At 39.4% G+C, this 109,716-nt stretch overlaps 2 protein-coding genes across 3 annotated transcripts; both read right to left on the bottom strand.

The window, feature by feature from the left end:
• Positions 1–15,362: 15,362 nt before the first annotated feature.
• On the bottom strand, positions 15,363–65,645 carry EPM2A (EPM2A glucan phosphatase, laforin). Its single transcript, XM_060753503.2, has 4 exons — positions 65,214–65,645; positions 40,693–40,867; positions 24,269–24,510; positions 15,363–21,782 (listed from the first exon to the last, which is right to left on the bottom strand). Exons 1-4 carry the CDS (start codon positions 65,479–65,481, stop codon positions 21,508–21,510), a joined length of 960 nt encoding a protein of 319 aa, XP_060609486.2. The 5' UTR covers positions 65,482–65,645; the 3' UTR covers positions 15,363–21,507.
• Positions 65,646–71,298: 5,653 nt separating this feature from the next.
• FBXO30 (F-box protein 30) lies at positions 71,299–98,541 on the bottom strand. Of its 2 annotated transcripts, XM_060753505.2 has the most exons (7): positions 98,452–98,541; positions 90,469–90,567; positions 83,866–83,963; positions 81,493–81,524; positions 81,110–81,213; positions 75,316–77,392; positions 71,299–74,173 (listed from the first exon to the last, which is right to left on the bottom strand). In XM_060753505.2, exons 5-7 carry the CDS (start codon positions 81,172–81,174, stop codon positions 73,970–73,972), a joined length of 2,346 nt encoding a protein of 781 aa, XP_060609488.2. In that variant the 5' UTR covers positions 81,175–81,213; positions 81,493–81,524; positions 83,866–83,963; positions 90,469–90,567; positions 98,452–98,541; the 3' UTR covers positions 71,299–73,969. The 2 variants fall into 2 exon arrangements, with proteins under 2 accessions (XP_060609488.2, XP_060609487.2); XM_060753504.2 differs by lacking the exon at positions 83,866–83,963.
• Positions 98,542–109,716: the final 11,175 nt, after the last annotated feature.

Raw genomic sequence — 109,716 nt, 5'->3', positions numbered from 1 at the left:
ATTTGAAGATGGGCTTAAAGCGAACCTTTAAAATGTGGTATAAATACCAAGAACTGGGAAGCCCAGGCCCTTGAGCATTCTAATTGGAGGTCAGCTATTACCAACAGTACTGTGGATTTTGAAGAGGCATGAGCTGAGGACAAAAGGATGAAATGTGCAAATAGGAAGGTGTGTCAAGCCAACTCTTCTCGGGATCACATTCCATCTGGAAATCTATGTCCTCATTGAGACAGACCATGTGGATTCAGAATAGGTCTCCACAACCACTTGCAAACCCACCACCAAGACTCAACCAATGGAATTTATTATTATTTGAAACACAAATGAGTACACAGCAAACAAGATCATTATGCTGGCTATTGCATTGGAATACACAATGGACACTTCCCAAGGGTCTAGGACTCTGTGATGTATCAGTGAATAATACATGCAGATCCTGGTAGGGTGGCCTTTTGCAGCTGACAGATGGTAATTTTGACAGCGCCGATTGTGTTTAGGTGCAGGACAAGGTCTTTAGGCACTGCACCCAGTGTACTGATCACCACTGGGACCACCTTCATTGGCTAGTGACAGAGTCTTTGCAGTTAAATTTTTAAATCCTTATATCGTGTCAGCTTTTGCAGTTGATTCTCTTCAATCCTGTGGTCACCTGGGATTGCAACATCAATGATCCATATTTTGTTTTTTAACACGATCGTGAGGTCAGGAGTATTGTGCTTCAAAACGCTGTCAGTCTGAATTTGGAAGTCCCAGAGTAGTTTGATGTGTTCATTTTCTGTAACTCTTTCAGGCTTGTGATCCCACCAGTTCTTTGTCATAGGCAGATGGTATTTGTGGCACAAGTTCCGGTTAATCATCTGAGCAACGGTGTTATGCCTCTGCTCGTAGTCTGTCTGTGTGATCTTCTTGCAGCAGTTGAGGATATGATCTATCGCTTCATCTTCTTCCTTGCAGAGTCTACACTTGGGATCTGTTGTTGACTTTTCAATTCTGACTTTGATGACATTTGTTCGAATTGCCTGTTCTTGGGCTGCAAGAATCAGGCCATCTGTCTCCTTTTTCAAAGTTCCATTTGTGAGCCACATCCATGTTTTTTCTTTGTCAATATTGCTCTCAGGAACTGTCCATGGAGAGCCTTCTTTTGCCAGTTTTCTCTTCTGCTCTGCATTGTATTTTTATGGTATTAACTTTTGCACTTTAAGCAGTTTTCTACTCTTGACTTCCATCAATGTTGGTTCTTGACTGTCTTTCACATAATCTGCCAGCTTCTTCTTCTTCTTCTTCTTCTTCTTATTATTATTATTATTATTATTATTATTATTATTATTTACATCCCACTTTATCTCTCTCAAAAGGGACTCAAAGCAGCTTAACATAAAAGCATCAGCATAACCATTTAAAATATACATCTATGGGAACATTAAAAAAGAATTAAATATAAAGAGTATTTTAAAATTCCCAGTTAAAAACCATTAAAACAAATACAAAGTTAAAAACCACAACACTCCTTGAATTGATCTTAAAAACCTTCATCTTTAACAGCCAGCCTGAATAAAAAGGTTTTAGCCTGCTGCCGGAAGCATAGCAGGGAGGGGGCCATTCTGGCTTTCCCAGGCAGGGAGTTCCAGAGTCGAGGGGCTGCCATTGAGAAGGACATCCTGCTCTCATGTTCCCACCAAACGGGCTTGAGATGAAAGTGGATCTGAGAGAAGGGCCTCTCCTGCAGGGCCTGGATAGGTTCAGACAAGGAGGTGCAGTCAGCCAAATAGCCTGAACCTGAACTGTCTAGGGCTTTAAAGGTCATAACCAGCACTTTGAATTGTGCCCAGACTGGCAGCCAGTGGAGCTGCTGCAATGGGGGGGGGGGGTTGTCCACTCCCTATAGCCAGCCCTGGTTAGCAACCTGGCTGGAGCTCTTTGGATCAGCTGAAGATTCCTAATACTCATTAGAGGTAGCCCCACATAGAGCACATTACAGTAATCCAGACAGGATATAACTAAGGCATGTACCACCGTAGCGAGATCTGGGCTTTCAAGAAACAGGTGCACCTGGCGCACAAGTTTTAATTGTGCAAAGGACATCCTGACCACTGCCGATACCTGGGCCTTCAGGTTCAATGCCGAATCCAGGAGGACCCCCAAACTATGAACTTATGTCTTCAGGGAGAGTGTAACCCCGTCCAGCACAGGCTGGATCCCTATTCCCTGGTCTGCCTTCTGACTGACCAAAAACATCTCTGTATTGTCTGGTTTAAGTTTCAATTTGTTTGCCCTCATCCAGTCCATTACTGATGACAGGAATTGGTTTAGGGTCAGAACAGTGTCCTTGGCATTAAGTGGAAAGGAATAGTAGAGCTGGGTAAAAGACAGTCATATTAATTGCCAATAGATAAGTTTCATGTGGCCTCAATTTTATGATAGTGAACACTTTTTCAAAAACGAGTGCTTTCAATACAGCAAGTAAAGAAATACAGACAGATCAAATGGAGATACCTTTTCACATAAACAATGCTTTTATTCACGGTTTCACTTCTGTACACATGATGACTAGTACATCATCATAACGGCGATACTCTCAATAGTCTCAGATAACCTTTTATTTATTGCAGGAATTAATCCTATTGATACTCTTAACTAAAGTTGACACATTGTATCAACAGGATTCACAAATGTGCTGACCAATTATTCTGCCCTAGATTCATTGTGTCTACTCTAGTTGGGACTACAAGTAGGAATCAGGCTGAAATCACTTTGTTAGTCTATTATGTACAGCTGATGAAACAGTCTTGTGCCTATGGAAGTTTATGGCTGATAAAGCTATGAGCTTTCTTTATGTGTAGTAGTATATGGCCTTTTAAAGAGATAATGTACGCCTACTGCTTCTGATTGTTGCACGTAAGCATATCTAATTAGTTTTTTGTTTACTCATCTTATGCTAGTGATCATGAATAGCTGAGAGAAACTGGACTGGGTAAATTTATGAAGGTTATTTTATGATCTAATCTCTCACGTTAATGTTCTTTCCTTTCTTGTCAAGTAAACCTCTGAATATTTGATGAAGCGTTTCTTTTATGGTTCCTCAGTTTTATTTTCTGTTCAAGTCAGAAGGCATATTTAGATATATATTTTAATAACTGTTGAATTTATTAATGTTCTGTTCTTTTTCATTTTTTGTATGATTGTCATGTTTTTTATCTATATCCGTAATAAAAGTGAAAATATGTATGTGTGTGGCTGGGATGCCCACTTTCACATACAGGCTTCCACTTCCACAAACAGCCATGGTCCCCATCTATGAGGAGCTACCAAAGGCCCTCAGTCCAATACCACTGCAAGTTACAGCGAGTGCTGTGAACATGCCCGCCACCCAAGTGTAGGCTTTCATACTGGGACAATTTCATCCTAGAATTGTTGTGTTTCCTCCATCCAAAAACATGTCAGACTTTCTGACTCTCTCCATTGGTGTGGAATTTGCATGGTCACACCCAGGGCCTCTTCCATAACCCTTTCCAACTCTTTTATATGGCACACAGCAAACAGAGCAGAATTGAACATACTGAAGGGGTTTGGTGGGGGCTGACCTTTATTTCTGGAATTTGTTGTTCATTTATATCCAGAGACACCATGACTACCACATATGACAGGTCTGGACCAAGCTTGGTGCACAGAAGCCCCATAACTAACTCAACCTACTGGAAGGATTTGAGGGGAATGGCCAACCATGGTGGGAGCTGTAGTTTAGCCTGCAGCCAGAGAGCACACTGAACCTCACCAATAATGCATCTAGATCAGTGGTTCTCAAGCCATGGTTCCCCATGTGTTTTGGCTTACAACTCCCAGAAATTCCAGCCAGTTTACCAGCTCTTAAAATTTCTAAGAGTTGAAGGCCAAAACATCAGGGGATCCACAGCTTGAGAAACACTGCTTTAGAGCAAACTTGCCCAACATGACAAACTTTACTGATAGAGTTCCTCAGAGTTAACCTGGCATGATGTCAGTTGTAGTTCACCCACAACCTTATGCATTTTGGACAATTAATAATCACCTTTTTCAAATAACTTGGGCAATGCCGGTTCCCCAAGCTAGTGTATAATAAAAAGGGGTTGGGCAGAATGGAAGATTCTACTTTAGAGAGACTGAGCTACATAATAAGGTGCTCAATTCCAGTCCCAAACAGAGAATCATCAGTTACTGTCAAATGTCACATGCACTGTTGCTCCAAAAATGAGACTTCTATCTACTAAAGCCCAGTGTGTACCAAAAATATTGCTTTGGACAGCTGGGAAACTTTTTAGGATCAGTTTGTGATCCTGAAGATGACCTCAGGGAGAAGATGAGATCCCAATGGGACATTGATGTAGTTGTCCTCTGTATAATACAGGAAAAAGTACGATAACTCCTGATGGTAAGGAGGGATTCCCTTGACAATTAAAACTACCTTGTGATGCCATCTAATAAAAGGGGAGGGGGTTTTTTTTTTTTTTTGCAGATGCAGTCTTTGGGCCCAACATTTAGAAACAATTCCCAAACTAGGTGATTTAAATATGCATCAAATTTGGAAATGGGCCAATCCTAAATGTTGTGTGCCAGGAATGTCTAGGATAAATGAGTAGTGAGAATATAGGCAGGTGCTAACTGAATAATTAGGGAGCTATTTTAGTTCTCAGCTTAATTCTGTCAAATGTAGAAAATGTGTGTCTACATCTTGCCAAATTTTGGGAATATGCAACAGACATTATTTCACAGATATATATATATAAAGAGAATTTCAAAATGAAAGCAAGCATGTTTCAGTTCCACTCTTTACGTATTTTCTGCAAGGTATGTGTGTATGCATACAGAAACATACATACATACTGTGTGTTACAGCTCCATTTCTTTCAGCTAATATTACTTATCAAAACATTACATCAGCTGGGAAAAACAGATCAACTTAATAAAGTTAAGATACTTATAAAAGCCAAAAGAGAACCTTCTATCTACTGCGAGGAAAATGTTTTTGGATCATATGGGATTTAAAGTAACAGACAATGAGAGTAGAATTTCAGTGATCAACTAGAAAAAATTATGTTTTTTTAAAGTGCTGAAAATTGGGAAAATGGGATTAGCCTAATGCAGGAAACAGAAGATAGCCAGTAACAAAGTGAGTAGTGGAAGTTTCTTCAGTAGTTGAAATGCATAGTGTACTGTCAATTATTATTATTATTGTAGGTTTTTCGGGCTGTATGGCCATGTTCTAAAAGCATTCATAGATGCAGGCTAATCATCAAGAGAGAATGCTTCTAGAATATGGCCATACAGCCCAAAAAACCTACAACAACCCAGTGATTCCGGCCATGAAAGCCTTCGACAATACAATTATTATTGTTGTTTTTGATGTTGTTATTTGCTGTCTCTATCTTCCGATTGAGATACAAAGTGACACACAAAATTTAAAAACATTTGTAGATTTCTCTTCTGCGCTATTTTTATTTTTGGTGTATTAAACTCTCTATACTTTTCATTTATGGAATTGTTCTATACGAAGAAGTGAGTTAGCTTCTATTCTTCGGGCCATTCGGTCCACACCCCAGGAAGCAAAGCCAGGCTTCAAAAACATCATTTCCCCATTTCTCAACTCATGTCAAAATTGCTCTCCTGCAGTTCACAACTCGGCATGGAGTCTTGAAGCTTGCAGACACTCTGCTTGTTCTGTGTTTTGCCCCTCTGCAGGCTGACTCTTTCTCTTTTTCTATGCCTATCTTGGCCCTGTAGCCTTCCTTTGTTTGAAGGTGATTACCTCATTTGTTCTGCCTCAGTTAACCAGAATACCTCTCTATTGTCAGTCACCTATGCTCATCCTGTTGCTTCTGCTATCCTTTCTCCCAGTCTTCCTTACAGAGCAATCCCATGGCTTTGCTTTAGCATCAACCTACTAGCAGTGGTATAATGTTAGAAGAGCTTAGTTTAGATTCAGTGAGTTCTCAGCAGAAATAGCTAAGAAGAAAACCACAGTGCATGCCATATGAAAAACTGCTAGCTATTCCCCTGCTCACAAAACTGCAAGTCAACAATTCCCCAAGCAGACAAAGTTAATCAGATGCTGCAAAGTTCATCCAATGGTGTTGCTGAGGGGAAAGAGACAGTGTTTCGCAGAGTTTTAAAAAATAAATGTACTTCAAAGAATTTTAGAGATGAAAGAGGTTGCAAAGAGAGTAGATGTATTGCCTTCCATGGCAAAGCCCATTTTTGGACAGTGCTTTGTTGGAAACAGTCACTGCCTTCTATGATTTTAAACTCATGCTTGGAAATCATACTTGCTGTGTTGGCATTTCCAACATAACTTTGATTGACCATTATGTGTGTGCCCCTTCAAGCTGGATGTCAACTTATGGTGACAGGCAAACTGAAAGGACACAAACATGATCAACCCAAGTTACCATGAATTTCTTTGGCTTATCTTAGATAAAGAATGCTCAGAGGTCATTTTACCAATTCCTATACCACCTAGTATCATTGGTAGTTTTGTTACTAACTGGTTGTGCTATTAGCTTCCAAAGACAGATGAGATCTGGTGCCTTTAGAGAGGATTTCAAATCCAAAAACACTGTAGCTCACAGAGTTAGAATGTAAGATTATGACATTAATTCTAGATGAGACCTAGAGGAGAGATGGCCTCCATGCTTTTCTTGAATGGTTATAAATTCATAATTAGAGGGAACAAGAATATGCTTATAAATAGATTTAATCATTGGTTTCTATAAAAACAAAGGTTTTTTTTTTCCTTCTCTTGCGGTTTTCTATAGAATATCTGCACGAAAGTGGATCTAGGTCAGGATTTTCTTTGTGCAATTTATTTGGGAGTTTTGAATAATAATATAATTTCTGTCAAAGCATGATGATCTGTGAGGAAAGTTTGTGTGCACACATGAACATACACAAGCATTCATCCTCAGAAGATCCTGCCAAGAGTGCCTCGGGGAGCAGATTTTGAATATTTTAAAAGGACAGTAAATTTTTAACTATTACATTTGTTATAATTACATTTATACTATTAGAGATAGAGAGAGGGTTTTGTGGAATGTTACCTATTTGCTAAAATAATTTGATGTGCCTTGGGTAGGGTTCCTAGTTTTCAGGGTATGGATCCTCTTCTCTGATCATCTGAGGAAAGGTGAAAATCTCAGGGTAAGAGCACTGCCCTGAAAATCTCCCTCCATCTCAGTGCATTTGTCTTGTGTAAAGACTCTTTTTTTCCCCTATTTGACTGGCATACTCTATTGAGTTGTGGTTAAGATTTTATGCTTAATGCCTGCCATATGGTCCCCCTTGTAACATCACCACAGTCCACCTGTGACCTCATAGTCATATGATGATCCCAGGATATGGTATGAAAAATCTCAAGAACCTAGGATATTCCTCACCAAGCAACTTTAGGCTTACTATACGCCTTTCACATGTATTTATTTCGTATCAAAAACGTTGCATAAATTAGTATGAAACTGATAAAAATAGAAGGAGCGCAGGCGGCTAAATATCTTTTGACCAAAAATGGGCAATAGCAATGGCACTATCTGTAGCCTCCAACAATTCTTCCTCTGTACATGAGGCAGGGCAAGCATACAGATGCGGAGTTGTTTATTTTGCTCCACAGTCACACAAGGTGTGGGATCCATTTTGCCAGGTTTTCTTTTGATCTGCTCACTCCACCTCTGAGTCTGTTCAGGGACTTCCAAGTTGCCCATTCTTGGTTTGCCCCTGGAGGAAGACCCTCATGGGGGGCCATCCAGTTGGGATTTCCTGGTTTAGCTGCTCAGAGGGATACCCTTGTTGTAGCTGGGGGGGGGGGGGGGGCAAGAGAAGTGGTAGTTCTCATAAAGCTTTTTCTTGATTTGAGTCAAGAGGAGTGGTAGTTCTCATAAAGCTTTCCCGTGATTTGAGTCTACTGCGAGGAGGCTGGTAGCCATGTAGTGGATGGCTTTTGCAATGTTCAACCTTATTTCTCTCACATTTAGCAGCAACTTCCCATCGCACATTGGGGGGGGGGGGGCAATGCCAGCTAGCTTGTAGAGTTTATCAACAGGTGAAGCTCATTTGTATTCTGGGTAAGGCAGAAAACAATGTCTTTGGTTAGCTAAAAATGTCTTTGGTTAGCACTTTTAACCAGTATAAAATAATAAAGAATAAAATAAAACTACAGCTCTCCACCCCACTGCCTGCAAGTACTTTGGAAATTTCAGTTGAATGTTTTACTTTTCTGCTCTGAACCATATGACATCCTGCTATGTATTAGAGAGCAGTGTAAATACTGAAGGTAAAATCCTCAAATGAGCACTTTTAAACCCCCCCGTGATGCCAGTCATAGCACTAAATGTGAACTTAATTTAATGGGATGTAAAAGGGCTCTGCTTTAATTAGATTCTACTTAGGATTTCCTAGTTATTTTATTAGCAGTCTGAAGGTCCGGTGGCATGGAAGCATATGGCAAGAGTGCAGTTTTACAGTGTAAATGCAAATAAGATGGCTACAGGCCTGAGAAGAATATACTGGGGAATGCTTATACTTTTTCAGTGTGTCACCTAAATCAGTATAGCTGGGTTTTAATTTCCTTCCTCAGTTTGGTGCTGTAAGCTTTAGTAATGCTGCATCTATCCTTCACAAATCAGAAGGTTTATCACATAATTTTTCTGCACTTGAATGAGCACTTTAGCCTTGATGAAACAAAAACTTCGGCTTGCTTCTTCTTGTGAATTGCATTAGTGCTGCTGCACAGTGTTTGGAAGATTTAACATGCAACAAAAGGGAGGCGATACAGTTCCACTAGAAACCATTGCATGCAAACTGTCTCCAGTTCAGTCAGGGAAAGCCCAGACAATGAAGAGATTGCTGAATCAAAAGTCTTATTCTCTCAAGGCAGATATGCTCAGTGGAAGCTGATAGCTTCTGTGGCCCCATCTATACTACCATTTCTGTTGTTCATGGGAGCTATGTGTGCCAAGTTTGGTTCAATTCCATCATTGGTGGAGTTCAAAATGCTCTTTGATTGTAGGTTAACTATAAATCCCAGCAACTACAACTCCCAAATGACAAAATCAATCCCTCCCCAGCCCCATCAGTATTCAAATTTGGGTATATTTATTATTATTTATTTTATTTATTTACTTTACTTATATACCGCTGTTCTCAGCGACTCACGGCGGTTCACAACAAATAAGAACACCAAAAATTCAATGCTACAGTGTAAAAACAGTTAACAACCTAACATATTACATAATTAATAAACAATTACTACAATAACCATTCACTATTCACTATCGTCTCATCATCAAAAACATGATCCAGATTCGTCATCCATTATTCCGTTCCAATGTTCATTAACCAATCATTGCACTAATTATTCGAACGCCTGCTCAAACAGCCAAGTCTTCACTTTCCTGCGGAATACCATTAGAGATGGTGTATCAGGTATTTGTGCCAAATTTGGTCCAGTAAATGAAAATACATCCTGCATACCATTACAATTCATAACGGTAGCAAAATTAGTATTTATTTATTTATCGTGTCATCAGCAACCATTGTATTACAATTCTGACAGAGCAAAACAAACACAGAGATTAAAAAGAAAAAGAAAAAAAAAGAAAGAAAGAAAGAAAGAAAACCACACAGATTTTGCAAATTTGGTATTTGGTTAAATGTCCTTTGACCAGTATCTGGCCACTTGGAGTGCCTCTGGGGTTGCCGCAAGAAGGTCCTCCATCGTGCATGTGGCAGGGCTCAGGATGCATTGCAGCAGGTGGTCAGTGGTTTGTTCTTCTCCGCACTCGCATGCTGAGGATTCCACCCTGTAGCCCCATTTCTTAAGATTGGCTCTGCATCTCGTGGTGCCAGAGCACAATCTGTTCAGTGCCTTCCAAGTCACCCAGTCTTCTGAGTGCCCAGGGGGGAGTCTCTCATCTGGTATCACCCATGAATTGAGGTGCTGGATTTGGGCCTGCCTGCCACTTTTCATCCTTTCAGTGAAATGGCATAAACAGTTTTTGTGCAGGAATGGCTAATGATCCAATCAAAATTAGTTATGAAGTAGAAATGAAAATAATTCTATTGTTGGGCGTCACCACAACATGAGGAACTTTGCAGACAAAGTCGCTTTGATCCGCTCTGGGCTGGACGCCACATTAAATGCAGTCTCTGTGGATGTGACACAAGCACCTGCTTGTCCTATTTTGATGGATTCTTTTCAGTTTGTGAAACCCGAGGATGTGGACAAGATACTTGGAGGAATGAGGCCTACCACGTCCATCCTAGACCCCTGCCCATCCTGGCTTCTGAAAGAGGCCAGAGGGGGATTGGCTGAGTGGGTAACGGTGGTGGTTAATGCCTCCCTCCGGGAAGGCACGATTCCAGCGAGCCTAAAACAGGCTATTATAAAGCCGCTGTTGAAGAAACCATCACTAGACCCCACTAAATTCGACAACTTTCGGCCTGTTTCCAATCTTCCCTTCTTGGGCAAAGTCATGGAAAGCGTGGTGGCCTCACAACTCCAGGTATTCTTGAGAGACACGGATTATCTGGATCCGGCACAGTCTGGCTTCAGACCGGGACATGGTACCGAGACGGTCTTGGTCGCCTTAGTGGATGATCTCCGCCGGGAGCTAGACAGGGGGAGTGTGTCCCTGTTGGTGCTCCTGGACCTCTCAGCGGCCTTCGATACCGTCGACCACGGTATTCTTCTGGGATGGGCCTTGGGGGCACCGCTTTGCAGAGATGGGCCTTGGGGGCACCGCTTTGCGGTGGCTCCAGTCATTTCTGGAGGGTCGTACCCAGAAGGTGTTATTGGGGGACTCCTGTTCGACACCACAGCCTTTGACCTGTGGTGTTCCTCAGGGCTCCATACTGTCCCCCATGTTGTTTAACATCTACATGAAGCCGCTGGGTGAGATCATCCGGAGTTTCGGGGTGCGGTGTCACCTGTACGCAGATGACGTCCAACTCTGTCACTCCTTCCCACCTGCTACTAAGGAGGCTGTCGAGGTCCTGAACCGGTGCCTGGCCGCTGTGACGGTCTGGATGAGGGCGAACAAACTGCAATTAAATCCAGACAAGACAGAGGTACTCCTGGTCAGTCGCAAGGCCGAACAGGGTATAGGGTTACAGCCTGTGCTGGACGGGGTCGCACTCCCCTTGAAGGCACAGGTTCGCAGCTTGGGTGTGACCCTGGACTCATCGCTGAGCCTGGACCCCCAGGTTTCAGCGGTGACCAGGGGAGCATTTGCACAGCTCCGGCTCGTGCGCCAGCTGCGCCCGTATCTTGGGAAGTCTGACTTGGCCACGGTAGTACATGCTTTGGTCACATCCCGCCTCGACTACTGCAACGCTCTCTACGTGGGGCTGCCCTTGAAGACGGCCCGGAAGCTCCAGCTAGTCCAGCGCGCGGCAGCCATGTTGTTAACCGGAGCGGGACGCAGGGAGCGCACAACGCCCTTGCTGTCCCAGCTCCACTGGCTGCCGATCAGCTACCGGGCCCAATTTAAGGTGCTGGTGCTAACCTACAAAGCCCTAAACGGTTCTGGCCCAAAATACCTTGAGTACCGCATCTCGGCCTATGAGCCCACGAGGACCTTGAGATCATCCGGGGAGGCCCTTCTCTCGATCCTGCCTGCCTCACAGGCACGTCTGGCGGGGACGAGAGAGCGGGCCTTCTCGGTGGTGGTCCCCCGGCTGTGGAACTCCCTCCCTGCTGAAATCAGACAGGCACCTTCACTCATGGCCTTTTGCAGGGGCCTGAAAACCTGGCTCTTCGAAAAGGCCTTCAATTAAGTGCTATGTTTTTGGAACGACCACCGGAATGGACTATGACTACGAGATCGATTATGACCCAAACAAGACGAAGCGGATTTTTAGCTTAGCTGTGTGTTAGTAAGATGTATGTTATGGTTCTGATCTATTGTAATTGTTGTCTATATGTTCTATGTTCTGTACACCGCCACGAGTCGCCTTCGGGCTGAGAGTGGCGGTTAACAAATGCAAATAATAAATAAATAAATAAATATTAAGGGGCCGCAGCATTAAGAAGGTTGAGAACCACTGCTATAGTCCAATACAACTGCCAGTGCCAAGTATGTGGAAAACAGGCCCATATCCAGAAAGAATGTCAAATCTATTATCAATAATGAACAATAGTAGTCTACTGAACACATTTGGCTTCTTTTCAGAGGGAAAATAGTTGGCTTGGGTAAATGTCAGAGTTGCTTAGGTAAAAATAACAGTAGCTGTAGCAGCAAAATTAAGCCTTTTCATGGCACATTTGAATGGATGACCTGTTTTGACTTTACCTCATTTTTTTCACTTTGAAATCATGTTAAAGGGTTAATTCCCATTTACGGAGCTTTTTCTATCTTCTACAACCCTCTGAATCCATTAATACTTTTGCACTAAGTTTTCAAGTGAAGCTAAACAAACCCATCACTTACAGAAATGTACTCATCCTTTCAGTGAAATGGCATAAACAGTTTTTGTGCAGGAATGGCTAATGATCCAATCAGTAGAAGATATTTCAAATTAGGTTTTTAATAGATAAGTATGAGGTCCAGGCTTATTATGTGATTATGTGACTGTGGAGAAATGTTATTTTGAGAAAATTACTTAGTGTTATTGGTAGTCTGGTGGAGTATGCTCTTCATCATTTGTATTTCTAAGCCTAGCCAAGTTTAGACATTACTGACTATAGGCAGCACAGACACTAGGAATAATTTTCCACAAACCTACTCCTATGCTGATTTGAAAAATGATATTTACATGTGGCTGGTTGCACCAAATCTGGAAAGCAATCCAGCCACACTTCATCCAGCACTTTACAGTCCAAAAGACCGAAGTGTAAGAAATTTGCTTGTATTCAACTTGGAAGTAGTCAGATTTAAAACTGTTTAATGTTTGTGGTGGGGTCATGGTTATAATTTGCTTTTGCAAAATGTACAAAGGGTAAATGATGTCATTTGTAGTGCAAGCAGCTATTTTTATAGAAAAGGGGAGAATGCACTGATATTAGAATTAGTATTAGAATTACTAGACTATCATATAGTAATATTGAATCACAATTTTAATGAAAACTTTTCATGTTAACAGGTAATATATGTCGTTTTGTCTGAATATCCAAACATGAACCCAATTCACAATATACATTGAAGTAAGTATAGATTTACTGCAGGGATGTTACATTTTGTGGGACATGAAGCAGTCCTGTCAGATATTTGAAAACATGGAAGGTTTTCCCTCTGGTGATTGGTAAGTGTGGTGAGGGGAGTGGCTATTAAGAATGGGAGATATATTAGGAAATGGTTTAAAAACATATTTCTTGAATATCAAGAATTCTGGGACTCATAAGAATCTTTGCAGCTCAGGACTTATTCCACACTAAATTTACACATGCTTCTTTTGCACAGAAAACAGGATTTTTCTGAGTGGAAAATACTATTATTCTGCAGAGAAATACTAGGTTATGTGCTGAAAGAAGTGCTTTGTGCAAAACAATCATGTGTGAACTCTTCGGTTTGAAACTGCATACAGTATTTTCAAAACTCACAGCAAGAAAAAAAATGCTAAATTCTGGCTTCCTCCTGTTGGAAGATAAGTGATGAATCTGTTCATCATGGCTGTTCATCCAGAACACAACACATCATGAGGAAGAGGGTTAAACTCTCCTCCTCTCACATTGTGGTCCAGATTGGTTGCTATTTAAACCCTATACACTAAACATAGTAATTTGGTTCACAAATTTAACACCCTGCCTAGTTCAGTTCTAAATAGCAGCTCTGTGGAGCTCTTTTTTGAATGTGATGACAGCTTATGAGAAAATTGTGATTCAAAAATACAATGATTAGGTAGGGTGAGATGTACTTTATTTAGGCCTGTGAGGAGATTTTGAGAACCAAAACCCAAACAATCCCAACTGAGAAGGTATCTACTGCTCTAGAGGATCTTGATGGATGAGAAGATCAGTGTGGATCTCTGAAAAGTTGGTCAGATCTCACATGTTTGGATTTGAGAGGTCCTGCTCAGATTCTTCTGGGGGTCAGTGGAGTCTGTGGAACAAGGCAAGCTGTGACATTCGTTTTATGAGGATGAGAGGAAATTGCCAAAAACCACAATAAATTGTATTAACCAAGACTGGGCACTCCACTCACCTACTTTAGTTGTGTTGCCAAGTTTTCTTTTGCCTCTCCTTTCCCCTTCAGACCACAGTCCATCTCTTGAGAAAAGGTGGGCAGGCTAAGAAAGCTTCCAAGTCATGTACAAGCAGCTATGTTCTTCTGCTCTGTCGCTGGATTCATGTTGATTTTGATGTTTACCAGCTATGACTTTTGGATTTACACAAAACATGGAAGCAAAACACAATTCTAGAAAGCAAATGTTGGAAGAATTTGTTGCATCAAAGGGTATTCACGCAGGCGAATCCACTCCTGAAACCTCTTGAGGATCATATTCAGTTTGTATGTGTTTGCCTACCCAATAGCACACACGTGTCAAGTTGGTGATCAGATGGCAAATATGAATGGAAGAGAACTCCACAAAATATATAGTGGAAGCATCTATCAACATGATGTGAATAGATCTGTGATTTGAAAATATACACAGCATGGATCTGTTGGAAGCTGGCTTCTGATAAACTAATCATAGCTTTATGACACCATTTGAAGGCCTCCAGCATATTGAAATGAAGAGATTATATGCAGTTCTGTGGAGTACTCTTTCTCATTACTCGTCATCAGCCTCAAACTCCTATTATTCATTGCTCAGTTATGACAAATTGTCACTCATTAAGATCCAACAGTGTAATAAGACCAACGAATTCTTGCACTGATTTTGACTGTGCAATATATAAAAACCCCTATAAATGTTGCATGTTTATTTATAAGTGACAATACTACACTTTCAAATATTTAAGAACACACTTTGGCAAAACTGCAAAATCAGAACTATAGAGATGTTCAAATGCACAGTTAAATCAGTATTCAGCCCTTTCCTTACATGCACATGAATTTTAATGGAAAATAAAGGAAAGTATGCAGGTTTTTAAAAAGCACTATATGGGTAGTGAACAAATAAAATATATTCACAGTGAAGCTGTCATGCTAGTGACAGGGAATGCTCATTAAAACCAGCTCCTGACGCATCCCTGCTGTAATTCACTCTAGAGGTAGTAGTATTAATTGACGTTTCCTGGTCATGGACCAGCATCAAGCTGTGTACTTTTGCAGTTCTTCCAGCTTCAGTGTCACAAACTTGTCAGTGCTGCAGAACAATGGCCATAGATCCTTTTGTTCTTGTCATTTTCCCCCATTGAGGGAAGCCATACTTGCAAGTGAAGTTTATTAAAACAAAACACACATTTTCATTGATTTTATTATGAACCCCTGCACACAGACCCGAGGAAACCTGGACTCACTGTTACTCCAACATGTCACCACATCATCAAAACTGCAAAACTTACCAAAGTTTAATATGTGCAAAAGGATGAAACCAGTTTGATGTAACTATAGAATTAACATTAAAAGTTATAGCTAACTTACAAAGAGGGCGAATTACAATCACTATGAAGTTATATTTTATTATAAGAAAATAAATAACAAGTAATTCTTTATAATGTCCAAATAATTTAAGATTTCCCAAATCTCTTAAATTGGAATTGCCACAACTATTCCCTCATATGTTGATGAATGGCCGATATGGAAAGAACAGCATTTCAACTAAAAATGGGTGGGAGAATCTATCAGTCTTCTCCATCCTCTTGTATTTCTAAAAATCCCTTGTTTGGGAAGTTGCGAAATATATGTGAATGTATCACTTAAATTTCCAACCTTAGAACCAATTCTAGATTGTTCACTGAGAGAAAATGTCTTTTTAACTTTGAATATGTTTTGATGGATTTTAACTGCAATTATTTAGTGCTGTTTGTGTTTATTCTGTTTTAATGTTTGTATATGTGTATATTTTAAATTGTATACTAATGCTTTTATGTCAAGCAGCTTTAAGTCCCCTTTGGGGAGATAAAGCAGGGTATAAATATAACAACAACAACAACAACAACAACAACAACAACAACGATGTCTGGATCTTCCTATTGCCTACTCATCATCTCCAACCACTGGATGCTGGGAAATTCACTTGATACCTAGCGTGATTTGGGATCTCCTTTTGACTGCTCATCCTGCTGTCTAGTATATAAAACTGTGTCTCAACATGAAGGAGTTGTCCTATAAAGAGCAAAAGTAAATGAGGGCGGGAAATATGCTCTTTTTCCACCTGAACTATCCTGGACACAATGTAGAGTACCAACATCCTCTCCTCTTTTTTATAGTTTCTAATCTTCAAACAGGAGACTATCACTTCCTAGTTTATTTGATCTAAGCCTTGAAACCAAAGGGATTTTTTACTCATGTCTCTGCCATGACTTGCTGATCTACCACTTCCCAAAGTAGCTGCAATCGGCTACCCTTTCCCACCACTACATTTGTAGATAGTGAAGCATGGAAGGCCATTTTAGTTATGTTCCAGGGAGATATTGTGAGATTGTTTCAGGTTGTGAGTGTGCAGCATGCCACTTAGTGCTTCCTTTATTGAAAAATATGTGCACACGAGGCTTCTTTGAAAGAAATCTTAGTGAGATAATGCTTTGGGATGCATGCTGGAAAAAATATTCACCTTTTTCATGTGCATTACTGTGTGTATATATGACTTATGTAAATGGCAAAACACGCTCTAGAAATGGAGAAAAATTTGACAGCAAGCTGCTTTCTTAAAACCACTGCAGAATTTCTTGAGGGGAATTCAGGAGACTGAACGTGATGCAGGACAGAGTTAACTCATATTTTAAAAAAACCCACAATAGAACATGGGATATCCACTCAGCCCTAGTAAAAACAAAGTTGATACTGACATTTATTTTACACATAAAGAGACTTTAGATTAGAAATCATTAAAATTGGATTTAACTGCACACACTGAAGTTAGGAGCTTTTTTAGTCCTTTAAAGCAGCTGGGAAGTCAGGCTCAACGGCCTTGTTAAATCTGAAGTCAAATAATCTCTGCTTATGGAAAAGGAATGTGGGCTTTGTGACCATTATCAAGTGCTGCCAATAAGATTAGAGAAGCAGCTTCTGTAAATGCAAGCAGGAGGGATAGAGTTCCCTTCACATGGCCACCCCAAATACCTTTAAATACCTCTAAAGCCTGCTTCAGATGTCTCAGACAGTCTCTAGACCATATTTATACTGCAAGAAAGGATTTCAGGGAGAAGACATAAAAATCTCAATGCTACTCCTAGCATCATGTTGGATTTATGGCTATAAGAGTATCCCCTAGTTAAAATGGAAAGCTATACAGTGGCACGTAGAAAGGTGTTCAGTTTTTGAGACAAAATTGGTCTCAGCCTGAGGCTCAGGTTAGACACTGATTCATCAATGAATAACTGCAACCTTCCAATGATACATTTCAGATGCAAAATAGACATCAGATAAGAAATGAACATAATTTCAGATTGTAGTCATTGAGGATATCCAGTATATAGAATCCTACTGCTTTCTTTGAATTTCTGCTAACTCAGAAACCACACTTGCAAAATACTGTGAGCGATTCCCATGACCAGATTCATTCTGGACTCAAAATTAGCCAGTCACTGTCTTTGAACTGCCTGAATTATGCTGAAAAAATGGTCACTGCACCCACCTATGGCAACATCTGTTACCTATTGGAGCTGCATCCAGGATCTACATTCTTTTTTCTTCTTTTTTGAGTCAGGGTCAGAACTTTTCAATAGAGACAAGTCACACAATTTATTGCAAATTGCTGTGTGCCAAATACCTGAGTGCTAACGATAAATAGGTCAGTTAGCATTCAATCAGAATGAGAAAATACTGAGTGAAATCTAAAGTAAATTCTTTGGTTAGTGCCTCACAAGCCTAGCCACAGGGGACTTTCCTAAGCCAAAAGCATTAGATTTCACTTTTTTTGAAAATTGAGAATACATAAAGTTTAAATAAATTGTATTTTGATAGGAAATGATTTGATAATGGTGTGAACTGAAGACTGATTTTCACCAAAGTAAAATACTGTGGTTTAGCCTCCCTGTCATATTCTATTTGATGGGCCTGCAAGAATGACTCAATATTGACAGATGCAACAGTCAAATTAAAAGACCTACAGAAATCCACTTTCATTTCATTTTATCTCTCCTGTCTGTCATTATTACTTCCTTTAAAACATTCTTTCATTGCCATCCCCCTTTTCTCCCATTTTACTCTTTCATTCATTCTGTATATTTACTGTATATACTCATGTATAAGTCAAGTGGAGGTTTTTGAGTCTAAATCATGGATTTTGATATGACCTGTGGTCATTTCTTGGAGAGGGAAAAGCACCAATGCCTCCTCGGGGGGTAGTTGCCCTTGTCCACTGCCAAAAGGTGTTCAAAAATGCCAGAAGCACACCACAGTGGAGAGAAGGGAATCACATTTCTTGTCAGATCTCCAGGGATGAAGTTCTTGCCTTGTGTCTCTCTTCTCAGAGAAGGGGATGCTTCCTTTTATGGTTAAGAGTTAAGTTACAGTATTCATATTAAACCATGGATAAATCATAAAGGGTAGTTTGTTACAAGATACCTGTTACAACATACCTGCAATTACAAATAGCAAGTTACTTGTCAATACTTAATTTTCCTAATAAGAATGTATATCTATATTATCTCTTAAATAGGGATATCATTGCTCCTTTTGTGTTATAACTATAATGTCTAAGTTACTTTGGTAGCATTAGAATTTATTTTTCAGGATAACTAAAATATTTCTAGTTATTTTGAGAAATTGAAGTAAAAGTTTGACTCTAGTATAATTGAAAATATCAACTTTGAACGAATAATATATTTTAAAAATTGTCCTGAGCTTGAATGCTTCACATCTATACCATGTATTCCACCTTTAAGAGACATTGCTCATTATTGTTTTTATTCACTTAATCCCTACATCATGTAAACTGGTTTTCCATGTAAAATATCTCCACTAAGAACATAAAGTGCATTATAAGAGGCAGAGTGCTGCTTACTCTGTGTAAGCACAGGGCTCCTGCATCATTTATCTTAACAGCCAGGCATGGCACCCCAAAATATGCTCCTTTTTGAGATTGTCTGAAACAATATAACAAGTAAATTCCAATCCCAGTAATCCAATAATCTAACAAAAATCACTGTTTTAAATACATTAAGTGTACACAACAGAATTATCCTTTTAAATTTCTAGATACAAATCAATTTACATGTGGTCAGAGAAAAGAAAGGTATATATAAATGAAAGCTAACATATTCTTTTTCGCCCCTGGTAAATTCCACTTAATTTTTTTCTATTTGTAAATTACTCCGATGAAGTTTTTTAAAGGAACAAATAATCTAGAATGTCTAGTTTTGGGCAATATAATCTGTTAACGTTTACTGGGTTTTAATGTTTACTGGGCTTTAACCTCTTCCTTTGAGCTTTGAGAACCATAACCAAGTGTTAATGTGCTTTTACGCTGGTCATTAGTCAATTTCTATATTAAATATAAAGTACAGTAAATCTCAATTAACCAGCACCCATGGAGATTGCTAGATGTTGGATTGCTTATTATTTATTTTTATTTGAAACACAAGATTAGTACACAGCAAACAAGATCACTCTGCTGTGTCCAAGACTGTGTGAAGTATCAGCATGCAGATCCTAGTAGGATGGCCTTTTGCAGCTGACAGATGGCAATTTTGTCAACGCCAATTGTGTTTAAGGGAAGGCCAAGGTGTTTAGACACTGCACCCAGTGTGCCAATCATCATTGGGCCACCTTTACTGGCTTGTGCCAGAGTCTTTGCAGTTCTGTCTTTCAATCCTCATATCATGTCAGCTTTTCCAGTTGTTTCTCTTCAATCCTGTTGTCACCTGGGATTGCAACATCATCAATCCAAGTTATTATTATTATTATTATTATTATTATTATTCCTACTACTACTACTATTGTCATACCCTGCTTTATCTCTCCTGAAGGGGACTCAAAGTGGTTTAACATAACATTAGCACACAATTTAAAATATACGAGTATGCAAACATTTAAACAGAATTAACAGTATTAAAAATACACAGTTAAAAACCATTAAAACATATTCAAAGCATATTCAAAGTTAAAGGTTTTAGCCTGCCTCTGGAAGGACAGCAGGGAGGGGGCTATTCTGGCTTCCCTGGGCAGGGAGTTCCAGAGCTGAGGGGCAGCCACCGAGAAGGCCTGCTTGGGAGTTACCATTAAAAATAGGCCTACCTAATACTATACTCCATACTATTCCATACCCTAAACTCTGTACTGACTTGATATTAATTTTCAAATACAGTAATTAAAAACAAATTAAAACAAATAATGACAAACTTAATTAATGTAATATAGTTTTAATGTTTTATAAAAGCAGGTTTGTGAATGTAGTGTTCTTTCGACTTTGGGGGCTGGTTGTATGAGAGTTCTGGGTTCTTGGTTCCAGTTAACTGTGAGTCTACTGTATTAGTTATCATCTATAAAACCAAAACAAACTAAGATCAGCATATCCAAAACCAAAACTATTTGGGACCCTATGCTTGAAGACATAGGGAGCATCTATACTGCAGACTTAATGCAGCTTGACACCACGGGTCAATGGTATGGAATCCTGGGATATATATAATCACTCTTTGGCAAAGAAAACTAAAGGCCTTGTAAAACAACATGATTCCACAGCACTGAACCATGGCAGTCAAATGAGGACACAAGAGGACTTTCTCAAGTTTTTGAAGTGTCTGTCAAGGGAGTTGAGGCTGGTTTCCTTCACTGTCATTCCACTGATAAGCAAATAACTTTTATTCTGACAGGCCTTTGACAGCAAAGCTGGACTGCCATCAAAACCTTTCACTGCTTGAGTATTTCTCTATATGTGCTTTCCACGGTATTTTAAGTCTGTTTGCAATGTTTTAATTTGTATTTGTTTTGAAATGAGTTTATCTCAGCCAACTATGCTGAGTGTCATTTTTAAGAAGCAAACAAACACATAAATAATAAATAAATAAAATGCAATGTTGAGCCTTACTTAGCTCTCAGGTCTCCCTGCATACCTATAGTCCTCCGAGACAAAAGAAAATCTACTGATAGTATTGATTAGCTAATTGTGAAAGAGAGGGGAGCTGGATTTAGTTCCTTATGCTTCCTCTTCTAAACAGCTAATTAATGTGCCAACCCCCTAACTGAAGCGATCACTCCTTGACTAAAATGGCTATCCAATCAGTCCTGTCTACTGCACACATATACAGACAACTCTAAGCTCTTGTGGTTAGCTGTTCCAGTGGGATCAAAATGTAAAATTCAGATGGCATAATCATCATTGTCATCCCTGTCAGCACCACATTATTTTTCAATTTTTTCAGGCAACAGCAGTATTTCATGGAGCTAGCTGCCCCATTTCTCAAATGCGTTTGGCAAAAGTTCCCTTTATGTCTTCTTACTAAGGCTTGCATGAGGAACGAAGAGGCCCAAATTTCTGAAAAAAATCCTCCTCAGCACGTATCAGAGCTTCTTCATCAATGTAGACCGCTGCTCTCCTGGAAGCCACAAAATATTGCACTTTCCTCAAGTTCCATCCCAGCACATATTTCAACCAGCCACAGACGGCAGCTGTAGACCTGCCCACACCTGCATTGCAATGAACATAGACAGTGTGTCCATTCTCCAGCAGTCCATGCAGAAGACAAACAGCCTGGGGCAACATCTGTACTCTACCTAGGATTAAAAAGAGCACAACTGTCACATGCAAACCCTCTTCAAGAAAGAGAAGTTAGAAATGCTGGGATAGCTTTAAAATGCATTTTACTTTAAAACCGTAGCCCTACAAAGGGGAGCAGACACTGTGTAAAAATGTTAGATACATAGATATGTATGCTTTTTAAATAGAAAAAAAATAAAAAGCCCCTTTACCTTTGTGACATGTGGTTAAACACCTGTACAGAATTCATACAAATCCCAATCTTCCCAGCTAGTTTGCCTAATGGCACTACATTCCAACATATCTGAAGGATGCAGCCTTGAGATTAATGTTTTTACTGTGACACACCAGAGATCTATAGAGATAAGCTTTTTATTTTGATTCTGTTCATAACTAGACCATACAGCATGCTTAACTTTACTTACATCCCTGGTCCTTAACTGTGCTGAAACAAAGCCTTTTAGACAAAAACCAGACATTTGAAACCATATTAAAATCATGACCTATACAATAATTTCATACAGTTGTTTCTGTTTACTTCATTTTGGTGCCATAGTAATAAGACTGTGCATCTTCATAGCATTAACTATCTTATGCACTGCACAACAATGTGACTGTTCAGCACAGGTATTACAAAACAGAACTGACACCCTTTTTGGGGGAAGGGTCATTTTTTTAATGGAAATTTGTTTTTGAGTAAGGCTTCCACTCTTCATCTGGGCAGGGAAGCCCTTTGGAAGTGGGTTGTTTAGATTTCAAAAAGAAAGACGCAAATATTTTAATAAACATTACATCTATCTATTCCACAACTCCAATATGAAATAATGCAGCCATGAAAACCAATAGCAAACTAGTGTTGCCTTTGTGTTTGTTTTGCCCTTGAACATTAAAAACAAATTGGCAATTTAATTAATCATATAACATTCATACAATGTGATGAATTTTTGATGAAATGGTAGAGCTATGTGTATTAGGAAAATCATCCGCAAGGCATGTATTACTGGAAGCACCAGGTCATCGACAGTTTAAGATGATGCTTGGGTGAAAGTGCCCAGACATGCCAGACTAGAAAGGACTCCAGTCAAGGCATGTCATATCTGGAGGCATGGAACAGAGATAACGGTTTCTGTATATAAGCCTGCAACATGTGGTCAAACTTCCTCTTTCATTATTTATCGCCTGCTATGAATATCTGGGTGAGTAACTTGTAAATAAAGTGTTTTAACCACCTGGCTGGGCAGAAACTGTAGCACAAGTGTACTTAAATCAAAGGGTAGTAGAGAAGGAAAGAACAAGAAGAGTCAGGAAGCATGCATACCACAAATTTAGAGAATCTGTTGCTGCACGGCAAAAGAAGGCAATTCCAGTCCCACAGTTTTTTTGGGACTCCTCGCTCTTAACAGAATTCACAAAGAGCAATCAGCTAGTCTATTGTACATGTAGAAGTATCATGGAAACGTGGTATTTTTCAGTGTAACACATCCATTGCGGCATGAACCTTTGTGCCAGAGAACAAATGTAGGATGCATTAAAGTCACACTGAGAGACCTTAATCAGTTCTGATTCTTTTGACAGTTTTTTTTTTTTTTGCACATCCCGCTCCTGGGGCAAAGGGAAAGAAGAGACAGGAGGAAGTATATTACCTCTGAGATCAATCCTGCTGTCCAGCTAGTTAGTAAGTTAGGCGATCCCTCGATTTCCGAGGATGATTGTCTTCCAGTGTTCTTGTGGGTCCATATGTGGCTGTGGAGCCCTATTCTTGCTCTGCATCTTCTTCCGCAGTGAGGGCATTGGTTTCCAGATGGAAGGCGGTCTCGGTCGGGATTGGCTTGACGCGCCTTTCTCTTGGCACGCTTCTCCCTTTCGCCCTCCATTAGTGCCTCTTCAAATTCTGCAGCACTGCTGGTCACAGCTGACCTCCAGCTGGAGCGCTCAAGGGCCAGGGCTTCCCAGTTGTCAGTGTCTATGCCAGAGTTTTTAAGGTTGGCTTTGAGCCCATCTTTAAATCTCTTTTCCTGTCAACCAACATTCCGTTTTCCGTTCTTGAGTTCGGAGTAGAGCAACTGCTTTGGGAGACGGTGGTCGGGCATCCGGACAACGTGGCCGGTCCAGCGGAGTTGATGGTGGAGGACCATCGCTTCAATGCTAATGGTCTTTGCTTCTTCCAGCACGCTGGTCCAGCTAGTAACATTATTTAAATATGTGGTGATATCCCATATCCTGAAATAAATTACTATATCTTTTGAATACCAGCAATAAAAAAATTAAAATCCACTGGGTATATTTGGTTTCTTACTTCTGCAGTCATCATCAAATTGTTCATCTTTATAACAAAGGTAGAGAATGCTGAACATTAAGTGTATTCAGACATTATGAAAATGCTAAGTATACAGTTTCTATAACAAAAGTTAAAGCTAGACATTCACAGAAGGTACCGATATTTCTGAAAGGATTTTTAATTCTTATCCTGTGTATTCTATTAGAGGAAGAATGCAGATGTTACCTTCAGTACTCATGTCTGGTGTTGGCATCCAGACATAAGCAAGGCCTTCTTCTTTATATAGCTTCATGAGAACTTCTGGGCTCATTGGTTCTGGGTAGCGGTTGCATCCCCAGGAATTCTGAACAACATCCCATTCCGTCTGGAAGTTCATGATAGCTGTAATACCCAACTCGTGTTTTAGCTTCACAGTCACATGTTCCACTTGACGGGGGCAACTGCCTAGCCACAGATTTGGCAAAATTCTATCACATGGAGAAAAGAAATCATATAGTGCATATTAAAATACTATAAAGACTTTCCACAAAGCAGAAAGATGCTATAAATCAGTGGTTCTCAACTTGTGGGTCCCCTGGTGTTTTGGCCTACAACTCTCAGAAATCCCAGCTAGTTTACCAGCTGTTTTGAAGGCCAAAACATCTGAGGACACACAGGTTGAGAACCACTGCTATAAATGCATTATAAGTATAGGGTAATGTCTACAATAGGAGTACATGCTGTCCTTTCAAGGTGCGCATTCTGATGTACAGACTGCTGTCATCCAGTTCTTCTTGTTTCAATTTCCTAAATTAATAGTATTATGTTTAATCTTATATTTGCAACCAAAGGGCCTCAACCACAGAATTACCCAGTTTAATGAAACAAAAATGTAAACAGGATGTATACAAAGTACACAGAGTTACTGAAAGGTAAACAATGAAACAAAAAGAGAAGAAGAAGAAATAACTGTAACAAGGTTCTCCTTGTTCATTAAATCATGATCATTAAACCTTATTATGCGTATTATGAGTCTCCAGAAAGCAAGAAAACTACTGCCCAAGTCTACATTACGGTTCCAGACCAGGAATTCATGGATATAGAGTCGTTGCAACAACTGTAGTTCTGAAGGGATGGATGTACTCCTTGCCCCTTCCTATACAGGTCCAACACATTCAACCTCCTATGCCCTGGACTCTGATGATCCTTATGCTCCCCAAAGCATCTATGGAACTTCTTCTGGAGAAGCTACATGGGTTTTCCATGAAAATCTATTGTCTAGGTTCTCCTAGATGTTTGAACACACAGTATCTCCATAAAACATTTCTATCCTTCTAATTGGACAGAATCAATATTCAAAGAGCAAGACTGCAGTCTTTATCCTTTAATTTACAGATTTGAAAAGCGTGGCAGTTGTTCCAGTCCTCTGCTGAGAAAAAACTGTTTCTTCTTCTGCAACACTGGCAAGTGTGATTCTGAATTATAGCTTCTCAACTTAGAATAAACACTTTGTCCCTAATCAGTGTCCTGATGGCACTTCAATACAAGTTCAGCTCTGGAACATTGTACCTTCCTGTCACTTGGGCCATTAATTTCATTCAGTGGCAAAAATTTTGGTGTATCAGGATTACCCAGGGACAAATAAATGAAGTCCCAACAAAAACTAAATCTGGTTACTGAGCTCTTTCCAATAAGAAAGCTTTTTTTTCCCTTGAGCCTTTGCCTGAACATTACAGACTGCTTTGGCTGTAATATGCTTCATTGTGTTCACTGGCCCTCTCAACCTGGCTGTTTGTTGCTCCTGTTGCAACATTGAGAGCTCTATATAATACAGACACAAAGATTCCCTCTTGTCTTTACCCTAGTATCTTAACTGTTGTAAGAAAATATATGGAACACAACTAGAAGGAATTGATAACATTTGTAGACATCCTCCTATGGGGTAATCTTAGGGAAGTATTTTAAAAGATATCAAAACATCTGAGGGAGTCACTGTTATACTTGGCAATCTGTGTAACAGGTGATTACCTACAACCAATGGTTCCTATTATACATGCAACACAAGTAGGCCATTACACTTCAGAGCTTGGCATGAGAACACTATTGAGATCGAATAATAGGGGGGAAAGTGCTAAGAATTTATTCACCCGGGAAATCCCAGGATCATTAGTGGGTATATCTATTATCTGGGATGCCTAAATCATCTGCAACAGAGTTACTCTGGATGTTGTAAGGCAGGTTGCAAAGTGCCATTACCTTTCATTTGTACTTTATTAACACTCACAGTATTCTAGAAAAGATTTATTAACAATGAAGACAATTTTCTCTGACAGCTTAAAAAACCATTTTTAACATTTTAGAAAACTTCCAGAGAGGATCTTTCTGCATTTACAGCAATGAAATCTGTTACTTGAATGAATGGTGTGAACACTAAAATATGGCATGTTTGTTAAACAATGACATGGGGGTTGTTATTATAAGCTATAACAGTAAATTCCAATATACATCAAAACCAGTCTAAGAAAGATTTGTTTGATTTGATTTATTATGGTAAGTTCTCAATGAAAATCTTCTTGACAGCATTAAAAGTTTTGCTTCCCTGTAGTGGTAAACAGATTTACTAATCAATGCAAAAGGCTCGCTATGTGATATATTTAAAATGCAATTCTACAGAAAACCAACATTCATGCCATATATTCTTCTGCATTCGCTTTTCTGGTAGCTAGATGGATTAAAAAAAATGTCCTTCTGCTATCTGTGTCCAGCCTCGAATGATCAGTAGTTTGGCTAGATGGGCAATCTGTCCATCTAGATTGTAGACAATCAGGAATGTAGTCGGAATGTATAATTGGCCTTATACTACAGCAAGTCTGACCAGCTTCCTACAGCTTGGAGTCTGAATATTTCCCTAGTGTGGGATATAGAACAAGACAGCATGAAGGCTAATTTGTGCTGGTTTCTTTTTTTCACTCCTGCTTTGTCTTTTTTGCCTAATGTTTACAAGCACAGAGAGAATGTTATTCTCAAATAAGTATTTGGAATTGTCTTTTCAGTTTTCCTCTCTTGTGTTCCAAACAGCTCCTTTCTGAGTATGTTTGGATATAATTCTATGCACTGTTCGTGTTGTTGTTGTTCATTCGTTCAGTCGTCTCCGACTCTTCGTGACCTCATGGACCAGCCCACGCCAGAGCTCCCTGTCGGCCGTTACCACCCTCAGCTCTCTCAAGGTCAGTCCAGTCACTTCAAGGATGCCATCCATCCATCTTGCCCTTGGTCGGCCCCTCTTCCTTTTGCCTTCCACTTTCCCCAGCATAATTGTCTTCTCTAGGCTTTCCTGTCTCCTCATGATGTGGCCAAAGTACTTCAACTTTGTCTCTAGTATCTTTCCCTCCAGTGAGCAGTCGGGCTTTATTTCCTGGAGGATGGACTGGTTGGATCTTCTCGCAGTCCAAGGCACTCTCAGAACTTTCCTCCAGCACCACAGTTCAAAAGCATCGATCTTCCTTCGCTCAGCCTTCCCTAAGGTCCAGCTCTCACATCCGTAGGTGACTACAGGGAATACCATGGCTTTGACTAGGCGGATCTTTGTTGCCAGTCTGATGTCTCTACTCTTTACTATTTTATCGAGATTGGACATTGCTCTCCTCCCAAGAAGTAAGCGTCTTCTGATTTCCTGGCCACAGTCTGCATCTGCAGTAATCTTTGCACCTAGAAATACAAAGTCTGTCACGGCCTCCACGGTTTCTCCCTCTATTTCCCAGTTGTCAATCATTCTTGTTGCCATAATCTTGGTTTTTTTGACGTTTAGCTGCAACCCGGCTTTTGCGCTTTCTTCTTTCACCTTGATTAGAAGGTTCCTCAGCTCCTCCTCACTTTCGGCCATCAGAGTGGTGTCATCTGCATATCTGAGGTTGTTAATGTTTCTTCCAGCAATTTTCACCCCAGCTTTGCATTCATCCAGCCCCGCACATCGCATGATGTGTTCTGCATACAAGTTAAAAAGGTTGGGTGAGAGGATGCAGCCTTGCCGTACGCCTTTCCCAATCTTGAACCAGTCTGTTGTTCCGTGGTCAGTTCTGACTGTTGCTACTTGGTCCTTGTACAGATTCCTCAGGAGAGAGACAAGGTGGCTTGGGATGCCCATCCCACTAAGAACTTGCCACAATTTATTATGATCCACACAGTCAAAGGCTTTAGAATAGTCAATGAAGCAGAAGTAGATGTTTTTCTGAAACTCCCTGCTTTTCTCCATTATCCAGCGGATATTGGCAATTTGGTCTCTCGTTCCTCTACCTTTTCTAAACCCAGCCTGAACATCTGGCAACTCTCGCTCCATGTATTGCTGGAGTCTTCCTTGCAGGATCTTGAGCATTACCTTACTGGCATGAGAAATAAGGGCCACTGTACGGAAGTTGGAGCAGTCTTTTGCATTTCCCTTTTTTGGTATGGGGATATAAGTTGATTTTTTCCAGTCTGATGGCCATTCTTGTGTTTTCCATATTTGCTGGCAAATGGCATGCATCACCTTGACAGCATCATCTTTTAAGATTTTAAACAGTTCAGCTGGGATCCCGTCGTCTCCTGCTGCCTTGTTGTTAGCAATGCTTCTTAAGGCCCATTCCACCTCACTCCTCAGGATGTCTGGTTCTAATTCATTCACCACACCGTCAAAACTATCCTCAATATTATTATCCTTCCTATACAGATCTTCTGTATAGTCTCGCCACCTTCTCTTGATCTCTTCAGCTTCTGTTAGGTCCCTGCCATCTTTGTTTCTTATCATACCAATTTTTGTCTGAAATTTACCTCCAATGTTTCTAATTTTCTGGAAGAGGTCTCTTGTCCTTCCTATTCTGTTGTCTTCTTCCACTTCCATGCATTGCTTATTTAAAAATAGTTCCTTATCTCTTCTGGCTAACCTCTGGAATTGCGTATTTAACTGGGCATATCTCCCCTTATCCCTGTTTCCTTTTGCTTTCCTCCTTTCTTGGGCTACTTCCAGTGTCTCAGCAGACAACCATTTTGCCTTCTTGGTTTTCTTTTTCTTTGGAACGTACTTTGTTGCCGCCTCCTGAACAATGTCTCGGACTTCTGTCCATAGTTCTTCTGGGACTCTGTTTACTAAATCTAGTCCTTCAAATCTGTTCTTCACTTCCACTGTATATTCGCTAGGAATGTTAGTGAGATCATATCTAACTGGTCTGTGTATTTTCCCTGATCTCTTTAGTTTTATTCTAAATTGGGCAATAAGAAGTTCGTGATCCGAGCTACAGTCAGCCCCAGGTCTTGTTTTCACCGACTGGATGGATGTCCGCCACCTTTGGCTGCAAAGGATGTAGTCAATCTGATTTCGGTGTTGACCATCTGGCGAGGTCCATGTATAAAGCCGTCTTTTAGGTTGTTGGAAGAGAGTATTCGTTATACACAGCGAGTTTTCCTGGCAAAATTCTATCAGCCTGCGTCCCGCTTCATTTTGTTCTCCCAGACCATGCTTGCCTGTGATCCCAGTTGTCATTTGACTTCCCACCTTGGCATTCCAGTCTCCTGTAATGAAAATAATGTCTCTTTTTGGTGTATTATCCAGTAGGTCCTGCAGATCCTCATAGAACTGATCTACTTCTGCTTCTTCAGCAGCTGTGGTTGGGGCGTATATTTGGATCACTGTAATGTTGAAAGGCTTTCCTTGCACTCGAATTGAGATCATTCTGTCATTTTTTGGGTTGTATCCAAGCACCGCTTTAGCGAATTTCTTATTAATTATGAAGGCTACTCCATTTCTTCGATGTTCCTCTTGTCCGCAGTAGTAGATCTGGTGGTCATCTGATGTGAAGTGGCCCATTCCAGTCCATTTCAGTTCGCTGACCCCCAGAATGTCTATCTTTAGTCTTGACATCTCACCAATAACAACATCCAATTTGCCCTGGCTCATAGATCTTACATTCCAGGTTCCTATGGTGTGTTGATCTTTAGAGCATCGGATTCGTCGTTCACCTCCAGTACCGTCGGCCGCTAGCCTTCCTTTCGGCTTTGAGCTAGCTGCGTCATCACATCTGGGGCTAGTTGAACTTATCCTCTGCTCCTCCCCAGTAGCATTTTGGCCATCTTCCGACCTGGGAGTCCCATCTTCCAATGGCATACCGACATATCTCTGGTTGTACTGGTCCATTTAGTTTTCTTGGCAAGGATACTGGAGTGGTTTGCCATTGCCTTCCCCAGGGATCACGCTTGGTCTGACCTCTCTGCCACAACCGTCCCGTCTTGGGTGTCCCTTCACGGTTTCGCTCATGACATCATTGAGGTGCTCAAGCTCCAGCGCCCCGACAAGGCGGTGATCCTTTGCTGGAGACTGTTCGTGTAACTGCCTCTAATCTACAGTGCCCGATTTTCTTCTATGAAAATATTTTAGCAATAACTGTTGTTGTTTGTCTTAAAGCCATTTCTGACTTACAGAGCCCCTAAGGTTAACTTATCATGTAGCTTTCTTGGAAAAATTTGTTCTGAGGGGATTTGCCTCCCTCTGGGGTTGAGGCAGTATAGTTTGTGAAAGGTCACCTAATGAGTTTTTATGGATAAGCAGAATTTTCAAACCTTCATCTCCAGCGTAAAAGTCCAACACTCAAATCATTACAATAGATTTGTTTTCTTATCTAAAAACAAATGTGCTAATTGTTTTTAATGTACTTAAAAACTATTTTAATGTTTATTTAAGTGAATAATAATAATAACAATAATAATCTTTATTTATACCCCGCCACCATCTCCCCAATGGGGACTTGGAGCGGCTTAAATGAGGTGAAGCCCGAACAATAAATTACAATACAAATAAAACCAAAAACACAACCAAAATGCAAACAGTAAAAGCAACATCGTAATAAAATAAAACATGTAAATACATAACAATATAAAGTTAAAATAGATGCAATCACAATGACAGTGGGCAGGCTACATGTAATGATTAAAAGAGAGACTAATTAAAACTAATTTAAAACTTGGGTGAGATAAAAAGAGACAGATTATTTGTGGAGGAGAACTCATTATAGCGGGGGTTGTGGAATCAAGCTTTCCCACAGAGGGGGGACAACATATACTCCAATGACAGAACATTGAGGCTAAGCAGTAGTGTGGGATTGTATACCTACTCTCTAAAGGAGCAGCGGAAGAGCCAGGTTTTAAGGTCCTTTTTAAAGGTTTCTAGGGTAGAGGCTTTCCTAATTTCTCCTGGTAGGGAGTTCCAAAGTCGGGGGGCCACAGAGGAGAAAGCTCTCTCCCTTGTGCTTACCAGGTGAGCTTGGGAAGCTGGCAGGAGCGAAAGAAAGGAAGTGTATATTGTGTTTTAAGGCATCAAATCATTGCCTATATGCAAAGCCTCCTCCAGGGTGAGAAAGGTGATAAATAAATAAATAAATACCTGACACATTCTACAAGATGAAAAAAAAGTGTAACTTGTACCCAGTATTTATTTCCATTGTTGTAGTACTCGGGGATTCATCCTATGCTAATTCATGAGCACAAAATAATTGCGGGAATGAATTACTCTTTGAAATTCTCAAATCCTCTTCTGTATTTCAGAAGACATGGGAAGGCAGTAGGGAAGCACCAGTAATTTGTTTCATTACTCCACTTTTATATAATAGATAAGAAATTTCCATGGTGGAGTTAAATGTCAACAGTACTAGAAAGTTGTGAAAACAAAGAACATATAGCAACATATAGCAAGCTAGGCAAAGCAAACGGATGGCACTGAATGCTATCATCATCATCATACAGCATAGTGAAAACACATAAACATTTTAAAATTCTATAAATACACATATCAAATGTATTTCTATAAAAGAGACATATTAAAACATATTTCTATAAAATACAATTAAAATGCACACTGTTTAGGCCTGATATCCAAATGAGTCATTTTGACGAACACCTTCTTGAACAATACCTAAAAACAGAAGCAAATGCCTGACATAAAAGTCAATCAGGTCTCTAGACACAATTGTAGTAACAATTATCATTAGCGTATGAGGTTTTCCATTGATTAGAGAATGTCTGAGAGCAATATTCCATGAGCATATTCTGCATCAATTCAGATTTTCTTAACTCATTAAATCAATTGGAGAACAATTTCAGCTAAACTGGGAAGAAGAAAAACAGGTCTTCCCTTCAAGCATTATAAGACATATGGAAAATTCTGGAAGCTTATGACAATTTGAAAAGGAAAACAATAGAAACAAAGTAAACATGGTATTCTCAGAAGTCACTTTTACAATCAGCATCTTGCCAGTCACTACACTTTTAATTATTGTAATGATTCCAAAGCACAGCATTTTTGGATGACTCTTTTCCCAACTATGCACATTCTTAATTAAATTTGACAATTCACTTTGGATACAGATGAAGCTACACATTCATTTTATTTCATTAATACACATGTGAATCCTTTTCTGACCCGAGGAGATGCTATGAGTCAGGAGCTGAAAACATTCATTGCTGTTCTTACATTATTGTGCACTGTTCACTGCTGCTCGGAAGCATTGAAAATTATCAGCCTCGTAAAACTCCTTCTACTCCCCTGAGCAACCCATCCCTGTGTAAGTAGACATTAAGTGAGGCATTTAAGTTGTTCATCCATAATGAAGCACTGTATGGCCATCACCTTTGGTTAAAAATAAAGACTTGCCAAAATTAAGCTACTCTGGCAATTAAGACATTAAAGCTGTTTACTACAGATTTTGTTTTCATGAGAGCGGATGCATTATTTTCTAAAAACATACTAATGAATTTTTGCTTTGGGTTCTACATAAATTGTACTAAGTTTCCACAATTTAACAGTTCATTCTGGTTGGACGGTCTTGTGCACTTATTCAATCTAACTTCAACATGCTCCACTCCTTGTATGGTAGGTTTTCCTGTGTGTTGCATACACAAATGGTGAATGTGGTCACTTTGGTTATATATAACATTTATCTGGGGATATTAATTTCAATTGGTTTAGGCTGTGCAAACAGTGCATAGGGTTCAGTTATGCACTATTAAAAGAGCAAGTGCACAACTATTAGTACATGCTGGACATACACCAAGGAGCTATGACAGTTTCTGGATTTTGGATAGAAGTCTATGCTCTTCTAATATCTCATTCCCCCTTCATTGGGATGGTCATATATTTGAGGAATCCTGGCCTCCTCTCCTCCCGCAAGGATACTAGGGAAACAAATAACAATGACTGGCAGCTTTTAAGTGAAATATTTGAGCCAACATATTTGTCAAAAGGAAAACTAAAAGACAGCCAAAGAGAAATCAATTACAAATAATGTTCCAAACAAGACATAAAAAGACACAGATCTGAGGATTCGTGGGAGAAGATGAAACCAACTTCCTGGGCTTGGGAACAAAGCAGGGCAAGGTAGACTCAATGCAAAAAAATAAGTCTGGCAGTGCAGTAGCATAAAATCTTCTACGAAAGGTCAGTGATCAAACATGGAACAAGGATGGGACAACATAAATAAATAGCAAGGCAGGTACATTATATGGGCTTCAAAAAGCCTTGAAATTTCTGACAAGAGGTACAACCAGTGGATCAGAAAGCACAGTTAAAGCTTAGTGTCAGGAAGGCCTGCTGTTTAGCATGGTATCCAACTTCTTAATCCTCTTGAATTCAAGCTACACACACACACTCATATATGTGTATCTATATGCCAATAATATGCCTTTTTAGTGTTTTGCATTTGTGTTGTGCTATTTCACACATATTTGTCAGTATGACAGGTTTTTTTAGTCTTGGGTTCTCAGATGTTCATGGAATTAAACTGTCATACTAACTGGGGAAGATAAAAGCTTTAGTCCCAAAATATCTGAAAGCTTAAGTTTATGTAACATAGCACAACACATATAAAACATTTCCCCTCTATTAGGATTCACTATGTGCAAAGTTAAATGAGTTTAGACAAGAGAGCAAAGTGCGCTATGAGAGAACTAGGACTGCATTTATGATCCTCAAACTATGGGGACCCATTTTTTTAAAAAGAAGAGTGTTCTCTAAAAAGCATAGGGGCATTTATGCCATGTCTCTGCCCACCTGGCCATTTTTAGGCCTAGAAGAGTCCTGTTTTCTGACAGCAAGTGATTTTGGCATTGACTTTCAGACAATTTCTATTGTAAAACCCCCCTCCCCATGCTTTTCTTGAGCCTAAAACAACCCCAAAAATATTGCAAAATTGAACCTATACTTCTCAGGGGCCACTTGGGGGCAAATCTTGTGGGGAAAAAAGATAAGATAATTACCAATGTCCAAATGTGTCACTTAAAAAAAAAGCATCACCTTAGAAACCTGATTGCGGAATGGGGCTGAATTTATGAGGAATAGGGGCAGCCATCTATGGACAGTGAAATGACCATTCCAGTTGTTGAGGAGCAGAGATTGGGACATTGTTATTAGAGCTATCTGTGTGCTACCGCATTCCGTGCAACAATGTACTGTATATTCTGGCGTATAAGACTACTTTTTAACCCAAGAAAATCTTCTCAAAAGTCAGGGGTTGTCTTATACGCTGGAGTCAACTTATATGCGGGAGTAGTGTTATACACGGGAGTAGTCTTATACGCGGGAGTCGTCTTATATGCGGGAGTAGTCTTATACGCCGGATGTCGTCTTATAGAGCAGGTGCTGAAACTTCCAATCCGGAATGGAGAATTTGTGGTTGCTTCATATTGTGGGGGGATCTCAAAAATGGCAGTGGCCATGTCCCTGCCATATGCAGCAAATGTATGAAAGCATTAAGGGCGACACAGTACAAGTACAGTAGAAGAAAATCGATTCATCAGGATTTGTGGACTTAATGCAGTCCCAATGGTGAGGTGAAGGGGCGCCTCACCGTGAAAGTGTAAGTGAAGGGTAGAGAAAGCTGCAGGTGTCTGGGGCCTCCGGGGTATGGAAAAAAGAGATAGAGTGGCTCTGGGCCCAGAAAAACACACCTCTTTGACCTGTCTAGCCCGTCCTTGTATCCTATTACCATACCTCCTACTCTGCCTCTCAGATCCCGCTCCTGAAGACTGCAGTGAAGTGGTGCAGATGTGCATGTGTGAGATCTGAGAGGCAAAGAAAGAGGTACAGTAATAGGAAAATTACCATATTGAAATCAAATCTGATGCTTTTAAAAATTTTATTTGGTGTGCTTGTAAGAGGGGTAGTCTTATACGGCGAGCATATACCAAACTCTATATTTTAACTGGAAAAGTTGGGGATTGTCTTATACGACCAGTCATCTTATATGCCGGAATATACAGTACTTGTCCTGCTGGAGAACATAGAGAGCTTTATCCTGTTTGCAATGTCACAAAAAGATTCAGTGGCCAGTCTGCTTAACTTCTCTATGTAGATAGCAGACATGCATCATCTTGTTCATTGCCTAAAGATGCAAAATACCTTGGGCTGGCTGTACACAAGATACTAACTATTTACATAAACACATACATAGGCAACTTTCAAGTGCTATTTTTGGTTCATAAGAAACATTTCCTGTCATAGGGGAATCTAGCATTTAAAATTTCTTTTTTATTCATTATTACAGTTGATTGTTTAAAGTCAAATCAAATATGGGGCTTTTTAATGAGCAGACATAGACTATAGTACATTTTATGTTTATTTCCCTATGCTTTTTAACTGTGTTGTTGGAGGAAAATTCTAAGAGTGCCTTGGACCGCAAGAAGAATAAACCAGTCCATACTCCAGGAAATAATGCCCAATTGCTCACTGGAAGGAAGGATATTAGAGGCAAAGATGAAGTACTTTGGCCACATAATGAGAAGACAGGAAAGTTTAGAGATGATAATGATGCTGGGGAAAATGGAGGGAAAAAGGAAGAGGGGCTGACCAAGGGCAAGATGGATGGATGGTATCCTTGAAGTGACTGGCTTGACCTTCAAAGAGATAGTGCTGGTCACAAAGAGTTGGAAGCAACTGAATGAATAAACAACAATTCTCCTACCTTTCATTATTTGTGACACCCTGATGAAAAGTAATTAAGCAGTGGCAAATTTTCTTTTTGGTGTAATTTGGTCTATTAAATTAAATTGGGACATGCCATTGTTTTCAATCCAATATTGTTTAGCCACTAAAGAGTAAATCAAATTTGTATTTCAAACAGGCTAGCAAACTGATAGAGCTCAATTTTATCATTGTTCAGAGAGGATCTGAACAATGTTTTAAAACTGCTATAGGAGCTGCACATCTAGCCCCCTGAGTATCACAATAAAATGTCCCAATGCATATCACAAAAGTGGAGGAATGGGAAATTTTTCAAATTAGTCTTTTTAAGGATGCCTTCTACAAGTGCAGCCACAACTCAACTGTTTGGAGTTAGGTTTTCTATGGAAACAAGAATTCTTTTGGGAAAGGACAGCAATAATTCTGTAAGGTTTATTTACTTTCAGAAATAAGACATGTTTCAAAATGTGAGCTACAGGCAAACTATAGGGAATATCCAGGTTTTGTTTCTGATAAATTGCAAACCAGCTTCCCAGTTCACATATGAAAGCTTCAGATAAGAACTGCACAATATATATATACAATAGGGAGCCAAAGAAGATAAGGTTGTTGTGTTACATCTGTGGAAAGTTGAGAGCCCCTGAGGATTTAAACATTTTTCTTATGTTTTATGGCATGACTGTGTATGAAAACAGGCTCTATTAATTTCATTAGCTTGCATGCAACTGCAGCATTGCCTGAAACAGAAGACAGAAGGAACATTGCAAGAGATGCTGGGTTCACAAAGTGCTCTATGAAATGCAGTACCTTGGGAAGAAGGGTCTCTCAGAATGCTATGATCAACATTTCACAGAAATTCCGTTTCTTGATATTACTTTGAACTGTTACTGGTGGTCATTTTCTGGGGCATTTTGCTAATAATCAGTGCACTAAATATGTCTAACTTTTCTGAACCATTTGAACAGCAATGCTATTCACTCTGAAATCAATGGTAAACTTCCTAATAACTTCAAAAAAGGATGAGATAAATCTATTGACATGTATGAAAATAAACACAAATTTTCCCGTTGTAAAGGAGGCCGTATTTAGTTTTGAATAAGGGAAAGGAACACAGACTTCAGAATTTAGTGCCAAAGGTGGAAATCCTAACAGGCAGTATGGCTCTGTTCTTAATTAATTATTTAACTACAGGGCATTGTTTTAGCTTTCTACTCAAACAGCACAGCTCACTGAATTCTAGTCAAAAGTCACCACTTTCCCTATGCTACAATCTAGCAATAAAAAGCACTCCAGGGTGACACTTAACACACCAGTTAATTTTCTATAAACTGTTGGATTTCTTTCTTACTTGGTCTCAGTATGGCAGGAAATAGACAAAGTGTTTATTTTAATGAGAGGATATTCTGGTTGTGTAATTCAACATTGATTGTAACGTCATTACTGACAATCAGAAGTTTTAATAGCCTCTAAGGATAGTCTATGACCAAAAATACAAGTTAAAAGTTAAAATGCAATAAATGCCATATTTATGAGATTCTAATGCTCACCCATTTTAGTGAAATAGCCCTGCTAAAACAGGGGTGTGTATTAGAATCGTGTAACATGCCTCCCTGCTTGCCAAGGCCAGCATAGCTGAGCAGGAGGCCCCAGCAAGCTAGGGTGAAGGAGGTTACCGAGACTGCCTTTGCTGTCACCACCTCCTCCTCCTCCTCTTCCTCCTCCTCCACTTCAGGGCCTGTGGCTAGCAAGGAGGCCGGCCTAGACGAGGCAGCAACCCAGGCAAGGAGAAAGATGCAAAGGCAGCCGCTCACCGCAGGTCTCTGGAGCTGAGGAGACTGCTCCTCCGCCACATTTGCCTCTTCCTCTGAGGCTCCGAGGGCCACTCACTACTTTGTTGGCCCACCGCAGGCCCCAAGGAGGCTACTGCTCTCCCTCCTCCTCCGCAGGCACCTTCATCTCTTTATCCCTGGCTTGCAGAGAGCAACCAGAAAAAGCACCTGCAGTGGATGCAGGGTCTTTGGCGCAACCAGTGCATGAGGCATGAGCAGGATCTTCGGCAAGAGTGAGGCCAGCAGAGAGCGCTATGAACAGCCAGAACACAGAAAGCGGATGGCAAAGGCATCAAAGCAGAGGAGGAGGTGGTGAAGGCAGAGAAGGCAGCCTACTTCACCCTGGCTTGCCGGTGCTTCTCCCTCAACGGAGCCAACTTTGGCACTGCCACCACAGAGCTCCTTTTCTTTTCTCTCTCTTTCTTCCACCTTTCCTTCTCTCCGACTGTTTTTTCTTACACCTTCCCACTATTCTCTTGTCTCTCTCTGTCTATTCTTTCACAGCTCCTTTCTCCCCTTCCTTCTTGCACATTCTTTCTATTCTCTTTCCCTCTGTCTATTTTTTCAAGGCTACTTTCTCCCCTTCCTTCTTGCACCTTCTTTTCATTCTCCTTCCACTACGCGTTACATTCACCAGCAAATCCTTTTTTTGTTTTGTTCCAGTGTCTTGAAAATTGAGGTGCGTATTAAATTTGATGGTGCACTAGATTTGAATAAATATGGTATTTTTTACCATGAAAATATTCATGTAAATTATATAGACACATTTTAAGCATGAGGTTATTACTCTGGAGAAAGCACAAAGCAATACTCGAAAGAAAACCTGACTTCAAGTTAGCATTCCCAATTAATCTTATTCAAATGTTCTACTTTAAACATTTCAATACCACACTTACAAATATAATTTTGGGTTATTTTGAAGCTGTGGGAAATGACTTTTTCTGGAATATATAAAATCTAGTTTGCTCATAAAATTATCTTGTTCAAATTAAAAATATAGAGGCAACAACTGAATTTACTTTTAAATGCTTTTGAATTTTGATGAAAGTACAACTATAAGTTTATGATTTATCTCCTTATTTTTTGCCATGTTATGAAAAGCAGATAAAAGGTGAGAACTGAAAATAGAAGAAACTGTCAAGATTATACTAGAGCAAAGAAAGTTGTTACGTATTTTGAATTTAATCACTTCAAGTGTCAAGAAAAGACAGCGCACATTTGATTTCAGAAAAAGAGATGAGAGAAAAGGGAATCTCCCAAGACTGAATGAATATCAGTTTTGCTAAATGAAACTATTAGCAGTATTTCCTTCTTCTGACCATTCATTTAAATTGTTTTCATAGGTGTCTGAAAATTAAACTATCTAGCTCCTTCTTCAAGCAGACAGGAACATGCATAGAGTGGTAACAGGCACATGGAGTGGTATTGATGGGCTTAGGGAGAGCAAAAGGAGAGCATTACCACTCCTCATAAGAATTCTGATTCCAAAAGAATTTCTAGCACTGCAACAAGGTCTAATTTCAACTGACAATTTAGATATATAGTTTAGTCAACCAAAGAAAATGGGCAGGCAAAATTAACAAGGGACTACAAGCACAACAAATATGAGTTCTATGTGTTGCTATCTCTGTCTCTGTTGTGCTAGAAATTTAAAAAATCCATGGGGGGAAAAATCTCATTTGGGGGGACAATATGCTCATACAGCCCCTTCTGTCCATTACTACAACCCTGCACTGCATTGTATCCCAGTTTGAATTTTCATGCTATTCAAAACGGATACCTCCCTGACAGTTCCCAATGAAGATGACATCAGATCTTATCTACTTCCTTCTGAAGTTTACCATTACGCTTGAAATCTGGAGTAAAAAACAATATTCTAGATAACCTGTTTTAAAAGCATCCCTTTGTTTCCAAACAATTAAACATAAAGGAGGTGTTTCATTTACAAAGCAAATCAGATTAGCATTCCCTTTCCTGTGCTATGTAATTTATTGGGAGTCAATAAATTACAACTTGACTAAATTTCTCAGAGAGAACACTTTAAAAAATCTTGGCACTGGGTGCTCTCATAAACTCCACTCAATTTGGCAAACTTTAGCCACATAAAGATCAGGAGAAAGTAAACTGCACCTGCAGTATGATAGCAATCTGTCTCTGTTTACAAGAACCAAACTTAGCTTATCTCCAAGTGTCAGATTGTTGGCATTGCACCTACCTTCTAGTCTTATACTTCCTGCTGCCCAGTTTTTTGACCCTGCCATTGGTTTCTGTCTCTGCTGCCAGATTCTGCTTTAACTCATCTCTGCCAGACAATGAATTCCTTATCTCATCTCTTCTGTCTTCCATGTTTATTTTCTCATTGTTCAACACCTGGCATTGGCTATTATTGCTGTGTAGAGACGTGAGATCAGCCACCTATCTGAAAATGCTGCAGATCCCTATTGAAAATCTTGTTAGCTAAACAATAACTATTTTAGTTCTGGAGGGCAGAAAGGACAATCTCTGAACACTTCAAATAAAGAGGGGAGCACTTGGTGTTGAACATAAGCTTTTAACGTCATTCTAAAGTTATATAAGAAGAGACTGACAGTATTTCCCAATCATTCATCTTTCCAACTGCATCTGTAAAACAGATCATTTATAAAAAATGAATTAAGCACGCAAACTGCATTAAGCATATATTTGTAAGGATCTAAGGTTATAATTGCAAGCAAAGTTATTAAAGTACAAATCATTTTGAAATATGTGTCTTTCTCAAAAAAACAACCTTAGGATCGTAGGGCAGAGCCCCATTTAAGTACCCAACTTTCTTCTATGTTCTCTGTAATGCCTAACAGATCTCTATTATTCTTTTTGTTTGTTACCTGGAGTAGTGAATAGCTTGATGTCCAGCAATATTAAAATAAAAATCAGTTGTATGTTTCATCTCATCAGTGTGCCCAGAAACTTCAATCCAGTGCCCTATTGGGAGGCAGTAAACTCCATCAACCAAGTTGCTTGGGTTATAAACACTACATCGATCATGGTGGGGCCCATTACCTGAAAGTCAAGCACACACACTACATGTCAACATAGTTCAAGGATATAAACATGAAGATCTTTGAATTTATTAGATTTCCATGCAGCGACACATTTCCAGAAAGCCACAAGGTTAGTTAGAAAAGAGGAACAATCATCCAAGGGCAATCATCTTTTAAAGCATACCTGAATACTTGAAGAACTGAATTATTTCATGTATGAATTAGAAGAACTCAATAATTTCATATGTGCGCATAATGGCTCCGACCAATACAGAGCTGGGTATATTTAACTTTCCCTGATTTTGGCTGAATACACACACACACACACACACACACATTTCTGGGAAGGTACAAAACAGATTTTTTCTTCATTTTTATTAGAGTTCATTTCTTTCCACGGTATATTGCTTAATATACCAGGTTTTCCAATGTTTTTACAATTTTTATTAAAATTCCACAGCTTTAGATATGCAATACCTATTGAGCAGATAAGCAAAAAATTAGGTTCTATGTGAACTGACCTAAACTTCACCAATCACTATGCTACTTTAACACCAGTGATTTATACAATGTAGTATAAATATCATTTAAGTGGTGGATTCTTTCCCTATGTAGGCATAACAGTTGCATATGCTGAAGGAAAAATGGCAGGTGCCACGGTTTGGCGCGGTTACTTCTGAAATCTGTGGCCTGAATCTGTACACCTAAAGTCCCAATTTAGAAACCTAAATTGAACTTTTTACAGCTCTCAAATGGGCAATTGATGAAAGAGCTAGTTAATTCTAGTGGAAAGTTACGCAAAGTGAGATGTAATGGGTTAGAAGACACTAGTTTCATAAAACAAAGGTGGGTGAAGGAAACTAGAAAAAATATCAAAGATGGATCAAAGTGCCACATTACTCTACTTGGGAATAAATCCTACTAATCCAAGTACTTACTCCTGAGCAGATTTTGGAGGAAATTACATTTTTTTCTATACTGAGATTCAAGAGAAACCTTCCATCTCCTAGGGCCCTTCCGCACAGCCCTATATCCTAGAATATCAAGGCAGAAAATCCCACATTATCTGATTTGAACTGGAATATATGGCAGTATGGACTCAGATAACCCAGTTCAAAGCAGATGTTGTGGGATTTTCTGCCTTGATATTCTGGGATATAGGGCTATGTGGAAGGGCCCTATGTATCTAAGGAGGATATCATGCTTCATGTGGTTAAACTCAGTTAATGCACAGAGCACACTCCTTATGAACATGGCCTCTTTTTATTGAATTCTTTCCCCAGAACCTGCCATAGCCAGCCCAACCACTACGGGGAGGGAATTGCCACAGACAGCAGATATTGGGTGTCTTCCCACATCACACCATATGTACTTCATATCTAATTTGCTGCTGCTGCAGTTTGATTCTCAGGGCCCTTCCACACAGCCCTATATCCCAGAATACAAAGGCAGAAAATTCCACAATATCTGCTTTGAACTGGGTTATCTGAGTTCACATTCAGATAATGTGAGATTTCCTGCCTTGATATTCTGAGATATAGGGTTGTGTGGAAGAGCCCTCAATGACAGGAAGAGGTGCTTCTAAGTTTTTAAATCTCTCATACACCAAAGCTTTGGATGCTGTGAATTTTAATTTGGGCAATTGCTTTGATGATGAGGATGAAAGTGAATATGGTGTGCCTTCTCCCTCTATTTTTTTCCTTCAGTAAAGCTTGAAACATTTCCCTTTCTCCTTTTAATACCATCATTTTAATGCAGCCAAATTTTTAGTGTGTTTTTATCTCTTTTATAATAATAAGAGATTTTATTATAATTATAAGACACGCCCAGTTTGCTGGCTAAAATGGTCCCAAGCAGTAGTTCTTATACTGTAGCCCAGAAGGTAGGCAAAGCAGGAATGCTGGGTGTAAAAGCTCTAACCTTCTGAGCTGTTTCTGCAACCAAGTGTTACTGTGTTGCTCTGCTGTAGCAGATAATATCACATACATTCTTCTCTTTCTCTAAGCCCACTTCTACACAGCAGTATAAAATCCGGATTATCTCCTTTGAACTGGATGATCTGGCAGTGTAGACTCAGATAATCCAGTTCAAGTCAGATAATTATCCGCCTTGATATTCTAAATTATATGGTAGTGTAGAAGGGCCCTAAATCTGTCGGTGATCAAGACAGCCCCTGTCCTAAAACCAGGATTGTCATACAGGTTGTCAAAATATCACTGGATAATATTTTGCCTGTTGTGTGTCTTCAAATTGTTTTCACTTTATGGAGATAATTGTTGAGGGGGGGGGGGGTTGTGTTTGCTTTCCTCTGAGGCTGGGAGAGTGTGCCTTAAGCAAGGTCACGTAGTAAGATTCCATGGCCAAGTGGTGATTCGACCTACTTGATCTATTATTATATAAATAATGGGTTTATTCATGCAAAGGATTGAAATGACCAAGAATTTCTATTTATTATCACTTATGTGTACAGTGGGAAGACCTGTGACTTGTTGTTTAGTTTTGATATTCAGCAATCTGAATGCACACAAATATCTGAAATGTGTAGTTCCAGAAATCTTGGCCACTCTTCAGTTTCTACATTTCCTTCTTTCCTGTAATCAAAGTTTAAAACACAACAAATTTAATGTGTCTTTCTACTCACCCTTCCTGCACTTGCTGAATAATAAATGAAACACAAACAAAAATCACCTGGAAATGGGGCTGTTTACAAAACATAGCTCAATTGAAAGCGCATTGTAAAACATAGCTCAATTGGAAAATACATTTTCCACTCATCTTGATAGTTTTTATTTTTCTATTTGAACAAATGTAAATTTAAGAGCTTTTTGTTTTTAAAAAAAGCATTCTCGTGGCATGAAACAAAACACAACTTTGTATCACATAATTTATAACGCAAAGATCTGGATCCTAAATGAATTTAATTAGGGATTGAGAGCCCTGATAAAACCATATATTGTGATTAGAAGAAAGAGACATTAGTCACACAACTACACCCCTCCTCTCTCTCTCCCTTCCTTCTCTTCCTGAGAGCTTGGAAACAGCATTTCTCCTCTGATCTTTTGTGTTGCTCCAAATCTGAGGTCCATCTACACTGACATATAGAACAGTTCCATAATGGAGTTTAACTGCATTATAGGACAGTGTAGACTAGTATAATGGTCTGAATCACCAAGAAAACCAACAGCTCAATTCAATCCTGTTTCAGAGGATCAGGAGCATACATTTTCTTGATTCTCTCTCAATCAGTACAATATTGTTGGGGATTCCTGCTATTTCAACTCATCTAAATCCCAAACACCTCCCTTTGTTCCAAAGTAGACTAGTGGAGTCATGATGGAGGACCTAGAGCAGTGTTTCTCAAACTCTGCTTCTCCAGATGTTTTGGACTTCAGCTCCCACAATTCCTAACAGCTGGTACGATTGCTGGGATTTCAGGGAGCTGAAGTCCAAAACACCTGGAGAAATACAGTTTGAGAAACACTGGCCTAGAGAGGTGTTCTCTCCAGTAAAAACAGTATTGTTATTCTTGTTTTTTTCCACTTTCACAGTGGTCCTAACCCCAACAAATGTGGAATGCTTACTGAATTATATTTGTCTTGTCCGCACATCTCTGCCAAATATTTGTGTTTCCAAATCCATTGTATATATACCATATATTAGGAATAAGCCGACCTGAATACAAGACGAGACACCTAATTTTATCAGAAAAAAACTGGGAAAACGTATTGACTCAAGTATAAGCTAAGTGTGGGAAATGCAGCAGCTACTGGTAAATTTCAAAATAAAAATAGCTACCAATAAAATTACATTAATTGAGGCATCAGTAGATTAAATATTTTTGAATATTTACATAAAGCTACAGTATATTCTGGCGTATAAGACTACTTTTTAACCCAAGAAAATCTCCTCAAAAGTCAGGGGTCGTCTTATACACGGGTGTACTCTTATGCATGGGAGTCGTCTTAACTATATATTTTAACTGGAAAAGTTGGGGGTCGTCTTATACGCCCAGTCGCCTTATATGCCGGAATATACGGTAATTTAAGATTAGTCTGTCCAACTCTGATTAAATCATTGTTCTAACCTTCTTCAATGTAAATGTGCTTACATATCCTTCCAATAATCACCATAGTTTATTTTAACCATACATTTTGGGGTAAATGCTGTGTGTATATGAATAAGGAAAAATGGGAAAGACTGGCGTCGAGAGAGGAGAGGAAGGCACACGCTGCACCGAGAGAGGAGAGGAAGCCCTTCTTTAAGCCCCACACCTTCCCGCCAGGACCCTCACCTGAGTATAAGCTATGGGGGGCCTTTTCAGCCTAAAAAAGGGTCTGAAAAACTAGGTTTATACTAGACTAATATACAGTATTTTTAACATGGCCATCTGGCAACAGCCTGAATATTCCACACAGAAGAAATTTTATTTGTAAAGATCTAAGAAGAAAGCAACTGAATCAACCACTGCCAGACATTAGAAAGAAAACTAATGGTTCTTCTTGAAAAGAAGTTTTATTTCAGTTTGGATTCTGAGCTTATGTTGGACTCTGAACTTCAGTCCTTTTTTAAAAACAAACAAACAAGAAATTCCACTGCTGTTCAAAGATTCTTCCATGCAACTTTTTTGCACACAACCACATTCAAGAACAAAGCAATCAGCAAAGTCTGCCTTACAAATCAATCTTTGAGAACAGTTATTTCTTTCAAAGCCTCTAGGACTGCCCAGATGGCTCCTGGCATGATGTATAAGAAAGATGATCAAGCTGGCATATAAAAAAGCCACTGGCTTTATTGCAAAGCAGATTAAAACAAAGATCTCTGAGCAGTGCACAGTTCATAAGGGAGAGGGGAACAAACAAGAATACAAAAAGTGGATAAGATATGATCAAAAGAGATAAATAATCCAGTGTAGCTAAAGATCAATGGTGGGAGGAAAAACATAAGCTCCAACACCAAACAGAGAGAAAGTGTTTTTAAAAATCAAAAGAGTTAAACCGAAGCACATAGCACAGCTTTGTGGAATGCTGTGCATGGAAACCTGTACTGTGAGCTGCTAAGAATCCAAGAATAAATCCAGCCATTCACAAGCTCTTCAAACTCCTTACATCCAATTTTCTTTCTTGAAAAATATATTAAGTCCCAGCCCTAACGATTGCAATGAGAGAGAAAAGACAAAGGTGGCAATGTTTCTGAAATAAATATTGAGGTAGCCAATGAAGCAGAAACAGGTCGTGGGTGGGGACTATAGATGTATCATATATACAATCAAGGGAACTTTCTCGATATACAAGCAGTTTTCTAAAATATGGTATCTTCAAGAGTTGTGAAATCATGTGAGCTGACATTGTGGTGACCATTTCTGAAACTGGAAAACTGAATCTGGTACTTAGGACTCCATACCAATTTACATTTGCTGGACTGAAACTGCTTCTGACAAGCCAACTGCATCCTCATCATGACTGCCAGCTTTGGAAGTGTCAATCATGTGTATGTGCATGAAGGGATTTAATTCAGACCTCTTTCTCTTCATCCAATCGAGTAGTGATCTGAAAACTGATATCATTAACCCCCTCAATGAGGGCAAGCATTTGTGAACTTCTGGAACACAACCATCATTCCAAAACAAGTATCAAGCTTGTAAATAACTGATAGAGTATCTGGGGCCATCTCCTCTTGTAAGCATAAATGAGGAGAACGGCTTAGCTAATCAGTTATGACATTCTTATAAAAGAAGAGAAGCAAACTAAAGTGCTTTGGAATGGAAAATATGTTTTCCACATTTGGATCCTGTTCAGGTTGCACACACATAGGATTGAAACTGGGGACATAAATATGAGTGGTCAAAAAGCCTTATGCCCATGTTCCTGTCCACCCAGATATAAATATGTTTACATATTCAGCACTAAGATCCAGAGGGGGCTCTTTACCTGCGTTTGGATGAATGCTTCTATAAAGCACCTATGAATGGAAATACTGGTTGGATTGTAACCATGTTAAGTTGAACATAATTACATAGCCCTCTGCAGAATCTGTGCTCACGATCTAAACATCTAACCTACTCACTGGTGTCAGCACGAGGAAAGGTTTGTGTGCATACTTCTGTCTTCATGCTCAGTTTTTGACCTACATCTAAACAGGGCAATGGAGGTCACTCTACAGTGTCATTCAAGTAAGAATGGACTAACTTTCAAATTTAGTAGCCTCTTGAGAGCAGTTGCTGTATTCTGATGAAATTCAGCAAGATTGCCTGCATTAAAGGCAGATCTTCAGAATGCTATAATAATGCCCACATATGCATTTATTTTTTCTGTCACTATATATTTGGAAGTTAAGCTCTCAGAAAGTTAGACAGATTTGACAATTATTTTCTATACAATAGATTTGGGGGAAATTACAGATTTAAATACAAACTGTTGAGGAATTTTCCCACCCAGGCACTCCTGCCACTCAGAGAAGGGCATGGTTTCATTTTGATAAAAGTTAAGGTACAGTATTAACTCTTTTAAAAAGGGAATCATTCATTTCTCTGAGTAGAGTGGTAAAAGGCAGGAACACAAATCTGTGCAGAAGAAACTAGGGCCCCTTCCACACTGCCCCTATATCCCAGGATCTGGTCCCAGATTATCTGGCAGTGGAGACTCATATAATCCAGTTCAAAGCAGATAATCTGAGGTCAGATCCTGGGATATGGGGCAGTGTAGATCCAACCTAAAATAAATCAATCTGTGCTGGGAAGAACCCACTCTACTCTCTCCCCCATGGAATCATTTATGGCCTTTCAGAATGCCAGCTAGGAAAGTGGTAGCAACTCTTTGGTGCTTCTCTCCAAAAAGTGCCAACAGATTAGAAGCAGTTTCAGTTCTTTGGTAGTGATTTCTAAAACAGTTCCTCTGTCACAGAAATCCAGATTCCTATTATTTGTGGAAATAAGCAAAGATAACTTCCTTGCATTTGTCAACAAAATAAAGAGTGAAATTCCAATTCACTAGAGAGGAACTGAATTCTGAACAGCTTTTGGCAGTGCAGTTAATTCCCCACCTCCCATTTAATTTAAACAAGATATGTTTTAGTGCTTGTGATGGATTATCACAGCCTACCTTTGTTTCAGTCCATTATGGCTTATATGACGGCACACGTGACTGGGGAAAAGAGAGGAATTGAAAATCAGTTTGGTAGTTAGTGAAAATTCTGGAGAGCTGGTTGAAGGCTATGTTTATAAGGAACTAGGAGAAAACTAAATTTTGGAGAGTTGGAAATAGACTGTATTTCAGAAGGAACTGAGAAACCACTTTTGAGAAATATTTTTCTACAAAAGCCCTATGAAAATGATGGGGACACCATAATTCAACAGGTGACTTGAAGACATGTACACAAACAAAAGAGAAGCAGGGAATGATGGAAGAACCGCAGAGTTCAGAAAATTGGTAGGCAGGATACAATTCTATCATATTGAACTGAGTACAGTAAGACAAAGTAAACTGTTATATTCAAAGAGAAGCACTGAAAATACTTTCTGTTTAATGCTTAAATAAACACTTCGTGAACTCATTTTGTACTGTGACACACAGACTTATCCCTTTTGAGAATCATTCTATTTTCCTTAAGATAGTCATAAATATGATCTGAAGAAGAGAGAGAACGAGTGACAGAAACTTCATAGTAAGAAAAGGGTCTTCCACATTATCTATAATTAAAATAGCACTAGGATAAAAATATTGGATTGTTTTCATTATTTTGAAAAAGTGTTTTTGGTACTGAAAAAAATTACAACTGCCCTGATCTCCCATGAAAAACAAAATGTGAAAACCAATTTAAGGCTGCAATCCTATAACCATTTACCTAAATATGAGTCCCAGTGGAATTTATTTCTGAAGAAACATGTATTGTTGCCTTGGATCCCATACCAGGAGAAAGGCAGGATATAAATTCAATCAATCAATCAGATTGCACTATAGATAAATACATACCACACTCTTTGACATTTTATGTATTTTAAAATGAAACTGAAAAGGTGTCATTTCTAGACATCACAATGAATTATGGAAGATCAAATTGTGTTCCTTTATGGAGTCAAAATAATTGTTCGAATCCTAATAATGTATTATTCATACATAGAATGCCATCCAGTCTTCTTGGGAGGAGAGCAATATCCAATCTCGATAAAATAGAGAAGAAATCACATCACGAGAAGAATGGAAAGCTTAGAGAAGACAATTATGCTGGGGGAAATGGAAGGAAAAAGGAAGAGGGGCCAACCAAGGGCAAGATGGATGGATGGCATCCTTGAAGTGACTGGATTGACCTTGAAGGAGCTGAGGGTGGTGACAGCCGACAGGGAGCTCTGGCATGGACTGGTCTATGAGGTCACAAAGAGTTGGAAATGACTGAACGAATGAACAACAAAAAAGGGTACTCCATGGAGGTGGTTTCACATTATTGTAAAATATGGACTATTTTTATTCAACCCAAAAGTTGCAGAAATTGAGTTATGCATGCTGTGCCGTTGCAAATGGATGAGCATTCTGTACAGATGACTATGCACCTTTGGTTGTACATTTGATTGTGCATTTGGTTCAGCTGTGCAATGTTGCTATTCAGCAAAAGGCCTCCTTCACACAATTTGTAACTCTGCATGAGATGCTACACACCACCTATGAAGGATCTCAGCAATGTATGTATTTATACCAAAACACAGGTTAGTATAACTATTAAAATATAAAAACAGATGGCAAAAGAAATTATGAATATCTTCAATTACTGTGATGACACATTTTTCTTCTAATGGTTGAGAACAGGGGTTCTCAAACCTTTTCAGCAGTAGAGCCTTTTTAAAAGCAAAGGTTTCTCGTGGAGGCTCAAGAAATGGTTATATATTATGTTATATATTTTATATATAATGTATATATATCAAGCATGGGCAGACTTTTCGACACAGGGGCCATGTTTATTTATTTATTTGCTTTGCTTCTATACCGCTTTTCTCAGCCGAAATGGCGACTCAAAGCGGTTTACATAATACAAGTTATCACAACAATATCAAAAGGCAATTAAAACACATTATACAAAGATACAGGTCAAACAATCATTATCCTAGTTGTAACGCCTCAGCAACGTTTGACAGATGGGCCAGGCCAGTGATAGATGAATACATAGTGTTTGTGTGAACCAACTGAAAAAATTATGAACAAATTACTATGCATACTGTACATATATCTCACTTGTAGTGCAAAAGGAATGAAAGGGGAATACAATATTTAACATGAAAAACAATTTTAACCAACATAAACTTAACAGTATTTTGGTGGAAGACCTGAGAAGCTATCCAGTCTAACCCCCTTCTGCCATGCAGTAAAAGCACAAAGCGCCCCAACAGAAGGCCACCCAGCTTTTGTAGTAGCAGTAATAGTATTAGTAGTAGCAGTAGTAATAGGAGCAACCCCAGGAGCCATCCAGTCCAACCCCCTTCTGGCTTGCAGGAAAAGCACAATTAAAGCACCCCAACAGATGGCCACCCAGCCTTTGTAGTAGTAGTAGTAGTAGTAGTAGTAGTAGTAATGGTGGTGGTGGTGGTAATAGTAGCAACCTCTAGGGCCATCCAGTTCAATTCCCTTCTGCCATGTAGGAAAAGCACAGTCAAAGCACCCCCTGAGCAGTGGGAGGGAAATAGGGTTTTGGAAGCAAAAAGGCAGGGTGAGGATCTGGGTGGTGAGAAAAAGAGTCTGGGAGGAGGGGGAGAAAGGGTCTGTGCCCCAAGAGGACAATGCTGCTGCTGCTTTGGCAGCTCCAAACTTTAGTTTCCCTGTGTTTATCAGGAGGAGGAAGAAAGAGGAGGAGGCGGGAAGTAGCACGGAACCGTGGAGCCCCTGATTATAACTCATGGAGCTCCACGGAGCAATTTGAGAAGCAGAACTGCCATGAACTGAAAGATAAACAACTTTCAAAACCCAGATGTCTGTCCATTAGTTTGGCAGCAATACTTAGCTCTTGAATTTATCCAAATAAACTCTGTAAAAAGCTATAATGTACTAGTGACTGCAAGGAGAGTAGCAATTACAGTCGACCCTCCACATTTCTGAGCTGAACTTTTGCTGATTTGCTCATTCTGGCAGAAGGTGACCATAGAATCTCTCTGGAGGGCCTAGAAATTCCTAGAGGTAAAAAGTTATTTTTATTTGCAGTTTTTCCATTTTCAAAGGAACCCTGTTACCCCTGTGAAAGTGGAAAAACTGCAAATTACTTCATTGAATGTGGAGGGACAACTATATTTCTTTGTACTCCCGTCTTAGGCTTTTAACAATGAAATATTATCTTTCCCGGTATATTCCCAAGGAGTCAGGCATGTAGCCGGAGGGGGGAGGGGGCTTGAGGGGCTTCAGCCCCCCCCCCCCCCGAAAAGGCCTTACTGGTGCATTATTTAAACTGTTATGTTTATTCATATCATGATCTGATCACCCTATTCAATATATCCCATATGCATGGGGGTATTGGGGTAACAATACAAAAGGTTTGCTAGGGCAGACCCTCTTTCACTCAGACTCAGCCCCCCCCCCCCCCCCGAAACAAACTCAGCCCCCCCCCCCCCCCCCAAAATCGAAATCCTGGCTACGGGCCTGCAAGGAGTGTTGCGATTTCAGTAAATTGCAATTTAGTGTGCTGCTTTTCCTCTCACAGCAACCATATGATTTGTATATTGCTGAGGAAGATATTACAAGCATTCAAACACATAGTTCAAAGGCCAGTAGTGTTCTGCAACATCACTACCCCTGCCATGGCAGAAAAATTGTTCAAAAGGCAAGATTTTCAGAATTTTTTTTTCTTTTGAGAGAGACAAAAACACAATTTCCAAGGTTATCATAACAGATGTGTTACATCCCATTTTACTTTTAAGCAAAAAAGCCATTAGAGTACATAATCCCTTTCTGCCTTCTGTGATCTTGCATTAAAACGAAATGGGAAAACGATTGAATATTCATAGAAATACATTTTTATTTCATTTCTGTCACTATTATAACTTGGCTTCCATCAATACATACACCATGTCTCCTTTCTTAAAACCTTGGAGTCTGTTATGGCAACATCCCTGCTGTCTAAGCGACTGAAATTCAATCTTAAATGGCTTGAAACAGTCTCTGCTTCATTCCAAGCAAGACTGAATTGTTATTGATTGTTTCAATATAGAACTATGTTGGGTTGAACTTCTCTCATCTAAATATAGATGGCTTAGACCTTTTGGCAGGGGCCTATATGGTTTCTAGATACCATTTTCTTTCATAAAATTACAAAGCTTTAGCCTTTCAAATGGCTAAAAATGTAAAATACACTTCACGGAATGCTATCGTGAGTTAAAGTTACAGTAATAATATGCTACTTTTTGTAACTCTGGCAATTTTTTACACCAGTAATATCTCACAAAACTTTGCCAAGTTAGCTAAATAGTTGCATATAAAGGTACTTGTTATTCCAAATGTACTTGGTATAGGTTACAAGATCATTCCAAAATAAAACTTTCTCTTTTAACAGCTTTTGCATGGCATTACACATAAGGTCTAAGCACACAAAAGTACATAAGAGTCTTACTTATCCAACATAAACGAACCGGTAGAACGTTGGATTAGTGAAAATGTTGGATAATAAGGAGGGATTAAGGAAAAGCCTACTAAATGTCAAATTTAATTATGATTTTATACATTAAGTGCCAAAACATGATGTTTTACAACAAATCGACAGAAAAAGCATTTCAATACACAATAACGTTATGTAGTAATTACTGTATTTACGAATTTAGCACCAAAACATCGCAATGTATTGAAACAGCTATGGATCCAGGTGGGAGGTAGACTGCGTTGGATAAACAAGACTCTACTGTAAGCTTTATTTACACAAACATAAACACATGCATAAACCCAATACAACAACAATAATAACAACACTATTTATATTCTGCCCTATCACTCAGGGCGGATCACAGTACACATACAAAAGGGGGAAATCTTTATTTGCTGTTATTTACAATTGGAATTTGATCAAATGTACACATGCAACTAAAGTCTTGTTGTTTAAACCAATTTTCACCTCCAATCCTTTTTAACCGAACAAGTAATGTATGTATCAATAAAAATAAAATAGTCTTTCTCTCTCCTGAAGTCTGGTTGAATGGCTGCTGCCAGGTAGTAATTGATAGCTGAGGCCTGGCTTTACAACTGGCCATACATACCTTTTCTTCCTTTCTCAGTGAGCACTTATCCTCAGTGAGCACTTATTCACAGTCTTAGTGAAGGATACTAAAAGATTTGTGTTGCTCAGCGATGTTAGCTTACAAGCTTGTAAGCAAGGCAGAATGGCTATGTTTTTTTGCTTTCCTCAGAAAATATTTGTTGCCACAGTAAACCATACAGAGGTCCCTTTTGTCTATCATGGTTAATGCTTTCAAAAATTAATGATAATTGTGAAAAGCACCATATCCTTTCATATGTCCTGAATCTACCACTAAGCAATTTCACAATACAGTATTGTGTCCAATGGTGGCTTTCCATGTTGCTTCTGCACTTATAGAGGTTTCCTCAGTAAGAAATACTCAGAGGTGGTTTTATTGGTACCTCCTCCTTTTTTTTTTTTTTTTTTTTTTTTTGCTTCTAAGGATGTGGCCGCATTTATGATATTTAGGCCCTGCGCACTTCCTGCCTCCCAAAAATCCCCAAAATGATTCAACTGCTTTTGCAGCCTGAGATTATGGGAATAGGAAAGGAGTGAATTTAGGCTGTACCTTTAAATTACTATGTAGAATAATGCACTGTGTGCAATAATTTGATTTTACAACATTAACATATTATATACAATAAAGGAAAATTAAATTTTGATTCATAAAAAACCTATTACTCAATGTGAGGTCAAATTTATCTCTGGTCTCCCGTATCAACAAAAAATCTTTATACCTGAAAGCATAAAGATTTTGTTACTTAAAATAAATTATTAGGCAATCAATATTTAGTTACATACAACATTCCTAGTTTTTTCATTATTTCCTAGGCAAGATTGAACTAAGCAACAGAAATAAAATTTTAATTTGTATTTCACCATAAAGCATACAAACAATAGATAGATTCCACTAAAAGTTGTTTATGCTCTCTTGGTGCAGCATTGCTGAATAAAGGATTTATTCTCAGGTAAAACAGTGACATCTAATGGACATTGTAAGTAAGTCTTGATGCACATACTCCTGATTTTATCATAGGAGGAAAGGAAAAGCAAAGGGGAAAGCAAGAAAGGTGAAAAAGAAGTGTTTGTAAATTTATGCCTTCAAGTCACTTGCAGACTTATGGTAACTCTATTATTTTCATAGAGTTTTCTTAGACAAGTAATAGATGTGATTTTGCCAGTTCCTTCCTCTGAAATATACCCTGTAGGACCTGGTATTCGTTGGCAGCCTCCATTCCAATAATCAGACCTGACCCTGCTTAGCTTCCATGAAAGCCTGAAATTGCAATAGACTTTACCAGAAATACACAATTCTCAGTGCTTTTGAGGCCTCTTCTATTGATGCCCTGGTTATGTTGTGCAATCATAGAGTAATTGTAGAGAAATTTAAGGAGATAGTTCTTGTAGTTTTTTTATATGTAAAAACTTAAAGAATTATAAAAAAAAGAGGATTAGTGAAATGTTCTGAAACTTGGGGGGGGGGGTAACAGTGGGAAATATGTTCTACAATTGCAACAAGTTTCCTACTGATAACTCTAAAAATGAGGGAGAAAGGAGCTTCAAAAGCTTCTCCACTCGTGCAATTACATAACGAAAAAGTAACAAAAGTTTTGTTACATCGTAATAGTTACAATACAAACCCCTTACGATAATTTAGAAACATTTCAGAAACAATTTGCCTCCACCCCTAACTTAGTAATGAGTATTGAAACATATTTTTTGTTGATCGCACACCCCTAGTATCTAACTGATGAACCTTGAAGCATTTTGAAGATTTCAAAATAACACTAGGTTTTTTTTTGCAGCAATATAATGCATCATGTCAAAGAAACACCAATTTAGTGCAGATTTATGCTCCCTGCCTTTTTTAAAATGGCTTTTGATATTTGAAAAAAGCTTTTGCTATTTTACAGTTATTTAACTTGATAAACTACCACAAGGTGTAAAAAAAAGGCAGGAAATAAATACCTTCAATAAATAAAAATGTTACTGGCTATCTCACACTTCAAGTATCTCACTTATTCTCAGTCAAGTGAGTATGCCATGTGCCAGTGGAAGTTGCTTACCCACTTCCCTTGCATGGCTAACACAAAGGACTAAGGGTACATCGATACTATGCAATCAATATTATTTCAGACCATTTTAATGGCTATGGCTCAGTGCTATGGTATCATGGGAGTTATAGTTTTACAAGGACTTTAGCCTTATCTGCCCAAGAGGTCTGGGGTCTAACCAAACTACAACTCCAAGAATTCTACAATGTTCTACAGTGTAGATAATAATAATAATAATAATAATAATAATAATACTTTATATTTGTACCCCGCTACCATCTCCCCAAGGGACTCGGTGCGGCTTACATGAGGCCGAGCCCACAATACAACAATAGAAAATAGCAACAATAATACAAAACAATAAATAAACTCATAAGCAAAAAAAAGCAATAAACATTAACAATAGCACGACGCGTTTAAAAACCTATGGCTGGGCCAAATGTAATAATTTTTTTTTTAAAAAAAAATGCTGGGCATGACAAGGTGACATATAACTGGGATAGAAGTTTTGGAGAGGGATGAAATGTGCAGACAATCTTAGATCACTAATAAAGTGCTTTTAAGGACATATTGCTGGGAGTTTCCTTATTCTGGGAAGGCACACTGAAACAACCACATTTTCAGGCTCTTCCTAAAGACTGCCAGAGTAGGGGCTTGCCTAATGTCCTTGGGGAGTGAGTTCCAGAGTCGAGGGGCCACCACCGAGAAGGCTCTCTCCCTCGCCCCCACCAATTGTGCTTGCGATGGTGGTGGGAGCGCGAGCAGGGCCTCTCCAGATGATCGAAGAGATCGTGTGGATTCGTACACAGAGATGCGGTCACGCAGGTAGGCAGGTCCCAAACCGTTTAGGGCTTTGTAGGTAAGCACCTGCACCTTGAATTGGGACCGGTAAATTAACGGCAGCCAATGGAGCTCCTTAAACAGAAGGGTTGACCGCTCCTTGTAAGGAGCTCCAGTTAACAACCTGGCCGCCGCTCGTTGAACCAGTTGAAATTTTCGGGCTGTTTTCAAGGGTAGCCCCACATAGAGTGCATTATAGTAGTCCAATCTGGAGGTGACTAAGGCATGGACCACCCTGGCCAGATCCACCTTCACGAGGTACGGTCGCAGTTGGCGCACGAGTCTTAGTTGTGCAAAGGCCCTCCTGGCCACCGCCGACGCCTGAGCTTCAAGCGTAAGTTATGAGTCCAGGAGGACACCTAAACTGCAGACCTGTGATTTCAGGGGGAGTGCAACCCCGTCCAACACAGGTTGCCACCCTATATCCCGATTTGGTTTACGATCTACCAAGAGGACCTCTGTCTTGTCGGGATTAATCTTCAGCCTGTTCCTCCTCATCCAGACAGCCACAGCAGCCAGGCACTCGTCCAGTACCTGAGGGGCTTCCTTGGAATTAGGTGGAAAAGAGTAGTAGAGTTGTGTGTCATCTGCATAAAGATGGCAGCCAACCCCAAAACTCCGGATGACCTCTCCCAGCGGTTTCATGTAGATGTTAAAAAGCATGGGAGACAGAATGGAACCTTGCAGGACCCCACAGGTCAAAGGCCAGGGGTCCGAGCAGGTGTCTCCCAGCTTCACCATCTGGGAGCGGCCCTCCAGGAAGGATCAGAGCCATGACAAAACCGTGCCTCAGGATGAACAAGCCAGAAAGAATCCCACAAAACCGGACAAGCAGATGCCTCAGTCACCTCCCCTGGCACTGTGTTTAAACTGGAGTCCAACTCAAGATGTATCTGAGCAACTTTATCTGCAAAATGGTGAGCAACTCGCAGCACTGAGTTGTGGGATCATTGAAGGCCTCCTCCACCTCAGGGGAGTGAAGGAGTTCCCCGACGACCTGAAACAACTCTGAAGATCTATTAAATGCAGACGCTATGCGGGCAGTCGTGAAGGATTCCCTGGCTACCCGTATAGCCACGGTATAGGCCCTAAGTGAGGCTCTAGCCCGTGTTTGGTCAGAGGCGTCCTGAGATTTCCTCCATTTACACTCTAGCCTCCTTCTCGTACGCTTCATCACAGCCAGCTCCCCAGTGAACCAAGGAGATGGCGTGTCTCGACGCAACGAGATGGGGCGTTTGGGAGCAATCATGTCTATCACCCTGGACATCTCACTATCAACCAAGGTGTTGACAGGATTGCCAGGCTCCAAGACAGGAAGGAGCCCCAAGATTCCTCAGGAATCCATCCGGATCCATCAGTCTCCTGGGGCGGAACAGTGCCTCTTAGGCCACTTTAATCACATCTCAGTTATCTAAGAATTGTTTCATTCTAGCATTTTCTTCTGAGTCTGTGTATAAAGTAGTGGTTCTCAGACTGTGCCCTGCAGAGCCCTTGGGGCTCCTCAAAGCTGTCAGGAGTACTGTGGGGGGCCCATGCCCCCCCCCTTTCCCTGCTTATGAAGCCTGGAGAGCCTCATTGCACGTGTGGCCTCAATAGTCCCACTGCCACCATGCAAACAGCCTGGCAAGCCCCATTGCAACTGTGCTATCTACAGAGTCTTGCTGCAAGTGCAGCCTAACAAGTCCCTTAAATGGCAGAATGTGGTAAGACCAGATGGCCCCTGGGGTTGCTCTTATTGTTTTTATTATTACTAATGCTAGATGGCCATCTGTTGGGAGTGCTTTGATTGTGCTTTTCCTGCATGGCAGAATGGGGTTGGACTGGATGGCCCCTGGGGTTGCTCTTATTGTTGTTGTTGTTACAAACGCTGGGTGGCCATCTGTTGGGGGTGATTTGACTGCTTTTCCTGCAATGCAGAAGGGGGTTGAACTGGATGGCCCCTGGGGTCATCCACTGAAATACTCTTAAGTGTATTTTGGTTAAGTGTATTTTGGTATTTTGTTCTTCGTTTTAAATATTGTATTGTTCTTTCATTCATTTTTGCCTACAAACAAGATATGTGCAGTGTGCATAGTAATTTGTTCATTATTTTTCAATTCGTTCAAACAAACATTCTTCATCCATTTGCCACTGATCTGGCCCATCTCTCAAATTTTAAAATGCAATGCGGCCCCTGTATCCAAAAGTTTCTTGGGGCTCCACGAGAAACTTTTCCTTCAAATAGGGCTTCATGCCTTTAAAAGTTTGAGGACCACTGGTATAAAGGATGGATTTTCAAAAAGCTGGGGAAAATATTGCATCCTTCATCAGCCTGGCTGGAAGCAATTGCTATAGCATAGCTCACTCTCTCTACCCAAACAAATCATACTGAGCCCATGAAGTCCGAATTGCATATTTATCTTTTTCTTCTATACTCCATTCCATTTCTGTATCAGATTAAACTGCAGACCATTATTTTAAGCTTCAGGACACTGGCAGTATGTATATAAATATGGTAAATAAATAAAATCAAAATATGTAGTCTCTTTCTTACTTTGTCAGTTTTATTTTAGTTTTTTCCCATTTCACTTAATTCTGTTGACCACTATTTAGCCTTCTCTATGCATGATATATATATATTTTAACATTCAACAAATGTTCAAAATTCCAATAGATTCGACAGTACTCACTCTTCACTGTCTGTCTAAAATGGAAAGGAGATAGTCCAGTAATAAATAGCTCCATCATAGCCCCTTCACGTTTCAATTGACATTACTCTGGCCTCTGAGGCAGAGAAGAGCAGCCAGCATCTGCTGGACTTTATCTCCTCTCCTACTGCCATTTTCTATTCATTGTTTGTCATGTATCTTATTAAATTCTAAAACTGAGGGCAGAGAACTATCAAATTAACCATTCGTAAGTTGCTCTGGGAGCTTTTGTCACTGAAGAATGGATATAAACTCTCTAAATAAAAAAAGTTTAATATATAACTTTTTTTTACTTTTGTCATCATTCAAATATAAACTCTAAAGACCTCACTGGGCCATTGGGGATTCCCAGTACAACTGAATTCTTTTTACCATACTCAGCACAAATTACTGAATTTGTGAAATACCTGAGGAGTTAGAACAGTGTTTCTCAACCTGGGGGTTGGGACTCCGACGAGGTTGTGACAGGGTTTCTGATGGTCTTAGGAACCCCCTTTGGCAGAGAAAGCTGAAGCTCTCTCTGCCTCTCCTTCTCTTCCTTTTGGAAATAGACGGCAAATCCTCTCACCAAAAGCCCTCCTCCACTATGATTGGCTGGCCTCTCAGCCAAGGGGAGGACTGTTTCTGAGACTCCAAGTGGGGAGGGGAGAGCAGGCGTGCTCAGCACATGGCAGCGTGGTACGCATGAGGGAAAGAGTGTGAGGTTGGAGGGAGGCCTGCACCAGCAGGTCCCTTCAAGTCGTGGAGATTCTGTGTGGGAAGTTTGGCCCAATTCTATCTTTGGTGGGGTTCAGAATACTGAACAAACAAGAATCCAGGAACATGAAAGGCACTGCAGACTACTCCAACCAGAGAAATCAGCCATAGCAGAGCACCTGATGAACCAACCTGGACACAGCATTTTATTTGAGAACACAAAAATGCTGGACCACTCTCACAACCACCATGTCAGACTACACAGAGAAGCCACTGAAATCCACAAACATGTGGACAATTTCAACAGAAAGGAAGAAACCATGAAAATGAACAAAATCTGGCTACCAGTATTTAAAAAATTCTAAAATTGCAACAGCAAAAACAACAGAGAGAAAAACAGGCAGGGACATCTAATCACATTTCAAGAAGAGTTTGCTCCAGGCACAGTCAGCCCATTGTATGCTAATCAAGGTGGTCAGTTGAAAGATTCACACCTAGCCCAACTTACAAAAGCCCTTTGTCTCACCCTGGTCATTCCACAGATATATAAACCCCTTTTTTCCCAGTTCCAGCAGACCTCACCTCTGAGGATGCTTGCCGTAGATGCAGGCGAAACGTCAGGAGAAATGCCTTAGAACATGGCCATACAGCCCGAAAAAACCCACAAGAACTGAGTTCAGAATACTCTTTGATTGTAGGTGAACTATAAATCCCAGCAACTACAACTCCCAAATGTCAAGGTCTATTTTCCCCAAATTTCATCAAATTCCACTTAATATTTGGGCATATTGACTGTTGGTGCCAAGTTTGGTCCAGATCTATCATTGTTTGAGTCCACAGTGCTCACTGGATGTAGGTGAACTACAACTCCAAAACCTAAGGTCAATGCCCACTCTTCCAATATTTCCTGTTGGCCATAGGAGTTCTGTGTGCTAAGTCTGGTTCAATTGTTGGTGAAGTTCAGAATTCTCTTTGATTATAGGTTAACTATAAATCCTTGCAACTATAACATCCAAATGACAAAATCAATCCCCCTCAATCCCACCAGTATTCAAATGTGGGCGTATCAGATATTTATGTCAAATTGAATCCTGTGAATGAAAATACATCCTGCATATCAGATATTTACATTACGATTCATAACAGTAGCAAAACAGTAGTTATAAAGTTCATAACAGTAGTTATGAGGTAGCAACAAAAATAAAGTTATGGTTGGGAGTCACCACAACATGAGGAACTTAAGTTTGCTTAGGTTAGGGACTATATTAAGGGGGTTGCGGCATTAAGAAGGTTGAGAAACACCAAGTTAGAACAAGAAAGTAGTTGCCTTAACTCGAGCAAACTTAAGTGTAAGCCATCTACACTAATCATTTAATGCAGTTCAAAGCTAGCTTCAAACTGCAAAAGCAGGATAACAATTGCCCCTAAAAGAAAAGGAAAAAAAGCCCTTAATGTGAGAAAGGGTGGGCAATTTGTAACCTTCCATAGATTAATGGACTGTAACTTCCATTGTCGCCATGGTAAAGAATGATAGGAACTACAATCAAACCAATGAAGGCCACAAGCTACTGATGTTAATGCAGACTTTGCAGGGTGCTTTTATTAACCAAAATGGTATAAACTGTGTGGTAGTGATGGGGGATATTGGGAAGAAATGTATTCATGGCTGAATGTCAGAGACTGTTTTTCTTTTCAGTAAGTGAGAAGTATATGGAGTAAGCTGTGAATGAGAAGAAATCTTACAACAGACAGTGGGACAATGCAGTGGTCATGTCTGAGGTTGGATACACACTGCCATATAATCCAGTTTCAGAGTGCACGTTAACTGCTTTGAACTGGATTATAGAAGTCTATGCTGCCATATAATCAAGTTCAATGCAGTTAATGTGTATTCAGAAACTGGATTATATGGCAGTGTAAATGGAGCCTGAGTGATCTCTCAGAGAAAGTCCACTTTGCTGATGAGATCTTGAAGGCATGATGAGAAATAGTGGCAATACAATCATATTTCTGTTAATGTAAGAGTTACATTCCTGGCCATTCCTTCATTACCAAGAACAACAATAAATGGGACCAAAGTGAAAAATAACATAGGAAATAAAAAATGGGTTCCTACTCCACAGAGCATTCATAAATTTTGTATCCAAAGCTAACAATATGCATTTCTGAACTGGAACTACAGATTAGTAACACTTGTGTAAGTAAACAAAAATATTTTGAACTTTCCACTTAAAGATTTCCTCCAAATTTTATTCAGGGATCATTTGCTTTTCATGATTTCCATTTTATAGATCAGTGCTTCTTTAACATGTTGGGAGTAGACGATGGGGAAGACTAACTTGCTTTTCCCTTTACTTTGTTTTGCTGTCCACACAGGCTCAGTTCCAAAGCGGCTGTTGCTTACCCTACTTGTTGCAGACAAGCACATACCTCTACAATATTATGGAATCAGGTTGCTTCCATAATATTCAGCTTTATTGGATTGTTTATTACTACTACAAATACCCTGTGCAGAGGTGTTAAACTTGTGGTGTGCAGATGTTTTGGCATCCAACTCCCCAAAGCCCTAGCCAGCTGCCCAATGGCCAGGAATTCTGGGAAGTGAAGGGTTACAAGTTTGACACCACTGCCCTCTGACAACATGGTATCAAAAGCCTGTGTTTCTCCAGTCCACCATCTTCCAAATGGAAGAGATGAAACCTTGAGGGCAAGGGGGGAAATAGGGAGAGTAGGGGTATAAAAAGACTTTGCAAAAAGGAGCTTCTTTGTCAGAGGTTTGATTAACTGAGGCATGCCTGATTGCAATGGCCTGGAGAGATACATATTCAGAAGACTTTGCCCTCATAAATAAGCCAATGGAAGTTACTATGCAGAGATAAATTTTACTTGCTAGAAGCTGACATGACAGGAACTGTGCTCTGGGCCCAGAAGTGAATGATTTCCTGTCTTCTATACTGGACATAGGTTTAAGGGAGCAGATCCCACTTGTCTAATTTGTTCAGCATAATGTGCATAAGCTATTGCACCTATTCAATTTCTAAACAATTTCAGCGGGAAAACATATTTCCTAAACCTTCAGGTTAGAAGAGCTGATAAGTGGGTCCACCCAAAGATATCCAAATATTGATGCAGGTCAAGACAAAACAAGATGTCAAAGAAAATAAAACCACCGAGGTTTGGAAGGTCACCAAGCAGAGCAGGAGAAATTCCCAAGGGAGTTTCCTAAATAGATCCATTCAGCGGTCCAAAACATTTGTAGTATCTTAAAAGACACAAGAAGTGGCCTGGAGGAAGAGGTCAGAGGAAAGAAAAAGAAACTCTGCATTTTTATTAGTGACTTAATAAAGACCCACTACAAAGTACATAATAAATAAAAGGTAAAGGTTTTCCCTGACACTAAGTCTAGTTGTGTCTGACTCTGGGGAGTGGTGCTCACCTCCATTCCTAAGCCAAAGAGCTGGCATTGCCTGTAGACACCTCCAAGGTCATGTGGCCAGCATGGTTGCATGGAGTGCCGTTTCCTTCCTGCTGAAGCGGTACCTATTGATCTACTTACGCTTGCATGTTGCCAACTGCTGGGTTGGCAGAAGCTGGGGCTAACAGCAGGAGCTCACCCCGCTTCCTGGATTTGAACCGTCAACATTTCGGTCAGCAAGTTGAGCAGTTCTATCCACTGTGCCACCAGAGGGAGATATATATATATATATATATATATATATATAATTATTATTATTAAACTTTATTTGTACCCCGCTAGCATCTCCCAAGGGATTCGATGCGGCTTACAACAGGCCAGAGCCCAACACAACACAATACAACAATACAATATATAGCAAATAAAACAGTTAAAGCAGAAAAACAACAGCAATAACAATACAACAGGACATTATTAAAAACTGAGCCGGCTGAAGTGGGGTACAGGGTTAAAAGTGCTGAAAAAGTGTCGGGGGATATGATATATATACATGTAAATACAAATAAATACATGAATTTGGAACATATATATTGCAATTATTATTATTATTATTATTATTATTATTATTATTATTATTATTATTATTATTATCTGCATTTCTATACCACTTTTCTCACCTCTGGGGGGACTCAAAGTGGTTTACAACATAATAAATGGCAAATTCAATGCCTCATATATATATATAGAGAGAGAGATAATATCACATATCTAAATCAATAACATATAACTGTAAATTAAAATCATTAAAACTATAAAAATGTCAAACATAGGCATAAGCATTAAACATATTATTGCTGCAATTAACAACGTAGACCCCTTCTCTCCTCCCCCCCCCCCACTCCCCATCTCTCTCTCCATAGAATTTCAGCCCTTCTTTTTATACCTCCCTGCTCACCACCCCATCCCACAAGAAGCTGACCTATATCTTGGAAACTGCCCACAAATCTAATCATTAAATTTTATTTATATTTCATGTACACTTTATGCACATATCCTGCCAGTAATTTTATTCCATTTTTAAATAACTTTGCGCATAAAACAAAGTTTGTGTACACTGAGCCATCCCAAAATGAAACTCTATCCAGTCTACCCAAATGAATGATTTTGTGGGTGCATCAACACTATAGAATAGGCCTGGGCCAACTTGGGGCCTCCCTCCAAGTATTTTGGACTTTTTATGTATGTATTTATTTATTTACGACATTTATATGCTGCCCTTCTCACCCCGATGGGGACACAGAGCGGCTTACACGATATATATACATACAATATATTATATTATTAGCATAGTATAATATCAGTATTAAATATTACTATATTGTACGATACCATTATGCTGTAATATTATTAGTTATATTACACGTAATATAAATATATTAATATAATATCATATTAGTATTATATTGCATTACATTATATTATAAATATTATATGTATATACAATATATTACATTACATTATATTATTAGCATAGCATAGGAGACAAGGTGGAACTGTCCCCTGGCCCCCTCTCTCTTCACTTTGACCCAGAGCGGCAGTTGGTATATTGAGGGGTCCCCAGCTGACTTTACTTAGGTGATCCCTCGTTGGATGAGTAGGATAGTCCTCCATGATCAGTATTCTTGTGGATCCGTAGGTGGCTGTGGAGCCCTATTCTTGACCTGCATCTTCTCCCACAGTGAGGGCATTGTTTTCCAGGTGGAAGGCGGTCTCGGTCAGGGTTGGCTTGACGTGCCTTCCTCCTGGCACATTTCTCCCTTCCACCCTCCATTTGTGCCTCTTCAAATTCTGCAGCACTGCTGGTCACAGCTGACCTCCAGCTGGAGCGCTCAAGGGCCAGGGCTTCCCAGTTCTCAGTGTCTATGGCAAAGATTTTAAAGTTGGCTTATATGTAAGTCAAACCAAAGCCAATCCCCAGCTGAACCGACTGTGAATAATAGGTATGGGTAATCTTGGGCCCTCCTGGTGTTTTGGACTTCAACTCCCACCATTCCTAACAGCCTCAGGCCCTTTCCTTCCCCCTCTAAGCCGCTTAAGCGACCTGAGGCTGTTAGAAATGGTGGGAGTTGAAATCCAAAACACCTGGAGGGCCCAAGATTATCTATAGCTGCTATGAACAGCCGGTTCAGCAAGAGCCATAAGCGTAATTCTGTCGCTGGCCACAGAATCGCTCCAAAAAGGAAAGGGAAAGGGCCTGAGGCTGTTAGGAATGGTGAAAACTGAAGTCCAAAACACCTGGAAGGAGGGCCCAAGTTGACCCAGGCCTGCTTTAGGATGTCTGCATGAGCGATACTCAACTTTGATTATCTAGCCAACTTGGCCACGCCCCCTCCTCTGGCGCACGCGCAGAACACGCCGGCGAGCGAGCACGCAGGCAAGCAATCAGGCAGGGGTGCGTGCGCGGGGGCCGTCCGTTACCTTCCCAGATGGTGTCCCCCGTCTCGCGCCGCCTGAGGAACTTGTACCAGAAGGTGGTTCCGGCCTCCTCCTCCTCGGGCAGCGCCACCTCGGCCAGCCACAGGACGGGTTCCTGGGCCGGCAGGGGCGCCAGCGGCCGCGCGGGCTTCATGGCCAGGGCTTGCTTGGGCTCCCACTGGCCCAGCTCCGGGCGGGAACCCGACACGCAGAGCGCCGTCCCGCCGTCGGCCAGCCGGGCGGGCACGATCACCCCGAAACGGAATAGCATCTCGGCGGGAGCCGGGCCGCTATTAGAAACTAGGGAGTTGGGGAGGGAGAGAGAGCACGGCTGAGCTTCCCCTCACGGCCGCTAGGGGCGAAAGGCAGGGGAGCAATTGCCAGCCATGTCCTAATAGGGACTGGTAGCGATAGGGAGGGATCACGTGACCTGCGCATGCGAAGGGAGCCTCCCAAGTTTGGTTTTGTTTTTTTGTTTTTTGCGACTTCAGCTCCCAGGATCCTTTGCCATTGTTCCAATCAGCCGAGGCTTCTGGGAGTGGAAGTCCAAAGCACTAGAATGTGGGAAGCGCTGAGTCAGCGATTACCAAGTTTCGCGTGATCCCTGTCTGGGACTTCATAGGGTAATAGTACAAGGTTAGTCAAAATGCATAGGCCAGTATATAGTATCAATTGGGGACCCCTCTCCCCAGCACCAACTGCTGCTCTGGGCCAGAGTGGAGAGAGAGGGGGACAGGAGACAGTTTCACCTTGTCTCCTGTGCTATTCTAAGAATACAGTATAATGTAATATAATATATTGTATATACATACAATAGTTATATTATAATGTAATGCAATATAATACTGATATATTATTATATATTTATATTACATGTAATATTACTAATATTACAATATAATGGTATAGTACAATATAGCAATATTTAATACTGATATTGAACTATGCCAATAATATAATATATTGTATGTATATATATCTTGTAAGCCGCTCGGAGTCCTCTTCAGGGTGAGAAGAGCGGCATATAAATGTAAATAAATAAATAAATAGCTGGGTCCGGAAGCTAGAAGCGTTATGCTGTCTCCGCTTCGCTCCTTTGGGAGTGCTGTTTGCACAGCATAATCTTATAGAAGGAATATAAGAGTTCTTTAATGGTAAAACCCTTACCCGAACCCTAAACCTTACCCTACCTCTAAGCCTAAGCCCAGACCCTAAAGCTTACCCTACCTTACCCTAACCCTAAACCTTATCCTAACCCCCCCTTCCTTTCTATCTTTCTGCCCTCCCTTTCCTTTTTAAAATTTTTTTTAATCATCTTTATTATTCCCCCCCCCCTTCCTATCTTTCTGCCCTCCCTTTCCTTATTCACAATCGCTGTTGCGGAATGTGCATAACGCTTGGAGCTTCCGGACCCAGCTATCATACTATCACCCTTCATAGAATCCTTGAAACGTTTTATGGAACCGAAGAACAAAAAACCCGAAGGAACAGCTGCTCTTAGGGCCCCTTCCATACAGCCCTATATCCCAGAATATCAAGGCTGGAAACTCACATTATCCAAGCGTTTATTGTTTTTGTTGTGTCAGGAGCGACTTGAGAAATTGCAGGTCGCTTCTGCTGTGAGAGAATTGGCCGTCTGTAAGGACATTGCCCAGGGGACGCCCGGATGATTTGATGTTTTTATCATCCTTGTGGGAGGCTTCTCTCATGTCCCCGTATGAGGAGCTGGAGCTGATAGAGGGAGCTCATCCACCTCTCCCGGGATTCCAACCTGCATCCTGTCGGTCTTAAGTCCTGCTGGCACAGGGGTTTAATCCACTGTGCCACCGGGGGCTCCTCGTGTGGACTCAGATAACTCAGTCCAAAGCAGATACTGTGGGATTTTCTGCCTTAATGTTCTGGGTTATAGGACCGTGTGAAAGGGCCCTCAGTACTGCATAAGGTGTCTATGGGCCATTCCACACAGCCCTATATCCCAGAATATCTGCTTTGAACTGGGGTGTGTGGAAGGGCCCTTAGATTGTCAAAAAGATCCAGGGCAAATCAATCCAGATTCAAAGTGTTGTCGAAGGCTTTCATGGCCGGGATCACTAAGTTACTGTGAGCTTTCCAAGCTGTATAGTCATGTTCCGTAAGCATTCATCCCTGATGTTTCACCCACATCTGTGGCAGGCATCCTCAGAGGTCTGTTGGAGACTAGGCAAGTGAAGTTTATATATCTGTGGAATGTGCAGGGTGGGAGAAAGAACTCTTGTCTGCTTGAGGCAGGTGTGAATGTTGCAAATGGCCACCTTGATTAGCATTTAATGGCCTTGCAGCAACATAGGGACCACCAAACGCAGCACTGCCCAAACATGATTCAAGGAACATAAAGGCACTGGAGACTCATTCACAGTAGTCAGCCATAGCAGAGCACCTGATGAACCAACCTGGACACAGCATATTCTTTGATAACAGAGAAATGCTGGACCACTCTAACAACCACCATGTCAGACTACACAGAGAAGCCACTGAAATCCACAAGCATGTGGACAATTTGAACAGAAAGGATAGTCACCTGTGGGCTGAGAGGGAAGGTATATAAATATAGTAAATCAATATAGTAAATAAATAAACCATGAAAACGAACAAAATCTGGCTACCAAATGTTTAAAAAACAATAAAATCAGGACAGTAAATAAAGAGCAACACCCAAAAAGCAGGGGAATTCCAGGCAAGAATAAATCAGGGCCAGCTAACTGCTCCCAACAAAGGATTCCTCCAGGCAGCAACCAGCCAGCCTTTGAAGCTACAAGGTCATTAAATGCTAATTAAGGTAGCCATTTGCAACATTCACACTTGCCTCAAGCAGACAAGAGTTCTTTCTCCCACGTAGACATTCCACAGATATATAAACCCCACTTGCCTTGTTTCCAACAGACCCAACCTCTGAGGATGCTTGCCATAGATGTGGGCAACTTCAGGAGATAATGCTTCTAGAACATGGCCATATAGTCCAGAAAACTCACAGCAACCCAAACCAGATTCCTTTGGAGTCCTGCCTTCTGTTCGTAACAGCTGCCTTTTTGGGAGTGCAACTGCTCTTTTGTAGATCCTAGTAACGGGCTGCTCTACCCTTTTCTCAAAAAGGAAAGAGATCCCATTAAAGCTTAAAAAACAGGGCCTTTCCTATATAGTTGAAGAGTCCCTTTGGTCATTTCCCAGTTGTGATAGACAGTTTCCTTTCACTTGTCACCTGACAACGAAATGAAATATTTTGCACAATAACTACCAGATCTAACTTCCACTTACCAATCACAGACATTTCAATTTTGTTTGCTTTAATTTTGTTCCAAGCTGCCCCAAGACAGCTTGGAACAGAAATGAAAACTTATTGTTTCTCCATATTTAACTTCATAAAGTGCTGGTTGTAAAGGAGTGTAAAGAGTTGGATCAAGTCCCACTTTTGGGAAAGGGGCATGTTACGAAGAAATAATAGTCAGAATGTATGAACAACGTTCACATGGTGAGGAAAAAAGTTCAACAAAAAGATCCAGAGCTGGTGCCTTGCAGTGATATACAATGCGCTACACCATCTTGCAGAATCAATCATATTGGGCTTTTTCAAAATTTGTTGTGGATTCAATTGGCATTACAGTTTGATGTAGGCAAGACACTCAACACTATGAAGGTGTCATGTTTTCACTGTGATATGCCTAAACAAGCTATGGTGCAATCTCCTGCCTGCAGCGTCATTCCATGGCCTCAGATTAAATGCACCTGTTTTCTGGAAGGCCTCGGCTTGACAGAAAGCAGATAGTATTATAAACAAGTGGTGTCACAAAGCCCATGGGGCTCTCCAAATAAGTGTGGGATAAAGTCGTGCAAAAGCCACCTCCCTCAACACACAAAGTTTCAACATCCTCCAGACTGGCCATAAAATGGAAATAATCTAGTTCAACTATGACTACCTAGGGATAGCTCCTGTCAAAATTCAATGATCAAGGTGAGGACATTAATCAGAAACAATAAAGATGCTAATGATTACTCTGAAGGGGCTACAGGTTTCAGCTTTGGGGGGGGGGGCATATCACCATATGCTCCACAATGCTGGCCTTTATGAAAGAGTAGTAAGAAATCAATTGCTGCAATAAACACACACATAGGTTACTAGTCAGATTGGATCATAATTTTTAGTCTTGCTGCAGAACATTGTGGGACAAAGCAGAGTGCATGTTGACCTAAGAACACTTGATCCCCAAAATGATGCAGAATAGTGATAGTATCAAGTTGTGGGGATGCTTTTATTGCTGGTCATCACTAAAATGGTCAAGATTGAAAACTAGATGGATGGAGTCAAATACAGGGCAATTCTATAGTAAAAGATATTTCATTTTGTAAGGAGTAAAGTACTTTACACATTAACAAAGTAACACAAGATTGGTTTAGAAACAGGATCTGTACAATGCCCTAATCTGGCATGACAACAAAAGTGGGTATTTGCCACTAGTCCCCATCCAACATGACAGAGGTGATCCAATGGTGACAAAAATGGGCAAAAACTACAGGATTCAGATGTGTGAAGCTGACAGGGACTTACTCAAGAAGGTATTTTTACCTTGTCAGTGCTGTTCAAAGGTGTTATCCTATGCATCAACTCATTAATGCATGCATCCAACAAAATGCCAGTTTGTTTTTCTTCCCTTAACTTTCAAGGCAGAATAAGTGCATTTTGCAGCTTTGTTGAATATCTTGTGTGCGTCAAGTGATACTTCTTCCCTGTTGAAATTATTCATTCATTTTGGCTGAACTTTTCAATCTGTTACGGTCATTTTGAATCCTTAGACTGTATCCTCCAGAGTGTTGGCTACCCCTCCTAGTTTGGTGTCATCTGCAAATAATTATGTTGTTTATCCTGTCAATTACATTGTTATCAAGATGTTGAACCACAATGGTTTTAAAAGAGATTGCTATGATATCCTGCTAGTCCCTCTTTCCAGGATAAAGAGGAATCACTGGTGAATATTCTTGTGTGTTCAATTGGGAAACCAGTGAAAAAAACCACTGTCTTGCCTATATTTAACAAGCTTATCTGCAAGAATATAACAAGGTTGTGTTTTCAAAAATCTGACTGAAATCAAGGTATGTTACTAAAGTATGGCTCTGATCTACAAAATTAGTTATCAAAAAAGAGGTGTATAAAACAATTACAGGCATCTTTTGTAGTGAATATTCTCCTTCATCTATGTATTTTTCTCTTCACTTACTGGTAATGTCTTTCCCAAAATCCTGAGGAGAAAGGTCTTTTTCTGTCATCTAAGAATTCATTAGATATAAAATGCTTTCTAAACGGTTGATAGTAATTTCTAGAAACACTGCCACAACTGAAGGTATGTATGAGAATTAACTTTTAGATATTCAGACAGAATGGTGGATAGATGTACAGTTAGCCCTCCACATTTGCTGGGGGTAGGGGCAGAATAGCACTGTTAAAGTGAAAAAACGTAAATAAAAACAAATGCTATTTTTTTTTACCTGAGGATACACTGCTCTAGGAATCTTAGTTCTCCAGCATGACTCTGCTAGAAAATGACTATATAGTCGCACTGGAGGACCTAGTGATTCCTTGAGAGATTATTCTAATCAAATTCACAAAAAATCAAATTTGTAAAAGTTAAACCCACGAATGTGGAAGGTCGACTGTGATAGCTACCAGAAGATGATTTCATAATACTAAAAGGCAGACAAAAATGTTAAACAGTTCAAATTACCAACAAATAATACCCCCAAAATATAAGTTAGTCTTCAAGTGTCAAAATTGTTCATGTGAAGTACACTGAAGAAAGATAAAATCTTGCTATAGGTTCTAAAACCATAGTGACATTCATTCACTGCTGTAAACATATTTCAGCTTACTAAGCAGAATCAAGAAAAACCCAGATCACTTAGACCAGGGCAAGAATAATGTTACCCCTTCAGATCATGTTGAACTGCAATACCACAGCAGTACCAATGGTGAAGAACACTGGGAGTTGCAGACCCATAACATCAGGGAATAATGATTCCCAAGTCTGATTTTGCTTACTGACAAGGAAAAACATATACTAAATAAAAATGGCAAATGTGTTTTATTATGATTAACCGATGTTGCAAAATAGCATTCACTGAAAACATTGAAACAAGGTAGTGTATTGGTTAGAGAAAGAAATTGCTGTGAATATGAAAGAAAGGCAATGCAAATGGAAAAATTATCGTGAGAGACCCAAAGGCAAGATATAGTACAGGAAAAAGGTCAAGTATTGAAAAATACTGTGTTTTTTTAAAATAAAAAACCTAACAAACCCTGCATAGCAGTATAAAATACTGATACTGTAGATTTATGTTGTTTTCCTGTACGTAAGAATATACTGAACAGAATTTTTACAGCATTATTTTAATAGCTCTGGATTAACTTTTAAAAAACACAGTATCTAGATTTAAAAGTAAAAGTGCATGTAGTGTTGAGAAAGAAGTGTTCAAAATTCTTAATATGGTAGAAAAACAAACCAATTGCTCACCCCAGGTGCAACTGGTTTTTGTTTGAAGCTAGAGCCATCTAGTGTAGAACTTCTTCAGCTGCAAAGTCTTTTCTAAGCAGTCAAGCTATATTTCTGCTGACTTCTGTTCAGCCACAAAATATGAATGTTTATAAGGTTTACATGGGGAAGGTATTTAGTGGCAAAACATTAGTGTAATAACTTGGTACATTTGGAATGAATCTTCTTAGTTATTTCAAATTACAGTTCTCTCTCATTTTTCAGAGAAATGCAAATGCCCACACGCTGCTGAAAGAAGCACACACTACCTTTGGGGATTACATTTTTTCTGAGTGTAGAGATACCAGGGATCAAAGAAGGTTCAACGTATTATCAGGGCTTGTATAAAATGAGGTCTCTGTTCCCTCTTTTCCAAACCACTATACCTAAAGTCAGCATTGCGTAGAAAGATAGCACAGCTGAACCTTCTCTTCCCACTGCAGCCTGCTGCATCACCCAAAGTGGGAATCTGAAGGGTTCTCCAGCCTCCAGAGTCAGTTTTGGACAAACATGGGGTGACACGAGCAAGGCAGAATCACTTACTTCTAATTCCACTTGAACCTTCTTCTATGCCAACAGCAACCTGCCGCTGGCATAAAATCAGAAGTGTTTATCAACAAAATTTGGCAGGACTGAAAGAAAAATTGCCTCTTCAAAGAGAAAGGCAGCTGATGAACAATTAAATGATCCCAAGATCCAGTATTATAAAAATCAGCTACACAGAGCTAATACCCACATTCCTTAATGGTCTTGTTAGTATATGGCACTAGAGAATGAGGCTGAGGTTGATTGGTTTGTTTAAGAAATGGGGCAGCCTAAGTAATGAAAAATATAATTATTTCCCAGGCTGGATTCTTATGTGCTGAGCATACAAACTTCTGTGTCAAGTATACCTGGGTGCATTACAAACATTACAAATGCAGCCATTGTGATTTTCCTTTTTTTCAAAGCTCTTCTTTAAAAAATGGAAACATACTATCTGTGGCACCAAGTTTGATGATCCAACAGTATCAAGAATGAAAGCCTTGTTGCTTTCTAGTATAGTTAAAGGCATTCTTGTAGTTACAGTAAACATTCAAAATAATGTCTTCACTATGGAAGACTATGGAAAATAATGGAGTTATGAAATGAATGTCTATGGGTTTAAGATATGCTTAATGCAATGAATGGGTTTCTCATCTTATAAAGATGGCACACTGGTACTTCTATCCTAAACACCTTGAAGTTTTGTTCAAATTTGCAAAGTGTGCTTAGAATCAGAGTCCTATACAATTTGAAACATTGAGGCCAAGCAGCACATAGGTAAACATTTTAAGAGTGAAGTGTATTCCATCAACATCATAAAACCCAAGCCCTTCATTATATGTAGTGACCTAAAATATGAATTCTGTGGAGCAAATTTACAGTAAATAAAGATTTTGTTAAAATCCTCCTTTTATCATCTAAATCAATTGAAGGTGAAACATCTCAACCCAAAATGCTAGACCAGGTGTGCACTAATAACTTGTTCTATTTGATGGCTAGTATCAGCAGACTGTATTGATCATGAAGGAAAGGTATCACTGGGAAAAAAGCTGCTGCCTGACACCAATCTTATCTATCGAAAAGTTTTGCCACTGACTTGAAAGATTTGTAGACTGCTATATATCACCACTAAAGAAAAAATCTTATATATTCTCCTCAACAAGAAACGGCATTAAATACAATTCAGTCAGCATAAATGAGCATGGCAGTCTTTACAAAATAAAGCAATAGTTCAAGATCGGTGCTGGTAAATGCTGACTAACCTTCAGAGTTTACTGTTATATTCTAATTTGTAAAGAGACCAAAGATAAATTATTTTGTCTGGTTCTTTTCTATACCATTCCAGGTCATCTCTTAATACACATACCGGTAGCAATCAGAAGTCAAACTATTAAAAAATGGACACTAATAGATCAGAGATATTTCCAATGAAACGTTTACAGATAGTAGAAGTTATATAAAACTATCCTGTCCAAGAAGTTCCTTTTTTTCAGACATTAAGGCAACTTTCATTATTTCTAACCAGGCAATGTTATAAAAAATAAATGCCACTTCAAAACATTATGTACATAATGACAAGAAATCATCTTTAGTAAATTAATAAAGTGTCACAAAATATTACAGAGGTTATATCAGGTGCTTGAGTGTGTATGTGTGCAACTGGAAGCAAGTTATTTGTGTCTAAAGTACAGGTTTCAAGACAGAACGCAATGATCGTCCTTCCTTTGTAAGCTCTCGCGTGACACACATACATGGCAGTGGCACAGCTTCCTCACGTCTCTCTACAGCATTGTAACTGCATTTCTTCAAATGGTCAGCCATGCTTACAAGGTCAGCAAACTTCCATTCGTTTACAGTACAAAAGGCTGTGCTGAATCGCCACACCTAGGAAATTAAAGATAACATTTAATACAGGTAACCAAAGTGTTTAGCTAAAGTAAGCAAACTTACAAAACTAAAGCCCAAGCAATCTTTTTTTTCTCTTAAGCCAGAAGAAATTTTATCTTTCAGAATTCATCTAATATTTATTGTGGCCATATTTACATTTTACTTTTGAAGGAGACTGTTCATCTGAAATTTGTAGCTTAAGCTGACCTTGATTCTCCTTTCTTGGATCATAAAAACAGATGATAAATGTCCATATACATTGTTTCTTGGACTGGGATGAAAGGAATAAACTAGTCCTCTGGAACCTGCATTTCAAGACTATTGTCTTGCTTGCTTGCCCTTCCACAATTTTACTTCTATTGTTTCTGTTTTAATGTGTACCACTCACTAATTGATAGAATCATAGAGTTGGAAGAGACCTCGTGGGCCATCCAGTCCAAACCCCTGCCAAGAAGCAGGAAACTCGCATTCAAAGCACCCCCGACAGATGGCCATCCAGCCTCATCCAGATAAATGTTTAAATGCCTTCAAAGGAGCCTCCACCATACAGATATGATTTAACATTCCTGAATGGCTATTAGTTTCCAAAGTTTGTGCCTTCTTCTCTAGCAAACACTTTCAACCATTCATGTTTCATTTTCTACCTTTGTTTTTATCATTTTAAACAGAACTACCTTGCCTACTGCTGGGCACAAGGTAGGAAACACAGCTTAGGGGCAGGTGTGTCAGTCCTTTGAGAATACTTTATTGGGCCTTGGAACCTTCTTTTTCAAAAACCACTGATTTCATTATTAAGATGTTCATTCATGTTATTTACTTATTCACAAAGGTACTGAACTTTATCATTTTAAGAACAAAGTACATACACTATAAAGGTTTGTAGAATACTGTATAGAATTTTTCATGTTCAAAGTCTAGAGGAAGACAACTATGAGACTTCAAGCTACTAGGTGAGGGAGAAGGAATCATGCAGGCCCTGCAAATGTTTAACTGTTATTCTTAGAGCAGTCAATGGCAAGGAGATGCAATATAAAATATCCTGATAGGCCAAAACAACTCTCATCCTTGCCCTAGATAAAAAATGTGAAAACTCCAAATAGCTAAAAAAGAATGTTTGTATCAAAAACAAGTATACAAACCTTTTCCTTTACTTGCCACGAAAAACTTCCATTTGGGTACATCTTTTTTTCCCACAGCAATACAACCATTCCCCGTGCTTGTAGTAAACTTCCGCATACATCCCTCATTAAGCGTGATACTCGTGAAAGTTGACACAAACTAAAGCCATCCAGAAAACTTGCAATGTGCTGAAGAACCTCAAAAGGAAGATTACTCAGATGATCACTACGTAGTCCTAGGCAGCATCTTTTATCAGGCTCTGTCAGCATAGTAGATATACAGGGCTGAACCCCAAATGATCGAAGATGTCGATCATGAATAACTTTAGCCCCTTGTGTTGAAGGACAAAATCTGCGCTGTGAATATGTACATCCATAGTAAGCCAGAGGACACCTCTGTTCCATCCAGCCATTGAGACCAGCATGAATATCACCATGTACATTCTTAAAATGTGAAGAAAATTCATTCCTTCTAAATAGCTGTCCACAAACAAATGTAAACATAGAACGCTTTGTTTGGTATCTAGCCACACATTCTAGTACCAGGTCTAGCCCAAGAGTCTGGAAAGGGCTTGGATTTGAGAGCTGTGGATTTGCATGATCACATGCAGAGGCTGAAGCTATTTCCCCCACCATTGTATTTGTGGCTAGAATTGCAGATGGCAGAGAAAACGTCTGAGTCCCAAAATCAACATGGTATCCATCAATAACACGACTATCCGATATTCCTCTCCCACCAGGAGAGTCTCCAAGGCAAAACAGTAATGCTGCTGTGATTAAATCTATTCCCTGAACACCCATAGGATCTTCTGTTATTTCCAAATCTGATGTGTCTACTGCTTTGTCTTCCTTTGGTACTGAAAAATAATGATTTGAAAGGAAATTATAGGAACGATGTGGAATTAATGAAAACACATCAATGTTTCTAAGCCTCTCTTGTTCTATTTGCCTCTGTAATAGTTCTCCACTACAGTCACGTGGCAAGTATATATGATTAACGGTGCCATTCGATAAAGTATGTAGAGGTATTTCTTCCCTAACTTGGGTTGCTACAGGAGTAGCGTTGCAAGAACTCAATGCTTCATCACAAGGAGATGCATTACATACACCATTTGTGATACTTGATTGGTCAGATTTACACACATCTAGTTCTTCACTTTGTGGTAATGTATTTCTGTCTGTACTGTCTACATGAAAGCCATTACATAAGGAGGTATTATCAAAGTTCATATTCAATGTATGTTGTTGCATGATATCATAACAAATGTCACTTGATCCATTTTTTTCCACGTGGGCATTCTGAGTCAAAGCATCCAGCTGTATCCCACCAACTGCTCCCATTTTGCCATCATCCTGACAATCATGTTGTACTTCACTATGCATATCTGCACTACAATTCGGTTCTATTGTTGGAAAGCTTTCACTTGCTTTGCATGGTGAAAGAGTAAGTTTTGAACCCAACATGTTAATGTCTCTAGTAGCAGTGTTAAGGATATCAAGAGCTGTAGCTAAACTCTTAGTCGTTTCCACAGTAGCCTGATAAAGTGCACCATAGGACTCTTCATCTACAGGTATCAAGTCATTAGAAAGTGTAGCATCTGGATCACTTGTAACAGAAGTCAGCTCTCTGGACTTTGATACTTCGTTGGGTATTTTTGATGTCATTGTTGCTACTCTGAGAGATTCTAGGAGCATTCGCTGGTCTTGAAGTGCAAGAGCCATATCTAACTGTTCAACTTCATCCACATCTTTACTGAGATTTTCGTAAGATTTTCGATCAGCATAACTAACAGGCCATCTATTCCACTCCATAGTGCAGCATACCACACTGGCAGGGCAAGTTTCTAGATGCTCAGCCATTTTGTTTCTCGCTATAATAAATGGACAGCCAAAGCCGCTGTTTAGACAAGGCACTCTTTCAAGTGGACAAAGAAGGCGATGCTCTTCAGCTTTGCATGAATGAAATACTGCTCCACAAACCATAGAGCAACCAATTAAGTCACAGGAAACACCAGCCTCTGGCCTTATCATACAACGCCGACTAACACAGTTGACACAATGTAAATGTTGATGTTCTTCCATGGTGTCAGGTTCAACTCTAGGAAGAGGGTGAAAAGGGCATGTGAAACAAGATGTGAAAATTTTTTTTGTTAACAGCAAAACAAACTATTTCCTCTATTTGATTTATGTCTTACTTCTAATACCTTTGATATATAGCTTTCCCCTAATGAGAATACAATGAGGCAAAACTCAGAATTAGATATCAATAAGAGCACAACAGGCTGCACCATTAAAACACAATAAATCAATGGAAATTATTAAATACAACTGAATTAATAGCAATTTAAAAACATATAAATATAAACTCATCTATAAAAAGGCCCTATCTCACCATCCAGCCAATCAACCAAAGAATGCATAAATCAAACAAGTGCTTTACCTGCCTGTAGAAGGACACAAAAGATTTTTTATTATTATTAAAGACACATACACACACACAGGACTTGTCTATCTACCCTTCTTGTATATCTGAAAATGGTTTTAACTATGAATATAATTGTTATAATTAGTTTTACACACACACACAAATAAATATTTTTATGTTTATATTCTACATTGACTTAAATAATTAATGAGTCATCTTAACTCCCAAGTACTGCAGAAAAGGTAAGGTGCAAATAAATAAAACAAGAAGAGGATTTACACTTCCAAAAGGGACATCAAGAACACTGCTATTATTTAACCTGAACTCCAAAAATTATCTTCCTGGCAATGGATTAATTGGTTTCAGCATTTAAAAGGTCCTTGCAATTAGAAGAAAGGTTTTCCATTGAACACAACAATGAACACAACAAGGGCAAGAGCCTGAGGCATCACGAAAGTTGACCAATCAACAGGATATTGTGATTTGTTGTCCTGCCTGTGAGTTGCCTATGAAACCTCCAGACTTAATGACCTTGCTATCCTCAGCATAAGCTCCTCATAAGAATAAAGTGGCGCAATAGGGGCTGTGGTGTCCAATGGGTTAAACCCTTGCGCTGCTGAACTGCTGACCTGAAGGCTGCAGCAATTCAAAAACATGCAAATGTGAGTAAATAAGTACCACTTCAATGAGAAAGGGCAAAAAGATGCTCCAAGTAGTCATGCCAGCCACACAAGCAGGAGGTGTATATGGATGCGGGCTCCTCGGCTTGCACACTGATATTGCAGAAAAGAAGTCAATTACTATTGTTGTGCACATTAAAATAATCATAGTTTCCAAGTTAGGAAAAGTAATAGTCCCATTATATTCTGTGCCAATCAGGCCTCATCTGGGTAATGTGTTCAGTCTGAGCTCATTTTATGAATGATATGGACAAATAAGGGCCGTACAGTGGCCCTTATTTCTCATGCCAGTAAGGTAATGCTCAAGATCCTGCAAGGAAGACTCCAGCAATACATGGAGTGAGAGGTGCCAGATGTAAAAGGCAGGGTTTAGAAAAGGCAGAGGAACGAGAGACCAAATTGCCAATATCCACTGGATAATGGAGAAAGGCAGGGAGTTTCAGAAAAACATCTATTTCTGTTTTATTGACGATCCTAAAGCCTTTGACTGTGTGGATCATAATAAATTGTGGCAAATTCTTGGTGGTATGGGCATACCAAATCACCTTGTCTCTCTCCTGAGGAATCTGTATAAGGACCAAGTAGCAACAGTAAGAACTGACCATGGCAAAACAGAATGGTTCAAGATTGGGAAAGGCGTACGGCAGGGTTGTATACTCTCACCCAACCTATTCAACTTGCATGCAGAAAACATGTGATGTGCGGGGCTTGACGAATGCAAGGCTGGGGTGAAAATTGCTGGAAGAAACATTAACAACCTTAGATATGCAGATGACACCACTTTGATGGCCGAAAGCGAGGAGGAGCTGAGGAGCCTTCTAATCAAGGTGAAAGAAGAAAGTGCAAAAGCTGGGTTGCAGTTAAACATTTAAAAAAACCCAAGATTATGGCAACGAGAATTATTGACAACCGGGAAATAGAGGGAGAAAACGTGGAGGGAAGGATATTGGAGGCACAGATGAAATACTTTGGCCACATCATGAGAAGAAAGGAAAGCTTGGGGAAGACAATTATGCTGGGGAAAATGGAAGAAAAAAGGAAGAGGGGCCAACCAAGGGCAAGATGGATGGATGGATGGATGGATGGATGGATGGATGGGATCCTTGAAGTGACTGGACTGACCTTGAAGGAGATGGGGGTGGTGACGGCCGACAAGGAGCTCTGGCGTGGGATGGTCCATGAGGTCACGAAGAGTCGGAAACAACTGAACGAATGAACAACAATAACAGCATGGACAAATTGGAGCTGGTTCAGAGGAGAACAAGGTCAATAACAGTTATTGAGAGCAAAACATGACAAGTAAAAGGAATTGGGCATTAGTCATGTGTGTGAAATTTGTTCCTACAATTCCTACAGTTACTTTCATGTCTTCCGTTTCTTTGGAAGCACAAAATGGGAAGTTCCCTCCCCACACGAAAATCTGCTTGACATGAAAGCATGCTCTCGTGCACATCTGAACTTATTTCTTTGCCTTGGAAAGAGAGCACGTGTGTGGCAGGGCATGCAGACAGGCGGGCCCAGAGCTAGGTCTGCAGGCACACTCTGGGCCCGCCTGCACGCCACATCACACACACACTTTTAGAGAGTGTGGTGGGATGCATATGGTGGGGAGTGCGTGTAGACAGGATAGCCTGAAGCTTGGTTGCAGGCACACTCCAGGCCTGCCTGCATGCCCTACCACACATGCACTCTCGGAGAGTGTGGTGAGGCGTGTGTGGCGAGACATGCAGGCAGAGAAGCCCGGAGCGCACCTGCAGCTGAGTGCCTCTTACTCTGGAGTAGAAATAGCAGATACCAGGTAAGAAGAACAAACTCTGGGAAGGGGAGCCAGTGGGTGGGAAGACCCCATGGTCCAATGTCCCCCCCACAAAAAAGAACCAAAAACAACCCTCGGGAGGCTTACAATAAATGGATCAGGGGCCCCAACAAAAGCCAAGACACAAAACGGGACAAGGTTTCTTCTCCTGAATGCAAATATCTATTGGGCATGTTCAGACTGAAAAGATGGGGTATCTTTCTCTCGATGTCTCCTGATTATGACCTAATTCAGTGATCCGAAATTCTGATCCTCCAGATGCCCTCGCTACCTTGTTCAATGATCAGGAGTGTTCTGCAAAAATAAAAATCTATTTGGAAAACACACAGGAAGACAATAATGACTAGAAAAATAGAAGTGAAAAAGAATAATAAAGACAGGATTAAAGCGAGAAGTGGTGGGTATTCAACTGATCAAAAAAAGTAGCAGAAAAGAATACTGTAGAATTTTTTTGCTCTTGATGTAGGCAGAGAGAATACGTTTGGTGGGCAGGAACATGAGATGATACAAGGAAACATCAAGTTTCCTACCCTAACTGTTCAGTTCTAGAGAATTCTGGAGTTCGTTTCTGCATCCATCAGTGAGACACAGGGACCACAAAGAAAAACACAGAAATCAACGTAGATTCCAGAGGCCTTTCACTGTATAGAAAGAATTAGCCCTACAAATATGTTGTACAATATCCATAATCTTTGACCCTTACGAATACTGGTTGAGTCTTTGGGTATCCCCTCAAATATCTGGGGACCGACTGTTACCAGCTTCTTAACCATGTTAGAATTTCATGGGTTTTTTTAAAAGTTACACTGAAATAAAACTGTTTAATCTCAAATTAAGGAAATTAATTCCCAGTATCAGATTAAGAAAGAGCTTTTTAAAAGTCTTAATACTTACTTTCCTTCAGGCAAAATCAAAGCTGAACCAGTACAATTTCCATCTTCTGCTGACAGTGCAAACATGGTGAAAGAAATATTGCTGTCTTTCAGAATCCTGCAGTACTTGTTATCAAGAAAAAAATTAATTACTGGATTAATTCAAATAAACATACAAAAAAGTTTTAAAATTGTTTACTCCTATTCAACAACTTACCAAACTATTATGTATTTCAACATTATAATTACAGTGCTTGAAATACAATTTGCAAGCAAGGGAAACATTACTTATTTCCTCTTGCACCTTGCCTATAAGGCTAAAAGAGCACATCATTCTACCAAATTAAATGCATTGTAACACAAGTTTGTCAAAAACTGTACTTAAAAAAAACCCCAAATACGTACTTGGATTTATTCTCCCAAGTTTCTCAGAGTTTCTGAAACACAAAGGAAAGCTGGCATCAATTAAAAAAAAGATTACTTTCCAGAAAATCCCATATGGCACAAAAATAGTCTAATTCCACATTCACATAAGGGCAAAATGGGACAATAAACCATAACCTTTTTGTGATTACAAAACAGAGTACACTAGAGAAGAATTATATGGCCATTTAAATCACAATATGTGCACAATATGTGCACTAAAAGTATCAAACACATTTCATGGATAAATTACAATTTTATAGATAACATTCAAACGTTAGCTTTGTTTCTGGGTGTATTTCACCTGCTGGTTCCAAAAATGGCACCAGCTTTTCCCTATCAGATCTTGTTCAAAACGTAAGAACATATGCCATATGCCAATCTCTATCTGCTTGCCCACAGAATGCACGACAAGCATATATAAGAAACTACAGCTGCTGCAGTCAGCACCCCAAAGAACCCCAGGAACAGGCCTAAAAACCAAGACATCAAAATATTTTTTTCATTTGAGTTATATATTCTAAAAATGAGAGGAAACATTGTTCCTCTGGATTGTTTAGAATCAGCATTTATCAATGCTTTCTTGGAACAAGCAGCTATGTTGTATGCTTCTCGCAACAGAATTCAAGACATCCAGAGTTTTGGAGTCCAGATGACACCCAATTCTATTACTCCTTTCCACCTAATTCCAAAGAAGCGGTTCCTCTGCTAAATTGGTGCCTGGCAGCTGTAATGGATGAGAACAAACTGTATACAGAATCCAGACAAGACAGGGGTGCTTCCATTCAGTTGAAAGACAGATCTGAGAATAGGGATTAAATTAACCCCTATTCTTAGATCTGTGTTAAATCGGGTCACTCTCTCCGTGAAAATTCAAGTTCGAAGCTTGGGGGTACTTCTGGATTTGGCTTTGAAGCTGGAGGCCCAGGTATCAGCAGGGCCGGGAGTGGTTTTGTAGTTAGAGCTAGTGCTCCAGCTGTTTCTGGAGAAATGGGATCTGCAAACAGTAGTACACAGCTTGATTACATCCTGTTTGGATTAATGTAATGCACTCTATGTGGGCTGCCTTCAAAAAGTACTTACAACCATCAGTTGTTCCAAAGAGTAGTAGCCAGGTTATTAACTGGGGGTAGCTACAGAACTCCTCTATTGCTATCCGTTTCTGAGCATACTTCGAAGGGACTGGTTTCTCTGTACAATCCTGTAAGAACTTTATGAACATCTGGAGAGGGCCTTCTCTCTGTCCCATCTTCCACTTAAGCTCAAATAGTAGGAACAAGAGAAAGGGCCGTTTCGGTGTGCTGCTCCCATAATTCCTAGAGAGGCCAGGATTCACAGGCAGATGATAATGTATCTCTGCCATCATGTGTTTGTGGAATAATGTGACGCAGGCTACTGGGGATGATGTGAGTTGGATTACGTGTACTTTTAAATGTATTTTAATGGGTTTTTTTACATTCATGACATGAAAGATTTAATAGTTATTGTTAATTTTGTATTTTAATGCATTTGCTCTGTTTTAATTGTTTTGTTTTGTGTCATGTCTGTTGTTGCTACCTTGTGCTCCTACATCAGAAGAAGCTGGGATAAAAATAAAATAAGTAAAATTATTTCATGCAGATACTTTAAAACATGGGTAATAGTGAAAACTATAGCTTCATGCTCTGAAAACTATAGTAGTAAAATCAGAGTGATTGCTATGCTGGAAATGAGAGTACCTGAAAAGAAGGCTCACAAGTTGGGGCCCAGGCTGCTTGTGCTGAGCTACAATCTGCTTCCTCATAACAAATACAGTAGCATTAAGGATTTCTACTAGATTTGGCACCCTTTGAGTGCACCGCTTTTGAGAGCTTAGCTGGGCAGCCTGGTTCCCCAATTTCCTTGCCTTCATCTATGAGGTCTCTGGCTCCTGGATTTTTTGGAGCCAGCAGTCTACTGCAAAGAAGGTGAGCAAATGACAAGAAAGGACCCCTACTAGCAAGCTCAGGGATACTGGTCCTATGGAAATACAAACAATGCCACAATGCTAAAATCTTTCATTTATATAAGCCATTTCAAATGTTCCAAGTAGCAATTTATCTCAGGCCAATATGACTCTCTCGTTATTGATGAGAAACCATTTCAAATGTTCCACATACCAATTTCTTTCAAGCCAGTGTGACTCTCACATTATACATGAGAAATAAAGGAAGCATTTTGAAGGCTACCTTATTGAGTCAGTGACCACAAACATCTCAAACAGCAGTAATTACAAGACAAATTGCTTCTGAATTTACCCAAACATATAATGAGCATTATCAGTTACTCCTTCCTTTTCTTTATTGGATCTTCCTTATAATTGATAAATTGACTCACCAAATCAAGACCTTCCAACAGACAGCAGAGCAAAGGGATTTTTTGGTGAACTTTCCATTCCTGTTATGTGCAGATGAGGATAACCCATAGACAGTGCACTGGTAAAATATAGATTCAAATATAAAAACTGATCAAAACTCAGTGAGTACAAGTATTAAATATCAGAAGCTTCTTGATATAATCCCTTTCCCATTTATGACTTGACTAATTTGTGTAAATGTCATCTTCAGTCAGTCTTATAATTAAACAATTTCATCAAAATAATACTATGCTTAATGAAATCCACCATCCCACATGTCACCCCCATCATTTCAGTCTCTCATTGTCTGAATTTACCTGCACATTATTGCTGGTATTGTGACTGTGTTTATTTTTCCCTGTAATGAAATCTATACCACAGACTCTCCATTAACCACCAGTTATGAGGATTGGCAGATGTCAGATAAATGTAGTTTCTGTTTGCTTGAGTGTTACTATTGAAATTGCCATATTTCACCACATAATAGTTGCACCCCCTTCCCCTTTAAAAAGTGATTCTATTATGAGGGGAAATATGGGAGGTCTATGGATCGTCCCCCAACTGGCAGCTGAGGGAGACCCCATAGGTCTCATGCGCTGGTGCGCATAGGCAAAGAAAGGCTACAGGGCCTCCTTTGGGTTCCGGCAGCCAAGAAAGACTACCTAGTTCTGGCTGGCTGGGATGTGGGTATGTGAGCATTCACTTGCCCACGCACCTGCCAGAGAAAGTTGGGATCTTCAGGGGGTGTTCCAAGGGGCAGGCATGTGGGCGGGATATGTGACTATTATGAGAGGAATACAAAACTAATAAAACTGGCACACCAAAAGAGGCATGCGATTATTACATGATGGCAATTATTATGCAATGAAATACAGTAGGCCTAACTAATACTATACCCATACTATACCTTAAACCCCGTATTGACTTGATATTAATATTGAAATTTGGTCAGTAATTTAAATTCACATTACTGATATATATATATATATATATATATATATATATATATATAATATTTTATGGGTTGAAAAGCGAATGCAGAGTACCCTTTTCTTTTTACATAAATTTAGATTTTTTATGCATATGGATGTATAATAAAGAAAGAAAGAAAACTATTATTTTATTTTTAATATGAATTCACACTGCCATGTACAGCGGATGGAACCATAAACAGCCTTGCAAATAAATTCGCCAAAGTTACTGCACAGCAAATCTTTGTACATGCCTTAGTTATATCTCATTTAGATAGCTATAACAGACTCTTATGTGGGGCTGTGTTTGAAGAGTGTTTGGAAATTTTGGCTGGTCAAAAGAATTGAGGTCAGATCGTTAACCAATGCTAGCTACAGGGAGTACATAACCTCCCTGTTGCAACAGCTTCACTGACTGCCAGTGTTATTACCAAGCACAATTCAAAGAGCTGGTGATGATCTATAAAGACCTATACAGTTCAGGTCCAGGCTATTTGTCAATGTTATCTCCCTGTACAAACATGTACAAGCCCAATGACCCCATGCCCGGAAAAGACAGAATGGCCTCCTTCCTGCTGTCGTTCCAGTAGCAGACTAAACCATGTTTAAGCCGGTTTTTAAAAAACAAACAAACAAAAAAAAAAAAGAAGAAGAATGTTTTTAAAATCTGGCCAGGGGATGCTGTTTTATGTGGTTCAATTGGTTTTTAAATGGCTTTATTGGTTTAACTATGTATTTTTAAGCAGTCCCATATTTAATTCTATTTTAGTGTTTATATGTTCTAGGTTTTAATTTATACATTGTATTGTTTAAGTATTATTAGCTACTTTTAGTCCCTTTAAAAAAAGAGAAAAGGTGGGATAAAAATATACCAACAACATCTCACACAAATTCTTGTTTATTCAGACTGTCAGGTCACTGGGTTTTATAACCTTTGCATTTGGTTATAATATTAGGAAAAGACACTTACAAAGAAGTTCAATTTATATAAATAAAATGATTTTCAAGTAAAAGTGTTCAGTAATTAGGATCAAAGTACATTAAGTTGACAGAATACTATGTTGCTGACAACAGAATGCCTTGTTTTGTTGGTATTTCTCAATCCAATGCTGTATCATTCTTTTCATGGATGTAATATTTTAATTCCTAGTAATCCAAGCACTAAATCGGTTTGCATAGTCAGAAGTAGCAATCTTGTGGTTCAACTACAATGCATGTGACTGCAGATTACTACAAATCCTGTAAATTCTATTCAAATGTATTTTGAGCATTTCTATAGATCATGATTTGTGGAATTTTCTTTTCTTAAATTGGGAGTTTTAGTTTGTCAATTTCTGTCAAAATTAATCATATGCATCATTAATGAAAGTTCTCATATTCTGTCTCAAACTTCCCCCATTTTCTTATTTTGAACTCAAACAATTTACAGGAGGTGAGATGTGTGTCCTTTGTAGGAAGCAATATTTCAAATCCAAACAAAAGTATTGTTTAAATTACACATGATGTGATTCTAAGATGCTGCCATCTCATGATCAGAAATGCAAGCAAGCAATACTCCATGTTCTCAGAATTACTCTGAGGCATGAAGTGGTGCCCCTCCCATTATGGTGACGTAAAAAAACCATACACCACACAAGTAAACTGAAAATGGATAAGTATTATGTAAATCAATCAAAGGACAACTGGTAACTACATGACTAAAGAAATTAAAGAATAATAAGAATTTGTCATCCAAACTAGTACATTTAATTTATCATATCCTGGGGCTTTGGGTACGCATGATTGTAGAATATGTACATAGTGCATATTTTTCCTATTTCTATACAGACAAGCTTACATTAAAAAAATTGCTTCTGACATTTACATTTGTTGTCATCCTTTACATCCAAAAATAACTTTTTGATTTCCAAACATACATGATTTCAAAGGGCTTCCCTCTTCCTTTGCTGGCAGCCAGCAGTGATTTCTAAAAACTTGCACTTTTGAGGGGAATGTTTTCTTTTTTCAGAAATAGTATCTTACTTTTCTCAAACAACAGTTAAAGTATATTCAAAAGTTTAAAATGCTATCTATCTACACATACAAACACATATACATTTGTATTTGCTTTAAGCTGCATCTTGTGCAATGACCATTAAAATATGGAATTGGAGCTACGGTCCAGCTTTAATACTATTAGTTATTATTATCCCTGCTTTTAGAAATATTTACTGAAACTAAATCTAAATAATAGTAATGAAACTTGATTTCTAGTCAGTATACTAAGAGAACAGCTTCTGATGTATATGCTCTTCACTAACAAACAAATAACCAGCTGCTCATTTGTGATTAGGCAATGTCAGCAAGTAAGTTCAGCTCATAGAAGATACTGAAGTGTGCATACTTGCCTGTTACCAACCAAGAAAACTAAAAATACACACAGTTCTGGTGAGATGTTCACTGCTCTCAGAAGGTACACACCACCTGATGTTATTGTACACACTAATCTGCTGACTAGAGTTGTCAAATTGTTTGGAAGGTTTGCTGCCACAACTAACATTCCAACTGCACCAAAGAACCCTATGACCAATGTTTGTGTGAACAACTAAGATCATAATAATGACTTGAAATAGAAAGCTCTCGGGATTCCAAGTGTAATCCAAATCCTTCTCAGCCGCTTGTGTATCCAGTTACTATAGCTACAGTTTTAAACTTTGAACAGTGGAATTATAACTTCAGTTCAGAAGATATTTAACCATTTTATATATTATGTTGCTTAAAGTAAGTACCATTTTTTTTACTATTTAGCTGAACTCAGACATTACACTAAACCAAGGTTTGAAGTAATGATTGCTGAATTCCTAATTTCTACTTCTCAACGTAAAAGAGCAAACGGTGATTTTGAACCGCCATATTTGCTTTTTCATCAGCTTTCATGTTTTGAAGCAGAGCAATATTTAATTCTGTTTTTGTATATTTGGGCAGAGTGGTAAGATACAGTCAGTTCAAACTGGATGTATTCAACCAAACCCTGGCTTAATAAGCAAAGATATTCACAAATTTTGTCTACCTGCCTCCTCATATTTGCCCAGAACAAATGATCCATGTTGAGAGAAAGGCTAAAGTATAAATAAAGTAAGCTAGCAAGCAGCACTTAATTGCCTTCCCACTGTCATCCAAGTCAATTATGAAGACTGCTAACTTTCAAAGGTTAGAAGTCAACTTTAAATCATTACTTCAAGCCTGGTTTGTCAATATCTGCATCTCCCCCTTTTTTTGAAGTTAAGGTGGACAACAAAAAAATCCCTCTAGTTTGACTGTTGCTTCCACTAATTTAAGATAATGTTGCTATGTATCTATTTCACAAGATAACTCTTTACTACACCAAAAATGTGACTAATCGAGTAAGCATGTCACAGGAATGAACAAAATTAAAGTTACTGCTCTTTAAATAAAGATCTCCATGTCTGCAGATCCCTTATGCGTATTTTAATTAACCCACTGTTCACACAACAGCTTCATGCTTTTCTTTTCTTTTTGGGAGGGTGGGGGACAAGATGAACTGCTGTCAATCCTACTATTTTGCTGTCAGGAAGAAAGAAGGAAGCCTGCTAGCTTTTTTCAAGGTGATGAGAAGAGCAAGTGTCCTGTTGAAGTAGAGGAAGTTCATCTACTCTTATTTCTACAGGACAACAGGTGAAAGGGGGCAATATACAACACTATTTTCGCTTTACGCATGGCATATAGTGTTCACTATTATCTGCAGTTTGATGTATCCCAGGGGTATAGGGATTGTACCACAGTCACTACCACTACTGTCAAGTTTTTCTAACACATGTGAAAATGGCATGGTTTTTTTTTTTACAAAAAAAAATCAAGAATTTTGTGACCATCATGTCTTAGTTAGATGATCATCTGAGCAATATACTTCATTAACAGAGGTTAATAATGTAATTGTGTTTTTAGTAATTACTTCTTTAAGAGATAATTTGGTAACAGAGGCAGAATTACCATGCCAAGATGGGGATTCTTGTTGCGTGTCTTCAAGTTTATTTATTTATTTATTTATTTACTTTATTTGTATACCAAAGTTTCTCAGCCCTTAGGCGATTCAACGCAGTTAACAACAACAGGAGCAAAAATTCAATGCTAGCATCATACAAACCATTTAAAAACAATTAACACAATAATATACTAAATAATTACACATCAGTAAACAACTCATTAGCATCTCATAACTAGAATCATGATCCATCTCGTCATCCGTAGTTCCGTTTTCCTATATTCATTGCACTGCCTATCCAAACGCCTGTTCAAATAACCAGGTTTTCACTTTTCTCCGAAATACCATTAATGAGGGAGCAGATCTAATGTCCATAGGAAGGGCGTTCCACAGCCAAGGGGCCACCACTGAGAAGGCCCTGTCCCTCGTCCCCGCCAAACGTGCATATGTTGCAGGCGGGATCGAGAGCAGGGCCTCCCCAGAAGATCTTAATTCCTAGTGGGTTCGTAGGCAGAGATGCGTTCGGATAGGTAACTTGGGCCAGAACCGTTTAGGGCTTTATAGGCCAACGCCAGCACTTTGAATTGTGCCCAGTAGCAAATTGGTAGCCAGTGGAGCTGGCACAGCAGAGAAGTTGTATGCTCCCTGCGTCCCGCTCCTGTTAGTATCATGGCTGCCGAACGTTGAACCAATTGAAGCTTCCGAGCAGTCTTCAAAGGCAACCCCACGTAGAGAGTGTTGCAGTAGTCTAAACGGGATGTAACCAGAGCGTGAACTACTGTGGCCAAGTCAGACTTCCCAAGGTACAGGCGCAGCTGGCGCACAAGCTTTAACTGTGCAAATGCTCCCCTGGTCACCACCGAAACATGGGGTTCCAGGCTCAGCAATGAGTCCAAGATCACATAGTGATGTTCTGATTTATGGCAGAAAGGGGGGTGGGTAGGCATAAAAAGACTTTGTCATAAGCTTTGTTAACCGATGAATGCAAGAATTAATGTTTTTTATAAGAAGTGTCATATTTATATTGTTGCTCTTTTTAAAAACTATTTTAGATATTTTCAGAATTGCTGTCTTTTAAGTTTAGTTGTAAAATATAACAACATGCCAACTTTCATGACACTGCTAATAAAAAAGATTGAAATGTATCTGTATATGTATAGTTAAAGCTCTAACATACAATTACACAAACCTTAAAACTCTCAAATGTAAGTAATAAAACCATACACAGATCACCTATTACTGAAACTTTCTATATATAGGATAATAATTCTTGTTTTGTTTCTCCATTTCAACTTCTAGGGAGATCTGTTACATTGAATTTCCCCCTAGAGTACAAACTTCCATATCAAATGTTTTGTCTCCAGGTTGTGTTTCAGAAATACAGACAGAATTCTTTAATGTTTTCTTTGCCATGACAAATTTATATCATCCTCCAAAGTAATCTGATTTTCTAATATATTAATGTAGCAATGAACAAAATCCTTCTTAAGAGTATCATTGTAATAGATTTGCAAAATATTAATCATCACCTTCTATACTTTTATAATCACTGTAACTCATTTGATACTGCAGATTATTACAGATGTTACTATTAGAAACAATAACATTTGGAAAGGATTCAGAAGCACTACCTGATGAGCATGCAGCACGGGAACAAAAGCAGACTTGCCAGATTTCACATGTAAAGCACTTCTGCATACAGCTCAGTGTTTTCTCCCTAGCAACAGACACTGTAAGAGGAAAAAGATACATTTTAAAAAATATATATATTCTCTTTAAAGGACCCAAAACTATCCCAGGATTTGGAGGCCATTCAACAATTGTATATGTGAAGCCAGGTACAGAAGAATACTCCCACCTTTGAAATAATCTGACAGTAGTAGAAGGAATAAGAAACTTTGCTTTTTATGAGTAATACAATTCTGGGTTGTATGTCTTTCATTTAATTTCAGGTACTTCTGTGCCATTACAGTGAAGTGATTTGAGCACTACACTATAAACCCTGGCTCAGCCACAAAAATTTACAAGGTGACCTTGGGCAAGTTACACAGTTTCAATCTCAGAAAAACCAAGGACAAACCCCTTCTGAACAAATCTTGCCAACATTGTGACAGCTTTGTCTCAGGGTTGTCATAAGTTGGAAATAACTTGAAGGCAACTACAACAACAATTTTCTCTATAGAAAGTTTCATCTTCCCTCCTCCTAATTAATTTAATTTGTTTAATTCTGCTGGTGAAGTTAGCCTACAATTATGTGCCACAACTACAAACATCTCCAAACAAGAACTGTCTGAAACACAGGTTTCATGATAAGTCATGAGGCAAAACAAGCAGACATGGAGTACAAATATCTAGCAAGGCCCAGGAAGACCATTGAACATACTGTGGAAAGGAGGTCTTCCTTCTGCCTTTCCATGCTCCTCTATACATAGTTGTGTTTACAAATAGTACAAACTGTCTATGTCCTAGTACAATTCTGTAACTGTAACAATAATCAACAATTGTATGGTAAGTATTGTTGCATAACTTGGCCAAAAGTGCCTTTACTAATGAAATGCCACTTCTAAATTGAGGTTCTGGGTTTGAGCCTGCCACTTTTGGAATCTCGCTTGCTGAGGTGTTCCAGCGAGTGTATCTGTAGATCTTAGAGAACTATTTCTTTATGTAAGTTGTTGGCATGTTGGCTGATATCCAAACAGGGGATGGGCCAGAGGTGTCACTGCCTTGGTCCTTTCACTATTGGTTGCTACTCCCCAGCGGATGTCAGGTTGTGCAATATCGGCTAAACAGTGTAATTTCTCCAGTGGTGTAGGGTGCAGACACCCCGTGATAATGCGGCATGACTCATTAAGAGCCACATCCACTGTTTTAGCATGGTGAGATGTGTTCCACACTGGACATGCATTCTCAGAAGCAGAGTAGCATAGCGCAAAGGCAGATGTCTTCACTGTATCTGGTTGTGATCCCCAGATTGTGCCAGTCAGCTTTTGTATGATATTGTTTCTATGTTTGCCATATACTCTGCAATCCGCAGAATATAAATTTTAAAATATCATATATATTATTAGGTCTGTGAAATATTTCCCAAATTGTCATAATAAAAGCTATGCTATCTATCAATCCAGTCAATGGTGTGGAACCATCCAACTATTAAATATTTCATTTTAAGCAGTGCATATGTGTGTGTGTGTGTGTATCTTTACCATAGTGATGTTCAGAATTCTACAATAAAGAGTTTTGCTATATAGGAAACAAGAAATGCAAGATGGAGGCCCCAGAGATGATACTGCAGACATATGTTGCGTAACTGTTTTAAATTGTGTTGTTTACGGGTGGATTTTAATATAAATGTTCTTTTATTATTGATGTTTTAATTTGTATGCTTTATGTCTAAATGTCATTTTATGTTCTATGTTTTAATATGGTTAGGTTTTTAATTTATAGTTATATATTATTGTCTAGCTATCATGTTTTGGTTTTCACTTGTATGTACGACATTGAATTTTGCCTTTATTATGTTGAAAACCGCTTTGAGTTCCCTCAGGGGGAAAAGGAGCATACAAATAAATAAATAAATAAATAAATGGAACACACCAAATAATGTGAAAAGAAAATCAACCTATGCTTTATAGACTATAGCAAAGCCTCGACTATATAGATCATGGGAAACTATGGGTCACTCTGAAAGAAATAAGTGTGCTGCAACGTTTTGTTGCCTTGACACATAACCTAACCTGTAGTCATGACTAAGAAGCTACAGTTAGGACAGAATACAGAGAAATTGAATTATTTCCTATTGGATGGGGATCAGGGCAAGGCTGCTTATTATCACCCTGTTTAACTTATATACTAAATATATACCTAAAGGACGAGTAGACTTGAAGGAGGGAGGGATAAGTATTGGAAAAATCACAAATGTAACACACTATATTAATAGCAAAAATATCAAAAATTTAGAACAATTGCTGAACAAAGTCAAGCAAGACAGTATAAAATTAATAATCACAGATGATTTGTTTACTTAAAATCAAATAATCAAACTCAAGAAATAATTCAAAATGTTCTATAATTTTGTTCAATTATTAATCAGTATGGAAACTGTTGTCAAAGACTTAAAAGAGAATCTATGAAGAAACTACACAGATCCAGAAGTGTAGAGATAAATCATGTAATATTAAAGTTAGGACTGACCATGTTTCAGATTTCTATGTATGATTATGAAAGGTGGATAGTGAAGAAAGCTGAACAGAAAAAAAATCAACACATTTGAAATTTGGGGCTAGAGAAAAGTTCTAAGGATACAATGGTGTGCTAAAAAGATGAAAGGTAGGTTTTAATGTTGAATGTAAATTATGTTGCTAGTAATATTGTGAATCACTTTGAATGTCATTTAGAAGAGAAAAGAAGGGTATAAATATATATATAACAAATAAATAAATAAGTGGATTCCTAAAACTGAGGCTGTCATACTTTGACCATATCATAAGAATCACTTAGGAAAGCACAATACTGGAATAAAGTAGACAGCACCAAGAAAAGATGAAAACTGCATTCTAGAGGGATAGACTCAATCAAGAAAGCCGCACCTCTGAGTTTTCAGGACCTGAGTAGAGCTATTAATGATAGGGTGATTTGGAGCTATCTCGGCAATAGGGCTACTATAAGTCAAAGTTGACTTCATGGCATTTAATGAAAATATACCAAAATAAAATACTACATGCACACATTTTGACTATTATAGATATTTGAGACACAATGCACACTGTAGTTCTGTGTCATGTCACAAGCCTTCTAGTTGCCTTCACCCATGCATCTAATGAGGGCTACAAGGTATGTCTAATGGCGCACAGGAAACAGGTTCACCTCAGGGGTTTTCCACTTAGTGGGCTAAATGCTATCTGAGGGAAAAGCAACTGAGTAATATGTGAATGACCTGTCTGAGTTTTATATGGATGTGGCTGCAATCCAGATATTGAGTACACTAGACCACATTACTTATGACAACCTTTATTCTATTTGAATTGAAGCATTTTAAGTCAAATCACATTATATCATTACTTCTTGACCTAACATTTTTATATATCTCTAGTAGGGATTAAAAAATAAGACTTATATTTTACCTAAAACCTCCTTTGAAGTTATAATAGAGTATCCATAAACAAAAACAATCCACTGACCCCACTCTTCATTTTGAGGTCTGATACCAATAGCCTATCCCAATCAATACTATATCTTTTTACATCTAGCAATTACTTTAAATACAAAACTTTGGAGGATTAAACTAGGAAAATGTCTTGTGTATAAACTTAAAGGTGAAATCAGGATGCTTACATAAATGGCTCTCTGAAAATGAACACTGAATGAGGTGTTTCTTGTTTATGTCTCTTGTCACAGCCTTAATTCTGGGTCTCTAATAGAAGCTGTTTACTTTCCTTATTCTCTTCCTCCTTTTTTTCAGACTGCCTTCTATTTTTTTTATCTTTGTTCATATTACTTTATCAATATTTATTCAGATATATACATGAAATAGTTCTTATTCTCTTTAGTTCCTCCTAAGTATGTTCTATGTACTTGATTATAACTCTAGCCACCCCAAAATTTAGATTCACAGTAAGTCTAATCTCACATTGTTCCCCACCTTGCCCAAACTAGAGAAAGGTAGCTCTCCCTTCCTCCTCACTTTCTTATTTGGCCTGAACAACATCAGCAACATGGGGAAGCCTGAAGAATGTGACACACCTGCTATTTGGGCTACTTGAGGTGAAGCAGAGCAGGCAGGCATTTTTAATAAAGTCTTGTCATATAAGCTCTGTGCTCCCTGCAATTTTGGGCACTTGAGATGCAATGCAGCCCAGAGAATTCCAAGTCATTATTAAAAATGGCTGCCACCACTTTGTCCCAACCTCAGGCACTCAAAATGGCTCATCACGGTCATCTGTTCCCAGAACTGGAGAAATCAACCTAGGATTTGGGGAGCAATTTTTGTATCAAAAAATGGACCTGTGCTGTATGCATATACAGGCAGTCTCCAGTTTACAAACAACTAACTTACAAATGACTCATAGTTAAGAATGGGGATGAGACAACAGCAAGTGAAAGAAATCTACCCCCTTGGATGGGAAATTTGCTCTTTCATTGGGAAAGGTGTCTCAACTGAAGTTTTGCTGCCAAGCCTTGCTTCCACAACAAGACAATTTTATCAAAATCTAAGTATCTCAGGGACAGAACGTGAGGTGAAATCTTCTGAACAGGAGCACAGACAACAAAACAAACACCATAGGGGCTTTAACCCTTCCATATGCTATCCAAAGATATATATGGATAGCTGGTGTTATACTTAAAAATGTACCTAACTTACATACAAATTCAAGAACAAAACTATGCAAGCTATCTTGTTTGTAACTTGGGGACTGCCTGTACTCAATGTTCTGACATCTGTGAAAAGAGAGAGATTTCTAAACTAGAGTTTTGAACAGAGGAATCAGCGACCTTCTACACAGCCCTTTATCCCAGAATATCAAGGCTGAAAATCCCACAATATCTGCTTTGAACAGGATTATCTGAGCCCACACTCAGATAATGTGGGATTTTCTGCCTTGATATTCTAGCATATAGGGCTATGTGGAAGGGCCCTCTGTGTGTTTACAGCTCATAATCTGACAGTGAAGGTATAAACAGAATATATTTTATTCTACAGCCTACTAACCCCAACATAATTTTATTCTATAGCCTACTACACCCAACATAATACAATGTTCTCTCAGAACAGCCTCTTCATACAAATGAGTGAACCTAGGTAGCTGGCAATCATGTAAGAATGTTTTTACACTGGATCTCACTTTTGAGAAAAGATTGGGATAAAAATTCTATATAATAAATAACACATAAATGCAACTGTAGTCATTTGTAGTATCTCTTGTAAAATCACAGCAAAGGTCATAGATGTGTCCATTCAAAAGCTAAACAATTTAGACAGCTTTCCCATTTAACAGGTAAGTAATTTCTAAATTCTCTGTATGACGATATTTATTTGAAAAGGTGAATGAACATGTAGTCCCCTGCAATGTGAAGTGTTAAAACAGTGATAAAATATCTAGGTTGTGGATAATTAACATATTGCCCCATGACTAGTGAGCATGTGCCAAGTTTAGTAACCACGTTCAAGTAGAAAATACAATGAATGGATTAACATGCATGGCATGGAGAAATCTGGCACAAAATACATTGTTTCTATGGTTTATTAATCAATGTTGTTGTTTTTTAAAAAAACCAATAGGAATAGCTCATGAAATGTTGTTGGGGATTGAAGTGATTTGAAAATAGCTTGTATCTAGCAGGCACGTTTATATTGTTAATTGTTAACAAAATAAAGGCAAGCACTACATTCCACATACAGTTTTCAATGCTACAGAATTCCCGAGACTATGGGAAGAGCATGAAGATCACATTATGTATTCATAAATGAGAAATGTTCATCCATTAACTGAAACCTTCAATCCATTGACTAAGATAGGATGAAAAGTGTAAAGATTTGTTGCTAAAATTCTAAGGATTAAAATTCCAGCAATGAAGTAAGACAAATAGAATTAAAGATGGAAATGGTTAAATAAGAAATACTAAAATGATTTTGTTTACAAAAAGTATGTTGCTATTCTCCAATATTTTTGATATGTGAACTATTTTCAAAGACTTATTTTCAAATAGCAGTTGACAACCATGACTCAGCTAAAACAAGCTTTACTACACAGACCATGCTGTTGAAAAAGATATTCAGGTTTGATAATGAATTGTTCTCCTGGTTTTTTTTATGACCAAGTTTCAGTAACTCGCTCTACCTTTAATTCTATTTACATTACTTCAATGCCAGAACTTTTCTTAAGAACTTCTGTAACAAAGATCTACACTGTAATTTTTAAGAAACAATATGAACACCAACTGTGTTCACATTAACTTACTCAAAATAAGCCTAGTGATCAATGATGGTTGGCCTTTCTGAAAACATCTTCACTATTTTCTTCATTTCTTTATTTTCTGGATAATCAGCTTTCAGATATTGCACACTGAACAAGTACTTATCCCTTTCTAATAAACAAGGAACAGAATCTCTTTCATAACCTATGCTCATGCAAGGTGAGTGGGTTTAAACAAGTTATTTTAAAAGCCAAGCTGCTGCTTTCAATAGAACTCCCTTCTTCCTTAGAAAGTGATGACTTAAACAACAAACCTTCCCTCTTGCGCCCTCATGATAAATGTGGAAGAAGAGATGCCTCCTTTTAAGGCACAGACCTTCGTTCATAGGATAGCTTGGAGCTGATCATCTGGGGCAAAGAACCAGTATCATGCAAACATTTGTTCTTCCTACATACCCACATCAGGAAATCGGAAAACACCTAACAATGAGTCCATAGCACTCTTCAGCCTAGAAAAACACTCAATACTTGCCTTGAGGTGGAATAGGATAGAGACACAAGGATCTACAAGTGTCATGAAAGCTCTTCATGAGACTGCTGGGAACTGAGGAACAGGTGGCTATGTTTCTGCACTTTATTATTTTTTGCCTTCAAGTCATTTCAGACCTAGAGTGACTGTGTTACAGTGTTTTCAAGGGGTGGGGGTTAATCTTTGTTTTCCTGAGGCTGAGAGAGTGTGACTCACCTAAAATCACCCAATAGGTTTCATGGCCACCCTGAGTCGCCTTCGGGCTGATATGGGCGGGATACAAATGTTGTAAATAAGTAAATGGCCAAGCGGGGTTCCAAAACTTGGTCTCCGGAGTCCATATACTTTCAAATTAATGCAATTTGGTGCTACTTTAACTGCTATGACTCAATGCTATGGAATCAAGAGTTCTGAAGTTTTTTAAAACAATAAAGCCTTCCCTTCCAAACAGTACCGGTGCCTTGCCTGGCTACAACACCCGTGGCACTGAAACATGGAAGTCAAAGTGGTGCCAAACTGCAATTCTAGTGTAGCTCAGGCATGGGCAAACTTTGGCTTAAGTGGCTGAGGGGGAAAAGGAAGGGACCTGAGGCGATTAGGAATGGTGGGAGTTGAAGTCCAAAACAACTGGAGGGACCAAGTTTGCTCATGCCTGGTGTAGATCCTTCTTGATCCTGAACTTCCTATCCCTCTTGATGCATATGTATATATTTACGTATTAATGTATGTGCGTATGTATGTGCATATGAAGGGACAAAGTTTGCCCATGCCTGGTGTAGATGCATCCCTTATTGTGCGGTTTTGTTTGTTTTTGGCAAGATTTGCTCACAGAAGGTTTGTGTGCTTTTGCCTCTCTACAAGGCTGAGAGAGTGTGGCTCATTTGAGTGCGTTTCCATGTTGTTGTTTGCCTCCATGTCGTTTCTAACCCATGGCGACCGTATCCCAGGCTTGCCTTGGCGTGATTTGTTGGTGGGAGGGTAGCCTTTGCCTTCTTCTGAGTGTGAGAGAGCGTGACCCGCCGAAGGGGTCCCCAGAGTCACTGACACCACTGGTCTACACACTGCCCCTTAACAGGAGTAAATATGGGCAACTGCATCAGCTGAGGAGCTGAGGCTGCCATTGTTCCCATTCTGCAGGGCAGGGGGAAGAAGGGGGAACCCCAAGGGGCACGTACCTCTCTTGCTGCCCGCCACAGAGGCCACACAGTCGGCTAAAACCTCTCTCCCTCTGCCCAGGTCCCAAGTGGCGTCTCTTGCGCCACCTCACAAAGTGGCGCGCCAGCTGTCTGTCAGTCAGTCAGTCAGAGTCAGCCAGTCAGTTATGGCCGCCCTGCTCCTTCTGGGCCGGCCGCGAGCCTGAGCTGGGGCTACTGAAGGGGCAGCAGCCTCGCCCCTCGGGCGGAGAAACAGCACCCACAAGAAGGCGGCGCCGCCGCCGCCATTTGTTGACTTCAGAGCCCACGGAGGGGACGAAGAAAGGAAAGAAGGAAGGAAGGAAGGAAGGAAGGAAGGAAGGAAGGAAGGAAGGAAGGAAGGAAGGAAGGAAGGAAGACGCCTCCGTCCTCGCGCCGCGGCCCTCGCACTCCGCACTCCGCACTCGCCGCCGGACTCTTCTGCTCCAAGTGCCTCTCTCTGGACGCGAAGGAAGAAGGCTGAGGGCCCCAGAGGCAGCCCCGCCCAGGCGCTCCAAGATTCGATCCGGTTCCGGTGAGGGAGGAGGAGAAGTGGGCGGGGACCTCGGGCCCGGCAACGACACTCGCGCTGCCTCGCTGCCTCGCTGCCTCGCCGCCTCGCTTTACGGCTCACCGTCGCGCTTCCTACAGGGCGGGGGGGGGGTGTGTGGAAGTGTCGCAAAGAAGAGAAAGGGGCAGCTTCGGCTTCTATGCCGCCGCTGCCTGGGATACGAAGAAGACGACGCCGCCGCAGCAGCCAGGAGCGGGAAAGTACCCGGATGCGTCAGCCAAGGAGTGCACTTTGGCACCACTTTAGTTGCCCTGGCACACTACTGTGGGATCCCGGGAACGGCAAGAAACATAATGGATGAGGCTACAGTTCTGACTTGCAGTGGTTCTCAACCTATGGGTCCCCAGGTGTTTTGGCCTTCAATTCCTAGAAATCCTTAGAAAATGTTGACCATTTCCGCTACCTTGGCAGCCACCTCTCCACCAAAGTCAACATCGACACCGAAATACAACACCGCCTGAGCTCTGCGAGTGCAGCATTTTTCCGAATGAAGCAGAGAGTGTTTGAGGACCGGGACATACGTAGGGAGACTAAGGTGCTTGTTTATAAAGCTATTGTCCTCTAACCCTGCTATATGCCAGCAAAACGTGGACTGTCTGCAGACGTCACATGCAACTCCTGGAACAATTCCATCAGCTGCCTCCGGAAAATCCTGCAAATCTCTTGGGAAGACAAGCGGGCAAACCTCAGCGTGCTGGAAGAAGCAAAGACCACCAGCATTGAAGCAAGGGTCCTCCGCCATCAATTCCGCTGGACCGACCGTGCTGTCCGGATGCCTGACCACCATCTCCCAAAGCAGTTGCTCTACTCCAAACTCAAGAACAGAAAATGGAATGTTGGTGGACAGGAAAAGAGATTTAAAGATGGGTTCAAAGCCAACCTTAAAAACTGGCATAGACACTGAGAACTGGGAAGCCCTGGCCCTTGAGCGCTCCAGCTAGAGGTCAGCTGTGATCAGCAGTGCTGCAGAATTTGAAGATTCACGAATAGAGGGCAAAAGAGAGAAACGTGCCAAGAGGAAGGTGCGTCAAGCCAACCCCAACAGAGACCGCCTTCCACTTGGAAACCAATGCCCTCACTACGGGAGAAGATGCAGGTCAAGAATAGGGCTCCACAGTCACCTACGGATCCACAAGTATACCAATCATGGAAGACTGTCCTACTCGTCCAACGAGGGATCGCCTAAGAGAGGATGGGATTTTAAGGAATTGTAGGCCAAGTTGCCAATATCCTCTGGATAATGGAGAAAGGCAGGGAGTTTCAGAAAAACATCTATTTCTGCTTCATTGACTATTCTAAAGCCTTTGACTGTGTGGATCATAATAAATTGTGGCAAGTTCTTGGTGGGATGGGGATACCAAATCACCCTGTCTGTCTCCTGGGGAATCTGTATAAGGACCAAGTAGCAACAGTAAGAACTGACCATGGAAAAACAGACTGGTTCAAGATTGGGAAAGGTGTACGGCAGGGTTGTATACTCTCACCCAACCTATTCAACTTGTATACAGATCACATCATGCGGCCTGCAGGGCTTGACGAATGTAACTAAACACGATGTCTATAATATGCAGTAGACAGGAAAGAGAGTGTATGGTATAGAGTAGTGTAATACTCATATAGGTATAACATAAATAATAATAGTCTAAGTAAGATGTATAACATAAATAATAATATTCTATTAATACTTAGACTATTATTATTTATGTTATACATCAGTTTGGGGTGTTCTTTTACATGTCTGTTGTGTATATGGTATAATGTAATATACTAGCTAGTTCTTTTATTTTTTATTTTGAATTTTACTAGAAAAGGATAAGAAGGCAGAGCCAAGTAAACAGGGAGATTACCTGAGAAAGTATCGAAACTGGCCTGTACCCGGGAAACCAGTTGTACTCACCCGGCACTACAGATTACTTGGCCGTCCCTGACATCTAGGAACAACAACAATAATAAAGGACTGAAACTACAATCTTGTGACAAAGGACTTACCCAAGAGTAAATCCACGTCAAATTCACTTGCATGAAGAATTTGAACATTTATATGTGCATTAATTTGTTTGTTGACTCCATGAAGACTTAGAACATATTCAAGACGGCAATAAGACTGTTTTTGAACTTTGTTTGTATTGCAGAACCTATACTACTACTATTGTACTGTTAGAATAAGGGTTACCTATATGTACAGCTTTATGTTAAGTATGCATTATTAACCTAATTTGAAGCCTTAGTTATACTTGAGAATCTTAGCAAGTTTGGAGTAAAATTATGTGAGTTATACCACTTAATATGTTATGAGTATACTTTGTGAAAAGTGGATAAATAGAATACCTATATGAGAAGTATTACACTACTCTATACCATACACCCTCTTTCCTGTCTACTTGACGAATGTAAGACTGGGGTTAAAATTGGTGGAAGAAACATTAACAACCTTAGATATGCAGATGACACTACTTTGATGGCCGAAAGCAAGAAGGAGCTGGGGAGCCTTCTAATCAAGGTGAAAGAAGAAGCCCCAAACATAAAAAAACAAGATTATGGCAACAAGACTGATTGATAACTGGCAAATAGAGGGATAAATCATGGAGGCGGTGACAGACTTTGTATTTCTAGGTGCAAAGATTACTGCAGATGCATACTGCAGCCAGGAAATCAGAAGACGCTTACTTCTTGGGAGGAGAGCAATGGCCAATCGATAAAATAGTAAAGAGTAAAGACATCACACTGGCAATGAAGATCCACACAGTTAAAGCAATGGTATTCCCCATAGTAACCTATGGATGTGAGAACTGGACCATAAGAAAGGCTGAGCGAAGGAAGATAGACGCTTTTGAACTGTGGTGTTGGAGGAAAGTTCTGAGAGTGCCTTGGACCGTGAGAAGATCCAACCAGTCCATACTTCAGAAATAAAGCCCGACTGCACATTGGAAGGAAGAATAGTAGAGGCCAAGATGAAATACTTTTGCCACATCACAAGAAGAAAGGAAAGCTTGGAGAAGACAATGATGCTGGGGGAAATGGAAGGAAGAGGGGCCGACCAAGGGCAAGATGGATGGATGGGATCCTTGAAGTGACTAGATTGACCTTGAAGGAGCTGGAGGTGGTGACGGCTGACAGGGAGCTCTGGCGTGGCTGGTCCATGAGGTCATGAAGAGTTGGAAGCGACTGAACGAATGAACAACAGCCAGAACACCTGGGGACTCATAGGTTGAGAACCACTGGATTAAGAACTATAAGGAAGGCTGAGCGAAGAAAGATAGATGTTTCTGAACTGTGGTGTTGGAGGATAATTTTGAGAGTGCCTTGGACTGCAAGAAGGTCAAATCAGTCCATACTCCAGGAAATAATGCCGAGCTGCTCACTGGAGGGAAGGATATTAGAGGCAAAGATGAAGTACTTTGGTCACATGATTATTTTCTTTTTGTGTCAGGAGTGACTAGAGAAACTGCAAGTCGCTTTTGGTGTGAGAGAATTGGTTCTCTGCAAGGATGTTGCCCAGGGGATGCCCCAATGTTTTATCAGCCCATGGGAGGCTTCTCTCATGTCCCTGCATGGGGAGCTGGAGCTGACAGAAGGACCTCATCCACATTCTCCCTGGATTCCAGTGTCCAACCTTAAAATTTGTTTATGGTTTTTATACATTATTCTCAATTTGCTTCTGATACGATAAATAAACCACATCTAATCTACATCTTCCTTTTCTTTCCCTCTGCTCTGGGACCAAAGGGGGAGGGGTGTTTTCAGGGTTTTATAGTTCAAATCCATAATTATTGTAAGTTGGATAATGAAGGCTGTATATATCAAGTTTGGTCCAGATCCATCAAGCCATGTGGTACAAACAAACAAACAAATGTTTACTTTATATAGATTGCTGTATCATTATTTTTGCTAGTGATACTCACACATGAGATTCCCTCCCTCATGTACCATAATTACACTACAGCTTTAGGTAATGTATACCTTGAACAGAGCCGATGAAGGCACCTTTTGCTGCTTTATCTCAAGCAGCAAAATGTCTTCAGCTTGCCTTGAACAGGCCTGTTTGTGAGCCTGTTCTTTATTTCCTTAGAAGCAAATTGTATTAGAAAATAAACCTTTATTATGAAAAGAAAGCTGAATCACTTAAGTGAGAACAAGAGTGTTCTTAAATAATACTTAAAGTATCACGACAAATTTCTTACCTAGATAAAACGTTTTTTGTGGGGAACTAATGCAATAATTACTGGCAAAATACTTTCTCAAACATAGACATAGAAGCAAAATACAAACAAGTGTAATCTTTACGAGTTATATGTCCATATCTAGACATCAAAAACACTATTAAAATCACACCTAGACCTACTCAATAACATAGAATCACTTGCATTTGTTATTTAAACTTGCATTGCAGTTTTCGTAAGCTTGCTCTATAAATGTTATAAATACTCTTACTAATCCATGAGATGAATATAGAGAAAAAATGAACACATGTAAGTGAATGCTAGTAAAGTACAATGCAATACAATTGCTGGAATGTGGGTGAAATGTTCTGTGACACTATTGCAAAGCTATTATGCTATTTCAGAATGGTGAAAATGGGACATTGTCAGTTGTGCTTGCATTGCAGGGTATGTCCTCCTTGACTGAAGCAAAAGATTTCCCAAGACTCCCGTTATCGCTAGAAGAGTCAATAGAAGCCCACCAAGAATCAACATTTCTAGTGGGGGAAGTCTTCCTTTATCTGAAAGAAAGTATAGCAGTTTTCAGAACTGAATTGTATTTATATGTTGCCTTAACAAAACAAAATGAATTTCACTTGTACCAGATGGCAGAGAAGGTGAATAGAGTGGTCTTAGCTACTGGAAGCAAATATATGGAGCTTTATTATATTTAGATTCTTCATCCATCCATTTCAGTCCAACCTTGGCATTGCCATTAGATTCCTTCCCTCCCCCCTACAAATTCAGTTAATTCATTTGAGATGTCCCTGAATGTTGAATCTGTAGAGAGATGCATATACAAAAGGGATGAGAAATCAAAAGCCCTTCCAAAGCTGGGCTCCAACCCAACTCTATGTAATGTGGTCAATGATCAGAAGCAGTGGAGGTTCGACTTCAACAGAGTGCTATCGATTCACCATCTATTTTTTGTGCTGCTTCTTGAAATTCTTATGCAGTGCCTTTGATATGTTCTCATCAAGTGTTTTGCTCTGCTGTAACTGGGTGGTAAACCTCTTTTCATCTGCATAAACCTATAGGGTTTTTTTCCAGTCAATCAAGAAAATGATATTTTACTGTAATAGTTATCAGTGGGTACTGTGTTCAGTTCTGGACACCATACTTAATTACAATCTGGAACAAGTTCAGAGAAGAACAGCAGTGATGGTCAGGACTTTAGAAAACAAAACCCTTTCAGGAAAAAACGAGGATGGAATGAGGTATGCTGATTCAGGAGAAATGAAGTATTTATTATCTACATTTCACATGCATACAACTCCCATCTATGAATAAAAAATATGGCACCAGTTCTGTGGTGAAAATGCCATTCAGATCAAGAGAGGCAGCACTTTGAAACTTCATTGCACCAAAAAGAAAGTTTGGACAATGTGGATTGGAATTTATATAACAGTGCAAGACCCAGAATAAATATATTTAGAACCATGTACTGTATAATGAACAATTTTAGTCCTTGTAATGTTGTCTCTTGCTGACATTGAGGGGTATTTTTAAAAGTTGTGAGAGATGGAAGGGAAAGTTGTCCCTAAACATCAATTCAGGTTTTGAGGATAGCCCAGTCCATAAAAGCTCCTTTTGTGAGGTTGCTCTCTCCCACCCCAACCAAATTCACTTATATTGTAATGGAAGTGGGGAATTCAAAGTGTTCAATGAAAACTTGAGTCCTGCCTAAGGCCCTTTCTACACTACCAATAAAGTTCAGATTTTCTGATTTGAACTGGATTATATGGCAGTGTAGATTCATATACTGTAACCCAGTTCAAATCAGATAATGTGGATTATCTGAATTGATAATCTGGATTGTACACCAGTGTAGAAGGGTCTTTGAAATGCTGATGACATACAAGGTTTGTTTCACAAAATGTTAAGAATCCATTGGAGTGTAAAGGGAACTATGGATGAGATACCCATGGAATTGTAATTAGAATCCCGAACAAAAAACAAAATTTTGTTGTAAGGTCACATTGCTCAACAGATGGACTGATGACAATTGATAGTTATATAGTTCACAGACTAAACAAAGAAAACTATTTTTTCTAGGAATTAGTTAAGCAGTTATATTTTAAAACATATATACTAATTACTTACTTATTGCAGTCTCTTCGTTACCTATCAGCCTTCGTTTGATAGGCCCATATGACACCATGTGATTAGAAAAAGGTGTGACTTCTCTTTTCTTTCTGGTTACATTTTCATCATCTGTGCAGTTCTTTGGGGAAATGTGAGTACTCACATTGTAAGTACACTATAGCAATTCACAGTGTAGTACAAATATTTGAAGTAGAATCCTATATAGTTAGCTTAAAGAGTAGTTATTTCATCTCACCAATTAAAAGGAAATGTTATAGCAAAGTTTCCAATTACACTATGTACATGTGTTACTGTCCCAATATAAACGTTTCTCTACACAGTATACAGAACTCTAGAACAGATGTTTAATATACTGTTTTGCTGCAATTTGTGCATTGACCAAAGAAATGCATTAAGAGAGAAAAACAGGTGGTGTGATTCCAGGGCAGGGTGGGAGGTGAAAGGGAGAGATTGAGAGCAGGAGACAGAGAGAGTTAAGGACTTGGAAGAGACTGCAGAAAAGACTACTCAGCAACATGGAAATTAGTAAGGACATTGCAGTACTTTATTACATGCTACACAGCAAATTGAGATGTGTGTCTTATTTTTATGCAACTCCACTTTGAGTAAGCGAGCAGTAATTTCAGGGTGACCTAATGAAAACATTTGCTACAATACACTTACGAGACATGACTCACAATTGTGGAATCATTGTGCCTCTATAAAATTTCTCTTGCTACACTTTTGCATCAAAATGAATGGGGCTTGCTGACATAAGACGACAAGTACTTGGAAGCTCACTGCTATTGTTTATCACATTATCATACTGAACAGTTTTTATTAGCTGCGTACAGCTAGGATCTGATTTTATAGAAGCCTCTTCCCAAAGTGTCTCAATGGCTTCCAATTTCAGTCATCTCTTGTTTCGTATTTCCACCTAATGATATATTTGATAGAAAAGCAATTCTCCCTATGGATCTTTGTCTGCTAGGGCAAAAACATCTACACTATTTCCTTTAAAAAAATCTCTGGAGAAAGTAAAGCTTATGTTGCCCTGTTACCTACCTATCGTCCATGATTCAAGTCCAAAAAGCCTTTAAAAGGATATTGTGCTGCATCAATTCGAGAGCCCTGCCTCAATTGCCAACATAATTTTCTAGTAGATTGCCAGTAAAGGTCATCTATTTAAACTGCCACTAACATTAAGTACTGTTTCAGATGTCTTCCTGTGCTGTTGTGTGTTTGAAAGAGTAAGATGATTCAGAAATTGGAAAAAGCGAGTATGCACATTCTTCTCCACAGAAACATCAACATTTGTTGTAATAGGATTATCAATTTTGCTGTATTTTAAGATGAGAGCCTACTTATTTTTTAGTAATGTTGTGAACCACCTGGCAATCCCATTATTGGGATGAATCCAGGATATGAATAAATAATGAATAAAATATGAATCAATAATGACAGGAACCATCCCTGTCTCCCCAAGTTCTGAATAATCAATGGAGGGAAAAGGGTCCCAGCTCTGATTAAGAAATGATTAGAAAATGTGTTAGTTTTAGTCATGGGTCACTTACCCATGGACATCATTTGATGAGTCAGCCATTTAAAGTGACTCCAATTAAAACCATTGGCTTTGGTCCTGCATTATCAGATGTAGCTAAAATGACAGAGGCCCGTCATTGTGATTACTGCCAATGCCTTCACCTCACAACCTGCTCCTGAGATACTGCAGATTGGAGCACTCGAAAATGATGACTGCAGTGTTCTCCCGATTCTGGGGCACATTAAGACAAGCAACTGCAGCGGAACCTCCAATGGCCTCTCCATTGTCTTGTCTCAATATACTTCACATCCAGCATTGTGCTGTAACTATAATTTCCCAGTGCTCAGCACCTCAAAAATCCCTTGTTTGGAGAACTTCCTGGCTTGAGAAGTGTGGCTTTGGAGTCATTAACAACTGTAAACATAAAATTCAAAACTTAAAGGATCCTAAACTTTGCTTACAGTTTTTCAAACAGTGAAAAGATTCCTACGATCTTGTTTAAGGGCCCTTCCCACACATCAATATAACCCAGAATATCAAGATAGAAAATCTCACAATATCTGCTTTGAATTGGGATATCTGAGCCCATATTGCCATATATTCCAGTTCAAAGCAGATAATCTGGGATTTTATTCAGCTGTGTGGAAGGAACCTAAGATGTCAGGAAGTGAAACAAATGGGTGCAATAAGGGTGGCACCTCAAGAAAAAAGCCCTGATATCTTCTGAACTGTACCCTAGATTTTTTTGATGTCAGAATGCAGTTACCTCAATGCAAAGCTGTTACTTTCTTTCAAACTCAGTAGTCTTTTCTTTGACTAGAACAGCATAAAACTGTCTCCTTTTGCAAATTACTAAAAGCTATAGCAGAAAGCCAGCATGACATAGTGGTTTGACTGTTGGACTTTGACTAAAAACCAGGGTGGGATTCCCCACTCAGCCACTGAGTGATCTTGGGTGAGTCACACACTCTCAGCAAACTGTTTGATAGATTCACATTGGATTTGTCATAAATCCTAAAGAACTTAAAGGTACACAACAACAACAACAAAAAATAGATGATAGCAACAGAAAGCTTTTAAAAATATAGGAGGCAGAGTCTGCCCTGGCTTCCCATTGCACCACCTCCCATACTAATTAAAATTAAATTAAATATATGTCTGTAAACATGTAAAATTAAAATGCAATGTATAAATGCATCAAATTGAAAGGCTGGGAAATGAGTATATATTATATATTATAAGTAGAACACTGTCTCTAAATAGGAAACATGGTGATACACACACAAAGTATTGTTTTCATACAGTTTTCACATTTCTCTATAGGACTAAGCAATAATCTTACTCTCATGCATCTGCTGCTTTTGCCAGCCCCAGATCATGCCATGTAAGAGCTTCATTGTTCCATGGAAATTACATATCTTTTAGATGTCTTCTAATTAACAAAAGTTTGATTTGGACTGATGGAATGAACACTCTGTTGAATTCTGCACTCATGTCAGTAAAGGACTGCATTAGCTTCTATTTAAATTTATTTTTCTTTCTCACTTATCATTTATCGCACAATGGAGGACCTTCTTATAGCCACACCAGAGGTACTGCAAGTGGCCAGCTACTGGTCAAAGGACATTTAGTATAATGCCAAGTTTTTAAACTTTGTTTGTATTTTTAAATACATTACAACGATACCCTCAGTTTACTTCTGATATGATAAATAAATTTATCCCATACATCTATAGGTTGTAGGTATAGCATAAGGAACTTTAAGATTATGGAACATCATGCCTTAGGAAGGGCTAGGGAGAATATGCAAAGAGACCCATGATGCTAAGGCTGTCAGCAAATGCACATCTATTAAATAAGTCTAACATTTTTTTAAAAAAAGCTAAAATCCCTCAGCTACCTCACCTTTTCAAATCTATTATCTACTGTAAGTCATCTCTTTTTCTAAAGTTATTCCCTTAAAAATCCTACATGGCTTTAGCAGTTCTTTGCCCCCCTCTTTCCTTACTCCATTTCTAATCACAGTTCTTCTCCTTTTCTTTCCTCTTCTATCTCAGATTACCCCCCCCCCCCTTTATTCTTCTCTCTTCGTGAGTCTATCTAGCACGTATCATTAGAGGAAAAGGTTTAGACAATATTTTAGAAGTGTCAGTGTTGATCCTAGCATAATTCAAGATTAATTACTGAAGTAAAATGGGGACATATTATAAAATTCATTATTTTTTTGCAGTTTTTAAATATATATATATATATAATTCAAACCACTAAAGAACAACAATGAACTAATTCATTATGAAATGCTTATACTACTAAAAAGTGATTCTGTTAGTACTGAAATAATAAATGTTAAAATCATAATTGCTTATTTATTTATTTATTTGCTTAATTTTAATACTGCTTTTCTCACCCCTGGGGGGACTCAAAGCAGTTTCCAGCATATTCATGCCAAAATTCAATGCCTTAGAAAACTTGAAAACCTAGCATAAAACAACAGTAGCATTATTTTAATGAATATGAAGTAACAAATTAATATTTGACACAAGGTATCAACCTTAAAGTGCTAGAGAAGAAAAAATAAAGTATGTAATACTTTAAGCAAAAAGGAGAATTTGGTTTCTTCTTTGCCACTGATTCTTTGCTAGGGAAAATTGGGTGGGTGGGAACAAATACATATAACTAAGTTGCATACTACTATGTGGCTTCATATTCATCAACTTACCGGTTTGCAAGTATCAGATATGCTATGACAAATCTGAACTGTGCAGTGTAAGAAAACATGGTTGTATGAGATGCCAACAAATTTGAACATCTGGATCCTAAACATTGCTTCTTCTCCTTCTCCATTTCTTATTACTGACAATGTTTCATCT

This window comes from Anolis sagrei, chromosome 1 (assembly GCF_037176765.1).
Source record: "Anolis sagrei isolate rAnoSag1 chromosome 1, rAnoSag1.mat, whole genome shotgun sequence".
NCBI classification, from domain to species: Eukaryota; Metazoa; Chordata; class Lepidosauria; order Squamata; family Dactyloidae; genus Anolis; species Anolis sagrei.
This window is presented reverse-complemented; position numbering and strand designations above follow the sequence as displayed.

Bases quoted from the DNA above. Each gene is read 5' to 3' on its own strand.
- FBXO30 (XM_060753505.2), bottom strand. From the start codon at position 81,174: ATGTTTGCACTGTCAGCAGAAGATGGAAATTGTACTGGTTCAGCTTTG. The intron at 77,393-81,109 runs GTAAGTATTAAG...CCCTCTTCCTAG, and splicing joins TTGATTTTGCCTGAAGGAAA to AGTTGAACCTGACACCATGG. The intron at 74,174-75,315 runs GTTTGTATACTT...TTAATTTCCTAG, and splicing joins CGTGGCAAGTAAAGGAAAAG to GTGTGGCGATTCAGCACAGC.
- EPM2A (XM_060753503.2), bottom strand. From the start codon at position 65,481: ATGCTATTCCGTTTCGGGGTGATCGTGCCCGCCCGGCTGGCCGACGGC. The intron at 40,868-65,213 runs GTAACGGACGGC...CTTGACTTTCAG, and splicing joins GGGGGACACCATCTGGGAAG to GTAATGGGCCCCACCATGAT. The intron at 24,511-40,692 runs GTAACAAACAAA...TCCATGTGATAG, and splicing joins CAAGCTATTCACTACTCCAG to AATTTTGCCAAATCTGTGGC.